Raw genomic sequence first — 143,672 nt, forward strand, 5'->3', positions numbered from 1 at the left:
GCAAGCCGGGGGCTTCATCTTAAGGCAATAAAGCCCCCAGCCAGGTGGGGAAACGACGGAAACGACATCCCTAAGACTGAGGAGGGGGAGAGAAGACGCGAGGGGTTGTGGAGCCGCTTGGAGGAGAGGGAAGGAAGGCTCCTCGTTCTGCAGACACACACTCACACACGTCCACCTGCAGCTCGGAGTCTCGCGGACCGCAGCGACCCGCCTCCACCCTGCACCCTCCGGGCCTCCTTCAGACTTGAGTCCGTTTGCTTCTCCCCCTCCCCTGCCCTTCCTGATTTGGAATCGCAACGCGGTCTGGGTGGCGGCGGCGGCGGCGGCGGCTGAGGCTACAGGGTGGCGCAGGCAGGCGGGGAGGCTGGGAGGCGGGAGACGCCGGGGGACTTTGCAGACACGTTTCTGAATAAACTTTCCAATCGCAGGGGGTGCTGTTGCTGTACATTTTACGTAAAACTGAAAGTATCCCACGCCAGAGTGAAGCCCGCTTTTTGACAGCGGCAGCGCGCGCGCGCGTGTCTGTGTGTGTGTGTGTGTGTGTGCGCGCGCGCGAGCGCTTGTGTGCATTAAAGAGACAGGAGTTTATTTCCAACAGGTCTTCTTTAATTTCCCGGGAACGTCTGTGGAAAGGCCGGAGGGGCCGGTAGGCTCCAGGGTTTGCGCCTTGGCTCTGGGCGCCTGAGCAGCGCGGCTTTGACCCAGGGCGGTCACCCCACCACCGTGGTCTCCCCAGCTGCTCCTGAGAGCCAGTCTCTCTCTCTTCATTCCCCATTTTCTTTCCCCGGGTAACAGCACAGGAATAGTTATGCCCTGCCTGTAAGAAAATTTTTCTTTCCGTTCCTCTGTGCTTTAGCAGTTGCTTTTGAGTGGGAGGGGGTGTGTCCATCCCGGGGACCCGGCTCGAGGACCTCCCGCGGCGCCGGGAGCCCGTTCCCAGGGACTGGAACTCTCGGGACTGCCGGTGCTTTGTCCTCTGGCCCGCAGCCGCTCCGTGAGGTGGACGCCTCGGCGCCTTCCTCGCCCTGGGCCGCGGCACTCCCCTCTGGGGGCTGGAACGTGTCCCCTAGTCTGGCTCCTCGTTCTTTATTCCTTGGTCTCTATCTTTGCGACCCTTGGAAGCCTCGAGTCCGTGCTCCCAGTTTCATTCAGACCCAAACCCTTGTCAGGGCGCTCAGATCCCAGCTTCCCACCCCCCACCCCCGCCTCGCCCCCGGCTCGGCCTTGTGGGTGCCCTCCAGCTCTGGCCTGCGCCGCCTCCCTAGCCCTAGCCCCCTCTCTTCAGGCTGCCCCGGCACCTAGAGGCCCCGGAGCTGCCTTTCCGGGCCCGCAACCCTCCAAACTTGGGCTGGACTCCGTTTTGCCGCGCGCTTCCTCTTGCCTCCCCTTGCCCGCTGCGGAGCAGTAACTTGGAGGCTCAGCTCTCAACTTCGGGTGATTTTTCTTTGCTATCCTCTCCTCAGGCAAAGTTTCCCGAGCGCAGCCTCCAGGCTCATGGCTTTCACTACAGCCCCGGGCGTCCGCATGCGGGGAGCGAGCGCCGCAGCCGCGCGGCGGTGAGGGGAAGTGGGTGTGCGCGCGGAGGAGGGTGTCCGGGAGCAACTCTACCTGGCTTCCCTCCGCCCGCGCTTCCCGGGACCCAGGCTGTAGACTAGCCGTACACGCATGCTTTTTTTTTTTTTTTTAAGTAATCTTTCATTTTAGGTTCCGCGTCCGGGGCGGGGGGAGCAGGGCGCTTGTCTCGCCTCCCCCACCCTGCTCCCCCACAACCCCGCCGCCCCTTTCTTCTCTCCCGGCCACGCTGCCGCCACCGCGCTAGCTGCGGCCACTGGTGAGCCCGAGGCCCCAGCGCCCCCTCCCCTCCGCCCGCCCCTCCCCCGGGGGCCGCGTCTGGCGTCTGCGGAGCCCCCCGCCCCGCACCTCCCCCGCCCCGCACTGGCCATTGGCTTGTCCTGGTCTCTTTTTCATGTCCAGCCCCTGATGTGTGTCCATTGGTGTGAGCTTCCCCTTCCCTCCTCCCCTTCTCTCCTGCTCGCCCTGCCCATGTTTTGTGTGTCTCTGTCCATCCAGACTCCTGACGTTCAAGTTCGCAGGGACGTCACGTCCGCACTTGAACTTGCAGCTCAGGGGGGCTTTTGCCATTTTTTTCATCTCTCTCTCTCTCTCTCTCCCTCTATCTCTCCTCTCTCTCTCTCTCTCTTTTTTTTTTTTTTTTTGCTTAAAAAAAAAAAAAAGCCATGACGGCTCTCCCACAATTCATCTTCCCTGCGCCATCTTTGTATTATTTCTAATTTATTTTGGATGTCAAAAGGCACTGATGAAGATATTTTCTCTGGAGTCTCCTTCTTTCTAACCCAGCTCTCCCGATGTGAACCGAGCCGTCGTCCGCCCGCCGCCGCCGCCGCCGCCGCCGCCGCCCGCCCCGCAGCCCACCATGTCTCGCCGCAAGCAAGGCAAACCCCAGCACTTAAGCAAACGGGAATTCTCGCGTAAGTAACCCAATAATAGTAATAATAATTATTAATAATCACGAGAGCGCGCAGGACGAGAAGTAAGAGCGAGGGGGAGAGAGGGGTGTGTGCATGCATTTTTAAATTTTTTCAAGAGATGAACCTCCGAGAGTCGGGATAAAAGAGCTTAAAGGGAGAAAAAACAAACAAGCAAACAAAAAACAAACCTCCTCCTATCCCGAACCACAGCCGTACGTACACTTTTGGGATAGCACGCACCTTTTAATTTTTATTTAATTTACAAAAATTTGACTCCTCCTCTTTCATGCTTTCTACTGCTTTATTTCGCTTTTCGATAAGGAATGCAATGATTTCCCCTCCAGTTTTGCAAAATAATGAACAATGCTATGGATGCGAACAACTCTCTTGCAAACCTAGAGGAGGGAGCTGAAGGGGAAAAGGGGGGTTGCTTGCACTCACCGAAGGAAGGAAAACGGGGCGGGAGGAGGGGGCCCAAGCCAAAAAAAAAAAAAACCAATTCCCTGGGAGAAAAGAGGTGAGACTGGCCCTCGGACAGCAGCGCGCTCACGGTCAAGTGTGCATCAGGAGGAAAGTAGTCATCTCCACAATAGTGAGAAAGTGGGATTGTGGGAGGGGGCCCCCCGGCGCTCTGGAGTCCGCTGAGTGTGGAGAGGGGCCGCGGCGGCCCGGAGAGCTTGGCGACCGGGAAGGACGGGAGTCTCGGCCGGCGCTGCCGCCTTTTGTTCCGTCCCGAGGTGGGTGTTTGTCCCGCTGCCTTTTGTGCAGGCTCCTCGCTCTTGCCCTTCCGCGCCTCCGCCGCCGAAGTGCAGGAGCAAGGGCCCGGGGCGAGCGGGAGATGGAGGGAGGGCGCTCGAGCGGCCGCCGCCTGGGTTCCCGCTGCCCGCCCCTCCCCGCCGAACCTCAGTGGCGGCGAAAAGACGTGAAAAATAAGATAAAAATAAAAACAAAAATAAAACAAGGCAAGAGGATGTAAAATTTCTTGCCCCCAAACAGAAGCCAAACGCTCAGCCAGCCGTTTTCTGCGACGCTCTCCTCTTTGACTCCCCCACCCCCCCTGCAAAAATCTCAATCTATATTAGAGGGGGGAAAATACAATTACCCCCTTCCCTAAAACCCCTTTAGTTGCAAACTTAGAGCGCCGTCGGCATGGAGAGGGAGCGAGGAACTCCCTCCTCTTACTATTTTTTGGAAGATTTTCAAAAAAAGTGGAAGTGGATTTTGATTGGGAAAAATCTCGTGTCTGAATGTTTACAAGCACCGCGTGTGCGGGAGCCTCCTGCCAACAAACAGACAGAGGACCGAGCGCGGCTCGGCAGCCCGGGAGCGGGCGGCGGCGGCGGCGGGGCCTCGCCCGGGCCTCGCCGGGCCTCGCCGCGCCCCCGCCCTGCTCGGGATCGCCCACCCCGCGCCAGCAATCTGCCAGCCAGCACAGCGGCAGGCCGAGCGGTGACTCCGCGCCAGCCGGGTCCACAGGCACTCTCGCCCCCAGCACAATGCCCAGACGTCCTCCCAGCCCACCAGACTGCGAAATCGGTTGGGGAGAAACTCAGCTTTGCGAAGCATTTTTATTTTTCAAAGCAACTGAAAAAGCACGTCTGCTCCCCCCTCCCCCGCCCCCCGACGTTCTTGTCCGCAGCTCCGGACCGCAGGGAGGTCACCACGTGCTTTCCTTAGCCCCGCTCCCACCGGGTCTGGCCACTAGCCCCGGCCTCCCGAGCTCTGCCTGGCCAGGTGTGTGTGGGGTGGGGGGTGGGGGAGTGGGGGTTGGGGAGGTGGGCAGAGTAGTATGTGCGAGTGTGTTTTTGGGGAGTGCTGGATCTCCGTACTCCGTGCACCCTACCCTTCAGTTCCTGCCCTCTAACCCGGGCATTCTTGGTCAGGGGTGGTGGTGGTGGTGGTGGCGGTGGTCCTTTTGAGCCTTTATGGGGGTGGTGGGTGGGTTACTGGGTCCTGGCTAACAGAGTGCTTCCGGAAAGGCGGGCGGTGGGCACTTAGGAAAGTTTGGCAGCCGGGGAAAGAAAGGCGTCAGAGGGCCCACATTCCTTCCCCTCCTCATTCGTGACCCTTATTTTAATTTTTGATGCGATTTAAAACCACTACCTATACGCAGTTTTATATTTATTAAAGGGTTGGGGAGTGCGCATAAGGAGTTGAATTTTTCACTAGGCCCTGGAACTTGTCACACACTTTGGAAGCTCCCCCGCCCCGGCACGTTGCGGGGCCCTCCCTCTCCCCACCCCCGCGCATCCCTCCCTCGTCGCTCTCCCCCGCCCCCCAATCCCCCGGCCGCGCCGGATGCGGAGCAGACGCGGCGCGCGGCGGTGTGAAGTTACAGCCCGGCCAGGTACCGGCGGGAAGGAAGGGCAGTGTTCGCAGGACTCGGGAAAGCCAGGCCCTTCTTCGGAAGGATGCACTGGGGGCTCAAAGGACGAACTAAGGCGTGCAGTCCGGGCTGCTCCCCTGTCCCCCACCCACCCCGGGTCCATCTCGGAACACTCCAAGCTGGGTGGGTTTAGCCGGCCTCTCGCCTAGTCTCAGTGCGGTCTTTGGGTTAAAGGACTAGTATGGAGGGGGTGCGGGGGCCGCTTCTTTCTCAGTTTCTGGGTGCGCAGAGGGGGCGGGAGCCATTCCGGTCTTCAAGACCCCCCTCCCCCCCCAGCCCTCCGCTTCTTGGGCTGACTGAGCCATTCGGTCGCTAGGAGGCAGAACAAGATCAAGAAAGCTCAGCGAACTTGAACCTGTACCAGAGCCTCCCCCACTCCCTGCTCTGCGTTTCTCCGCCTGGGAGGGAAGAGCTTTGCGAGGGTGGGGGTGGGGGAAACGGACGGTTAGGCAGAATTCCCTTTCTCCCCCCATCACCCCTTATGTCTTTGTTCTTCATTTTGACTTTAAAAATGCTTCTGGCCAGGGCTGCGGAGAAGCGCTGGGAGCGCTGCTGACAACCCGGTGCGCCGGGCGCTGAGTGGGGTGCAGTTTTCGCTTTGGGGGCAGGCATTTTTGGTAGGGGAGGGGGTAAGGAGTATGCACTCTCAGCCTTCGAGGCAAGGCCAAAGGGCGGGCTCCAGCAAGTTTGCACTTAGTCTCCCGATTCACTTCTACCCCCACACCCTCGCGCAAAGCACGGACCACGGCGGCTACGGCGGGCTTGCACAGCGGCTCTGCAGCCCGCCACTTGGCTCCCCCGTCTCCTGCAGCTCTCGCCTCGGAGCCCGAAATCACAACAATAGTAATAGTTATCATCATAATGATGCGGGCTAGCAGCATCATTAATAATGAATAACCGCAGCCGCCGCCGCGCTGCGCACACTCGTGCCCGGAATTGCGGGAGAAACGCATTTGCAGAGATTCCCCCAAAGTAAAAAGTGTGAGCCTGGGGACACAGAATGAATTTCAGGGCCCGCGCTTGAGGTGTGTGTGTGGTGATACCGAGACTACACCAGGTTAACCGGCCGAGTTTCCCAAGCCTCACTTCCCATTTCTCCAACTGGCGGGGCCAGGGAACAGTGCTCACGCTGAGGCCGGGCGGGACCGCGGTGGACGCGGCAGTAGGGGCCCCTGGCTGCCGGTCGCCTCCGGCCTGGCCCGAGCCCCACGGACCGGCAGCCGCCGCTGCACGTGTTTGCAGTGAGCGCTGCCGGAGACTGCAGCCACCAAGCTGCTTGCTTTGTGCCTCAGAGTCCCGGCGCCCAACTTCACTTTCTGCAAAGCCCGCCCCCGCCGGGCCCCCTGCCCCGGGCCTGTCGCCCTAGCCTTCGCTTTTGTTTCTTTGCTTTTCCTCTCGGCATTTCAGACTAGGTTTGCTTCCTTACCCTGTTAAGACAATCAAAAGAAGGACTTGGAAAGCAAACTTGAAGGCATACCTCCTTTTCCCCCTCCCATTCCCCCAGCAGCCCTCGTTTCTCTTGCTCCTTCCCTACATTTCTTCTAAAGCTTTTTTTTTTTTTTTTTTTCCCCTTCTTTAAATTTATTCCTTTACAACTGCACAGAGGAAGGAGATCTCAGTCAGCCGCTGGGGCATTGAGACGTTCCAGTCTGTTTTGCTGTTTCAACGCAGAAGCATTTTATTTTCCATTTCTTTCTCCTTTAGTGGAGAATTCGCAGCTAATTATGATTATTTGCCCACTCCCTTCCACTTCAATCCTGGACTCCCCGCTTTGTAGCGGGAGGTTTAGGCCGGAGCTTAGAAACGATGGTATTGTGGGGGCGAAGGAGGATGGAGTTGAATTGAGGGAGGGGTAAAATGGCTGAGGTTAGGAATGTTTTTAGGGAAAGAGGAATTTGCATTAAAATACAGAGAAATTATCAGATGCCCAGAAAGGAAATGTTGATTACCACTGAGAAAAGATGTCAATGCAAATCAGTAGACTACACCAAGAGATTTGTGTTTTCATATTTTCTTTGTGCCCCACTTCGACTCATTTTTAATAATATAGCAGCAATAATAAGAACACCTTTTGGTATTTCTCTGAACATTACTAGCCAAATGTTTTGCAAGAAGCCCGATGTTAGACATATTTCATACATTAGGATATAATTCTTGTTAATTAGCAATAATTTACGTTAAGAGCATAGAAAATGTTGAGGTTACAGGTTTTATATCTGTACATTTGATCATCTTGTTATTTTCAAGAACTTTGCCTCCTATAAAATTAATTAGGTGAAATGTGGAGGTGTAATCAGCAACCTCTGAATTACCACTTCATTTCCTGGTTTTGATTGTAAATCAGTTCAGTCACTACATTTAGAAGACTTTAACCAAGTCTGTTTGCACCGCATTACCTTTAACTATTTGATACCTAGGAGAATATTTCCTTTTGCTCCTAAATAATATTTCCACTTTCAGAAATATATCAGGCCTTGGAGATTTAAAAAAAAAAAGAAAGAAAGAATCTTAACGGTGGAGTTCAAAAAATGTTTTTTTTTTTTTTTGCAAAGGTTCTACGTCGTACTAACTTTAATGAAGCAAAATATATTATCTCTGAGTCTTTAATCTGTGAACCTCAGCACTTGTAATTAATGCTCAACAACAACAAAAGCCACATTTGTTGATGTGTACTTAAAAATCTTTAATTCAAATAGCAGGGATCTTGGAGATGACTTACCTATTCGGTTCTTCTCTTGGTCAAAATGAAAGCAAATGTAGGAGAAAAATGACAGAGGCATAATGCAAAGGCACTTCCGTTTATCTCCTTTTATTTGAAAAGCGTGCATGTGTATTCTGTATTTATCTTTTGGTCAGTATATTGGGCAAAGAAACATAAGTGCTTACCTTGCTGTCTTTATTAGTGGGAATATAACCTTCATATTCCTGTGGTGACCTTATGTTAAATTAGTAGGAGTACCAGAGGCTAGAAATTATGACATGTCCTACTTGAGCACAGGTGCAGCTAGGCAGGGCTCTCTCAATATTATTTCACCCAGCACATCTGGGAGTTACTCCAGATCTTCCCCCTCAATATTCAGCCTGGGTAGGGTTGAAATAAATTTAACCTGAGTTCACTGGATTTTTGCACTTTATCAAAATCGGTTCCAATATTCTACACTCAAATTAAAATCTATTTTTTGATTCTCTGTGGCTTTAAGTTCATTAAATGTGAAATTGGCAGCTTGCTAAAGAAGGTCAGACTGATTAACTGTTTAAGACTTGTACATTTTCTGCTTCAGTTTTATTAACTGGCAGCATCCTGGATGTGTTTTTTATTTTGTAATTTTTTTTTTTTTTTTTTTTGGCTAGAGTAAGCATATAGTTTCAGGAGCAGAGACTTACCAACTCTCTTTTTCCCTTTGGAAGGTTAAAAAATGATAGAAGCTGTTCAAATGAGATGCTGGAGTATTTTGGTGCAAAGTTAAAAAAAAAAGGAAATAGGAATGAAAGACATATCTACCTTGTTATACCATCCACTGGTGATTATGTGTGTAGAAATAGTCCCATAATGAAGCGTTTTGGAGCTCATTCAGAAAATTAGTCAACTTTGACAACATTAGGTGAAGTATTTCAAGTCTAAAGAAAGGACTTCTCAGCCTTGTTCTGAAATGTGGCGTTTGCTTGACCATTCTGATTTTTACGTGATGGAGGCCACCAAGTGCAAACATGTTTAGAATATTTTAGGCATTCCTTTCTTCCGAATGAAAAAATGACTAATTGGCTTATTTTCTTAAGTACTCAAAAGTATCCCATTTAGCTAATGTGTCTGAGAAGAAATGCCAGTGAATTTGGTATTTCTTTGATTTTGTGGTACTGCTGAGAGTGAGATCAGAAAGGTTTTTGGCAGTATGAATTGTGCTGTGTTATGATTATTATTTAGATCCGTTTCACAGGTGAATGCAGTCGTTTTCTTATTATGGCGGTGTACACGTGGAACATTTTCTGTGTGATATAGTAGCTGTCTAATTTATGAAGTTATGTCTCCGTGTACTTTGGAGTATATACATTCACACACAAAGGGTATGTGTATTTATCCACCTCCCCTTTTATTCTTTGGCACAATGGACAACTTAGTCTCTACGAAAAAAGAAACAAATTTCGTTTCAGTCCATGTTTTTACCAGTTTGGGGGGTAGTTATTATTTAAGCTTTCTTTATATTCCCTGCCTTAAGGATTTATTTAACAGTCAACATTGTTTCTAAACTCACAAACCAGACACAGTTTATAGTGTGTGTGTGTGTGTGTGTGTGTGTGTGTGTGTCTTCTCAGGAGTTAGGCAAGTCAGAGAGTTTTCTTTAAGTATATGATGATTTGCCTCATTGATAAATTTGCTTTCTTGTTGATAACCTTCATATCCTTATATGTTTTAGGTGCTCATGTTTTCTGGGTATTATATGAAGGAGCCTAGAAACACTTCATATAATGTGGCGGGATGGGATGGGGTTGAGAATGTATTTCCCCTTTTTCTCTCTTCTCTGGTGCCTAATAATTGTGCTTTTGTTTCTCCAACCACAGCCGAACCTCTTGAAGCCATTCTTACAGATGATGAACCAGACCACGGCCCTTTGGGAGCTCCAGAAGGGGACCATGACCTCCTCACGTGTGGGCAGTGCCAGATGAACTTCCCATTGGGGGACATTCTTATTTTTATCGAGCACAAACGGAAACAATGCAATGGCAGTCTCTGCTTAGAAAAAGCTGTGGATAAGCCACCTTCCCCTTCACCAATCGAGATGAAAAAAGCATCCAATCCCGTGGAGGTTGGCATCCAGGTCACGCCAGAGGATGACGATTGTTTATCAACGTCATCTAGAGGAATTTGCCCCAAACAGGAACACATAGCAGGTAAATGAGAAGCAAGGAGAAAAGCTGTTTGCATGTTTTCTTTTCATTTTCAGAGGTGCTGTATCCAAAGCACTAAGGAGTGGTGAAGTGCTTTCTGTATTTCTCCATGTGAACTGTCCATGACAGCCCTGTAATGTTAAAATAATCATTCCTATTGCTTCCGTCCAGAACACAAAAAAATAAATATTTTCCACTTCACTGAGTCAGATGTAGGTGCTACACACACCTGATACCCTCTATCTGGGTCTACTGATGCTGAATTTCTCTTCCTTTTTTTCTCCCCTTCTCATTTTTAAGTGTTGAACCTTACTATGTCTGGCCCAGTTTCCACTGTCCATCTCCAGCCATGGTGACCAGTCGGAGGTGAAAGTGGCCACATAGACATTTGGTAGTTCGGCCGATGACCTCTTTGATTCAGAATACCTAGTCAGAACTCCTTAGGGGTACAGTTAGTTCTCAAGGCTTCCATGAAGTGGGGTGGGCTGGCAGGGCATTTCGAAGTGGGTAGAAAGAGTTAACTGAGCTTCAGGGCTAGCCTTGGATCCATATTGGCTGTCAGCCCGTATGGGGCTGTAATTAAACACAGCCCCGTGGTGGGATGACACCGTGACCTTGACTTTAAGATGCCATTTTCGACTGGCCAGGCCAGAGTAGAGAGGGCAGTTGCTGAAGCGCACAGACATGCTTACTCGAAAAGTTTAAGGGCATGTTGGAAATTTCAAAAGGTTGGTTTGACAGGAACGGCTGCTCCCTGCATCCTGCCTCCTCAGCTAAATGATAAATGCTTCTCTGTGCTCTCTCTTGTCTCTGATGTGGTTTTGACAGATGTATCTTGATTTTGTTTGTGGTTTACACAACCACATGTCACCCTTACAAATGTCCAGTCCAGACTTTCCCTGTTTCTGCTGTAACACAATGTAAAATTCTCTTGGAAAAATACATACACATTTTCAACAGCTCTCCTTCCTTTGGTTAATTTTAGCAGCGAGGTAGCTAGGTGTGTGGGTTTCTGAGCAGCTCACGGGGAAAAGGAATTAGCGGCTAACAGAGGGACTTAAATCCCTACTCTAAGTGATAAACAGCAACCCTATATAGTCACCCTTAAAACGTGTTTTTGTGAAACAACAGTTATTTAACACTCAAGACAGAGTGAATGCAGAGTATGTGGTGACAAAAATGCCAAGCCTGTTGGTGGATCCCTTTCTTCTGTTTCTCCCTGCCCCCTCCCGTAAAAGGCAGAAGGTTTGTTCAGTTTTAGGAAAGATAATGCATATAATCAGTTGATTCACTGAAACTTGTCTTTCTGACCTAGTTTGACCACAGAGTTGAACTGTAGTAGGTCAGTGGTCCAGAGGGGATTAAATGTCATATTATTTCTCCTTTACCCCTCTGAATTTGATCATTAAAATCAAACGTGGCATTTTCTTTCTTTCTTCTTTTTTCTTCTTCTTTTTTTAATGCTTCCGTAATAACCCTCAGATACTTTTCGTTTAGTGAAATGAGAAATCTGTTCCAGAGAAGCTGCATTTACAAAATATTTTTCTAGAATCCGCCACAGTTAGCTTATGTGACAGGTAGGTTAAGATTTCATACCCCCGCTCCCTGTTCACCGCCCCCCCCTCAAGTAGGATATGGCAATGACCATTTCCATGTGCTGTCTTGTGACTGGAAGGAAAACGTAAGGCATGATTAATGAAGCAAGAGCAGGCGGAAGGGGATTTGTCGTCTTCAGAGATCCAAAGCCTTTCTAAATCACCAAATATGGAGTAACACTTGCGTGATGTAACATTGTATTTACATATCGAGCTGCTCGTTTAAAAGACAAAACACAGTGTCTGTCAAGCAGGAATTAAAACCACACTTCTTACTAAGGTCCCAAATAGGTTATTCACTCTCAGATTAACCAGCTCCAAAATTCTGTGCTTCTGTACTTAGAAGAGGAATCTAAACGCTGGGGGAAAGGCACTATAGTGAAAGCTTTTTACTGTGATAGTTGTGAATCTACATAAGGAAAGAAAAGATATTTTCTTTAACTTCTGGTTGTCGTGAATGTTTTTTTTTTTCTTTCTTAAAATCTAATGCAATAGCAGAGCCTAGAGAAACACCCCACCCTGCCAAAAACAAGAATGAAAACAAACACAAAAGAAAGAAAAAAGAAAGCAAATTTAAAATATGTTTTAGAGTGCTAATACTAAATGATTTCACTGAGATGAAAAGCAATGTAAGGTAGCTAAGATATTCAATGGGTGCACCGGCGCTGCAACCCAGGTGAGGTAAACCTTTCATGCACAAATAATTACAAAGCCTTGATTCCTTTCATTGTGTTTAATCACCTGTTCCCACCCTGGAACTGGCTGAACATAAATAGCGTGGTCACATCTCAAAGCGAGATGTCAGTAAGTAGAATCACAACTTCTCATAATTCACAGTAATGAATTAAGAGTTTCCTATGGTGAAATTAACATTCTACCATTGCACATAAATTAAGATGCCCTGGCCCTCAGGTGCCTCTGAAGGGAAGTATTGGAAGACGGCTGTGCACTATTACTAGCCCATTTCTCTCCAGCATGTCTTCCGAGTTCCAAGTCTGCTTTTCTTTTTATGGCAAGGAAGGAAACAATAAGAATAATCACTCAGTAGATATTTGAATTGTGTCACAAAAAAGAAAGGAGAAGCAGTGCTCTGTATTAGGAGAGAGATCTATTGATGAATCTCTAGAAGAATATGTTTGGCAACCACATAAAAGTAGTCATTTAAGAGCGCTGTGTAGGAAAGGCTTTATTAAAGTGATGTAAGTTGGATTTGAGCTCAGTGTGCTCTGTGCCATTTTATAGGCAGGAAGCAGGAATAAAACAGTGACAGATATTTCTTAAGATAAATAAAGCTTAGAATGTGGGGGCTTTCAGATAGGAGAATAAGGTAGAGTTCCTTAAATCCTTAGTAAAGTGATATGCATTTTGACTGGACACAGGCCTCTCCAAGATGAGTGTTTCTTTTAGAAGGGATGATTTTTACCTGGCTAATAGAAGGGGCTGGACTCTAGTACTTCCCCCCTGTACTTGCATTAACACATCGCCATTAATCAGGTTGCTTTTTCATTTCATTCAAATATTCAAAATATTGTGTGACTGTGATCCATTGAGACCATTGCAATAGTATCCGTTTAACTGGAAATGAGTAGGTTATATTGTGGGGGGCCCAGTGCATATGTTTGTGGGTCAGATACTCACCATGAGGTATGAGCAGCCTGTGACTGGCAGTGAGGCCTTTTAATAGGGGTGTTGCTGTGTTTTCTAGTCTCCTATTTTATGATGGGGGAAATACTCATCAAAGAGTAGTGAATGGGAAACTGCTGTTCAGTTACAGAAAAGGCCAAAAATATAATCCCACAGTGTCAGATTTGAGGTTTTGGCTTATTTTGCACAGAAATCTTCAAATTAGGATTGGGCTCTCATGAAGTTAGCTTTTTAAGAGAATGGGAGAAAATCTGACCAGTGCTATAAATTGTAGTCAAGTCTACTGCCATTGATAAATATTATTTTTTTCTCCTTAAAATCATGAACATAGGCCTTTATATCAGGGTATTTCAAAATTATTTGTTTAGGCAATATACCTCATCACTGGATAAAAATATGTGAGACAGTTACTCTAATGGTGGGAGAAATACTAATTCAAAACAGAAATACAGCAGCATGTTACTTAAAGGTAAATCAAGTATAACATACTTATGCTTTTTAGAATCTAGCAAATCAACTTGCCTTTTCCTTTTGTACCCGTTCTAATTCTTTCCCTAGCTCAGACTGGATTTGGGGATGTATTTGTGTACCTCATGGTGTAATTGTAAATGAGACTATAAATTATAGTATCCTAGTATGACTACTTATTTTTAATTTCTCTTTATTCATGTGATTCTGAATAAAAACCACTGACTTCTGAAGTGAATTTTTAGCATGGTAGCTGAAAAAGCAAACAGCAAATAAAAAAACAAAAACAAAAACAAAAAAAACCCCAGTGTGCTGGTGAACATTTTACTTACCTTTTGAATCCAGAGAATAGAGAATATTGTTTCCTTATATATATCTGGGATTTTCACTGGGAGCCTGTGTTTGTGAGGCCACTACCCAAAGACTCATGTTCATGAGTCTGGGAGTCCTATATACAAGCTGTATTTGTAAATAAGACCGAGAAAGGTTGTGAACTGGCAGCTTGGATGTTTTGTCAAAGTACAATGTCAGAGAAACTCTCTCTAAGACAAATTGTAAATAGAACTGTCACAGTGATTGCATGATTGAGCCACAGAAGTGTCTTACAATTGTTGGCATTGTCAGAGGACTTTTGAAAGCTTAATTAAACACAGTGGCCCGCATGGCTGCTAAATTTGCTTCGGAAAGCCAAAAAGGAAAAAAAAAAAAAAATCTAAAATGTGGAAGATCCCAAAGGTCCCAAAGTTTTTCAGGCATTACCCTTTCGGTGACACAGAAAAGATGCATTGTGCATTTTTCTAGTTGTCTTTTATAAATAATAGTTTTGAGAATAGGGCCACGTGATATGAAGATCATCCTGTATGTGATGTAGAGATTGTGTTAGTTTTTCTGTCTCCTGCTGTTACAGACAGTTAATGTAAAAATGGCCTTTTATTGGAAACACAAATATGTATTCACTTCAAGAACAGGAGCAGAGGGGGAAAGTTTCCTTCCCATTCTGTGTTCATTCTGTGAAAGCTTAAAAAAACAGTACTGTAATTTCTTAAATCACCCCATTCCTTGCGTCTGCAAGTTGTGCCTTTTACTTTAAAGGATCTGAAATCTGTTTTGCACACCTTTCTCCTTGTGAATGTGGCATTTAATTGTGGAGCTGCCCATGGGCTGGAAAATGCAACTGGGTGTAGAAACGGGCAGGCAATGTCAGGACAGCAAACCTTAAGCTCAGGGAAGAGGGGAGCTGGGTGCATATTAATGGCACATTTTCGAGTCCTGGAAAATCATTAATTTCACACCGCAGCCTCAATGTAGTTTGGATAATGTGGGAGGACTAAGTTGGAGTATATGACAAACGTGCAAATCCTAGGGAAGGATTTTTCAGAATTCCGTGATTTCTTAAGTGAAAGTATTTAAGGAGGGAGAATAGATGAAGGGTGGCTGTGCACACTAGTCAGTAAGAAAGGAAGAAAAGTTTGGCTTTCCTTTGGGGAAAAACATGAAATAGAACCAAAGTAGCAAAGCTAGGGAAGTGCACCGAGATTGCAGATTTCAATGTGAATTTAATGTACTTTGGTTGGTCTGTTCGCACCCTTTACTGCACAAAGGAATCATTTGACAAAATTTACCCCAAGCCCAAGTCTGTTTTTACATACCGTAGTACTAGCTTCGTGCAATAAAAAGCACTTAGCATCCAACTGGACCCAGCCTGGCACCTCGCCACTTTTTTAGCAACAGATTTAATCACCAAGGATCTTTAGTACCTTTCTGCTTGTTCAGATTTCATTTGGGTCATGGTTATGTCAGCAGTGTTGTTCTTACAAGGATTAAAAAAGAAAAAGATTTTAACTTAGTGCCCATTTTTAACACTGTCTCAAATCAAGCAGGTTTTTATTTTATGTGTCAATTTGGAGAACATTAATAAAGTTCATAAATATGTTCAGACTATGTAATTTAACGGCTAATAACCAGTACTTTTATTTGCAATGACAAATAGAAAATTGGCCATTGTATCGCTCCATCCTCTGTTCTTTCCTCCTACCCAGGTAAATAAGCATCCTTAAACTGCTTCTCCCCTTCACTTATAGGGTATAGAGGCTCTGGCCAATATCTGTAAATTTACCTTTGTAATTTGCCATGTAGTTTTTACAACAATGACCTAATTAATTTGAGCACGAACTATATTATTGCTACTAGAGTCGTTTTCTGTCACAAACTTAATTTCCAGGAAATGTAACCTGACGAATAAGAATGCTTTAGCTCTCCACATGTGCTCCCAGAGACCAAAGGCGGGTTTAAAATAATAATAATAAAAAAAAATGCCAGCATTATTAAAGCCAGTATGCTTGATGCCAAACTCAATTTGAAGCCAGTAAACATCAGACTGTATTTCTAATCAGTTTTAGAATGTAACGTATTCCATATTGGGTTCACTGGAATCTGTCTCTCTGCTTTTTACTGGCCAGCTGCACTCCCTATGCATTTTTAAAACATTTCAGCAAAGGCTTTTGCTGTTCTTAGCAGGGTTAGTAACTTGGGGTCTATTTCTGAGCTCATTCGTCATTCTGCGATGGCATTGAGTTAGGCTGGCAAGGGAAGGATTTGAAGCATGGGGGGTGGTGAGGTCACTTCTGACCCCAGCAGGGAATAGGTGAGCTTCATTTGCCTTTACAATAGGCGCACAGTTACTGCACCTTGGAGGAGCACTCAGGTGCCGCTCAGATGGGCGCATGTAAATGCCGTGTCAGATGCGGAGCCGGAATATTAATGCTCCTTCCACCACCGCACCGTAATAAAGCTGTACACAGCAAGCTTAATATGCAGCTAGTCTGGGGAATTGTGTAAACTTAGATAGCCCAGTGTGAGAGACAGCAATGTAAAAATGCTCGATATGCTACAGTTTCCATTCTTGTTCTCCTTTGATCTATAGCAAAATGAAAACATCATCCTTTCCTCCTCTTGGAGTTGTCTCCCCAACTCTGCCACCTCCCAACCCACCACCAGAATTTTTTGCATGTGTGGTATGGAGAAATGCGACATAATTTGTTTCATATGGTTAATTACAGGCGTTTGAATATTTAAAATTTTAAATAGCCGCAGCTCCAGCTTTTCCTGTTAAAAGTATGTGATTTGAACAAAGGGAATACAGTGTAAATATTTGTGGTGATTTGCAACACCCCTTTCTCCCCATTAAACACACACACACACAGACACAGACACACACACACACACAGACATACACACATGCGTGCGCACGCGCACACGTGTGCGCACACACACACGCACACACAGACATTCGGTTCAGATCTACTGCTGACTTAAAGGACTTCTGTCCCTTCAGTTATACTTTTTTTTCTCTTCTCTAACCAATTCTCAGCTGGAACTCCATTAAAACATTTCACCATTATTTTTCAGTCCACTGTTGCTTGAGATTTTAAAGAGGATTTTTTATAATGTGTTCATTTAACAGAATCAACAGCTGTCAGAACCAGTTGTGGTAAATCCACAAAACGTACAAAAGAAAATACACACGTTTCCTGAAACAAAACACTTGGAAAAAATAAGCTGCCAAGAACTGGCGAATGAGAAGTTTACAGACAGGGAACCGGAGTGTTTCATCTCCGGGTTCACCCTGGAGACTGATGTGAGCGGATCTGATGCAACGCCCCTAGAAGGCTTACCTGACCAGGTGGCCGCTCTGGGACAAGGCCCCGTGCACGCAGGCTGCCCAGGGTTGCAACTTGCTCCTTCTTCTGCCTTCCTTTTTTTTTTTTCTCTTTTTGATCTCTCTGCAGAGATAAAATACCAAGTTCGTAGAGTGCTAAGAAACAAATTATATCCACTAAAGGTGAGATTATCAGATTTAAACTTCCTGTAAAAGAGGTGAGAAGGCGCCCAGCACACCCTTTTCCAGATAGGGTTGGCGGCCTGTTTTGCCGAATGGAACCGGCCCCGCCAGGGAATTCCCAGGGGGACTGTGGAGCAGGCCTGTTGATGAAGGGGATACCTGGGGACCTTGGGTCACTCACAATGCATTTGTGTTTGTATCTTCACTCTTGTGAGCATTGGCAATGAACAATTACACCTACAATTTGATCTGAGTTTTAGATACAGGTGAGTCCACTGATTAAAAACTCCCATTAAAATGAAGAATGGAATTATTGTGAAGCCCGTGAAGGTGCTTTCAAAAAGAACACAGGTGCTGTTGTGTCCCCCGCCCTCTGGTTTCAGTTTTCTTTTTGAATTTTCTGCAAAACACAAGGAAGTCTCATGCTAAGCATCAGGGCATTTAAATTCATATTCATCAGTTATTCACTTTCTTGGTATGTAATGATGCATAAAAAAAACTGCAAAAAAAATCACATCTGTTAATTTTTAGAGAAAAAAGGTGTAGCTTGGATTCTTACCTTAGATGGAGCGCAAGGCCCTACATGCCATGTTTGATCTTTTTACATTTTTAAATATGGAGTTTCTTTTTGGGTTAAAAAAAACAACAACAAAACAAAACTCTGAACCCCTTACTGACTCAGGGGTTACCATGACTTCACCATTTATTTACATTTAAGGAACAGCTCGAAATGAACCATTTACTGCCCCTTTTAGCCCCTTCCTCCACAAGTCTTTGGGTTCACAGCTGAAACAATACGTTAACCAATGTTAAATCTTAAATCTCACGAGTTTCTCCTACTCCATTCTATCCTAAGATTAACACACACACACACACACACACACACACACCCCACAACTATTCTTTTACATTTAAAAGTGAACATTGGCTACTGAAGAATGATTTAAAGGCTGCGAAAATTTTTAATAATAAATCGTAACCTTCTCATGTTATGTTTTTGTTATGTTAAGGGGAAAAAATCAATAAGGAAAAATTTAATTCTGATAAAGATACTCTTGGATCTTTGAAAACAACTGCTGTCCTTTTAACTAAAACATTTGAGAAGCTTCAAAGACTATGTATTTCTTCTGATCTTGGAGCTGTGTGACTGGTAGCAAGAAAGAAAAAAAAATCTTATTCTACATACAAGTGGATTGCTTAACAAGTCTGCACAGACACGTACTTGTTTGTACAATAGAGATAAAAATTCCTGTATAAAAATAATTCAGCTGCTGACAGCAGGCATTGTTGTCGGACCTGTCTTTTGTGCTTGTCCCAGCCCTGGGCCCCCTCTCCCCCCTATCTGCTTGGGACAGCTTGCTGCCTGCAGACTCCTGACCAGAAGTTAATTGCTATATATTAAATGTATAGGTATTGAATCTAAAGAGGAACATCTCAAGCCTTCCTGTATGCATTCCATTCTCCTTTCTGATGTGATTGTGGTGCTGCCAGCAAGGGGGTGGCAGGCAAACGCTCTAATAGGGAAAATGACTTGAAGGCAGTTAGGGGAAATTTGGCCTTCAGGTCCCATTTGCTCGGCAGTGTAGCATCAGTTTCTAAACTTTTGTTTTTAATCTAATTCTGATTTACTCTGTCAAATCCCATATCAACCCTCATTGAACTCTACTCATGTAGAGTAACATTAGTGTCAAATGGAATTGGTCAGGACTGTGGACCTGTGGCTCATACAGATGGTTGTGAATGTGAGTTACATGCAGCTCTGCATCCGATTCTTTCTAATAAACATTAAAATGGGGCACATTTGTGAGCAGGGCCCAGGGATAAGAGAGTTAAGGGATCAGGGATAGTACCTGGGGTTTTTTGCCCCCTTCTCTCGTCTCCTCTTTCGCACTTCCTTGGTATACCTGCCTTTCAGGTAGGACGATCCATTCTGGGAAAATATCTGAGGCTGGAGGTAGGGTAGGTGGGAGGGTTGGGGGAGGCCTGTGAGGGGTAAAGAATGGCAGAGAGAAGTTCCTGGAGTATTTTCAGTGGGGGTTTGACACAATCACCCAGGCAGAGAGTCTTTTGGGTCCAGATGCGGAGCAGTAAGCACGGGCACGTGGTCCTTTCCAAGCTGTTATTCTCAGTCTGACTTGTACACTAGCCGAGATAGGACTTTCATCTGGGTTGGGTGTATGGGAATGGGGGAAGAGGAGGCATTCACTGGGAATGCTCTCACTAGAATTTCTTAAATATCATGAGGTTAGTAAGGTGTGAGTTAGCATTCGAGGTGTGAGATAAATTCTTCTCCATACTTGTCATTGGGAAGCATAAAAATTAAAATTCCCACTATGTAATAACTGGGGTGAGGGGTGGGAGGGTGGACACCACGACTTTCTGAATGTCAGCTGTTGTCTGTGTGACCTGTTCCTCTTGAATTACATGCTGCCAGTGTAGGATGGGGGGAACCCCCAGGAAGATAAATACCCAACGACAGGATTTTCACTCCTCAGAAGTAAACCAGATCTCGCTCCTCTGCCTCATATCCTCTCCTTTCTTGTTCTTTTCCTTTTGGAAGCAGAAACTTCTAAAACGAATGCCACTCCAAGGCGATGAAAAAGCTGTTTTTATACCCCAGTGGATGTTTACACAGGAGACTCAACTTGAGGGGAAAAAGGCTTTTTGGTAGGGTGGTGGGACTCGTGTTAATCTGTTTTGTTGGAGGCCTGCAGTATATTGCCTATGCGCAACTCTGGGCTGTTTTTGATAAATTACCATGTTTAGAGATAGGTTTGGCTCTTAAGGGCTTAGTTTTATGAACAAAGTCCGTAATGATGTTTGCAGCCTCTGTTTGTCTCTTAGCCCCTTTGGCTTCACTAGAAGCTCAATGTTTAGTTTAAGCTCAGTCTGGAAGATATAACAATTTTGCATTAAAAAAATGAGGAAATCATAGGAAGAAAAACCCTTTGCTTTTTGGATGAATCTTACTGATAATTTGCTAAAGCTCATTTGAATTTTAAGCACTTCTTTAATCTTCAAAGGCTAAATTGCTTTATGAATATGCATGGTGTGGGCAGACTTCAGTTCATTACCTAGTTGTAAATTCTAATGACCATTAGGTCCTTCCAGTAATTGCGAATTGTTTTGCATTTTTGATTGGCCTATTAACATGTACATTCGGTGCACATCAGGCTGGCCTGTCAGCCTACTGAAGGAGAAAAAAAAGGTGAAAATTGTTTATAGCACCAAGATTCTTAGATTTTCAATCTTGCAAAATTGATGATGTAAAAAAATTAAAGCAGTGTTTTTTCTTCTCAAGATTGAAAGTTCACCAAGAGATTTGACATATTTAATTTACATGATGACTTTGCACTCCTTCATTAATGCAATTTGCATATGAAGCTGTTGTTAATCACTTTTGATCATGTTTTGTGTATTAGCTGCCTCAGTGGCTCTCCTCCTCAGATGCCCCAGTAGAAAGGAGCAAAATGATGCATCTTCTTGCCAAGTTTCCTTTAGTGAATTGAGGAATTAGAAGTCTAACCTTGAGTAATTACATATGTTTTAGCCGTTTTCTTTTAATGTTAAGTACAGTTTGTGGAAGTGTTGGCTGGAAGTCGTTCTCATTTGGGGAGATGACTGTGAAATTCAAGTGTATGATTGAGGCACATCCAGATCTGTGGGGAAATAACGTGCTGCCTGTCCCTGTTCCCCCGCGAAAGTTGTCGGGCAGTTTCATTGTTAAGCAGTTTGATGTCAGGGAGACTTGAATTTTCCAGCGTATTAAGACATCAGGCTTCCTCTTTGGAAGAGAGATGGCTACAAAGTACAGACAGACCTTTGCAACAATGCTTTGGGTTTCTTCTTTCAGTATGTGCCTAGCACCCACACGTCTTGGGCTTGGGTTTGGCTGACTTCGTTACCTTTGAGCTCAAGGAAGTTTTCCTGTGGCCTCGTCGGCTTCTGCTCTCCGCGGCTCTGTCTGGGTCCTCCCCTAGTCACGAGAGTAAATCTTGGTCCCTGGGCTCCCGGGTGCCTCCTTCAAGGTGCACAAGTGACCTGGTTGTGAAAACAAGGTGCTAACTAACAGCTTCCGATTTTTGAGAGCCTGTGATTTTGGTATTTGCCCTTGCTGTTGAGTGGCCCGTGCTGTATTATTGATGCTCATCTTTGGTCTATGAGTTTATCACTGGTTAACAAGCAGAATCAGAACACAGAAACTGATATTCTGATTAAAAGGAATGTTTAATGAAAGAAAATAAATTGTGATGGAAAATGAACAGTGTGTAAGAAACAGAACTACAATTTTAACCTCCAAGGGACCCTAACACTGCCCTACCATGACTTCCATCCATACCATGCTAAAAGCATGCTGCAGTTCAAAGTTGTTAATATTCAGCTGGGAAACAGTATCCAGAACACAAATAAATTATTAAGTGCATGAACTTTTTAGGCAGTAAGATGAACTGATGGGGTCCATCTGTGAGATCCAGGGGCTTTTTATTTGTGTGTGTCGAGCGATTCTGCCCTCTCCGACTTCACAGCCTTTGGTCTCCGGCCAACTGCATGCATAATTGATTCCACACGCGCTATCATTTTCTTGATGTAATTGCTTTACTAAGATATGATGAAATCTAATGGATAATTTGCTATTTGAAAATGGGCAAAAAAGTGTTCATACTTTTTATTGGGGGGAGGGCAACAGAGAAAGGGGTATTCAGATGACCGGCTATTTAAGAAAACACACCAAAACGAAACAGGCAAAACTAACTCATGCGCTATGCTTCAATCACGTTGCTTGTGGGTAGGAAGGTCTTTGTGACATATGGAAGCCAGTGTGTAAATCTCTCTCTTTCTGTCTCATGTCACCCTCCTTCATTCCTTCTTTCTCTGTCTCTCCTCCAAACTTTACAAGAAAAGGATCCTAACAAGGTAAAAAGTAAACAATTTAGTCATCACAGGCCTTATTATTCAGTCTATCCAGGAGTTTTGCCATGTCGGTTTATTTAACTTCCAGGAATGTAAACACTGACACAGCCCTAGAAGCAGCCAGAAAGATTACAGTATTAGAGTTAAAAACCGTGAGCACGGAGTAGCTGTGCTTTATACTCAGCTATAATAACACTTTACATTGAAACATAATGGTAAGTCAAAACCGACTGGAAACTTCTGCTTATATGGAGTACAAATTTCATTCTAATAGATTGGCATAATCTGGTGTACCCAGAGTAGATTGTTATATAATGGAGAAACTGTATAAATGTCAAGTACACAAATAATTCTACGGGAAGTAAATGAAAAGTATTAGAATTTCTTAAATCACCATTAAATTTTGTTGGTGGGACAGTCTCATTAGGTCCCTCAAAATCATGTGTGGCTTTGCATAAGTCTTTTAAAAATGTATTTTGAGGGAATTTACGGATGTTGAAACATTGTTTTAATCCAAACCAGTTCATGCTTTAAATGTACCTTAAAAAAATTGTACTGTTTTTCAAAGTACTTAAAGGGAGTGGAGGGGTAGAAAGCATATAAAGTGAATCCATCTCACTGTGGCAAACTGTTTTTCAAGTAAAGTCATAATAATGAACAACACATGATCTGAAATTTGATCAGCAAACATGTACATATGCCAAGGAATTTTCTTTCTTTCGTTCTTTCTTTCATTCTTTTCTTAATTTTTTTCTTTCTTCCCTTCCTTCTTCCCTCCCTCCATTCCTTTTCCTTCCTTCCTTCTTTCCTTTCTTCCTTCCTTCCTTCCTTCCTTCTGCCATTCACATACCAAGGTTCTGTAAATCAGTAAAATAGGGGGAGATCAAATCATAATACACAGAATGGCACAGCTAAGCTATCTTTTGGAAGAAGCATTAAATTCACCACCACTAACAACAACAACCACAAAAAAACCTTTTTACAAAACTGGAAATGACAGAATCGTTTTAAAAAGGAAAAAAAAAAAAAACACCCCACCTTCTGATGCTCAAAACTTCAAACTATTAATAGACCACCAGTGAGATAGACTGTCTTTGTGCCTTGAAATGCAAAATGAGGGAAATAATTAGCAGAGGAACAAAATTCTCAAAATTTGAAGAACTTCTGTGATTACTGGGGGTACAGTGAAAAGAAAATGCAAATTTCTTCCTGATCTTAATTAGATTCGATTGTGCAGTGGGTGTGTTGGGTTTGGGGGGAAAGGGGGGGGTAGGGAGTGGGGGAGGCGGGGGTGGGGGTTGAGGCAAGGGGCTGTGCGATGTGGAGACAGGTTAACAGGGGTCTGGTGGTGTGGGGGGAGTGTAAGGGGGGAAGGTGGCTTCTGGTGCTGGTGCAGTAGAGGGTGATGAGGTGGGGTGAGATTCCTGAGCCCTTAATTTAGCTGGGCTCATTTCCCTTGGGTCTAGGGGATTTATTTGAGGGGAGGGGTGGGCACTGAAATAAGAGCCAAGCTGCCTTAGGAAGGGGAAGCTGCCTGTGGGTTACTTTTCCTGACCACATGGGAAAGCTGTATGAGATGTTATGGGCTCTGCCTTGTGCTCTGTGGCCATCGCTCAGCCTCTCAAAGGGGAGTCTGCACAGAACCCCCAACACCAGAGCACCGCCTCCCCGCCCCCCTCCAGACACAGTCTTTGGAGTTCAGTGGTGGTGGTTGGCCAGAGTCATGCCACAAAGTATGTGCAGCAAGTTTCACTGGCTGGATTTCCCCTTGCGTGAAATAATAAAAGCCCTGGCCAAGGCTTATGAATCTATTTTTGTTTCATTAATATTATTTATTATGTATTTTATTAATATTTTTAGGAGGGACTGTGCTCTCATTTGACCATTTGTAGTTATAATTAATACATTCCGTACTGGTTGTAAAAAGTGTATTTGCATTTAATTGCAAGTCAGGCTAAATTAATGGCTATGATTTAAAACAAAACTCACTTAAAATAATCTTGCAGGGAGCAAAAGAAGGGACATTCCTTGCATTAAATTTATTTTCTAGGTGTCTGTGGTGAGAGGGTTGAAAGGATTATGTGGGTCCAATGGGAATCGTGTGTTTGTGTCTGAGGGACATGGGGGCCACACAGGGAAAGGAGGAAAACCTGGGCTGTAGGATGGCTACCAGGGGCTCTGATCTTTTCTTTAATTTCTGAGGTTACCAGGAGGGGCTTAAGCAAAGTGGTCAAGTCCATCTGCTCCGGAGAAGGTGGTAAAGAAAAGAGGTTAGTGGCAAGAGGGAAGAAGCACAAAGGGAAAATTGTACATTGGGAGCGTTGCTCTCGCGGCCGTGGTGTAGCCAGACTGGTTTAGCAGACAGAATGATAGATTGTTTTGTCAAGGGTCCCAGGGTGTGCCCTGAACTTGAAGCACTTTGTTTATCTTGAATAGAAAGGGAAAAGCACAGACATAATCGATGTCTAGTTTTTAGGAGCTCGAAAGAGGTAGGAGAACAGAGAGGAGTCGGGGAGGTGGGGGAGGTGCAGGCCTTGGTTGTGGCTGTCCATTAACAGATGAACTTGGCCGAGGGCCAAGCTTTAGATGAGAGCATGTCAGGGCCCCAGTGCAGCCAAGCCTTTTCAGTGTTTTTTTTTTTTTTCTTTTTCTTTTCTTTCTTTCTTTCTTAAAAACAAAACAAAACAAAACAAAACAAAAAAAACCTGCTGACTGTACATCAAATGCTCCCAGGTCTTTGGCTAAAGGAAAGAAAAAAAAAAAGACACACGGCTCAATTTTTTCCCCCCTCTGAACCAGTTGAGGCCAGTCTTTTGGCTACCCGCACACGTTCTATCATCTTTCCTGGCTTGCCATTGGGAAAAAAAGAGTTGTGATAACGCCAGTAACCCGAGGGCCCCGGACGGGAAGGGTTCGGCGTGTTTAGGAGAGCAGCGTGTGTGAGCGCGTGCGCTATGGCCTACGTGCGCCCAGCACGGGCGGGGTGGGGCCTGCGGGCCTGCACGCAGGTAAGAAATGGGTGCCAACGCATTCTTCTTTTTTTAATGGCTGAAGTTAAACTCCCTGTCGGGAAAGACCTGTGAACTGGGCTATTGGTGGCTGGGAAGGGTAATACACCAGCAAGGCCCAGGAAAGGCCCAGGGTGGGGAAGCAAGCACCCCGGTTGGAAGCCCAGCGTTTCCTCCTCGTGCAGGGCTGATGGCAAACCCATGTGTCTGGGCTTGTTTTATTCTCAATTATCTTATCTTCTTTGGTCTGTTTCTGTATTTTTTAGTTTATTATGACAGTATGCATTCACTTATGAGTGTCGGCAAGCAAGAGTCATCAGCCCAATAACTTCCTGACATTTTTAGCTCTTTTAATGTGCAGTCTTTGCCCTCCTGCCACAAGTGGCGAATTTCCCTGTTACTTACTGGCGGGAGGCATGTTCTGGTTCCCACCAGAGGAGCTTGCTGGCGCAAAAGCTGGGTTCATAGCATTCTACCTAGGGGACACTCGGGCTTGCAAGCGGTTTGGGGGCCTGTCCAGAATGCAGTTCACACAATAAAAGATTTTTTTTTTTTTTCCATCATAGACTTGAAAAGGCACTGTTGTGAACAGCCACATAAAATAGGATAAAATCATGCTTACTTCCCCAGGCTGAAGCCTCAGTAGGGGGATAGACTTTTTCTCCTTATCTAGTAGCAAATAGAAACTGGGAAAATTTGGAGGCCTCTGGACTCATCCCACAGATAACCCAAAACACTCAGTCAAGCCCCTAGATGCTGTTTTCATTCACCTACGTGCTTTTGTGACCTGCGTGGTAACATGGGGAAGTGGGGCTGAAAGAGAGGGAAATAAGCCCTTAAAAATATGGTTATCTCCTTTCATTTCCTTTTCTCCCTCTTCTTCAGCTTCTGGGCGTACATGAAATAAAATGGTGAAGTGCTGCCATTTCTAATTGTGTGAACTTGGGCAGATTTCCCCATATCTCTGAGTTTCCATTTCTTCATCTGTAACATGGGGGGAGTCATAGGATCCCCCCCTCCATGGGGGACATCATTAGCATTGCATGAGAATGCTTGCCTGGTCTGGTTCGCGGTAAGCACTTGAGGAAAGCCAGTTGTTATTATGATTCTGACTCATGGCTTAGCACTTTCCTCTTCCAGAAGAACTGGGGTCTCAACGTAGTTCCTCACAGTGTGGGGGTAGTAGGTTGGGATGAGAGGTGAGCAGGGCAGGGAGGGTTCGAAGGGGCTCAGCACCTCCTTCTGCATCAGGGTGGGTGAAGCCTGTTGGTAAGGGGCTGTTGGGTGGGAACAGTTGAGTAGCCGTTGTAGATCTGGTGAGGTGGGGTGATTGGAGGAGCTTCTGCTCCTTGGCAGCTCCCTCAGGCTTGGCCTCTCTCCCTACAGACATGGGCAGCGTTACCAGGTGAGTATGCCTGTGTATGTGACACAGTCACTCTGGTTTCAGATTCCTGCTTTACCACTGACTGGTTGGGAGAGTTTGGGCAAAGCGTTTAACCTTTGTGCAAGGCAGATAACCCAAAGCACCTCCCTCATAAGGTGGGTTCGAGGGGTGAATGAGAGAAAGTACATAAATTACCTGTCATACAGGATGCACTCAGAGTTGCCATTGCTATGCTGTGTTTCTGACACGTTGTCTCTCCATTCCACAGCAACCCCAGAAAGGAGGTCCTGTTAGCCCCATTTGGTAGAGGAGGCAATTGGGGTCCCCCAAGGGTTAAGTAACTTTCCTGAAGGTTCGCAGTCATTAGGGGTTTAATCCTTTGACTTCCAGGTCCCGTGTCACCTCCTTAAAATGTTTGCAGCTTTCTGCAGTGGAGCTGGGCATCAGTTGGGTGGGAAGCTCTGGTGCTGGCTGGTTGGCCCTCCTGTGGGTTCTGTGGTCAAGTTTTTTAGTCTTCTGGGAAAGAGAAGAATGTTCTCATCCAGTTCCTGGGCGGCTGTCCTGGGCATATTGGCGGAGCCTTGGAGCTGTTGGAAAGAGTTGCCATGTGAGGAATTCTTTTTTGCAAGTAGTCACTTCTCCATCTGTCCAGAGTAAGGCAGAAATGGGGCGAGGGTCCTGTGAAGAATGGGAAGGAGGTTTTACTATTTGCACGTGACTCGGTTAGGAGATAGCAGTAGGCTGACCAAGAAACCAAGCTAGGACTTTTAAAGGCTGGTGAAACCGTGCTTGCAGCATTTCTGTTCTGTTGTCTCTCCCTCATTCGTTTCACCAACCACACCTTTAAAAAGAGCGGGCACCATCAGAATTAGGCTCTGAGCCGGAGAGTGTGAGAGTGTATGAGGGTGTGTGTATGTGTATATGTGTATGTTGGGAGTGCTGGGGGGTAATAATCTGCTAGGAGGTTTTCATTATTGGCTGAACAAGTGCTGTGGTAAGGCAAGTCCGGAAAGCACATTAAGAGACCTGAGAAAATTTTTGAATGGAAACTGCAGTCAGCAACTCCATATGATCCACATGTGGCTTTCCCCGAGGCAAGTTTTCAAGTGCATGGTGGCCTCCCCTAGTCACTCTGCAGGCTGCTCTGACACCATTAATATTTGCTGAAGCAAGACCTGAGGTTCATTGCAGAGGGATTGCATAATGTATTCCAAAACCAAATGTCAGGGTTTTCCTTTTTATTACCCATCCTTTTGAATTGGCTGGGCGACCATGGACCACCATTGATATAATTTCAGAGCCCACTGGGTAGCGAGGAGGCGCCTACTGTGTGTAGCAGTCTGGTGGGGGACCTGAAGAGTTGCCTTCAGTGGTGACAAGGCTGGGAGCGCTGCTCACTCTTCAGTGCTCTTCTCCATTTGAACCCAGGGAGGTTGTTCTGCTCAGATCCACCACCAAGGCATGGGCCTGGATCCAGGAGGTCTTCTGAGTTGGGGGTGAGAATACATGTGGATGAGGAACCCCAAGCCTTACACGTCAGTTCTCACTCTGCCCTGGGACTGGGTCCTTGCTTCCTTTGTGCTCACCTCTTCCCCTGGTTCTCCACGTTGGGTCTGGCTGCCCACCCCACTGCTCAGGACTATAGCAGTCTTCCCCGATTACCCCAGGAGAGAAGCTCTGAGTTTTATTCCCAGACTGAAAAGCAGAAATGGTAAAAGGTGTACCATTGCTTTTGAGGCCCTATTTTTCCCCTCTCGTGTTCTCCCCATTCTCTTGAAAATCAGGCCAGCTCTCCGATGGTGGCCTTTTGTTTCTTTTTCTTTTTTGGTTCTGCCTTCATTAAGGTAAGCACGAATTTAATGTCCCAAGAGGCAGGCCGGTGACCCTTCAGGCCAAGTGCCTGGATGTGGCAACGCTATAATAAATATTGAGTGGTGAGAGCAATGGAAATTTAACAAAGCCATAACCGAGGAGCCCGCAGAGGGGCAGCGGACTGGTTAAGAGGCTGTTGGATGAGCTGGGTAGTATTTCTACTTCAACCTGATTGAAATGTCGACTAAAAATCAATGCTGTTGACTAGTGATAATTTACAACGTTCCCAGTGCTAAGTAGTTCCCCGCTTAAGAATGCGTTGGCTGGGCAAAGATTAGTGCAGGGAGCTGTGCGTGTCACAATGAATCAGACGCATTATAGGTCAGCCCTTTATTTGTTTCATCATGACTTTTACACAGTTGTCATGTAATTTATGGCTGCTTTCACGTTGTCAAACATTTTCATTGCATCTTCTTCTTTAACACACTCCTGACACGGACGCGCCGTCTTGGAAGGCTTGGTATTATTTCATAATCCGAGAGGAGGCCTATAAAACCACCAAATTACACTATCTTCAGGCTAATCTAAATATGCTGCAGATTAAAATCAGAGCTCATTTGTCCCTGATGCAAATTATTAAGTTCTAATTATAAATATCCATTTAATTACCCCATACATTTTTATTTTGCGGACCCTTTCGAGCACTGCTGTCTGCGACGCAGCGGGGGTGGGGGGCGGGGAGATGCATAGGAGACAATCCACAGTAATTAATGTATACTTCCCAAATGTAAAGGATAAACATATGCTGCTTTGTTTGTCTTATTTATTGATTGATTAGATGTATAGAGACTTTGGCATCGGCACAATCCAAAGTTGAAATCTTTTTTTTTTTTTTTTCCTAAATGAAAACTATTTAAAAATCGTTGGGGGGGGTGGGGGGAAAAAGAACAAAATAGAGCCAATCCAGAGCTTTCTGCTAGACCACATCATCCTCAAATATGGGATTTTCACCAGATTCTGAATTTGACTCAATCTAGATTTTGCAGAAATTAAGGATGAGAGAAACCCTACCTGTTTTGTACCTAGACTGTGAAATCATTGTTATAGAAAAAACTGCAGTGTTTAAAATAAAAAAAAAAAAGAAAGAAAGTCATCCTTATTTCCAGCCCTGTTACCATTTTCTGCTAGGAGATTATTATCTGCCTGTAATAGGAAGACAGTCCATTTGACAGCATTATGATAAACAATTTTTGATTACCAAACAGTAAAGTAAAACAGAAAGAGAGAAAATATAAAAATTTGTAAATGCCCAATAACTAGACGTTTCCTCTTCCACGAAGGCAGTGGAAAAATGACCAAAATGAGTTGGGAGTGTTGGGTAGAGATTGAGGTCTTTGGGGATTTTTCTAGAACCAAATTTTGACTTTCAATGGGAGCAGGAAGACACTGGTCCGGCAACCAGTATGCCTGGGTTCTAACTCTGAGCAGTGAGACTTTGGGTTTTCTTCACTTTAGTTTCCTTGTCTATGGAATGGGTGGTTAGGAGCTGGTGCATCTCAAAGCCCCTGTCCTGTACCAGCATACCCTGAACACCGTAGGCAGATTGCCTGCTTCCTCTCCTTTCTGCTCTTTTTGGGATCTCATTGCTGAACGGGGCTTGCCTGAAGAGAGGACAGAATATTTTCTTTATTTGACTCAAAGGTAGGAGCTATGGTGGAGATTAAGGCTTGGGCTCATGATCCCTCCGCAGAAAGCTTAAGAGCAACTTTCAGATTGCTGGAAGCAAAATTGAAGCATGGTATAATGGAATGGTGATAATTCACAGAAGTTTCCAGCCTTACAAGATTTCTCTGTCTTTTAATTGTTGCAAGCTGTTTTGTGTGTGTGTGTGTGTGTGTGTGTGTGTTTTTAATATAAACTCTAAGGAGTGTAATGTGTATTTTTTCCAAGCTTGCTTTTTTGGGCAACTGTAGCTATGTCAAAATAGAAATACGTTTGACAAAGAAATCAGTTGAATTTAAACAACCAGGTATTTTAAATTCAATTAACTGACTGTATTCAGTGATATTTTACTTCTTCCTCCCCCAAAAGCTGGTTTCTCTGTATGGACATAGCCTACATATGCTGAGTTCTTGGAGTTACAAATTCTTGCTTGTTAAAGGCATCCAATGCAACATGTTTAGAAGAACTCTCCCTCTGTTAGTGTTGAAGACAGCATAAATTGAGGGAAAATGTTCTTTTTTTATTCATCATGTAGGTAAAAGCATATGGCCTGTTCTGGGACATGTGATCTTTGCAGTCCATTTTCTAAACTTGGTGTTTACCATTGACTTTTATCACGGATGTTTCTGTTTTCCACACTGTCCAGCAAATACCATCTAGGCATGGCATGAAATTCGATATAAAATGATGTTTTCAGAAGGATGCTGATAAACAACACTCAGAATTACCCTTTGGGTAGTGATTATTTAAAACTTTCTTCTATTAACCCATGTGCTAAGAAGAGGGGGGAAATGAACCAGTTGTGAGATACATGTTCCTTGTAGATCTCAGGCACTCTTGAGATCTGTAGCTTCCATAAAAAAGCAATTTATTTAAATTACTGCCTCTTTAATTTATAATGTTTTGGGGGATTTTTATTAGGAGTGCTCTATTAGGGCACTGATAATCAGCTGTTTCAAATTTTGCCTTCTCTTCTGTCTCTGGCAGAAAAACAAAACAAAACAAAACGCTAAAAAAACAAACAGGGAAAAGGAAAAAGTTGAGCCCTGACTCAAACCAAAGGAAGATAATGGGCAGACTGAATGAACGGCAGCCACCCAGAAGTACTACTTTCCCCTTTGGTTATTACTTGAACAGAAAGCACGATGGCATTCATGCCAAAGAGATAGGCAACAAAATATGTATTCAGATACGAAGTTTAGGATTTCATAGCCCGATAGGCTCTCTTCTCCCTCCACCCGGCATTGTATTGTGCAAATGTATCAGCGGTGTATTGTTAATGTGTGATAGGGTGCTACCGCTAAGACAGTCTTGGCTCACTAATGGGGTCAGCTGTGTCACAATGTGATATATGGATTATGTTTACCGTGGCATATTTTGTTTGCGAGATGGGCTGTGAGATGGGAGCAGATGATAAATGAAGATACCCTACAGGTTTTCACACGAGGTCCTGTGGTCCCACATCTCCAAAACAATCCAGCACTGCTGATAATGGAGAAGTAGTTGTGGGGACATAATTGGCTTCAAAGTTTGAGATCTCCGGCTGAAGTTTAAGATGTGATAGTCCATTATGTTAATGTCTCTATTTAAAGCTTCTGTTTGACTTAAGTAAATTCTTTAGGGTTTGTTGTTAATATCTCAGTAAATTCGTGAATGGTCAGGCTAGTTAAATAACTTTCCAGTGGTTTTCTGTGCCTTCATGATTCATTTGCCTGGGTTCCTGAGTGTTTGTATGATTTCTCAATCGATTTCTCAAGTTTCAATGGCAATGAATGATTTTTCTTACCGGAGTCTTGTGTGGTACACCTGTAAAAGACATATCTCTTTGGGGAAAAAAAAAAACCCTCCAAATACAGCAAAACTATCATCATAAGGTGTAACACACACACACGCTTATACATATGTACTACACGTATACACATATATACACATACACAGATATATAGTGTGTGTATATCACACAAATGTGTGTGTGTGTGTGTTGTGTGTGTGTATATGTATGTATATATATATGCACTCTATATAGGTAGAGAGAGAAAGATTGAGAGAGAGTGGGAAGACCTTCCAATTTTCCATTAAGTAGTATAAAAGTTCTAAAAAGTCATCCATACGAATACCTCTTATCGTCAAATTCCTATTTGATGAATATCTGTTTCATGCTGTTTGTTTTTGAGGGTCTGTTGTTCACATACCCCTAGACTAAGGGGCACAGTTTCTGATTTAGAGACACCAGTTGCAAGGTGAACTCCTGGATGGTGGCCTGAACCCTTTGCCTTCACAGAGTTAAGGCTGGTCTTTATCTTGGTGGCGATAACCCTTGTTGCAGAGTTCTGCCGTGAGAGTGTTTCCTGACCCGCCTCTGCATCTGGTTAAATGGACTTCAGTACTCTGTGCACAGTTACTTCTTACTTATTTTATATCCTGAAAGATATTAAGTCCAACAAGCTTTTACCCACCGAGTCTACAGAGAAAACGGCCAGGCAATTTTTGTTTCAATCTCTGTGTCTCTCTGGAGCACTAGTTCCAGAGGCTGATCAATAGGTTTTATTGTAGACCTCACTGTCTCTAAAAGCATTGTGACCTTATCCTGTCTAAAAATAGTATTTGCTCTTGCCTGCAGAACCTTGACCTGTGAAAACCCATTTGGAACATAACTGACATATCTAGTCAGCTGTATATCCAAGACATGCTCTGTGAATGAATTCTGTGCGGAACTGTCCAGGAGAACACTTTCTTCGAAGAAAAATAAATACTAGTTCTGAACATTGGCAGTGTACCTGCTTGCCTAAAGCGGTGATGGGTCACAGAGTGGGAAATGAGGAAGATGCAGGAAATAGGGGGATGTTGAGAGGGGTGAGGACTCTCACGGAGAACTCCCAGGGGAGTGCATTTGTCCCCAAAGAGGGCAAGGGACCACAAGGAGGAGTTTGGTCTGAAGTGCAAGGTGGCTTTAAAACAAGGTCCATGACCCTTTTTAGAGAGCGTGATTCTCCGAATGCTTTTCTTGGAAGCTATAGTCTTGAACCTTGGTGGAAGGGGTCCTCCAAAGCAGGACCTCGATGCAGAGAAGTATTTCTGAGTCTAAAGTAACTCCTCTACTTAATGATAAGGAATTATTGTCACTTTAATTTTTTTAGGTGTGAGAATGGTTTTGTGGTTAAAAAAAAAAAGAAGTCTTTAGCTTTTAAAATACATACTGAACTATTTGGTGATGAAATGATAGGATGTCTAGAGTTAATGTAAAAAATCCAGTGGGCAGGGTTGGCAGTAGGGTTATAGATAAAACAAGTTTGGCTGTGAGTTGCTAGTGGTTGAAGTTGGAGGACACGTACTTGGGAGTTGATTTATATACCATTCCCCGTACTGCTGTATGTATGTGAGATTTTCCCAAAAATAAAGGTGCTGCCTCACTGCTCAAGAACAGAATGGCCTTGTTCAGTGGATGTTTGTTTCTTCACTCAGAGGTAGTGAGGGAGCAGGTATCCTTTAGGGAAGAAAGTACTTGTGAACTCAAGTCTTGTCTCTGGAAAGTTCACCGGTAAGGGAGGGTTCCTCTTAGAGTCTTCACTGTAAAGTGTGCTTCATTCTCCTGGAAGAAGGTTGCCAACATTTGTTTCAGCATGTGAAGAGGAGTTGGAGGTGGAGTTTCGTTGAGCTCCAGCACTGGTGCCTCTTTTCTTTGTGGTGGGTGTTGGCAAGAGCTGGTGGGAAATGCCCATTTACCTGGCAGTGTTGAGGAAGATAAGGCTCTTGGGTCTTCCTGTGGCCGCTGAGCTCTGGCTGTTTGAGAAAGATGTTTTCCCTGAGAGGAAGCTGACCGTGCTCTCAGGAAGAGGGGGGACCACAGCACAGTGGAGGGAGCTCTGGGGCACAGCCTCTGGAAGATGGGTGTGCAGGCCAATGATGGCAGAGCTTTAAAGGGGCTCTGTTCTGTTTAGCAAAAGCCCCTGGATGTGGCTGCTTCGCTTGAAAATGAGGTCACTGGTGGTCCTAGTACAGCCAGTCTCGTTAGAGGTGCGGTGGGCCTGGTCTCTGGTGCATCTGCTGCTGGGAGCTGAGACCAGCCTCCCCGAGCCATTCCCAGGCCGAGGTCCCTCTGGTTTCACAAAATGTCCGCTCCTGTTCACTTCATGGAGAGACTATTATTAGCAAGTGTCACTCAGTTATCTGAGAGTGACGCTTTTAGCTGCCGTCGAAGTGCCTGACACTTGGGTTTACAGCCGATTAAATTAAATTTTAGGCTGGTTTGGCTTTGCTGGCAGTAGACAATAGGACCAGCTGCTGTTGAAATGTAACCTGGCACCCTCAAGAAACTCTGTCTGTGCACGGGTGCTCGCTTGTGCACCTATGGGGGTGCTGAGCACGCAGGTGACTCCGGGGTGGCGAAGGCCCCGACCAGCCACCGTTGTGGGAATGGGGAGCGTGCCATCGCCTGGGGCTGGCCACCGGGTACACCTCCATTATCTCTTCTCTGCGGTTGCATCCCTTCCCAAAAAAGTGTTTTTCAGACAAATTGTTTCTCCAACTTGGTTTTATTTTGCTTGTTGACAGAAGGGAGTGTACAAAGCTAGAATAATCTTTGTACTATTTGCACACACATGTCACTGTTTTTCTGCAAAGGGGCTAAGCGTGCATGAAAACACCAATGGAAACCAACGGAAGGGTGTAGATGATTTCGGGCTCGTTCCAGCATGGTGACCAAGATGATGTGATGGGTGGGATAGGCAGGAGGTCTGGCTAATCCCCTGTCCTGCCTTATATCTCAGACTCCCATGGGTCCAGCAGGCACACCAATGTGGGGCTTGTGGGGAAGGTCTTCTCTTTTAGAGGCAAATGTCTTTGCTTTCTTTGGTTCTTGGTTGTGGTCATGCCTGTGAATTTAGGACCTTTGGGCCTCCACTGTTGAGTGGAGTACACAGCAAGGCAGTGTACATCAACATCACATTTAAAATTCTTCAGAAAAGTCTGCGTGGATAACTTCTCCTTATAAACAGAATGCAAATGTGTACAATGTTCCACCAAAGGGCAGTGCTCTTTGCTTTTATAATCTGGATTTTAAAAAATTCTGTGGCACTTGATTTCAGTTCCTCAGACACCAGAATTTATACTCACTGATTAGAAATACATTATGCAAATAATTCAGTTTACATATCCAAATACTGTTTTGCATCATTCACACCTCATGTCTTGAAAAAAAAAAAAGTGAAATGTTTCCTCAAAATAAACAAAACCTGCAGAAGAGTTTATTGTAAGGGTGAAAATTAAAGAGGCACCCATTTGCCTGGGAACTTTTGAGGAAAATTTTAATACTCGTGCATAATTTTGCACGTTGTTGTTGTTGTTTTGGCTTCTACCCATAGGACATGCCATTCAAGGTATATTATGTTATCTTTGGCTTTCTGAATTTTTCAATTTTTGGAAAAAAGAAGCAACACACTACATCAGATACACATTTGTGCCTATGTGTGTACAGCCATAAATGACAAGTTAAGCAGAGGAAATTGAAGGAGGTACAGACATTGCTTACCAGTGACATGAGTTTTCTGCTAGAAAGAGGGGAGAGCAGGGAGATGCAAATTTTTGATAACCCATGTCAAGAGGGAGTTAACTGGGCATAACCATGAAGTCTTAAGTTAGAGATTGGCAGATGGAAGGCCCTGCAAAAGTAGCTCTGCTTTCATTGGTTTTTATTGTCATTGGAGTAATTCAAGGGAATACAGGAAGTGACCTGGTGGCCTCTTCTTTGGAACTATGTTCTCATGCCCACATGAACATCTAACCCAGTGGCTGTGACCTTGTGGGTCGGAATAGAATTGGCGTCAGAAATCTGCCCAGGATTCCAGAGGCTCCAGCCTCACTCTCTGGGGCCATTCACCTACTGCTGTTGCAAAGCATGTCTGATTTCAGGAGGAATTTCCCTCCGAAGGAAGGAAGGAAGGTTGGCAGGAAGGGAAGCGGGCCGGTGGGCGGGGACCTGGCCCTCTCTCTGCGGCGTGTCATCCTTCTCTTCGGATGCTCCACACCCATCTCCCCTAACAGGTTACAGACACATTTTTGGCACCGCATAAAGTAAGCGTTCCAACATGTTTTTAATCTTTAACTTTCACGTCGTTAAAAGTCTGATGTACTGACTTTCAGCTGCCTGCAGATAGTTCAGGGCATAGCACCTGACAGGTGTAATGTCTTGTGTTTTATGTCTCTCAGTATGGAGGTTATAGAATCAAGAAGGCTGCAAAATGCCTTAAAGATGTTGATAGCCGTATACCAAACTCTCATGGTTCTTAGGCTCTTTCTTATTCTGCTTTTACACCTACCTTTTTTTTTTTTTTTTTTTTTTTTTGGCCTGTATTCGAAAGGGGCCCTTGGTGTCTTGGGGAGACAGGAAACTTCTTTGCCTGATGTTACCTATCAGAGTTTCAGGACTGAGAAATCCCACTTCTCTTCATCTTTCTCCTCAAGGGTTGAGAGATGTGTACTGCAGCTCTTTCAAAGGACCAACTCTCCCATTGTCGTGGGTCGTGGGGAGACTGATTTGGTGGTACTGTGGCTGCAGGTCTCCAGTCAAATGGCAGAAGGTCAGTGATAAGCATCCCCATCCATGGCCGCTGTGAGCAACTGCATCTTAACTCTTGCCCATGGAGCAGCGGCATGTTGATGGTCTGTCCAGCTTGCCTGAGTAGTGCCTGCTGGGTCCTCAGGACCCCCCGTGGCCCCTCCTTTTACATCCCGGTTCTGGATGGACTTTTCAAGGAACTCGGTGATGATAAGTGGGCTTTTGAATTTTCCTCAGCATTCCCTGATGGGTTTGTGTGTCGTCTCTCACCCACCCCTGGTGGGTGGCGATTCTCAGATTGCGTGCAATGCTTCTCGCCTTGTCCCCCCGTGTCTGCGTGTGTGAGAAACTGACATTTTCATGTGCGATGCCCTCCCATGTGCAGCTTCTGGCTGGCCCCACCTCCTAGTCTCCACTTGAGTAAGCATATTGAAATTCAGGTGACTGGGAATGTCATTTTGTAGGCATCATCTTGAGTCGGCTCTAACACAGACACTTACGAAGTAAACACGTTTTATCTGTACTAAGTAGTAACAAAATCATTTGGACTCACTTTGTGTTTGGCTGCATCACTCCCATGTAGATCTCGAGGTCTGATGCAGTGGGCCTTGCTCTCAATGTCTTAACATGGTAGGGGAGCTCAGCGGGTGTGATGGAGGGACCCAGACAAGATGACCGGAGGCCCACCCAGCCTTGCTGGAGGGAATCTTGATACAGAAACCTACACCTCATTTTACCTTTTTAAATGAAGTTAGCTTTTTTTTTTTTTTTTTAAGTGCTTTAAAGAAATGTCTCCCTTTCCTTAAAATTGACTCTGAGGGCAAGGCTCTTATTCCTTTTTGACCAGAGTAGCTGAGCAATCAGAGACAATAGTACAGTTTTTTGAGCCTAGTGTCCTTCATAAAAGGGGGAAGTAAGTATTCATGGTGCATGTTCTTTGCAGACATAGAGTCATGAAGTCCTATTATCAACCCTCTCATTATACAGATGAGGAAGGTTGAGGCTGAGGAGGGGCGATGATTGGCCTGAAGGCCACTCAGTAGGCGGTGATAGAATTGGCCCAGAGCCTGGGCCTCACACCCTTACCCTGGCTCGCTCTCCCGACTCGTAGAGCCTCTCCTCACCCAGCAGGACCCGGGTTGGCCCTGCTGTGCTTTGGTTGAGAGACTCATGCTACCCCCGCAACCCCATGCCTTTATGTGTGATGGCTGGAGTGCCTCTGAGAGCTGGAGCTTTGCTGAGGAAGACCCGTGCTGTGTCCTGTGCTGGCTTGGCTGCCATGTTTCCTGATAGGGCTCATGCAGAGTGGTAGTTCTGAGGTTTGCGCCATGTGCACATGGAACAGCTTGGCATTTTTATCCGGATCATTGAACATATGGGTGGGGTGATGCTGGGGTGGTGGGGGAACCTGTACCCTCTCGGTGACAGACGGGTCTCAAGAATTGACCAGCTCAACCTCTTCCTCCTCCACATGTGTTCTCTTTTTAAAGACATCTCTCAATAGCAGGAAATCTTTCCTTTTTGTCTACCTTAAATCTCTTATGCTTCAGTTTAGACCCATTTCATCTTCATTCCAGAGAAGACCACATTTCTTTCTCTTTTTTTTTTTTTTAAAGATTTTATTTATTTATTTGATGGATAGAGATCACAAGTAGGCAGAGAGGCGGGCAGAGAGAGGGGGGGAAGCAGGCTCCCTTCAGAGCAGAGAGCCCGATGCAGGACTCGATCCCAAGACCCTGAGATCATGATCCAAGTTGAAGCCAGAGGCTCAACCCGCTGAGCCACCCAGGTGCCCCAAGACCACATTTCTTATCACTAGCTTTGAGCTGAAACCCTCATATTTTAGAATCCTTTGCTCTGCTCCCTGCCACTTCTCCTACCTGAATAATCTCTGTTCCCTGAACTTGAATTCACAAGTCTATTATCTTTTAACCCATTTATTATTTTTGTGCCCCTCTTTAGAACCTCCTGGTTCTAACCTTCCCGGATCTTTTACTCGAACACCAGTCTGATTACTATAGAGCACACTGGTGAGATACTTGGCTTTTTCCACATTCCTTACCCTGGGATCTGCACTCAGGTATCTTGCTTACTTTTTTAATAAAAAGCAGACATTCACGTTCAGCTCCATGTCCATGAGGAATTCTAGAGCTTCTTCAGCTGTCTTTTTTTTTTTTTCCAGCAATGCAAAGTTTATTGAGCGATAGTAAAGGCATACTACAAAGCTCCCAAAGAGGGAGGGGTTCTAAGAGGGTTGCCCGCTTCAGCCATCTTTCATACTGAACCTAGTTCTCCACTCCTATCCTAAGCCCCCAGCCATCTCTCTGCTTCACCAGGGGTCGGGGGGGTTATGATCCTATCTCTGAGACTGCCTCCTCCCTCCTGGCTCCTCTCCCAGTGACTCTATTCATGGAGGCTGAGAAATACAGTGAGTGGCCTTTCTTGCCTCACTGCTGGTAAGAGAGCTGTTCATAACTTTCTGCTGACATCTGGAGAACGTAGGCTTTAGAAGAGCAGAGCCCAGATTACCTGGGAGCCAGCAAAGTCATGTCTTTTATAAGTCTCCAGCACAACGTATGTTACAGTAATAGGAGTTGGTCATTATGTTTAATAGTAAAACAAAACTGGAGCACCTGGGTGGCTCAGTTGGTTAAGCAGCTGCCTTCGGCTCAGGGCTCAGGTCGTCATCCCAGGGTCCAGGGATCAAGCCCCATGCTGGGCTCCCTGCCGAGCGGGGAGCCTGCTTTGCCCTCTCCCTCTGCCTGCCGCTCCCCGTGCTTATGCTCTCTCTCTCTAAGATAAATAAATAAAATCTTGAAGAAAAACAGGGAAAACAAAACCAAAGTGCACATGAAAAGCGTATCTTCTCTGTGTGCTGGGGTGAGGAGAGGTGACCGCAAGTGTGTAGGATGAGATGAAAAGCATTACGGACATGGGAAAGCATTTCAGAACACACAAACATGGCATGAGTAATGGCAGGCTAATAGCCACAGGCTAGAGTTTCAGCCCTGCCTCCCGTTTTTTGTACCCCCGTTCAGTCAGTTAAGATGTATACGAAGTGGTGAGAAAAGGGACCGCCTGCCCTCTGCAAGGCATTTGTAGCCCACGACCCCCCATGGGTGTTGGCCCAACAGAGCCCATAGAACATCCCCTGACTGGATCTTTCTCGGACTGACTTGCTCACTTCCTGGTCTGCCCAGCCCAGAGGTAACTTGGTAATCCCCACTGTATGACCTCACCGTAGGCCAAGTGGCTTGGGAATTTAAGCCTCCGGTCTCGTGCCAGGAGCACAAATAGGGAAGCTGGGAGGTCGAGGCATGAGGTGTCTGTCGGCAGGCCCTGCATCCATGTCAGACCCTGCTTCCATATGGCCCTCTGTTTGCCACCTCATTCTCCTGGCCTGAAAGCACCCGGCTATGTTTCGAGGAATAAAGAGATGGCCCGGTCCCATACACAGGCACTGAGTGCTTAGTTCTGGCTTGCCTTTCCCTGAGCTGGATGGCTTCAAGGCTTCTCCCCCAAGTCACTAGGAGCATATGAGTGGGGACCCAGCAAAGTCCTGCCTCTTGTCAGGAAGTGGCTGCAACCCCTTTGTGCCCCTTGGAAGAAGTGTGGCTCTGAGATTAATGAGAGGGTGTCAGTAGTATTTGCGCTGCCTCCTGGAGGCTAGTATTTCCTGCTGCCCAAACTAGAACCTTTTGGAAGGCAGGGATCATGTTTTGTATTTTGTATTTTCATGCCCCACATAATGCTGGTTCATATACGGTCTTTAGTTCATTCTTTGTTCTGGCTGATTGATTGAAAATTGAAAGGCCAGGCTTTGCATTGGAGCTTGGCTTCGTATGGGGGAAAGGCACAGAGGCTAAGTGAGTTTATTTTCCTTTTTTTCCCTGTGGACAAAGATACGGAGGGGTTGGGACGGGTGTGCTGTCTTCGAGGCCTTCACCGGCTGACACATTTCTCTTGACCGAGCCACGAGCTCTTTGCTTATAGCTCTGCCCCTTCCTGCCTGGAAGTTGTGTGGGAGAGGCTCGTCAGGGCTGGGCAAACACTGAGGAGACAGCTAGGGATACCCTGGGACTGAGGGAAGCCGGGAGCAGAACATGCCAGAGGGAGCATAGCCCGTGTTCAAAAGGGAGGGAGTGCTGCTTTTCTTCAGATAGCTCTGGCTGATGCTGGCTGGGGTTAAAATGGGGATTCTTTCTTTCTGGTGTATGTGTATGCAAGACCCTTGATATTTGAGTAGGGAAATCCTCTCTTATCCATGGAATTCACTAACTCTTGTGGTGTGTTTCCCTTGCAGTCTTGTGAAGAGAGTCATCCAGACCAACTAGATTTATTTGTACAGCTCTGATTTCTTTCCTAAGGAAAAAAAATTCCAGTTGAAGTTTATGTTTAGATGGTTTGTTCTCCAAGTCCCAGGCCTGGCCAGAACTGGGTTGCTCAGCAGACTGGGCTCAGCGCTGCTGTCCGATCAGTGACCAGGGCAGCTGTGACCTGTCTCATGGTAGGGGAGGTGGTCCCGCATGAAAGCATTCCCCTTGAGAACCTTCGGGAGCACTGCTGGCCAGAAGTGCTCTTAGCGAAGTCCAGGAGGAAACGGCTGAGGTGACCAGGGGTCCTTGTGCTCCGCCTTGGCCCCAGCCCAGGTCAGCCCACATTCCATTGCCTCCCTCCGGCCAGGCTGCCTTCCTGCCTCCCCTCCAATTCCTTCTTTGGAGATTTAGGACTGTGGCCTTACAGAATTCAAGACAGTGAAACTCGAATCCAGGTCTTCCCCCCCCCACACAGGCCAGGAGGGTTCTCTTCCATGGAGTTGCTTATCTGTGGAAGGCAGTGAGTTGCTGGCCTGTTGAAAAAATGGGTCTCCTGCTCACAGGACCCCTTTGCTAGTGTGGACACAGCTGTGCTCTATTCAAGAGCTAGGTGTTACTCCTAAATTTCCCAGGTATTGGCATCATGGGGGTGGGGTGTTAGTTGTGGCAGGAGACTTTTTTTTTTTTCCGCCATCCTGGCCAAGGAATGAGTTGGTTCTGTTGTGGATGGGAGCAGGCTGCCAGCCCTCGGCTGGGGATGGAATCTAGAAGGGAGAGGCCAGGACAAGGAAGGTCCTGGCAGGACTTGAAGATAAGCTTCAACAAGAGAGAAGAAGCAGGAGTTCTTGCTAGAGACAGAGCCAGCACCCACCCCTGGTGAAGGTGCTCCTATGGGTGCTTGGCCTTAGGGTGCCTGTCCAGTGGCTTCTGCAGCATAGCCTCAACAGGGGCATGGAAGCAGCATCTGCCTTACCTCCGGGTCTCGAGCACCCCTGAGGACTGGGCCCTGGGGGCAGGGGCTCCATTTAGTGTCACTCCTAGCACGAAATTCCTTGTCCTACCTTCTAACATCTTGTGGTGTCGACTGCATAGACATGGGACTGGGGAGTGATAGGGGGTGCTGCAAGCCTAATTAACATGTGAGTCCCTTACTCTGGTCCTCCTCCTTCCAGGGGAGAGCATTTTGAAGAGTTGTGGCGAATGAGAAAGACAAATTCACCACCCCTCCAAGGATTTGTGCCCTGTGGATTTTGGTGCTGGCGGGGATAGGTCCTCCCTATCCCTGAAACTTCTTAAAAGGTGGCCGTTCGGTGGGCTGTCCATACGCTGCCTCTCTTGGGGGTAACCAGAGATGGTGGTGTGGTCAGATGCGACTTGTGAGCTGTGCCCTGGGTGTCTGTTTCTGGGCGAAGTTCATCTCTGAGATGGCTAAGTGGTAAAACGCCTTTCTCCTGTGTCATCCAAAAGGATATCATGTGGGTGGGCTGTGTGGTCAAGTGTACTCCTTAACTTTAGATGTGTTGCAGTAAAACCTGACTGTTCTCCTACCCCTCCTTCAAGGTGACTCATAGTTGAGAAACTGAAAGAAAATAAACCATCTTCACCAGACGGTGAACCTCTCCAGGCACTGAACCCATCTCTAGTAACGGGGATGCCCTGATGCCTACATTGCAGAAGCCTCTTGAATTAGATAAACAACATGGAGTTATTCAGGCCTTTTGTTTTCACAGGACCAGAGAATGAGAGCTGAGAGGAGGGGCAGAGGCCATCTCATCTCATTTTGGTTTTTATTCAGCATGTGTTTATTGAACACTTACTCTATGCCCAGCACTGTGCTGGGGGTTAGACGTGCAGAGGTGAGCAAGACCAGACAAGTTTCCTCTCATGGAGTGTGTGTGTCGGGCGAGGGGGAAGAAGAGGGACAAATCCCTTATACCCGATGGCCAGGCATGCAGCCAGAAAAATCTAAAGCACACAGGCAAAGAGAAGGCAAGTGACTTGGCCCGGCCACCCTCAGCCACAAACCCAGATAGGTGTTTCCGAGTCCCAAAGTCATGCTCTTTTTAGCATGTCAAGGAGCTGCCTTTAGCAACTCAACCTTAATGTGTGGGGATCTAGATGCCTCTGAATTGCCCCCTTTAGAGCATCCTAGGTAAGCACGCTTCCCCTTGGGACACCTAACTCCCCAGGGAAGGTGCACATAGAACTTCTTCTGCTGCGCCCACTTCAGGTGTTTCTGAGCCTTCCGAGTCGTGTGGATGAAGTTGTAGCCCCTGGTCGCCACACACAGTCTCATTTTGGAGTCAGCTGAGACTCTTGTATGTCCTGGGAAGACTTCCTGGATCTTTGGCCCAGTTACTCCTAAGCACTGAGCCATACCTTTCTTTGGCATTTGGATGCTTGTCCCAGTTACTGGAAGGCCAGCTTGGTGAGTTGGGGGCAGCAAGGGAGCACCTCATTCCTATTTATTTGTTTGTTTGTTCTGAAAGAAAAGAATTCTCACTCATTTTACCCGGTCCTCCTGTTCTTGCCTCCATGGAAACAAAGTGCACAAAGCTTGGGAAAGAATTAGTGACGCTCCTCCCTACCAGTGTCTTACATTACGAGCTTCTCCTGTGCCTCCTGCATTTTCAATGTATTGCAGCTCATCTGTGGTTTGGAAAGTCCGTTGACTGAGTGATGATTGTTTTCATGAAACGGTGCAACATGTAAAGCAACGGTTGTCATTAGTAGTGCAGTTGTGTAGAGAGTCGCTCTTTAAGCCTTCAGTTTCAAATCAGATTAGCGCTCTGTTAACTTAAAATAGCCCCAAAAAAAGAAGGAAGAAGAAAAAAAGAACTGTCGGAAATCAGAGGGAAATATTAGCATTATGAAACATGTTAACAAGTGGCCATTAGCACTTTATGTCTGCATGAATAGCATCTTTAAGTGTTTTATTGGTAACAGAATAGAGTGGAGTCACATAGAATGGCATTACTTTTCAAATTGGCAAGTTCTTTTAATTCAGACTTCTCCTTGTTATTGCCTACTGGGGAGCATTTATTCACCTGTCAAAATGTACACCAGGGTGGGAAAAGGTACTTTAGCTGTTCTGGCTGATCTCAGGCTCTCAGGTGCTTTGTCCCTCTACCAGACTGCCCCTCCCCACCCTCTGCCCCTGCCCCCAATGCCGATCCCTACTGGGAGGAGGGTGAGTCTGAAAGCATAAACAGGGGATGAGCGATGCTCTGAAAGAAGCTGGCCGCATGCCCCCACACAGCCTTGGGGCTGAGTATGTGCATCTCAGAGTGCCTGGACGCATGGCTGGCCGTGGTGGGGTATGTTTGCATGGATCGCTGAGCTGGAGGAGCTCTGAAGAGCTGCTGCTGGTGGGCACCTCCCCAGGCTCTTAGCTTCTCCCTCTAGAGGCTCCTCCTATGCCTTAGGGAAAAGGTTCCAATTTGATCTTGATTGGCCTCTCTCAAGAGCGCCCCCGCTTCTTTTTCCTTTCCCAAACCAGCTGAACCCCTTTATGTTACAATGCAAAATGCTATTCCCTCTGGGCCTCGGGGCCTGTGGGGAAAATGGAATTTGGCAGAAACTGAGACTCCAAAGCCAAAGTGACCCCAGGTCTGGCTGCCTGATGGTTTTATAGATAGGGCGTTGAGTGGCCTCCTGGCAGTTTGGGATTCTAGAGGTTCCCTCATTCATTTTTCAACACGTTTTTTGAATGCTTGCCATGTGCCAGGAACTGTTCTTGGTGTTGAGCACATAGCAATGATCAAAGCATTCAAAAATCCCTGACCTTGTGGTGCTCCCATTCTAGCTGGGGAGACAGACAGTAAATGAATAAACATGTGAATTATATAGTGTATCAGAATAGGATCAGACTGCTTTGGAGAAAAGTAAGACAGGGACGAGGGATAGGGAATGTGTGGTGGGCACACTTTAAATAGGAAGCAAAGCCTCCAAGGAATGAGACAATCAGCCATATGGATTTCTGGGGGGAGGAGGGTTCTATACCAGAAGAAGAGCAAATGCAAAGACTTTGGTTGGAGGAGGAGCAGGGGGCCCTTGGTGTCCAAGTGGAGGAGTAAAGGAGGTGGGTGGGAGCTGAAGTCCAAGGGACAGGAGTCCAGTGCCTTGTCCCCCATTGTGAGGACTCTGGCTTTGACTCTAAGAGAAAGCCACTGGAGGAGTGACCTCATGTGACTTAGGTTTCCAGAAGGTCACTTTGGCTGCTTTTTGAGACTTGTGTGTGGGGAGGTGAGGCAGAAGTATTCAGGAGGCTGTTGCCAAAATCCAGGCCCTATGATGGCAGCTCGGACTGGGGGTATGGACATGTGAGAGGAGGCTAGATTCTGGAAATGTTTTGAAGGTGAAACGAAAAGGAATCACTGACAGATTGGGCATGGGCTGGGAGAGTTGGTGGAGGAGTCAAGGTGGACCCTAAGATGTCTGGCTTGGTGACCAGAAGGATGAAATTGCTGTGTCCTGGGATGAAGAAGGCCTTGGGAAGTGTTTGAGAGGATGGAGGTGCTTGTTCCAAGCTGTGGGGCTCTTCTTCCTCTTCTGCTTTGGGTCACAGGTGGCCGTTAGCCTGTCCTGCTCAGGGAGGGTTGGGAGGGAAAGGAGTGTGACCCTCATGGGGCAGCTGAGAGACCTCCAGTAGACTGCTGGGAGCTGAGATGGCTTAGGTCAAGCTCTAACTTGTAGTTGTTTAGAAAAGGTGCTTTTCTGGAGCTGTTTTGTTCCATTTCTTTCTCTATTGTTTGTTAGCTACCAAAGACAACTTGATCTTTTGACTCAGAAATATGTGCTTTGTGTCTTGCATTTCTTTCCCTCAGCTTGTTTTCTCAGAGCTCAGGTAAATCATGAGGGGCTGCTGGTGAACCATGGGATTTGAGAATCCGTATCTGAGCTGCATCTTTCCCTGGACCTCACCCTCCCCAGGTACTGGAGGATTATCAGGAATCCATGGCCACTGTGTCTTATACCTGTAAAGAGTCCTTTTCTGAAGATTTCTCTGTGGCTCTGCTGTACCCAGATCTGCTGCTCAGCCTGGGCTTTGGAATTTCTTATGGAAATCTGTTGTCCTCCTTTCCATAGGTCCTCCGCCTCCCTTTCCCCATTCCTGGAAAGAAGCTGGCTGGCAGATAGAGTGTTTTTCCTTGAAAGGAGAGAGGAGAGCCCTCTAATGGAAAAGTAAAATAATTCTTGGAATTCTTATTCCACCGAAGCCAGCCAAAGCTGAGATGAAGTAAATTATTTGGGGGTAATTTGCAAGGGCCTGAATCAAACAAATTGCTTTTTTGCACTGACTTCAGCTTGAATCTTTAGACCAAAAGCTGGAGATGTTAGGACTTTGATAAGAGTGAGCATTTTTATCTGAGTTATTTTGGTGGTGGTGGACTCATAGGTGAGCATCTTTTGCTAGCAGAAGACTCCTTATCATAGGAGGCACTCCTTTGCCCTCAAGTCTCAAAAGACCTTATTCAATAACAGCATTTAGAGCTTGAGTTTATTAACATCCATACAGGCAGGCTTTAGTTTTCTCTTTATCTCTTCCATGGTGCTGGCTTTGCTACATGTAGGACAGATTATTCTGGAATCCAAGGTGGCCCAAGGAAGAACCCACAGAAAGGTCTAGGCTGTCAGCTTAAAGATTCAGCCTGTTGTTGAAGACGCTCTAGGGGAAATCCAAAGATCTCCAGCCTTTCCCGCGGTCCCAGATGTGTAAGCACCAGCCTCTTCCTGAATCAAGCTGGCATGGGTTGCTGACATCTTTCTTCTCATAGCTATACCCCTCCTTGACCAGTTTGCTGAGGTGCCTGAGATCCCTTGCCCACCAAGCATATCCTTTCCATCCAGAGGAAAACACTGTCCTCCTCAGAAAGGTTTAAAAGCCCAGCACAGTTCCGCATTAGCTGTTCATAAACTTAACAACTACATTCCTTTAAAAAATGTGTCTTGGGGATGTTTGTCTCACAGCAGCTGGCAACCTCCTTGTTTTTGAAAATGTCAGACTTAGGGGCTGGGCTGCCCTATTGGCCCCCTTCACTATGGCGGGGACAATGGCCTGGGGCGTAATTCTTTGTCCCCCAAGAGGATTTTCTCTGGCACCTCTTTCACATCATGCCTTGTCTGCCACATTCGAAAACAAGTGTGGCTGAGTTTGAGTTTCCTCCTATTTTTTATTTATGTAATTTTTTGTAGTTGTTGTTTGGATGGGGGGGGAAGGGTAGACAACCCTGGGGCAGTCGGCATGTTCGGTTGGCTCTTTGAGATGAATAACTACTTAGCTGTTGCTCAACTACTTTTGTTTGTGAAAAAAAGGGTAGTAAGCACCATGACATCAGAGTATTTCAGGTTTATTGTGATTTCTTTTTTGTGTTTGCATCTGCCCTGCTCAGTTAGGGCATTACCCGTAACCCCATAGGAACGAACACTGAAGACCGTATGATTTTAAAGCTTTAGAAATCTGCGTGTGTAATATGTCTTTTGTGAATTTTTTTTTCTTTTGCTTTAGAAACAGTAATAATAATCCATAGTAATTATCCCATACTATGCTGTCCTTTGTTACCGGAGCACTGGATTAGTGTGAAAACGTGTCCTGTATACAGTTTCAACAGCTTGATTTTGCTTCTTCCTTCCCCCTTCCACCCCCCTTTTCTGTCTTATGCTGTTTGGAAGACAATTTCCACATTTCTGCCATATGTCTTAGAAAAGCTCAGGACTTAGAGACAGTAGCAGACTTAGGACAGCAAGCTTAGTTCAGGTGGGGAGGCAGCCCTGTATGGCAGACACGGTTATGTAGACCGAGAACTGTTGAAACAGCTGCATTTGGAAATCAGGCTTCCCCTTGCCTGCCCTCTTTTCTTGAGAGACTCCCAAACATCTGAAAATGCAAAAGCACTTCACCAGGTTTTAACTTTTCTGGCTCAAACAGAAGGAACAAGAGCACAGCAGTCTTTGTATGTTTTGTAGACTTTTTTTTGAGCTTTTCAATCAAGATAGGCCCTTCCCTCCCTTTCTCCCTCCTTTCCCTTCCTTCCTTCCTTCCTTCCTTCCCTCCCTCCCTTCCTCCCCCCTTCCCTTCTCTCCCTCCATCCCTCCCTCCCTAACCTCCCTCTGTTTCTCTCCTCCCATCCCCTCCCCTCCTTTCCCCTTCCTTTTTCCTTCCTTCCTTCCTTCCTTCCTCCCTCCCTCCCTCCCTCTTTCTTGGTGCCTTGTTTTACATTCTGCTCAACTGGAAGAGCATTTAATCCTTGGCCTCCTGTCTGTTGAGATATTATGTTTTTTTAATAGTGCTTGTTTATGACTAAGGTCAAAGACAGTATTTCAGAACAAAAATTAGAGTTAGTTCATAATTGAGTACATATGTATGTAACTGTTTATTTTTATAGTTTGCTAATTTATTTTTAAACCACTCGGTTATGCCAACATGTTTATAGCTCTGCTCATCACGTGCCTTACCAGTCAGGGTGTTAAAAGGCACATGCTTTTCAATAGTTTGGATCCCGAGTTAAATTAGATAATGCTATCAGGTAGCAATTTAATTACATTAATTGAATGTTTAGGTGGAAAGGTAGTTTGGCAGAGGCTATAATGAAATAACGTTTATAAGTACACATGTGTAAATCTCAGCATTATAGACATTATTTGAGGTTGCTGACAGAGAAATGGATATAGATCAGGCGTTCGGAAGGAAACATGAGGGGGCTCCAGCATCCGTGGTAGATGCTGCCTTCACACTCTCAGAGGCTGCTGGGCACCACCATTTCCTTTGTGCACCGCCTTTTGTCTTTATCATTAGGCCTCTGAGCAGAGATACACAAAGGTGTTAGGGTGGCACTTTTCTGGGTGGCAGCCTGCCCACTTGGGCTGGCTTGCTGAGCGCAAGGAGACAAGATGCAGTCCAGTGAGGCCTTTGTCACTTTGGATGGTCAAGGCTTGGAACACTTGGGTCATCTCTGTGGCTCTCCAAGCCAGCTCTGTCTGGAATCCGAGGAAGGCTGTGTCAGGGTTCCAGGACGTTTTCCCCGACCAGGGTGGAAGCCCCTGGCAAGGAGAGCCCTGGGGCGTAAGATGTGGTACATCAGCCCACAGCTGTTGCCTGTGAAGGTGGCTTTCTCTGATGCAGAGGGAGTTCTGGGAGGGGGCTGGAGCCCCAGGCCCCCAGTCAGCCACCTTCCCTCTACGCCCCTGGATGAAGTGGGAAAGCTGGCATTTGGGTAATGTGACAAGTTATTTGGGGCCCGGGCGCTCCTTCCCACCTCTCTGTGATTTAGTGTGGTGGGTGTCAAGTGATTGCTCGCAAAAAGGGATTTTTAGGTGTACTAACAGCAGATTCTTTGCCTATGAGTCATTCATTGTCTTCTGATGCCATCTGGTTTCATCGGGCTGCGGAGCCTAGCGTGGTGTCCCGTCCCCTGCAGCACCCTATGTGGGTTATTTACCAAATGCCACCGTGCCTCCCTCGCAGCGTCTGGCAGGGAAATCAGGTGGGTCTGCTGTAGCTGCTGGGTGTTCTCCGGATGCGGAGTTTTCGGCCCACCATTTTTCTGGGGCATACTGTCCCCCCCTCCCTCAGGTGGATTTGTTCCTGGCCATATCTGTAGTTGGCCCTTCCCCTTGGGAGTCAGCCATGAATGACTTCATCTAAAATTCAAGACCCAGCTGGAGGCTTACCCTCCTCAGCACTGAGTGGCCACCTTGGGTCCCTTGCCTCTCGGAGGTGGGGGTGGCTGGGAGGGCTTGTGATTTCAAAATACTCTTGCTTTAGCCAGGGGGTCTCAGTCCACTGAAAGAGAGCTGGGGGAGCTGGAAGGAAGGGTGGGCAGCTGTGCGTTCGAGGGGAAGGAGTCCTGCTGGTTGGGACAAGAAGGTGAAGGAGGGTTGGTTTGGCCCCCAAGGGAAGGATGGGAAAGCACTCATTCCTGGTTGCAGATGCAGTGTTTGTCCAGCTGAAAACAGCCCCACTCGGTTGACTACCTGATGAGTGATTTTCCCCAAGTTGACAGCTGCTCCAACACATTTCACCTACAAGTCCTGACAAAGTGGTATGTTCTTTTGGGGCTGTTATTACTGCAGTAGGGATTTGGAAGATTCTGGAAGAATGGGGTTCCAAGGGACGACCTTGAAGCAATTTCTTGGTACCTGTTCCCTTCTTTCTGTCCAACCCTCTCGCTTTTTTGGTTTATGAAAAATTGGACCCATCCCTTTCAAATATCTACTGTGCTCTTAATAATGAGAATGGCAATAAAATCACAGTATGTTTATAAGGTTCTTGAATAAGCCCTTTGATGAGCATTGTCAGATTTGAGCCTTACCTCATGAGTTAACTTGTGAAGAGGCAGAAGAGGTGGCATATGAAGCCCAAAGAGGTTAAAGGGCATGTCTGGTCTTACACAGCTAGGGATAGACTTAGGGTTTGGACCCAGGACTCCTCCCTCCTGGCCCTCCATCGGGTCCACAGCCCACCCACAGGACAGACAGTTGGGGCTTGCAGAAGGCTGCTTTTTGGTGGAAGGTCTGTTTGAACAGTTGGGAGCAGGGACAGGCCGGTGGGAGTGCTTCCTGGTAGGGGAGCCAGGTGAGGGGAATTAGGATGATCTTCGAAGGTCTGCAGAGGCAGAAATGTGCCTGACATTCAGTCTTTCTGGATACTTCCATGAGTTAATTCCCGTAACCTCTAAGCACCAGGGGAGTGTTAAGCTGGAGAAGCTTCTCAGTGAATACCCCAGGTACAGTTCCTGGTAAAGAGCAGCCGCTGTTTCTTGGGCTTACACCCGATTCCCTGCAATGCCGAGGGAAGGCTCAGAAAAGGAGGGTTTGGGGGAGCTGGACACGGAGCTGGATTTTTTCCGCCCATTTGGTCTTATTTGACTTGACTTTTCTTGGGTTCAGGGATGCCGAGCTCCCATTGCAAGGAGAACATTCGTGTAAATACAAAAACTGCAAGTAGTTAGAGGTTGGCTTGTTTGTTTCATTATACCTTCCTCTTGGGGGAAGCAGTCTGGCAGGGTGGAAGGCTCAAGTTCGTGTAATATCCTGGTCTCCGGATTGGTGGCCTCTTCTCTCTTTGCAGTGGGTGGCTGGGCTGGATGAAGCCCTGAGGCAACTTAGAAAGGGCAGGGTGGGCCAGACAAGCCTCTGGAAGGCTGTGTGCCTTCATCATCACCCCTGCACCCTGCCAGTGGGCAGCTGTGTGTGGCGTTGGGGAAGCTGCTAGTGTGAGCCCTAGGCCCTGTTGGCTTGTGTGAAGGCTCAGTGGGCATCTCTGTTTTATGTAAGAGCTAGTGTGAATGGAAAAGGAGACCAGACCCCTGTGGTCCAGGGGTGGTGTAGGCTGAAGGATGCTTTTCAGAGTTCTTGGAATGTGCCACCTAAAGCCATGAATGCTTCCAGCAGGCAGTGACGAGTGTGGGGTTTCTGTCTTGTTGGGCCTTTCACTCAGGTCTTTTACTTCTTTCCTCCTCCTCCTCCTCCACCTGCTTTTTTTTTTTTTTTTTTAAATAGTGAACAGTTGATAATCACTTCTCAGAAGGCTTAGATGAATGCAAATTATTGTTGCATTTTAAAAACTTTTTAGAGAATTAAACTCTGACAAAAGCTCCAGAATGCTGTGGGTGCTCTCAATGGGTGCTGGGTTTGTATCTTGTCCCCTAGATCTTCTGGACAGGATAAATGAGTCCTTCCAAAATGTCACGTTTCTCTGGCAGAGCCATCAGGGTGTTTAACAGAGTCTTTCAGAGCTGGATCGGAAATGCTGGGTGTGGAAAACCGCCGTAAACCCCGAAACAGCCACTGGGGTAGGAGCTTGGATGGCACACAGGCCTTTCCAGCCTTGGGCTGTGCATGGGGAATCTAAACCGTAGGTAGAAGGCTTCTGCCCTGTCCTGAGAACAGATAGAGGAGAAGGTACAGGGGAAGTTGTCATGGCACTCAAAGGAAGCAAGGGGTGGCACTCTCCCAGGGAGAAGTCTGGGGCCTCAGCTGGCTGTCCAGGCCAAAGTGGGTGGCAGCATGGGGATTTTAGTAAGAAGTCAATCCCTGGAGAACTGGGGTTCCTTTGTAGCTGCCCCCGTTGTCTCTCTCGGTTTTCCTGGTCAGACCTCAGTCTGTCCTTCTACCTGCTTGGAGACTGCTGAGGCTCCAGAATGGGGCCAATATGATTGGGGTAATGCAGCCCCTCCCTTCTGGGCCTGGGGGTGACCCAGTGTGGCGGATGCAGCCCCCATCCCTGCTCCCACCCCCGAGGCAAATGTTATGAGTGGATCTGGGGCTGCTTCCTTCCCCACAGATACCTTCATGACTAGCTTTGATCCTTTTTTAAACACATTCCATGCATATTAACGTGACAGACATATTGGTTTTACTCCAAGCAAGTAGCAGCCCTGGGCCCTTCAAGACAGGTGGGTGTTGGAAGAGAGTAAGCAACAAGCCTCACTGTCCTGGGAGCCCCGGATGGACCAGTGTTCTCTCATGTCTTGCTCACGCCGTCCCCCTCACACCCCATCTCATTTTACCCATGAGAAACTTGACTCTCTTAGAGATTAAGTGCCTCCTCTTGGTCACCTGGCTTCCTAGTGACAGGATGAGAATTTATGTCTTTTGGTTAGCAGCTGAGTGCTTTTTCTGCTCTACTCTATTACCATGATGAGAGCTAAATTTTTTTTTTTAAAGATTTTATTTAGTTATTTATTTGACAGACAGAGATCACAAGTAGGCAGAGAGGCAGGCAGAGAGAGAGAGAGGAGGAAGCAGGCTCCCCGCTGAGCAGAGAGCCCGATGTGGGGCTTGATCCCAGGACTCTGGGATCATGACCTGAGCCGAAGGCAGAGGCTTTAACCCACTGAGCCACCCAGGCGCCCCGAGAGCTAAATTTTTTTTAATTGGTCTTTCTTGAGTGCGTATTTTAACACAAGAAAGCATGGGATTGGATGTGAACCCCACTTTTTGATGTAGGAGGAGGATAAGGGGAGGAAGCTGCCTGGGGACAATTCTGGAGCAATACCTGAGATCTGGGAGTCGTGTGTACAAAGCGTGTGATGGCAAAGTGCAAATACTTGCTAGCAAGAACCCAATGAGCTACCCTTCTGAATTCCACCAAGAAGTTATTCTGTCATTTTATTAGGCTGAGACTTTTTCCGATGGTTTATTTTTCCGTTTGCTCACAGTCCGTAGAAGAGAGCCAGAGAGGGAAGCCAAGGCACTTCCACTATTTACCTACTCCCTGACTCTGGACCTCAGCAGATTTGCTCTGTGGCGCTTGGTCGCACCAACTTTCACAAATTGGGACAATAAACTGTAAGCACATCAGCTCACTCGGTGGGACCTGATACCTGATTGTTGCTCTGATAAGTATCTGTACAAATATTTATACGATTCTGATCATCTTGGGTTGTGTTGTTACAACATGCAAAGCTGTCAGTTTTCCAGGACTGCCGGTGGTAAAGCTTCTCTGTGAGCGAGGCTTATTTTTGATCTGGCCTTCCCTCCCTGAAACCCTGTTAGCCTGGGATCTCACCTCGTGCGACACAGGTTTTGTAGAAAAGAGTGGGACATTACCCCATCACTCATTGGTAAAATAACCAGAAGAGGCCCTTCTGGAACACAGAGAGGCCGGCATAACTTCTCAGAGTGTGTCTTCCAGCTCCCCTTGCTTAAATTTTCATGTGAGAGGAGCCCATAACTGTAATTAAGGAGACGATATAGCATTTTGGAAGGTCTTTATCGCTTCAGGTGAGCACCTGAGAGAGAACGTGGAAGTGGCTAATTCTATTAGCAAAGCGACCATTTCCCTGAAGTATCCATGGCTCCCTGGGACCCTTAGACATCTGTTTATAGATCAGTGAGGGTTAGAGCTGCTAGACTGTGAGCTCCTTGAGGGCAAGGACTGAGGCTAATTTCGTTTTCTTCTCCCTGCCATTAACAACACATGTGTGGAGCAAATGAATGAAGTTGGCTGCCATTGAATATGGAGCAGAATGATGGAAGAATTTCCAGAACAATGATGTAAATAGGTGCAAAACTGGATACTTAACTGACGTTTTTCCAAAAATGGGTCTTGTTTTGGATGATGCGCCAATGGCGTCTTGTTGGGGAGGGGCTCGTGTGGTGTTCGGAGACCATCGTCATTGATGCAGTCAACCGTGATTGGGCCAAGCAGCGTAGGTTTTCCCCATGAAAGAAGGAGAGAGGAAGAAGTCCTTGTGAGCCCACTCTGCTAGGTTACCAAGCTCCAACAGCTCCTGAGCTCCAGACACTTATTTTTTTCCTAGGTCATTTCACCGTAAACGTCTTCACCATAGACCTCTTTGCTGCAAGCATATTTGCTGCAGAACTAATTGGCCCTAAGGTAGTTTTGCCATAAAAGGTAAAAAACAAACAAACAAACAAACAAACAAAAACCAAAAAACTGGTTGACAGTTTGGTTTCATTTCATCATTGAGGCAGTCCTCCCATTTTTATATGCTACAAATCTCAGCTCTCATAATGGTCTCTATGGTGGTGTAGAGTTTTGAACCCACGTTTCCCATAGAACTTTGGAACAACTATCAACTGACAAGGGACAATATGCCAAGAACGAATAGCAGTGTAGAAGGCTTTCACAATGCAGTACAAAGCCCAGTTACAGATAAACATCCTAGTATTTGGAAACAGATGCCTCTCTTAATGACGGAAGAAAATTTAGCAAGAGAAGAAGTGGGATGGTGAACGAGATGAATCAACAAGCAAAAATATGTATAATACTATGAATGAAAGACTTCGAAGACAAATGTTTAGCTACAATCCACAAAATAAAATCAGTTATTTGCACCATATTACCATGAATCATCAACACTATACATTTGGAATGTATTCGAATATTTTGTATTTTGCAATAAAGTCTTTAATTTTGTTATTCATTTTTCATGTTTTGTTATGTCCTTCTCAACGAATGTTCCCTTTTTTAAAATTTTTTGTGATTTTATCTCTTAAAGTGGCAAACTTGCCTTACGGCCAATTAGTTATGGGGGTGAAAATGTTTGCTAGAAAGGTGTTTATGGTGAAAATAGGCAGTAGCCCCTGGAGGCTGGCTACACAGTATTGTCAGGCACATTTTACGGATGGATAGACTGAGGCTCAGGGACCTTAAAGAGTTGCTCTGGGTTGCACAGCCGGGAAGGGGTTGGAGATGAAGATTCTGGAGTCCATCTACCTAGTTCTAGGGATGCTGAGTGCTCACCCTGCTGACCCACCAGAGCTTGAACCCATGCACCCTATTCTGAACTCCAGGCTGATGTTCCCGGCCTGGCAGCCTTATACCTCGACTGCTCCCAAGTGTTGCCTCTCAAGGTGACAGCCACCGGCCAGGCTCTGGACTTGGTCCCGAGGGGTGGGGAGGAATGGGGTACCCTTCGTCCTTCCCACTCTTCCCCCATCATTCACAGGGCTTCCCCTTCCTTGTTTCCCAGCCACAGAGACAGTAGGCTGCCTGCTCCAGTGTGCCTTCCCGCCAGGGCTTATTGCCCTGGCCCGGCTGTGGCCGCTCCCCCACCCTGCTCTGAAGGCATGTCTGTCAGCCCACAGGGGTGCGGTTCACAGGCAAGAAGTCAGAGGCACTCTGCCTGAAGAAACTGGTCCCAGGGGGCCTCACCTGTCCCCCCTCCTCCTCCCCGCCCTGGCTGGGCTTGGGGAGTCTTCCTCTCAGGGTCCTGTCTCCAGCACTAGCCCCTCTGCCACCTCAGGCATACCCCCAGAGCTCTCCGGGCCTCTGTGTTTTCCATCCTGGGCAGAGAAGTGGGACTGTGGGAGTCCCAACCCTCAGCGCCCTGGGCATAGCCCTGACATGCCATCGCTCTGGCAAGCAGCCTCAGGCAGGCCTGGGCAGAGGACCGAAAGGAGGAGAAGGAGCAAGGGGAGCCGCAGCAGACCAGAGAGAGACAAAAGCCAGCTGCAGAGCAAACTGCCTGGCAGTGGGGTGAGTGCCCTGGCTGGAGGGCTGGCCCGGACTGGCCTGCCCTGGGAGGAGTCAGGTTGGCGCCTGCTCTCTCAGAGTCTCCGTCCTCCTGGAGGCTGGCCAGCTGCTGGAGCCCTGTGTGGGCGACAAACACAGGGTCTTGGAGTCTTGAAGGTTAGGGCTTGGGAAGAGGAGGAGAGAGAGGGAGACCTGAGGCAGGCCCCCTTCCCTGCCACCCCGTGGGGCCTAGGCGCGGCCTCAGAGCTACCCCGTTGGAAGGCGGGGGCACTTTTCCTCACTGTGGTCCATGCTTTTGTCTTGGGGATCTTGTGGTCCCTGTGGCTCACTGACACCCATACCTGGGGCTGGTGAGTAGGTCAGGCTGGTTAGTCTTCAGAAGGCCTCATGTTGAAGGAGTTTGGGCCTGAAAGCCAGGTGTGTCTGGGTTCGTTCCCCTGCTGGCTAGGTGCCCTGAAACAAGCTGATCCACTCTGTGGAGCCTCAGGCTCCTTATCTGTAAAATGGGGATAATTAACTTTCCTGTCCCCTGGGAAGAAGTGTTCTGCTTGACTTTCTCTCAGAGGTGTTACAGAATGTGTGTCTTCCCCAAAGTGTATATTGTTCTGGAAGGCACAGACCTGGCCGTCTTCTGACTTCAGCCTCAGCACTGGAGGGCACTGTCCCCCGACGTTGCCCAGAGTGGCGTCTGGCCCGAGCTCCCCCTGCTCCCCCAGCCTCTGTGGCCACACACGCTGTTCTCCAGCTCACTGGCTTGGCCCAGCAGGTGGGAGAGGATGATGGCAGCCCTGGGAAACCGAGTCTAGGGGACAGGCCCCAGGGTCATCTCCCAGAAAAGGTGAAGGTAAATGGGTTTGTTGTTGTAGCGTTCTTCCCTTTCAATGCCCATTTTTGGAGAGAATCAGAGGAAGGGAAAATGGGGAAGATAGACTGCCCGTGCCTCACACCCCTCACGCTACCTGCTTCCTGTTCTAGTAAAGAAAGGTCATTTCTGCATGAGTTGGACAATCATCTGAGTTTGATCGAGGTTTATTGCTGATTCAGATCTGCATGTAAGGTACATATGTATTCGCACATAAATTCGAGAGGCTTCCCTTAGCAACAAAGTCTCCGGGCCCTTCAGAGAGTCGGCAGCCTGGCCAACAATAGGGCGGGTCCGGGACAGCCTCAGGCCAAGAGATGACCTCTGCAGCCCCACTGGCTTCTGGCCTCCATCGGCCTGTTTCCCTCTCTTTCCTGCTCACACACATAGGTGAATAGATGGGTAGGTCACATCACCCCTGCTGATTTCTCTTCAGCACACTAAGCCTATTTGCTGCCAGAATTTGAAGACAAAGGCAGGTGCCAGAGGGGGCTGTTATGAATGTTCCAGGCCAGTTCTAGGAAGGGAAGGGGGTAGAGGGTACCCCAGTGCTTCGTGGTGCCTTCTTGGTATCAGGATGGTGCAGTGCTTGGAGGCTATCCTTCCCCACGTCCTCAGTGCGCACCCTGCAACCTTGCAGGGACCCCTGTGTCCAGCCCAGCCCGAGTGTGCATCTGTGTGCTTGGTCGGCCCTGATAGGGGTCACCATAGGAGGAGATCTCCTTGGAGCACACTGCCACATGGCCTGTAAGCTGTCCCCGAGGCTGTGCCCAGCCCGCAGTGTCCAAGCTCTCTTCTGCCAGGGCCCTGCTGGTTATCGCTGTGGGCATTATCTCCACTCGCCACCTCTGCACTCAGGGCTGTGGTGTCCCCTTCAAGAACCACACACCCATCTACCAGGGGCCCTTCTTGCTTAGAATCTGACCCAATTCCCCCCTCCTTCAGGGACTTCTGACTCACCTCCCGCCTTTCTCAGGACAGTGTCTTTTTCCAAAGAACCAGACCCAGCTCTCTTAGCGCTGCCTTGTGGATTCCGGTCCCTCACCTCCTTGGGCCTGTCCGTTTTGTGCCTGGTAGCTTCAACACCCAGACCTTTGTGGGTTCTCATGATGGCCCTCAGCCGAGGAAGTGGCTTCATTTAGGATTGTGCACAGACCATTTTGAGCAATTCTCTGGTCATTGGCAAAGGGAAAAATGGGACAAAGGAGGCCACGGAGTCCTCTGGGGGAAATGTGTACAGAGGTGGTAGCACATGGAAAGGGGGAGAAGAAGGCTGGCCTGGAAGTCCTTCAAAGGAAGTGAAGTTTGTTAAAGTGCTCCATAAATTGCAAAGTGCCCTTCAGTGGAAGCTGTCGTCGTCATCATCATCATCACTGCCATGGCCATTATCATTCCCATGCCAAGGAGGTAGGTGTAACTGACCAAGGCTCTAGCTGACTCCTGATTGGGGAGGCCATGAATTTGTTTCCTTGGAACATTCCAGTTCAACTCGAGCTGGTGTTTGAGTCGAGATGTCAACACTTTCCGCTATTCCCCTGACTTAATAAATGGAGGGCTAGTGTCTAGGATGTGACTTGACTATGGCTTCTCTATCCTTGAATACTAGTTATACATACTGTGAAAAATCTGAATGTATCACATAGAGCAGGAAAAAGGTGACACTTTGTTTCACCAAAGATTTTTTTTTCACTTTACAAAAGGATCCACAGTGGTATTCTTCGCAGTGGAATGTTTCTGTAGCCGAGTGAGTGTTTACAGGTCATTAACTACTCCATGGAAGGACTTTGGTAGAGAAAGAAAAAGACTACAAGGAAATAGACTCCCAGCTCCAACGCAGAGATGTTAATTAAAGAGAATTAGAATCTGCTGACCAACGGTGTCTGCTAAGCACTGTGTGGACTCAATGTTGGGAGAGAAGTAGGGGGCATGCTTCCTTCCCTTGCAGAACTTACAGTGCCTTTGGAAGCAGAGACCTCTGGTGAAGTAACTGTGAAGACACGGTCATGAAGGCAGAAATCATGAATGCTAAGCAGTGTTTATTCACCTCGTACCATTGTTGATCAGAAAACGGACCATGCTTTACAAAAATTCAGGTTTTAATAGTGCTTTTCAGGACTCCTGCTATTGCATATGGTGAGGGGAGTTTGAGGAAGTAGTTGGCCTAAGACTCCTCCTGGGAGCATGGCGAGAGCTCACGATGGAATGCAGAGGGTTGACTGTCCTGGAACTTAATTTGGAGTTGACACTCCAAAATGGCCCAAGACCCCGATGGATGATGGGAGGGAGAAGGTGGTGAGGAGAGAGGGTTGTACACGAGAGGAGAAAGGTACTCAGCAGGCCCTTCCAGAAGAGGTAGCCGGCTCAAATCTGTGTCTTAAACCAGTGGCAAAGTGGAAGCTGGCTGCCCTCTTTCTCCCTGCTCTCCTGCCTGCTGCTACTCTGAGCTTGCTTTGGCCGCATGTGTGGAGCACAGCAGAGGACAACAGACCCATCATCAGATGGTCAGCACCAACTCTGTCTGCCTGGGAAGTGGTTTCCAAGAGCCCCTGTTTGTGGCCTGGACACCTGCGTCACAGGGCTAGCTGCTTGCCTCTTTAGGATAACCGCTTTGGGATGGTCGGCTCTTGGCCTTTCTACCGTCTGTGGCAGCTTGCTCCGCCTTGCCAGGCAAGGCGTTCTCTAAATGTTTTTATTGGACTTATACTGTACAGTTCATAATCTGTTCTCCTGGCTTCCGGGGGCCCTCCGTGGTCCTAGTATTCTGGGATTTCATGAGCAAGTGCATGTACCCCATCTGTTTCCTCGCAGATGCATACTTTCCATTCATCCCTCCTCCTGTTGTCCTAAAAGCCTTCATCGTCTATTAAGTTTTCATGTATGAGGGTGGCTCTGGCCTCCTTCTCTAGTTTGTTCCGGCCTTTTCGGCCAGTCTTTCCCAGCTCTGTAGCATGTTTCTTAGGTGTTTAAAAAAATATTCAAAGAAGAACGAAAATGTCCTTGTACTGTGGAGACTGTCAGAGAAATGGGTAGTACCACGTACAGCGTGACATGGGCAGGGCTCCCACAGTGGCTGGGGGTTCGGGTTGGGGGGTGGGAGAAGAGCAGTGAATTGCCTGTTCCTGAGCATGAAGGGACTTGGAGTTTGTCAGGCATCTTTTATGTCTCCGTGCCAGTGGGAAGTCCTTTTGGAACATTTTTCCTTGCAGGTAAGACCCAAACTTTCAAACCACAGGGGCGACATCAGACACGTAATGTCTGCTCCCCAACCTGGAAGACAACACGGCTGCTTCCACTGGCCAACCCGGACTCACGTCTCGGGGCTCTACTTTGAGGTACTAATGGATGAGCCACTGCTGTGAGAAGAGAGGAAGCTAGGCAGGACTTGGCAGTTATCTGGAGGGACATGGCTGAGAAGAGATACATAGCTGGTGCACTCCAGGTGCAGAAGTAAGAATAGGTAGCTGATGCTGGTGCAGAATAGACCCAACACTGGCCAGAAAAGAGATATGGCATCCCCCCCTTAGAGCGCCCCAGGGTCCACACAACTGTAAGAATTGGTCAGGTGCAAGCTAACAGTTGCTTTTATCAAAGGCCCCAAGGAAGGGTTTGGCTTCCAATTGGGGTGGGGGGGAAGGGTGGGGTGGAAGAGAATTGGTAGATTTCCTGGTTTGTGGCTGTTTGCTCAGGGGGCCTCTTTCAGAAGACTCTCTTGTTAATGGAAAGTTAGATTTTATTTCTCAATGGGAATAAAATTATTTGCATGCATTGCCATGTGGACTAGATCATCCCTCCTAAAACAGTAAAAGAGGTTATGACCCACCCCCTCCATCTACATTCTCCCCACCTGGTCACTATCCATTCATTTTTCGTCTGTCTGTCAATCCAACTTGCATATATAGGCACCTATCAGGTTCCAGCTACTCTGAGTTCCCAAATGACAAATCCCCCCCGCCCCCAGCCTCACATTGTTTCCTCTGTTCTCTCCCTCCTCCCTTTCTATTACTCTTGGGAAAGGGGCTGATGACCTCATTTCTGCTGAGGTGTAACTAATAAATACTAGGAGGTATGTGTTTTATTTCACAGAGCACTTACTCTGTTGTAAGTACTTTCCAAATATTAATTCATTTGATTTCCCTAGAAACTCTGTGAAGCAGATACTATTATTATTCCCATTTTTCAGATGAGTGCATTTTTTATTCTAGCTGAAGAAATGCAGTGTGGTGGTGCAACACCAAAAGCCGGGAATTATTTGTCATCACAGATCCAGCATCTATCTTCCCAAGTCTGGCTTTGCTAATCAATGGAGGTTAGGTTGTTGGAATGAACACTTCCTCCTCCCTTTCGATATTTCATTTCGGCTATGGCCATTTTCACTGTCCTCTCCCTACATTCTCATCTTTGCGAATACAGCATGAAATCGATAAGGCATTAAGGAATCAGTGATCGTTTTTTCCAACCTTCTTGTTTACAGTGGGGTGACTAGGTTTCCAGAGAGGTGACAAGGCCAGGCATGGTCACCTGGCCAAGTAGTGGCTATGCACAGATGAGGAGCCAGGACTCCCAGCTCCTGGTCCCATGTCTTCCACTATCCCATAGCATTCTGTCAGCACCACCATCCCTCCACCTCACACTTCCTCAGTCTATTTAGCTAATGGATCTGTTGCCCCAGGAGTAAGGATTTGCACAGGTGTCTTAAGTAATGTAGGTATGTGTCACTCATGGGGCTTCATTTTCTCTTTCTCAGTTTATTGCCAGTAACAGTCTTTGTTCTGTTTTCTTCAGCTTCTTTTTGAGTTACTGTCTATTTATGATGGCTGCCCCTCTTGTCCACTTCTCCCCCATTCCCCGATGTCTTCCCTTAATCTGCTTCTGCCGCTGCCTTGGGCCATTATGGCTCCCATTGTGAGACTCGAGATCCTTGATGGATCCTTCTGCTTCCTGCTCACCCATTGTCCCCCAGCCCTGCCCTGTCACAGCTGAGGAGAGTGGGGGAGGGGCAAAGAGGGTGAATCTTCATTTCCTCCCCTGGCTCTCTGCTGTCCATAGCGCTGGGCAGCAGCTGTTTCCCCCTGAGCTGTTGTCCGAGAGAGGCCTTGAGGTTGTCTTTCTTTCCAAGGCCTTTTGGCAAGGTAGAAGTCATCTCTAGAACACTTGGCTGCTGTTCAACTATATAGCTAATGGGGGAGGTCAACCACCTCTTTCTCTGACCTAGTGAGGGGCTCTTAGGCCACTCCATACCACATTTCGGGGCCTCCGAATGCCCATTATAAAAGGGTTTTGAGGTTTCTTTCTCTCACTTCCTTAGGGTAGTGGAGAGGTTTCTGCTTGGAATAAGGTAACATTTGGTAATTAAACCCAACAGATGGTTGGAATACAGACTTCAGAGCTGAACACTCAGGGGAATGGGGTGTGGGGGGGCAACTGAAGGGTGACAAAATGGGGGCTCCCTGGACTCTTAAATTCAAAACCTTTTCTCTCTTCTCAAAACTTGAGTGGCCCTCAGTATTTACCTAGGAGAAATAAAGACATGCATTCATACAAACACATACATAAATGTTCATGATGGCATTGTTTTTAATAGTCAAAAGGTGGTAACAGCCCAAATGTCCATCAGGAGGTGAATGGATAAATTGTAGTACAGCCATACAAGGGAATACTCAGTATAAGAACGAAATAGTAATACTATTAATAATTTCAAAAACATGGAGTCTCTGCATCATTCTGCTCAGTGCAAGAAATTAAACACAAAAGGTGACATGCTGGGGTGCCTGGCTGGCTCAGCCAGTAGAGCATACAATCTTGATCTTAGGGTCCTGAGTTTAAACCCCACATTGGGCATGGAGCCTACTTTAAAAAAAAAAAAAAAAAAAAAAAAGGTGGCATGTGGTTTGATTCCATTCCATTTATATGAAATTCTAGAAAAATCAAAACTATAGTGATAAGTAGATCAATGATTTAAAGGGGTCAGAGAATTAGGGGAGAGGATTGACTGCAGAGAGGGGTATGGAAAAACTTTTCAGAGTCATGGAAATGTTCTCTATCTTGATTTTGGTGGAGGTGAGACAACTGTATACAATGGGCAAAATTCATTAAACTCTGTACACTTAAAATGAGCGACTTTTATTGTATGTAAATTATACCTCAATAAAGATAAAAAATAAAACCAATCACTTGAGTTGGACCAGCATGGAAGGCTGTCTGTCTATCTCTAAGCCTTTAACTGTTTGTGTCTTCTCAAGACTCCAGCCGTCTCTGAGTGGGGCACCAAAGTACTTTTTCTAGAACTCAGAATGTTCTTTGGATTCTGAGGAGATTTCATAGAAGTTGGGTATGACTGGGAGAGAGAAAGAGGCAGGCTGAGATGGTGTCATCCACCACAAGTGGAGCATGTGTACTCATGTGAGAAATGGGTAAGCACTTGTGAATGTATCAGGGAAAGAGAAAGTAAAGGGATGGTGTTTGTTACCTAGAATTCCATTGGTCTTTAATAAATAAAAAGGGGAGAGGGTGCCTGAGTCAGTCTTATTCATTGATAGTATCTTCTCCTTGGGTGGAGATCCCAACTGTATAATTGTCTGGTGAATTCCTATAAAGTGAGAGTTTTTATATGTTTTTAATATTCATCTTTCTCTCCAAGTTTGTCTCTCATGCAGAGTTTCCAAGGTAGTCAGCATAAATGTGAAATCTGAACTTTACTCACTTTTTTTTTTAAGATTTTATTTATTTATTTGACAGACAGAGATCACTAGTAGGTAGAGAGGCAGGCAGAGAGAGAGGAGGAAGCAGGCTCCCTGCTAAGCAGAGAGCCGCATGCGGGGCTCGATCCGAGGACCCTGAGATCATGACCTGAGCCAAAGGCAGAGGCTTAACCCACTGAGCCACCCTGGCACCCCTGAACTTTACTCATTTATTCGCACACTTGTTTGGGGTGTATTTTCTGAATCCAGCTTGATGCTAAGGCTGCCTAGATTTGGGTCATTAACACAGAACACCTCCATGCATGAGTAGTGTTGGGTCCCACCTGGCCACATGGCATGACTCCGGGTCTTGGTTATCAGGGTGGAGTGGGGATGTGCAGGGCACTTGGATATGAACATTCTGCCCGGCCTGGAGAATTAAGAGCCACATTTCAAATAATAGTTACATTAGCTGCTACCTTAGTTTTTGCTAGGCTCCCCTTTACCATACCCAGGAGCTAAAGGGGGCCAAGAATGTCCATGTTTGCTGCTCTCTGGCATAAAAAATGAAGTCCTTTTTAGTGATGCTGGATTTAAAAATCATATTAAAACTATGTTTTTGGAACTTAGCTTTTTGCATGCAGGGTGTGTTCCTGCTGAGAACCTTGCTTCTCTGCCGATGACCATGGTTAAAATACAGCTAGAGATTGGGGTGCCTGGCTAGCTTAGTCAGTAGACCACATAAACCTACTGATCTCCAGGTCATAAGTTTGAGCCCCATTTTGGGGGGTAGAATTTACTTAAAAAAAAAAAAAAAAAAAAAAAAAAGACCAGAGAGTTGCACAACCTTCAAGTTGGTTTTCACATTGAAAAGATGTTATTTTTTGGTACCTCTGCCAACCAGACTCAATTGGCCTGGTAAACGCTCTGGTCAGCATATGTACTTCATTTCTGCTCTTCTGCAGGGTGTGGGGTGGCTGTTTAAAGAGGGTGGATATTAACTCTAATCTTTGTGTAGCATAACGTGTTGCTGCCACTTGCCTTTTTTATCTGGAAGTTCAAACAGATATCGGAAGGGAACTGTTTGTGGGTACAGTGATGGTTAAAGTTACCATTATGCACAGAAATGATAGTTGGAAAAAAGAACTTCCCTTTTAGAAGGTAAATCAGTTATTTAAGCATTATTTATTGAATTCTTAGGATATATGTTTATCATATATCACATGCCGTGCAAGGTACTTTGAAATGAAATTAAAATAAGTAGAGGACAGGGTCCCTGCACTTAAGAAGGCTTTGAGGAGACATGGAATTAAGGAGAGGCATGGAGAGCTAACCAGGGATGTGAGGACTGGATATGAGTTCAGGTTGGTGCAGACAATGAGGCTGGAGAAGGAAGAGATTGATTCTTATGCTAAGATGACTCGTAGACCTTTAGCTGGGCCTTGAAACATTGGATGGATTCCACAAAGTCAGGGAGGAAGAAGAAAAGCCATAAAGGAAATGAGAATGGAAAGGATTTTGTACTTGCGCAGAGTTTTTTCACTGGCGCAGAGAGGAAACTACGCCTAGAATAGAAGTGTGAGGCTGGATTATGGAGCTCTGAATGGTGGCTTAAGGAGCTAGACCATATCCTGCTGACCGTGGGAGGTTGTTGAATGGTTCTGAGCAGAGGATGAAGGCAGCATTCTCCTAGATGTAAATGGAGGAGTCTGCCCTGGGTTGGGGTGGGTAGGTTGTTGGAATGTTCTCTATAATGTCCTGCATGCTGAGTTCTCTTTTGTCAATATATAAATTCTCACCTAGTTGACGGTAGGGTTTCCTTTCACAAACAAGGTGGAACCAAACATTGTGAGATACTAGCAAATGGGTCTGTTCTCAATGTATAGAATCATTTAGGTCTTGGAAAATTTTCATTTCGCCCACATTATGGTTGAAGAGTTGACAGGAATGGAGTTTGGAAGCAAAAGCCCATTAGCTTCCACATTGTTCTCTTGTCCCTCTCCTCCAGACCATCCATGTTGCGGAATTGTTCAGGCATGGAAGTTATCCATGATGGCATTTATCATTCAGATGTGAGGAGACAAGGGAGGCATCAAAATCCCTATCCTTCTGAACTCTCTTTAATAGCATCTTCCTACTTGGGGCGTCGGTAAGCTAGCCTGAATTTAAAGAACTTTTTTGGGTGGGGTAAAAGGAAAGTTGAGAAAAGAGGTGGTAGATAGGCATTTGGAAAGGAAAGAAGGTCTGTGGGCTCAGGAGATTAGCCAGGGAAGCACAGAAAGTCAAACAAAGCAGAGACCCTAGCGAGCCCAGAAAATTCAGGAGAACTCACCTCTGTTCGGATTTGAAATGATCAGAACATCTCTTCAGCTGCCTTCACGGTACTTCTTCCTGCAGGCAGGATTTTCTTTTGAGACAAGTGTTAGTCAAGCAAGCATGTTTTGTTTGTGGTTGGTCACTTGGCATGTGGCATGGCTCCTTGTCCTGGACAACAAGGAAGCCATATTAATGGCGTACAGGGCAGCTGTGTGTTCACTGCAAAGGAATAACAGCTTCTAGGAGAATTGGTGGCTTTGGGGAAAAACTCACAGTGGCAGAAATTAATTGGAAAGTAGAGTAGAACTGACTTCCAAAGGCTGGTATTATGTGGATTTGGATGTGCTGTGGGCGAAATTACATAAAGGAAATGGAATGAGAAATAGTGTAAGTGACTGGCAAGGACCCTACTGGCAGGTTGACTAGTGCTGACCGCTCCCCCAATGTGAATTTAGTGAGGTGTTTCCACTTTATCTTCCCCAAACTCTCTAAAGCAACAGTGTTATTGGGGTCTGAGACACCCTTCAGAAACTTTGTGGCCATCTATTGTTTTTTAACCAATAATTTTTAACCAGCAATTTTTTCTTCTTTCTTTGAAGATAAATTCATTTTGGGTGGTAGTGACTTCAGGCTGTTTTTGAATCTTTGGCTATTGGTTTGAATTTTTTTTTTTTTAATTATTATCACATCAACCAAAGCTAGGAAGTTTTACCGTATCCCCTTGTAGTATAAACGGTGTTTCCTTTCATTGGGAGAGCAAACTATTTACAGCCCTAACAGGGTTTACAATGAATTGTATAAGTGATACTGACTTCTGTGTCAGCAAAAAATGAAACAAAAACTGATCATAGATGACATTACCTAAATGACAGTACCTACGTGTGTCCTTCCTTTCACATTTGCTGTAATCCTGTTATGGCATTGTCCTATTACCCCAAGTACTGTCATCTTTAAATGCTGTCAGATCGTAACTGGATTGCCAAGGACAGAGGAGAGGAATCAGAGAGAGCACAGTGGCATTCCCCAACACACCGCAGAGATGGCTCTTTCCCATCCCATAGGCTGAATTCTTGGAGAAATTGCTCAGTTAAAATGATGACTCAGGTGTCTTTTACAAGCTTTGACGAAATAGCCAGATTCGCTCGTCATGTTCCTAGAAGGAAAGAAAGAAACATTCTCTTTTAACAGCTAATGAGACACACTCTTCCAGGATAATATTCATGTTTCTGCATAATGAGAGCTCCTCATAAGTATTATTATTGTGTTTTCAAAACCAGGTCAAAAGTAAGAGCAAAGAGAGGGCTCTCTCTAAGAATTTAAAATCCAGTTATTTCTCATGCTGTTTCCCCAGACTTGGTGAGGAGACTCCATTTTAAGAGAGGGGAAACTGAGTCGTAAGACGTGTAGAAGCAGTTGTTATAGGACAGCTGGAGTTGGGAACCTTTGTATTTTGGGTTTGTTCCACGTGTTCATGTTCTTCCTTATATATTTAGACCAGATTAGTATCCAGATTTTGCATAAAACGTTCATAAATTTCCAGTCTTCACCTTTCCGCAGCTTCTGTAGGTAGACTAGTTGATGGGGAGATGGCTGCATTGAAATTAAGCCTCTTGCTTTTTGCACTCCATGGCTCATAAATAAGGGAGTGAGAAATGGTTACCCAAGCACCCTTATTCAGGCTAGCCTGGCTGCCAGAGAAGAGGGCTAAATTTAAGGGGGACCAGCTAACACTTCTTTCTCATGCCTCTTCGGTTTTTTGCTTTTTATTTTTTGGCTTTGCATTTTATAACTGTATAACTTAGTCTTTCCTTGATCTGATTCTGTATTCGTTTTTTAATATACAATGTTGATTAGTATGTTCTATTATTTATAGCTCTCCAGAAGGCTCCCAAGGGAAGATAATCTCCATTTGAGGAGATGATTTCCCAATCTCCATGCAGATGACGAAATGGTAACTGCCCACTGCACGGCCTCCCTCCAGAGTTTTTTCCTTGTGCTCTCGGTGTATGGCATGTGGGCCATGGACACCCCAAAGCCTGGCTAGAGGTGCAGCCTGGGATGTGGTGACATTACGCGAAAAGGACTGGCTAATTGACTTGCAAAATATAGGTTAGGGAGTTTTATGGGATATCAAATTATCTTACTCTTTCTCTGATTAAAGACAAAATATTATATTAAGTAGATCATTACATGGGTAAAAGGTTAGACCTTCACACACTTAGAGGTGTAGCGCTGGTGTTCCCCCTGCTGCCGCTGCAGAGGCCCCATGGCAAATAGCGGATGCGAGGCTGGGAGACTCAATGCTCATGGAAATGTGCAATGTCTGAATAGAGAAGTTAGATTTAGAGAATGGGTGTCTGCCCTGGCTTTGAGTGTCCTGAGTCTTTTTGATACTGATAGACTAGAATCTCAAAATTAGATATGAATTTGTTCTGATTCCATTGCTATTAGCAGAGAAAAGGGCGGACCCGTGAAAGGGGGAGTGAGCAGCGAGCAGAGCGGTGGCCAGGTTTCAGAGATGGGCTCAGTGCCGGGTGGCCTGTGAGGGGCATCCCGGGCCATGGAGTGGAAACATCCCATCAAGGGACGCGGTGGGTCCATGACTACCAGCGGCTTGGCTGTCACCCCGTGATGCCTTGGTCAACTGTCTAATGGTGTCAGGTTCTTCCTGAAAGAAATTTCAGTCCTAATCCTGTTGTTGGGGTCGAACCTCCATTTGTCTGATCATCATCTGCCACCTAATCCGTCGTGCCGCCCCACCCCGCCCCCACCAACTTCTGTGCGTTACTGATTTCAAAGCCTGAGGCCCTCAGGCCACCATAGGGCTGGTGATTTGTAGAAAGCGGCAATTTCAAGGCTTTTCAGGCTAGATGAATTGAAGACGGGTTGGTCTTTAGAAATTATTTCTTAAAGTGTGTGTGTGTGTGTGTGTAGAGTGAGTAGAGGTTTCTTGGATTTCTCTCTTTGGTACTTAACTACACATACAGGCATTCGGTGGTCCATCCGTGTCTGGCACGTCATCTTTTCCATCGTGTGAGAAGAAGCCATGGTTGCCAAAGACGAAATGGGGCAGCGTGGGCCAGTAGAGCTGCTGTTGGTGTCTTGATTTGGTGTGTGCGGCAGAGAGCAGATCACAAGTCATTCTCTGGAAATGAGCCAAGATCCACCTGCAGAGCAGTGACCCTGAAAGCCCCAGTACCAGCCTCCCCAGGATGTCTTAACCTTCAGCAGCCTTTTTGTCAAATCCACTTCAGAATGGAGAACAGCTTGCCTCTGTACCATCCTGTTGACCTGCCGACAGACAGGAGTGTTAGAAACTTTGAGTAGATATGGAAACAGAGCCCTAAAAATACTAAACAGACCTTGTATGTTGCTGGGGGTGGGTGGTTGGGGGTGGGGATCAGGAGGTTGGAGAAAGTAGAGGAAATACTAAAATGTGCAGCCTCATTCCCTGTCTTGTTGAAAATGGGGATCAGATGTAGCAATATCTATTTCCAAGAGAAGACAAAGCCATCTGTTGGGCGAGGGTGTTTGTCTGGAAGGCCTGGAATTGCTGTGTGACCTTAGGGAAACACTTGCCTTCTCTGGGTTGAGCTCAGCTGGTGGCTCACAAAGGGCCGGTGCTGGTATTTATAGACCACGTTTGAGAGTCCCGAGTGGAAGGCACTTCACTTCTCAGCTCAGAATAGCAAGCGTTGTCTCTTATTTCTAGGTTGCTGGGACAGCTTCCTAGGAGCCTCATAGTCGGCAGCTTGGTGACGTTGGACAAAGGGTTCATCTTTTGAAATGAGTTGATTGGTTTTTGCCACTTGCCACGTTGTTTTCTGGGTCTAGATTTTTTATTTTTTCCTCACAGGCAGTGTGTAATGGAATAGGGAATCTGCCCTGGCTCACACGATCCTGTTTTGTCAGTTGGCTTTAATGGCACTGAGGGTTTTCCTGGGACTGGTGTCTGGAAGCCGCTGGCCAGCCAGACAGCAGCAGGATGTGGGAAGAGGCATGGGCCCCTTTGGGGTTAGCGGCCCACTGCGGCTGTTGAGGATGTTGTCCTTGGGAATCTTGCTGGGGTCACCTTGCTCCACCCTGCCGGGTCGCGGTGACTTATAGCTAATTCTGGGGTTGTGTGAATTCATCAGTCTAGCTGGTGGCATCCCACCCCATCCCATCCCACTGCGTTTCAGAAGCCAGCAACTTGCAAGGCCAGGCTCCCATTACCCTTAGTTGCCTGCATTTGTTTGCAGGACCTCAAGGAAGAATTGGGTCTTCTTAGGGAACTGGGCCCAGTATCAAACTTGGAGTCAACGTGGGAATAGTGACAAGCAAGGGACAGCTTGTTTTTCTAGGGTTGTCCCTTGTTCTTGGTGGGGGTGTGCAAATTGTTTTTATATTGCCTATTTGACTTACATACTGTTCTTGTTGTTGACCGAATCTTAGGCAAGTGCCACAGAGCATTTCCTTTTGGCCTAAACATGATGACATTTAGATGAACTTGATGAAATAAACACAGATTTACATACACATGATCATGGATGCATCACCCATTCCCTTGTCCACCCCAGCACACATCCTATAAGAACCTATTCCTAAGTGAGAATGCCTATAATTTTGAGGTCTTTCATTAGAATGGTGGTCAGGGCATAAAACCTCAGCCCCATATGCATTTTTGCTTGAGTTGTTAACCTTTCCTTCCTTCCTCTTCTTTTTTTCCTCCCCCTTCAAAGTCCCCCTTCCCTTAAGAAAAAAACCTGTGGGCCAGGCTGGAAGTACAGACTTGACCTCCACCTTACCAGGTGCAGCTGCTGACCGGCGCAAAAAAAAAAAAAAAAAAAAAAAAAAAAAAGAAAGAAATATTTTTTTAAAAGAAGGTTGGAGGAGGTAGTTTCTGTTCCACAATCACTGCTATTTCAATAAAAAGCAACCTGGTTTATCTGTAAAACCTACTTCCCTTTCTGTGAATGTGATCATTTTCAATAGCAGAGGACCCTGGTGTGTGTGTGTGTGTGTGTGTGTGTGTGTGTGTGTGTGTGGTGGGGGTAACGGGATGGAAGGTGACAGAAGGGAGATGCTAGTGAGTATGGAAGGAAGAGAGACGAGAGGTGGAAAAGAGAAGGGGAAGAGAGAAGGCAAAGAGACAGGTGGGAAAGAGGATTGAAATCTGAGCTATTTTTAGCTGAATGTGAATGCAGATTTCGTCAGGCTTGCTGGCTATGGGGAGACACTGTGTGGGGACAGTCACCTTGCATGTAACTTCCTGCAAAGCGGCCATGGTGACTAAATTCTCTGACACTGTCAGAGTTTGGACAATCCTGCCAGCTCCTGGAAGGGCAGCCCAACAACTGTCACAGGCAAAGCATCAAAAGCGTGAGCTGTCGATAGTGACCTGCATTTGCAGAAAATCTGAGGGCTTTCTAATTAACAGGGGAGCTCTAAATTACAGGAAAGCTGTTCGACAAGCCCCCTCAGATGCCGTAAGTGTCACGGCACGGATCATCATTACATCTAACAAGCTTCTGATTTTTAACAGAAGCTGTGAGGTGAACGTGCTTATAATGGTTCAGTTTCGGGGGGGGGGTGCAACCCTCTACCCTGAAAAGGAAGAAAGAAAGAAGGAAGGGAAGAAAGAAAGAACAAGAAGGAAAGAAAAGAGGGGGGCGGGAAATGAAAAGAAATTCTCACGCGAGTGCTTGGACCAAGCGCTCAGACCCCATCCCCAAACTCTTGCCTTTGTTGCTAGCGGAAGCATTCAGATACATCCTCTGTTTTGGCTTTTCCTCACTGTAATCTGTGTCTGCTAATAGGCCAGCTCGTTCATTTGATGTCCCCCAGAGACCAGCATCTTCTGCAAGTTATTTCTGACCATCACGTATTCTGCGGGGTCTGGATTGTTGAACGCGGTGCCCCAAACCAGACCAACTTGACCGTTACAATCAAAACACATACTATAGGGCGCCTGGGTGGCTCAGTGGGTTAAAGCCCCTGCCTTCGGCTCAGGTCATGATCCCAGGGTCCTGGGATCAAGCCTCACATCAGGCTCTCTGCTCAGCATGGAGCCTGCTTCCTCCTCTCTCTGCCTGCCTCTCTGCCTACTTCTGATCTGTCAAATAAATAAATAAAATCTTTTAGAAAAAAAAAAAAACACATACTATAGATGACAATTGATTAGGGTTCTCGACTTGGATGGAGAAACGGACTAGGGGCAGCTGTACCTGAGGACTTGCCCGAGATAGCTTGGTGTTCATCTGAGATCAGGCCTCCTGACCCTGGCCCTGTGCAAAGAGTTGGGTCTTTGCACAGGGCCAGGGTATTTAAACCCCAGTCCGAGGCACTGATTGATTTAAAGCAGCTTTCAGAGGCCCAAGAGGCATGGCTCATTTGTATGCCTTCCTCTGTGGGTACTCCCCTTGCAAGACCATTTCTCTACCTGGGATATCCACTGGAAGAGGAGAGAGCCATGAACCGTGATGGCTGGCTGCCATGGTTCGGGAAGGACTGCATTTGGGGTGGTAGTTCTTTGGCTTGTGTGGACTCCCCCCAAACTACCCATACCGTCCTTGCAATTATTCATGGGAAATAAAATCACATAAATCACGCGGCCTGATTCTTCTCAAACAGCTTACAGAGTAATCACAGGCTGACATGCAGGTTTTCTTGCAGTGTCTTTATCAGTAAATCAGATTTTGAGCATTTATCAGCAAAAGTTAGATTTAAACATCATTCCTGTAATGTGTGAAAGAAAGATTTGTTTCAGTGGGGACTCTGCCAATCAGTGATCTTACAGCTTGACTCTGCTATCAATTATTGCTGCAATTATTTGTCTAGTTGGATATTTAAAATGTCATCAGAAAGAGATGATTACATATTCCAGAAAGCAAGGCACTGTATAATCAGATGAACTGAATCCAGTTAAATGTAGTGTGGTACCAACCTGTCCTTCAAAGTACGACGGTTGAGCTACCACCAGACCCGAAGCCTTCTGCCTGGTTTTCAGGAAGCTGATCTTAACCTTGGGAGGCAGTGTGCTGCTGGGGTCGGGTGATACTCAATTACGGGAAACTTTCCAAGTCTGAAAATGGAATTGCTCCTTCAGATACACGAGAAGTGCATTCTGGTTATCTCATTCAGTTCATCTGCAAATCTATAAATAAGAAGTCCCTCTATTCTTCTTGCTTCCTGTGGATTTAAATGCCAAATCCTGATTTGTGGCGAAGTTGTCACATGCCCCTTTTCCCACTCTCTCTGCCTGGTGCCCAAGATCTAAGCAGTGGCGGTAGAAATTACAACTCTTTGGAAGCCAAGAAAAAGCTCCATTTCTCACTTTTCTCCAATTCCGGATATTCTCGGCCCTGCTCCATCTATCAGCCTTCTCCCCACTCCTCCTCCACTGCACACCCTCCTTCTGTCCGCTCCACGAACAGGAAACAAATACAGCTTCAAATTTATTTATTTTTTTATGGAGGAAAAGAGACCACAACCTGAACGAACAACACAAAAACTCCAACCAAACTAAGCTCTGTAGACAAAATTGTCCCAAATGTTCCAAATGTATAGAAATTTCTCCTTAAGAGTCTGACCCTAATTCTGGGTGTCAGGAGTGCCCCTGATGAATAGGACGTTCCGTCTGAAAGCGACAGCCAAGCCCTCCGCTGGGAGACGTTAGGCCATCCCCATTCCTACAATGCCTGGAGGGTGCAGGGATGCTCTTTGTATCTAGGTGGATTTTGTGAGTTAGAGAACAAGCATGGTGGGCTGGCTGGGAGGGTTTTTCCCAGTCCACTTCCTATACAAGCATGCTGAGCTCTTATGAGTCCACACACCTTGGTGGTCAAAAGAGTCTCCCACCCTAACAGAAAATGTACTGGGGGTCTGTTAAGAAATTAATCTCGGGGTGCCTGGGTGGCTCCGTCATTCATTGTCCACTTTTGATCTTGACTCAGGTCTTGATCTAGCAGTTGTGAGTTCGAGTCCCGCATTGAGGTCTATGCTGGGTGTGGGGCCTACTTTAAAAAAAAAAAAAAAAAGGAAGAAAGGAAACAAGAAAGGAAGGAAGGTAGGTGGGTGTGAATCTCATCTGTGGGGGCAAAAAAAGCACCTTTTAAAAAACACTGGAGCCCTGGGTTGTGTGCACTTATGGGAAAGAGAAAGATGGAGGGGGTGGAACATCCAAAAAAAACCCCAAACCCAGAAAACTTTTAAAAAGTCACAACCCATTGAAACAGAGAAGAAACACTGTCCATGCTGCAATCAGTGTTGGCCAGGAGTGGGCAGTGGACAGACCTATCACCTCGGTCCCCTCTCCACCCTCACTGGCTGTGCTCCAGGACCCTGGCCTTGCCTGGGTTTCCCTGCCAGGCCCTGCAGCGTGTAGCTTGGTGAGCCAGGTCAGCTGGCCACACTGCCCTTTTGTGAGAGGACAGATCTTGCTTTGGCCTTTGAAAGCAGGTCATCTGCTTGTGGTGGGTGAGGTATACTGTATTAAAGCCACAGAACAAAGGTGCGAAGGGCCTGGTTTAGCTCTTGAGTGATGGAAACGAGGCCCTGGGGTCTGAATGTCTGCACTGTTCTTGGGATTCCTGCTCTATTTTTACTTTAAGGGTGCATGTTTCTCTCTTTCTGCCCTCTAGCATGTCCCAAGCAGAGGTTGGGGCCTAGGCCTGTGGGTGGGCAGGGAATCTGTGGGGCTGTCTCCAAAGCCCACAGCCATGGTTTCACATGCTGCAGCCCTTGCCAGGCCTTGGGCTGGGGAGCCTGGGGCCTCACGGAGCGCAGCAGGCCTTTGCATTCTTTCTTTCCCAGGCCTCCGTGGGGCCGCGCCAGGATATGGTGCAACTCATGGGTGATGAGGTGTGGGCGGCTGCAGGTGTTCTCCTGCATCTGAGACGGGGAGGCAGCTGAGATCAGCCTGCCAGCCTTTTCTGCACCTTCCATGGCCAGCTTCCTAGCCTGGTTTTTAAGCCCTTTTAGTGTAGCAAAACCATGGGTTCTAAATAGAATTATTTGAACTGAAGAACTTCACACTGTTCTTTCTCTTGGGGCAGAAAGATAGGGGTGTAGGTGGGGGATGAGAATAGAGGAAAGTGTGGGAGATTACTAAAAAAAAAAAAAAAAAAAATTGAGAGAGGGAAAGGAAAGGGACCCAGATTAGGTAATTGGGGCCAGTTCATTAGAAGACGTAAGAAAATCTGACATTGATTGTAACTCTTCTAACTGTGTAATTATATGGCATTTGGAAGGTGAATTATTAACCTGATTGTCCATAACAACCATTGAGTAAATATACAATTAGAGATTGCCAAAATTGTACAGTGAACTGATGGGCCAGCAGCCACCTTCAAGGGGCTGTAATCATCTCCCGGGTCAAGGCTGACCTGGAGGTTCCTTGGTTAGTGAATCATTTACTGGAGTGACCTCAGGGAGGGAAGTTTCCCCTGGTCGCTGCTGGCTCCATGCAGCTCCGTCCAGCTAGCTCGTGGAGAAATTCTCTAACATGAAGAAAAGTCCACTGAGCAGTGCTCAGGTTCTGACTGTTTTTTAAGAGGCTTTTCTCTGCCCAGTGTGGTGTCGGGCCATGAGAGGTGGACAATACCGTCTTGGTTCTCAGAAGTCTGGGAGTTTAGTGGAGGAACCCGTGCCGGTGGATGCATGATGATCACGGGGGACTCTGGGCCCAGGAGAAATGCAGTGCAGAGCTGAAGATGGAGGAATGACATAGCCTTTGTCATCCCCTCCATTGTCTACCCAGGGCCCTTTGTGAGTGTCTGTCCATGCCCCCAGCCCTAGGTACGGGAGGGCCCCTCCTGGGTAATCTCGGTGGGGCCTCCCTCCTGGGGAAGTCCACAGCCCTCTCACACTGAGGAGCCAGCCTGTGTCAGCCAAGAGCCTCAGGCCATAAATGCAAAGTATGGTTGAACAAAAGCAGCTTTTGAGTGAGAAAGCTGAGTGGAGTTGTCCCAACCTGTCAACTTCAGATTTCTTTCCTCCTCCCCATAAATCAAAAAACGGTTGGTAGAAGGGAGGGACAGAAGGGTTTCATTTTCAGATTTTGTAAGAAAATAAAATCAAATCAAAAGAACCTGTCCCACGCTGATACCTTACATGCCAGGTTTGAGCCTGAGGCAAATTTTTGTGGCCATGTAATAAGCCTCTTTAAAATGGTGACAGACCCTTGACTCTTTGCCTTGAATTACACTGATAAAAGACATTTTATTGCGTTAGAGCTGGGGCAGGAGTACAGGACGGTTCTTGCCTGGTCGGCCTCTTTGAAACCGCGTCAGCCCTGCTGTCCACACTCCCCACCGCCTGACAAGGTTTGAGCACCATGGCGGCGGAGATCTGTGGGCCCATGACAGAGGGGGCTTTCTACCCAGCAGTCGAAAGTTGAGGCTCTGGAAGTAAAAGGATTTCAGCCTGAGGGGCTTGTTAGGGAGAGTGGAGTGTCTCCGTTCTTGGTAGACATAAGAGATCCTGACACTGGTGGCTCTAGGTCAGTCTCCTGGTTGGGACCACCAGGAAATAGAGTGCAGCTGGGAAAGCGAACCCTCTCAGACCTCATCTCCCCAGCTGTCTTAGAGACATTCCAAAGACAAACGATTCCAGGGTCTCCCTTGTAGTGTTGGACCCCTATATGCCCCCCTTGATCCTTATGGAATAGGGACAGGGGATTGTGGCCCCTTTGCCCAGGGAGGCCAGGTCTCCACTGGCTGAGCCCCCAAGTGAACCTGTTCACTGGGTAGAAAGGAGTTGAGATGGTGCGTTCTTGGTTTGAAGAGCTTGGAGGTGTCTGATAACTCTGGGTGTTACCCTTGCTGAATCAACAGAATTAGTAAAGCCAAGAACAGCTAGCAGCACCCACCCTGTGGCTGGATTGGGAACTCTTGAATGAGTGTAGAAGATACATGTGGCATCTCTTTTTTATTCAGGAAATTCTTTCCAGGTTGGTTAGTGGTATAAATGAAGGATTAGAAATTGGGTAAAAAGCCAGGAAAATGACTAGGAAGCCAAGAAAATAGGCCTCAGATAAATAGGCTATGTCCTCCTCTCCTTTGTTCTGTGGGATTCTGTCAGGGAGGTTAGGGCTGAGGCCAGAGCTTGGCTGCTCCATGCCCAGAAGGAGGGAAGGTGCTGAGGGACTGAGGAAGACGGTAGCAGAAGTTGGAGGAGCTTGTGGGCGGGCAGAGGCCTGTTTCTGAAAGAAGGACTAGCTGCCTTGGGATGAGGCCTGGCCTCACAGGACCAGAACCCTCCTTGATTCAATCTCACCTCAGGCAAGAGGGCAGCCTAGTTTTGTTCCTGAAGAAATGTCAGAACCTGACCTGCTAGACCATTTTTTTTTTCTTTTTAGTTTGTAGAGCTTTGAAGCCTTAAATTAGTTCTCATAATTTCCGAGCACTTCTGTATTAACCATAGGACATAATAGGTTTTAATTCTGGAGAATCGCCAGTTCTGGTTCTAAGAATCTCTTGGCCAAAATTGTCACAGAGCCTCTGGCCTGAAGACTATGCCTTCCCCACTGCCTGAAGCGCAGGTGAGAGAGCATGCGCGCACACATGCGTGCGCACGCGCGTACACACACACACACACACACACACACCACTTTATAGTCCCTGGAAGGCAAGTGATTGCCTGTAAATGGCATTAAGACTTGTGTCTAGACAACACACCCTGCCTTGGCTCACCTTGAGGGCTCCTGAGGTGAGTGCTGATGAGGGGCAAAGCTTGGTCCCCAGGAAGGTGGACTGGACTCTGAGCTCCAGCCCTGCCTTCATGACCTGCAGCAGGATGCTTTTGGCACCTTCTGCTTCCTCCTTGGGGAGGTGAGGATAACACCTTCCCTCATCCCACAGGATTACCGTAGGGCCAGAATGTTAGGAGGATGCTTTGGGAAGAAGAAGGATATCCTTTCTTAAGAAGGGCCAGGCTGGGAGGCTTGACACAGCCTACCTGGGGCTGCCTGTCCTTTGGGGCCCCCTTCCCTTGAATGGCTGCACAGATCAGCCCTGGAAGATAAGACTAGAAAATTCTCCAGCTCCGTGGGTGGTCAACCATGCCTATGCCCTCCCTTGTCTCTCCAGCATCACACTGCCCCAGCCTGTCGACCTCCTCCTCCACAGCACCCAGGAACACTTGAAAACATCAAGGGTCTCTTTATAAATGCCAAGCTTAGGTTTTTTAAGTTTATTCTGGTATTTTCTTGAGACTGATGAAAATGGTGGTGTGGAGGCAGAAATTATGTTTGCCGTGAACTGACACAGATAAAAAGGCTCGGGGTGGCCTCTTCAGAGTAATTTGGGAGTTGCATGTTCTGCCGGCTTTGATAGACAAGTCCTCTGCTCTGGCCGGTGTTATCAGAATTAAACGTTCGCTGAGCAAATGGTCAGTCTCATTGGACCCATCTTCCTGGCCCAAATGCCTTTCCCTCCCTCCCGCTACTTAAGTCAGGAGAAACTCAAGTGTGGTTTTCAATGCTTTCCAGGTGTCTGGGAGCATGATTTTCCATCCTTTTCTTCATTTATCCTGTGGGTAAGGGGGGGCATGAGTGGTGTCTGTGAGTGTATTTGTGGGAAGCTGGACAGTTTGGGTGACAGAAAGGAATTCAGGGCAGCTCCTTGGATCACTGCCCCCTTCTCCCACAGAGGTATTGCACTGAGCCCCACCTTAAGGAAGCCCAATACCCACAAAATCTCATCAATGGCAACTGATAAATTAGAGGGTGATTTTTCACATTACAGAAAAGATTGTTAACTTTTCAAAAGGTTTCACCACAGGGTTCCTTTAAATAGTGAGCTCCCCCACTGAATTTAAAGTGTTTGTTTACAGATCATTAACTACTTGACAGAGAGGTTGGGGAGGGGGTGGAGGAAGAAGCACTTAAAAGGTAAAATGTTAGAAGCCCTGCCAATTTTCGATGGGCCTGGAAGGGTGATGAAACATCTCTGAAATTATGTTGGTTAGCAAATGCGATTCCGTTTACAGAAACTCACTTTACACATGGCTTTCCAGGAAACCTTCACATTGGTTGAAGTCAGGGACCACAGGACCCTGGGGCCTTGCTGCCCTGGTTTGAGGTGGCTGGAGAGGACTCTGGCTTTCCTAGAGTCCTGTGTGTGCCCTCGCGAGCTGTGGGTGCCAGGCTCTGGCATGAGGCCGAGCTTTGCCACTGGCCGTCTGGCACGGACAGCTGAGACCTTTTCCCTTGACATTTAGCCTGAGTTTGTGGAAAGTTTTTTCCTGGTTCTCTGTGACCTTCAGTCTCTTTGGCTCTGGACCCACCTAGGTTTCCTCCTTGAAGCTTAGACAGGTGAGCCTGGCAAGATTGTGTCCCAGGAAGGTGAAATCCACCACCAGGACTACCTTCTGAGCCGAAGAATTAGGCTGGCAGCTGAACCCAGACCACACTAGTGTGTAGGTTCTTGCTAGTCCCTGCAAGGGCATGAGGAGCACAGGCCATCCTGGCCAGTGTTTAGGATGGCCCATAGCAGGTCTCTTCACTGCATCCCAAACTCCTCTCCTAAATCTGGTCTCAGAGAGACTCCGACTGGCCTGGGAAACTGGAGGGAGTCATCCATCGGATCCAGTCTTCTCTTTTTAAGGACAAGAACACTTCGGGTCAGAAAGGGGAAGGGATTTACCAAGGTCATGCCCCGCTGGTGAGTGGCAGAGTAAGGATCGAAGATTCTGGATTCCTGACTTCATGCCAGCGGCCTCTCCAGAGGAGCGAGGCCCTGACGTCCTACAAGAAGAGAAGAATCTGGACAGTGAGGGTCAGTGCAGCTCATGGGCCTGGGCATCTTTAAAAGTAGTTCTCCTATTCTCCCAAATAACCTGAGAAGGACCCCAGGTAAAAGCAAAACTACATGTGCACATGTGCAAACGCACGCACGCCCGCACATGTGCATGGACACTTCACCCCAGACAAACAAAATGCTCAAATAAGGACTCAGAGCAGGGGGTGGGGGAGTGTGCAGCGACCCGGCCTTCCCCGTGGCTTTGAAGAGAAGAAAGGGGGAAATTTGGAAGGAAGGTCAAATCGGTGATTGAAGATACAAAGCAGGGTATGAAAATCTCCACATTTCTCGCACAGTCATTTGTTGAAAATGTGTCCGCAAGTACAAGCCCATCTTAAAACTGCCAATGATACATCTGATATAGATTATTTAAGCCAGGGAGGCAATACCGCGAAGAAGAACGTGGCTATCAACACTTGTTTGTCTGACTCAGAGAAATGAAACAGTGAATTCTGCCTCAGCAGACCACCCACCATTCATCAGGGGAGAAAAATGGAGGTGGAGGGTGGGGACAAAACAGGACAGGCGAACTTCCATGAAGAGTTTCACAAGCGTCCGCAGGGCTGTGTCTCTTCTTTTAAGAAAATGTGATATTTGGAAGTATGAACTTGTCAAAGCTGAAGACTTTGCAGAAGTCCTCAGAGGGTTTATTTAGATGAGCAGATCCTCTGTCGTCAACTCAATGGATCGGTGTACAATATTTTGATTTCAATGTAACTACCTGTTGGGCCCCATTTGCTCTGTGCACACCTTGGCCTTTGCTCCTCTGAGCATCTATACCTACTTTTGCTTTTGTCTAGAAGTTCCTTCCTCCTGGCTCTCCAGGTGCAGTTCGTAAGTTACCTCTGCCTAAAAGCCGCTCTCCTCCCTTTCAAGTGGAAGTAATTTCTCTTCCTTTGAATTTTCATAGCAGTTTATCTGTGCCTCTCTCATAACACACTTTCTGCATGGGAGTGGAGCGATTTCTGTCCAGGCCTTATCTTCTCTACTAGTGGAAGGCTGCCTCGGGAAGACTGTGTCTGGGTTTTCTTTGTGTTACCGGCAGATGCTGGCCCATTGCTTTGGGCCTCACAGGCCCTCAGTAAATAGTTGTTGAATGAATGCATAGAAGAATGAATGAATGGAATTAACCTGGGCGACACATTTTGCGCAGTGAGGTACACAGTTAAACAAAGGGGAAAAAAAAATCCTAAGACAATTTGTCTTTATATAGCTGCCCTTCCAATCTCCTTGATAAGTTCCACCATTCTAAAGCAAAAGCCTGAAGTGTAATAAAAATTTATCTAATTCACAATCAAGTGAAAATACTTTGGGCCCAGAGCCAAAGAATATTATTGGAGTGCACTTTTTTCAACACCCTAAATTTAACCAGCTGGAATTCTTTTTTTAAGTACCATCCTATTCAACCTTTTGAAATGAAGGATTTGCCTTTTAGTGGGAAATCTGCATTTCAACACAAAGATGGAGCACAATGTCTTTGGTTTAGTTATTCTTCAGAAAAGCAAGCTCTTTTTTTTTTCTTTTTTGAATTATATGCTTTGCTTATGTTAAAGACACAGACTGCAGAAATTTTGTTTAGGCCTGACAGATTGGTAGCTCGCATTTTTTGCATTTTTATAGATAAAGGGGCATGAAAAGTGGCATCTCTCCCTTCATTCAGTGAGTTCCTACGGTAAAGAACTCAAAAGGTGAAGTTAGTTTTTAGATAGTCAAGGCTCAGCTAAGAGGATAGAATTGGTCAAAAAAGAAAAGTTTTTCATGTATAATTGATGAAATGAAGTCAGTGATGAAGTATCAAAGAACGTAGAGATCATGAGCAAGTTTCAGCAGAGAAATTCTGTTAAGTGTGATATCTCTAGAATTCCTGCTTGCTTTCATTTGTACAGGATACACTTTTTTTTTTTTTTTTTAAGATTTTATTTATTTATTTGACAGAGATCACAAGTAGGCAGAGAGGCAGGCAGAGAGAAAGGAGGAAGCAAGCTCCCTGCTAAGCAGAGAGCCCAGTGCAGGGCTCGATCCCTGGATCCTGGGATCATGACCTGAGCAGAAGGCAGAGGCTTTAATCCACTGAGCCACCCAGGCACCCCTGTACACGATACATCACAATTGGTAAAACCTCAGCTAGTAAAAAAAGCAATGGTGGAAAAAATGCTCGTGTAAAATGCTCAGTTCTAGAACAAAAGGGAATGCAATTTTGACAATATCAGAAGGTTAATTAAGAAGTCTGTTAGCGATGATAAACCTGGTACATTTTCAGTTTAGACTGACATGACTCAAGACACCGGCATAGCTAGTGTTTGCTCTATAATACTGTGATAAGTCACAGAATCTCAGAGAGGAGCTGGTATCTATTGTAAATGGAAGGTCAAGAGCTAGAAAGACGTTTAGTGGATTTGCTTTCCGGTTAAAGAAGCCTCTGTCCCAGACTAGCGGCCCTACTGTTATTTTTGTGATTTGGATCCACTAATATTGATAGAACTGGGATTGGTTCATTCAGCAATCCGTCTAAACTTTCAGGATGAATTTTTAAGTGTAGTCGGTAAGTTGGCTGGGGGAAGAGGGGATTGGAGAATTTTGGAACTGGAACAGAGGGTCAGGGTCCTTTATTTTGGCCTATCACCCAATATGGAGATTCCCTCCCCATCATGGTGGGTTGTCATTCTTTTCGTTTTCTTTTCTTTTTTTAAAGGTTTTATTTATTTATTTGACAGAGAGAGACAGCGAGAGAGGAAACACAAGCAGGGAGAGTGTGAGAGGGAGAAGCAGGCTTCCCACAGAGCAGGGAGCCAATCCCAAGACCCTGGGATCATTTCCTGAGCCGAAGGGAGAGGCTTAACGCACTGAACCGCCCAGGTGCCCCATGTCATTCTTTTCTTCAATACCCGTAGTGAATGGTAGGTAATAGCTTCCCAAGGTAACCCATTCTACATGGGGACAACTCTGTTCCCTTTGTGCCCTACCTAGTTGGAAAAATAGAGAAGTTTTCTAAAAATGTATGTTCAAGGGATACCTGGGTGGCTCAATTAAGTTTCTGCCTTCGGCTTGATCCCAGGGTCCTGGGATGGAGCCCGGCATCGGGCTGTCTTCTTGGTGGGAAGCCTGCTTCTCCTTCTCCTGCCTGCCACTGCGCCTGCTTGTGCCCGTCTCTCTTTCTCTGTCAAATAAATAAATAAAATCTCTTTAAAAGAAAAACCAAACATACGTTCAAGAAAGGAAACATTATACATGTGTATATATTATAGTAAATATCACGTATCTTTACGTCCATGTACTCCGCTAGAGAGGCCTGGGGGGTTAATACCTGATAAAGCTTGGCCACCAGAACAGTCATCAGGCATGTTGTAAATGATGCTTCGTACTTAGCTGTTTGGGCTCCTTTGTAGATCAGCAGTATTACTTGTCGATGAGGAGACTATAGTGTGGCTGCGTTTCATACCCAGTGATTAATTTCAGAAACAAACAGCATGGCAATAATAAAGGAGTCTTTGAGATGCTCTTGAGGAAACCTAGAACTTGATTTAAGGACCTTAAATTCCAGGGACATCCCACAGGGCTGAGAGAGCTCTGCATCCAAAGTTGGTACCCATTGTATATAGAAATGTAAAGTGACCAGTGTAAGACATTAAATCAAAACCTTTCCCAATTTACTGCAGATTTTTAATGAGACCTGAAAAATAAGATTCATTATTTTTTATTCAGCCGTAAAGACACATTGAAACTTAACAATGCATAAGGCATTTCCAAGGCCCCAAGTGGAAATGCTGGGTCTCTAGAGAACTTTGTGAACCAGAACAGGTTAACACATCTTTTGCTAGAAGCATACAGGCATTTGAAAAGACTGATCCAGAAGAGGGCAACACATCACATTTGTGAGTCCAGACAAGGAAACAGAGCCCAGCTCCTACTCTGTTCCTGCCGTGTGCCACAGCTGCTTTCTCAAACATTTCAGCTTTGGTGGAAGTGGTGAGGACACCATCTGTCAGACATAAACCAGTCTGGATGTTGTCTTGTGCAAAGAGCATTCCCTGTTGGATGGAAAGCTTGGGTCTGTTCTCTGTCCTGTCACTGAGGAAGGGTGGCCCTGAGATTCCACATGAAGGGATTCTTAGCTATGTCCCAAGCTTGCTCTGTTTTTGACTATTCTAAAGGAGGTGAGTCCCAGACAGAAGAGACGATAGTCTCGTAGCCATTCTGGCTCTCTGCCAGAAGAACATGCTTCCAGCTTCCATGCCTCCCTCATCCTAGGACAGCAGGATTAAACTGGAACTGTGCCCACATATCACCTGGAGGAGTTGTTCAACATAGATTGCCGCCCGGCCCCCACCCCCAGGTGTTTATTCAGTGAGTCTGAGGTGGGCCCGAGAATTTGCATTTCCAACGGGCTCCCAGGGAATGCTGATACTGGGCCTCCAGTCTGGAACCACTGCCCTGAGAGTGCCACCAAGGAAACGAAAGGGAGCATAGCCAGACTGCCCACTTTCCAGCCCACCACTCCCTGGGGAAAATGAAGAGCAAAGGCCTTCAGCCAGGGGTGGCTCAGGCAGGTAGACCTGCTTGTTGAGTGCGATGCTTAGAAGCATTCATTGTGAGACTTTGCCTAAAACATGTTGAAATCATTGCAAAAAGTTAAACCCTAGGGAGGCGATTAACAATTTAGCATTTTCAGTTCCAGTGAGAACTGTCTACTTACCAAGGGGAATGTGTTCAGTGGGAGAGGCTGCAGAGTCAGCTGGGGTTCCCCACTGCCTTTGTTTTGACACTCTTCCTGGAGGAAGAGAAATGCAAGGATGGGTCTCTCAATAGCTTGTTAAGCTGATAGGAACAGTTTGTCTCTCTTTAGCTGGCTAATTCTGCAGGGGAAGCAGCGATAGAGGGTGAAAGCAGAGAGATCTGGGTTGGGGATGGGTGTGTGTGGGGGGGTGTGGGGTGGAGGGGGGTGGGAAGCTAAGAGGCTCAGGAAGCAGATCAGGTGTTGGTTTCCAATTTTAAAGCTCAGTCAGTTTATTTGGACCTTCAGAAGGCCCACTGAGCACCTTTGGGTTGGACTTTCTCCCAAGACATTGTTAGGAGAAATTGTTTCTCTTAACGGGTCAGGAGAAAGGGAACCCCCCACACTGGCACTTCTTGGGTGGGAACCAGGGGAAGAGCTAGATGGATATCCCAGAAAAGAGAACAGGATGGGAAGTCAGGAGATGATTCCAATTTTCACTTCAACCGTCAGCATAGCTGTGGGCCAGCCTCTTAATTTCTCAAGGCCTCAGTTTCCCCATCTGTAAAATGAAGGCATAGACCTTGAGGATCTTGAAGGTTTCTTACAATTCAAAAAGCCAAAAGCAGGGTCGTGGTGCCAGATACCCAGATACTGTCCTTGACGAGTCCTTGCTTTGCCACATGGCCTGGCCTTGTGGAAGAGTGGACAGCCCCCGGAAGCTCGGCTTGCTCAGGGCCGACGAGTCTGTAGACAGGTTTGCCAACCGAAGGTAAATGTGAGTGGTCAGACCTAGATTAGGTGAAGAGCCCTCCCGTTTCTTGCTGGAGGCCTATCAAGGCACTTCAAGGCTCTTCTCAGAGGAAGTGGCAGGGAGTTTGAAATCAGACTGTCCCCATGCAGGGGTCCAGGTCCCATGCTGCATTTCTGCCAGGGTCACAGAGCTACCTCAGTTGTGTGGGTCTCCTAAGGAAAGGATTTCCATCTTAGTCTCACGCTGAGCAGACTTAGGAAATGGCTAAGACAAGAGCAAGCGCAAAGATGCGTTCTCAGACTTCTTGTTGAAAAACACAATGACTGATTCTGCAGTGAATTTTACCCTCTACTCTAAATACCCTGTTTATAATATAAACGATCAAATGAAGACTTACTTTTTTTTTTTTAAGTCCAGTCTTTGCACTTTTCACGGGTTCATTTTGTGGTATTTATTTTGTTTGGAGTTAGAGCAGAGGATATGTCTCTGGAGATGGTCTCCGAGAGCAGTCTCCCCCTTTGCAGGCTTGGTAACAACAGAGTATAAGATCTTCTACGAGCACCACGCCATTGTTACCCACCGGGCTCCCCATGAAAGGGAGCCTTGTGCTGACTGCCCTGGCTGTTCTTGGCAGCGTGAATCTCTATAAGGAGAACAGGATGTATTTTACACTTGAGACCTGCTATCCTAGAGTCTAACAACAACACTTTTAAGTGCTCTTAATATTAAGCTAATGGAAAACATACTCTGTTTACTCACCATCAAAGTCTGTTTTTCTTCTCTCCCTCCTCCCCCAATCATCACAACCTCCCAGCCTCTAGAACACACTGAGTATCTCCTGTTCCATCGATCTACACTCTGTCTCAAGGTTGACCTCTCCATGCTTGGTTGGCTCAAGGTGGACTTGGAAAAACTAGGAACTTACCACATAAACCATGTAATCCCCCGGTCACACAAACCAAATATTTCTTTTCTCACAAAAGTCTCAGTGCTAGAAATGCTTGATTTACTGCTAGATTTATGTTTATTAGTGTGAGAAGTCATTTCTCCTCGCCAGAGAGTGACCAAGTGCAGTAGAATGGAGAAGGTGGGCCACTTTTTCTGGGTGCTTGGTTCTCTCCTTGTCACGTAAGAGTAGGATTCCTCACCCTCAAGATGTGTACTTGGCCAAAGTTATTCGGACCCCAGAAGTCTAATCTTTATTCTCCACTGCTTTGTGTTGTAAGAAGCCGTGTCTATGTGGGGTATTCCACTGATGCGATTCTAGAGAAGAATCTATTCTAGATTCTTGCCCAACCAAGTCCGCGATGCCCACGATTGCCCTGTCTTTGAAGGCGCTGTCCTAAGCACAGCTTGGGAAGAGGGAGCAATGGGACAGGGAATACAGAATGGGCCTCTCTGTTCTAGAAGGAATGATTCACAGATCCACTTATTTCCTACTTGCATATTGTTTTTTGTTTGGGCTTGTCTTTGATAGTAAATGTATGCATGTAAACCAGCCTTGCAGATAAATCCCCTCCCTTTTGCAGTCTACCCCCAGTATTACCAATTTTCCCCTTGCTATTTACACGTCTCTTATTGTAAGACAATAAACAAACTATAACAAAGAAGCAAAGGAACCAAAGACCAACCCCCCCCATTAAAACAAACCCCTTTTCTATTGTCTAAAAAGACCAAAATCAAAAACAAAACAAAATTGTGAAAATAACTTCATCGCTGTTTGTTTGATGCAGGCCTTGGGCCTGTTAACTATCTGCAAGGCTGTTGTAATGATGTTAATCTATTTTAATGGAATTGAAATGTGATATCCTGTGGTTTACGATGCACATTGTTTGTAGCTTTAGTGCTTGATTTTGGGTTTCTTTCACAGATAAACTTCTGCACTGGAGGGGCCTGTCCTCCCCTCGTTCTGCACACGGAGCTCTAATCCCCACGCCCGGGATGAGTGCAGAATATGCCCCGCAGGGTATTTGTAAGTTGAGCATTATTTCTTCTACAAATGTCCATGTGTATAAAGCTGAGAGTTTCTGGAAATTACCCTTACTTTTTAAGTACCGAAAAGAGTTACTTTCAAAACAGATTGGCATTCTCATCTGCATTATTCCATTACTCACTGGTACCCTCTCTCCCGCTCCATTCCACACCCCCTCCTTCCCCCCCTCCCTTTCCTCACTGGAGACACAGAACTGACTGCAGTTCATCCCTGGGGGTAGGGGGAGGTAGGGAGGGTGGAGGGCGAGGGAGGTGGCCTCCCTAGGGTCTTAGCTGTCTCCACGGCTGGTGACCATATACCATCTGTGTGTTCCGGCCCCATTTTATTGCTGGACATTCGTTTGCATGGCCTCATTTAGGAATTGGAATTTATTCCATTGAGTCCGTGTTAGCAGAGGCCAGAACCAAAAGAAGTCAATGTAGAGTTACTTTAGAGCTGTGCTCATGTGTGTTATATGTGCATTTCTGTGTGTATTGAAGCATGGTATATTTGTATATCCACATGGTGCATTATATATGTGCATACATATGCAATTTCTACTTATTTTTCTCTTAGTTTTAGAGACAAATGCACAGCCTTGTTGCTTAAATTCAAAGAGACCACCGTCACCCACATCACTACCACTAACACCATCCACGTACTTGTCCAAACCAATTTTATGGTGGGGAAATTTTTATGAAATGTAGATTTGTATGTTGGTGAAAATGTGTTTGAAAAGATGTTGTTTTAGAAGGTAATTCAGTTTGCTTTTCTATGGAGTAACAAATGATATGAGTCATGCATGGTACAAAGTCGGATGGGGGTGGGGGTTGATTCTACCCCAAACACAAAAAAGCAGCTTCCTGAAAAAAAGAAGTGCGGCATCTAATCTTTAGTTAAGGAATGTTATTTTTACTTTGAAAGTGTGTGAAAACTAACCTGTTGTGGACAGAAGAAAGGAAACGGGGAGTGTGTCATGGAAAGAAAAGAATAAGATGCTGCAGGTGTTCAGTTAGAGAGGGGCCTGGTTATTCGGTGGGAGACGTAAGGCTAGACCTAACCATCGTGAATGGTGTCTGCAGGGCAGGGCTTGCGCCCTGAGACCAAATTGGAAGCCAGTTGTTTGTTTTGTTAACTCCTAGGTAATCCTAGGTAACAAGGACTCATTGTGTGAATTTCACAAGTCCTCCAGTCCCGAGGGCTGGGCGGTGGAGGGGTTAAAACACCACTTCTGCCACCCCCTCCCCAACACCAGGCTGGGCCTAAGGCTGGCTTAGGTCACAGACTGTAGAGTTTAGGGGGTTGGACTCATGGTTTCGAGTCCCTACATGCTGACTGGGTGGGGAGAGCGCTCCTCGTTTGGCTGGGGGTGCCTGGCTGGGCCGTGGGAACAGAACCACCCGTGGAGGGAAGGGAAAAGAGGGGAGTGGGGTGGTGGAAAGGAGGGTGGGGCTGAGTGGCCGCTGGCTGATGGCCTGGGAAACAGCTCGTCCTCTCTCTTTTCCACTGACCCTCCTGAGGGCAGGGAGTTGGATTCGAGGGGTGGGAAGCTAAGAGCCTGATACAGAGCCCTTGTCTTCTCCCCCTCTTCCCGCAAAGGGAGGGTGCCTAGATTGCTGGTGCCCATGCTGGCAGGACCAGTTTAGGAGTGACCAGACAAGGTATGTGGAGATGGGTTGTGGAACTCCAGAAAGCTCTGGAGCAAAGCTGACCCCCAGGCCACTCAGCTGCCTTAACCAGCTGCTTCCTTGGCTTTCAGAGCACTTAGCCCTTACCTTGTGGCTTCCCTGCTGGTGGAGCACAGTCGTGGGCCCTAATGTGGCCCCCACCTGCTGCCCTCTAGCCGGGGCCTCTGCTGGGCCTGAGGTGAGGCCTGGATTCTGGATTCCAGCCTTCTGGAAGCCTTTCTGGGCATGCGATCTGGTCGGTCATCATGCTAGGGAACTCATCAAGGCTGGGAGTAAAGAAAACTCACGTTCACCTTGGTCCAGGTAGTTTACATGTGGCTTTTATAAGCATCTGTCATCTGAGCCTCACAGTTCTGTCAGGTACTGTTTTTATGCTCATTTTACAGATAGGAAACCTAAGGGCCAAAGAAATGACTGGTTCAGAGCCTTGGTGTCAGACCTTGTTCTTCTAAATCCTGAGGCTGAGATCATAGGTCTCTTTAGCATTGGTGGCAAACTAAAAATGGGGTTACTCCTTCCTATACAGTAAAATGAAATAAAATAACAGCTGGTAGGTGAGCTAATAGCCGATTTTAACCGTTTGCTGCCTGGAGTTCCTGCACTGGGGGCCAGGTCCCCACTTATTGCTCTAAATCAAAACAATCCCCGTGAATGCCCAATGAGGCTCTCAAATTGAGAAGTTGATTTTCGTCAGAGTAAATGAAGAATATTATTATATTTTACACGTCAATAAATCAATGTAGCCCTAATTTTGCCACGCAGGAAATCAATTCTGGTCTTTCTAAACCATCAAAGATGTTATGAACAAAGTAATTTCACAAATTATGGCAAGTAACACATTTATTGATGACTGCAGTTTAGGAATTGAGAATCTGTGAGCACCGTAATATAATATGGTGCACTGGTGTGAGCCGAGTGAAACACAGATTATATGGTGAAACTGTAATGCATCATTTGCTATTAGTGGGCTGGTAATAATTACCAGTTTCAAAGCAGCTCTTTTGAGGTAATCTTTAGTCTCATTCGTAACAGCCCTTCTCATTGACATTATGATTACACTAGCTGCCCTCACGATCTAGAATATCTAGTTGATAGGAATACTAAAACGCGATAGTGAAAACTATGTTGTATGCTCATTATAAGATGAAATGCCATCTTCTCTGACCTGATGTATGAGAAGAGAGGGTAACAGTATGGTGTGAACATATTGGAGCATGAGCACATCACTGGCTCTGAAAGCAAAATTTTAGGAAGTTCAGAGCAACAAAATTAAACAGAGGATTCCCCTTTAAGCCTTTTGGGGAGGGTGCAGGTGAGATCCTTGGAGCTGTGCCAGATACCTTTCGGCACTCACCAGTGGCCTTCCCGTTCACAGTGTGTGCGAAACTGGCATTGCTAATCAAGGGTCCAATCCTGAGTTTCAATCGAATATTATAATCTAAGATATGATTTTGAGGCATTTGGAGTGATGAAAGTGTTAAGGACTTGTTCCAGCTGACAAATCTCCTTTTTACTTATCCAGTTGGGATTGTCAGGCCAAATGTATGATAATAACACAGAGTCCTAGGGAGGCAAAGGAGAAAGCCACAGAGGGTCACGTTAGTTGGAACCAGATCGGTTTTTTCCTGCCTATTTAGGACCCAAGTCATTGTTCAACAACAACAAAAAATTATGAAAATACTCTCAATGATGCTTTTTATTTCCCTTTGAAGAGAGGAGGCAAACAAAAATAGGCAGATAATGTGATACTAATGTCAGCGTTTTCTTTCAAAATCTTTCTGTCTTTTTTTTTTTCTCCCTCCACATTAGGCAAATGTTGGAAACCTAATTTTGGTATCTTATCATCTAATCTTGTTAAAGAGATTTACCCAGGAGTGGGATATGTTGAGTGAGATTATAAATGCATTGTAAAGTAAATTACAAGGTCAGGGCAGGGAGTCCATTATTCAGACAAGTGCTTGAGCAGGGCTGGCTTGTTTTGGAATGCAAGTGTTTGGGGCTCCTGAGAAGACCCTGCCAGCTTTTCTTTCTGACTTGCTAAATGGAGGAATCATAACTGATTAATTTTCTTATTCCCGCTCTTTAGCTTCATGGTGGATTTTTTGCTTTAAAAAAAAAAAGTTACTGACACATACTAGCTGGGGGCCTGAAGCGATTCGTCTAGTCCCCCTTTTAAAAGACGGGCTCACGTTTATTCCTCGCTTGTGTTTTACGTACGCCTTTTTTGGAATCCCTGGGAAGTTATCTATTTTTCTCATCCTTGTCCTTTGGCCACCAACATTTGTGCCCTTTTTAATGCTGTCGTTGACTGGTAAACTGTTAGTTACTCCCTTGGTGTATATACATTTTTAAATTTAGCTATCTCCAGAAATGAATGATTGTGAAGTCAAGCTGGCCCCTCTTTGCCAAAGTGGCATTTACCACTCTCGGGTTCTTTTCAGTGAGAGAGAAATAATGTGACTTAAGCAGGGCCCCTCTCCAGACGGCTTGGCTACTGGCCAAAGAGTTGACTAGCTGAACTGTATCTTTCTGTTTCTTTCTCAACTGGAGCTGAGGCTCAGCCGAGGGCGCAGGATGTTGTATAATTTGGTTCACGTTGTTAGCCTCTCAAAATAATGAGGAGGAGGCTAGTGTAGCATTTCTCAGCCCGTCATGGTGCTGGCTGCTTTAACTGTTCTTCAACTAGGATGCTGTGTCTGCTTAAGTTGGCACCGGCCACTCCTCCTAACTTCTCCAGACTCGCATTTGTTTGACTGGGGGACAATTCTTAAAGATGTGATCCGGCCTGTTGGTTAAATCCGAATTAAATTTCTCTTTTGAGATTTTTGCACTGTCCTTTGAGATAAAAAGGGGAGTCCCTGTAGGGAGTTGTGGAACCAGAACTGGGACTCACTGATCCTCACACAGGCTGGGAGGTGAGACTGTCGCTAGCCTCTCTTCCACAGAATTACTTTATGCGTGTCTTCTCATTTATAACAGTATCAACAATTAGTGTGTTTCCGGCTAAGATTAAAAGCATCTCTAGGCCCACAGAGAATTGTAATGAGTTGACCTTCTCTTTTTTGATATCTCTATGAAATGATTGCCTCTTTAGAAAGTTCACCTGCCACCCAGGGGAGAATAGAACGGTGGGATTTAGGAAGCAGGCAAGTTTCCCTTAGGTCACCGTGTCCAAGTGCATCCTTTAACAAATGAGGAAACGGAGTCCTGGAGATGAAGTAGCTTGCCCCAAACCACAGCTGGCAAAGGACTGGAAAGCTCAGATGTTTGCTGAGATTCCCTAGAATGTAGGGATCCTCATTCCCAAGCTTGAATTGGTCCAGATTTTTCTGATTTGGAGATTGGATTTAAAATTCTTAGAACTGAATGAAATGGCAGAAAGATTGATTGGACAAATATTTATGGGGCCTCAGTCACCAGATGTGCTTGGCACCAATGCAGGCTCGCAGAAGAATAGGTCAGTGAGGGCTTAGGCCTCTCGGGTTGAGGGCTGGGGGCAGGGAAGGCTGGAGGTGAAACATAAAGAAGCAATTGCTAATGCACTCCTCTGTGATGAAACATTGATGTTGGTGTTGTATTATTTTGCAGGTAAAGATGAGCCCAGCAGCTACACATGTACAACTTGCAAACAGCCATTCACCAGTGCATGGTTTCTCTTGCAACACGCACAGAACACTCATGGATTAAGAATCTACTTAGAAAGCGAACACGGAAGTCCCCTGACCCCGCGGGTTGGTATCCCTTCAGGACTAGGTGCAGAATGTCCTTCCCAGCCACCTCTCCATGGGATTCATATTGCAGACAATAACCCCTTTAACCTGCTAAGAATACCAGGATCAGTATCGAGAGAGGCTTCCGGCCTGGCCGAAGGGCGCTTTCCACCCACTCCCCCCCTGTTTAGTCCACCACCGAGACATCACTTGGACCCCCACCGCATAGAGCGCCTGGGGGCGGAAGAGATGGCCCTGGCCACCCATCACCCGAGTGCCTTTGACAGGGTGCTGCGGTTGAATCCAATGGCTATGGAGCCTCCCGCCATGGATTTCTCTAGGAGACTTAGAGAGCTGGCAGGGAACACGTCTAGCCCACCGCTGTCCCCAGGCCGGCCCAGCCCTATGCAAAGGTTACTGCAACCATTCCAGCCAGGTAGCAAGCCGCCCTTCCTGGCGACGCCCCCCCTCCCTCCTCTGCAATCCGCCCCTCCTCCCTCCCAACCCCCGGTCAAGTCCAAGTCATGCGAGTTCTGCGGCAAGACGTTCAAATTTCAGAGCAACCTCGTGGTGCACCGGCGCAGCCACACGGGCGAGAAGCCCTACAAGTGCAACCTGTGCGACCACGCGTGCACGCAGGCCAGCAAGCTGAAGCGCCACATGAAGACGCACATGCACAAGTCGTCCCCTATGACGGTCAAGTCCGACGATGGCCTCTCCACCGCCAGCTCCCCGGAACCCGGCACCAGCGACCTGGTGGGCAGCGCCAGCAGCGCGCTCAAGTCTGTGGTGGCCAAGTTCAAGAGCGAGAACGACCCCAACCTGATCCCGGAGAATGGGGACGAGGAGGAAGAGGAGGACGACGAAGAAGAGGAAGAAGAGGAGGAAGAGGAGGAGGAGGAGCTGACGGAGAGCGAGAGGGTGGACTACGGCTTCGGGCTGAGCCTGGAGGCGGCGCGCCACCACGAGAACAGCTCGCGGGGCGCGGTGGTGGGCGTGGGCGACGAGGGCCGCGCCCTGCCTGATGTCATGCAGGGCATGGTGCTCAGCTCCATGCAGCACTTCAGCGAGGCCTTCCACCAGGTCCTGGGCGAGAAACATAAGCGCGGCCACCTGGCCGAGGCCGAGGGCCACAGGGACACTTGCGACGAAGACTCGGTGGCCGGCGAGTCGGACCGCATAGACGATGGCACTGTTAACGGCCGCGGCTGCTCCCCGGGCGAGTCGGCCTCGGGGGGCCTGTCCAAAAAGCTGCTGCTGGGCAGCCCCAGCTCGCTGAGCCCCTTCTCCAAGCGCATCAAGCTCGAGAAGGAGTTCGACTTGCCCCCGGCCGCGATGCCCAACACGGAGAACGTGTACTCGCAGTGGCTCGCTGGCTACGCGGCCTCCAGGCAGCTCAAAGATCCCTTCCTTAGCTTCGGAGACTCCAGACAATCGCCTTTCGCCTCCTCATCGGAGCACTCCTCGGAGAACGGGAGCTTGCGCTTCTCCACGCCGCCCGGGGAGCTGGACGGAGGGATCTCGGGGCGCAGCGGCACGGGAAGTGGAGGGAGCACGCCCCATATTAGTGGTCCGGGCCCGGGCAGGCCCAGCTCAAAAGAGGGCAGACGCAGCGACACTTGTGAGTACTGTGGGAAAGTCTTCAAGAACTGTAGCAATCTCACTGTCCACAGGAGAAGCCACACGGGCGAAAGGCCTTATAAATGCGAGCTGTGCAACTATGCCTGTGCCCAGAGTAGCAAGCTCACCAGGCACATGAAAACGCATGGCCAGGTGGGGAAGGACGTTTACAAATGTGAAATTTGTAAGATGCCTTTTAGCGTGTACAGTACCCTGGAGAAACACATGAAAAAATGGCACAGTGATCGAGTGTTGAATAATGATATAAAAACTGAATAGAGGTATATTAATACCCCTCCCTCACTCCCACCTGACACTTCCTTTTTTCACCACCCCCTCCCCCATCGCCCTCCAGCCCCACTCCCCCGTAGGATTTTTTTCTAGTCCCATGTGATTAAACAAACAAACAAACAGAAGTAACGGAAGCTAAGAATATGAGAGTGCTTGTCACCAGCACACCTGTTTTTTTTTTCTTTTTCTTTTTTCTTTTTCTTTTTTTCCTTTATGTTCTCACCGTTTGAATGCATGATCTGTATGGGGCAATACTATTGCATTTTACGCAAACTTTGAGCCTTTCTCTTGTGCAATAATTTACATGTTGTGTATGTTTTTTTTTTTTAAACTTAGACAGCATGTATGGTATGTTATGGCTATTTTAAATTGTCCCCGATTCGTTGCTGAGCAAACATGTTGCTGTTTCCAGTTCCGTTCTGAGAGAAAAAGAGAGAGAGAGAGAAAAAGACCATGCTGCATACATTCTGTAATACATATCATGTACAGTTTTATTTTATAACGTGAGGAGGAAAAACAGTCTTTGGGTTAACCCTCTACAGACAGAATGGACAGCACTGAAACGAAATCTCTATGAGCTAAATGTCTGTCTCTAAAGGGTTAAATGTATCAATTGGAGAGGAAAAAAAAAGGCCTTGAATTGACAAAGTAACAGAAAAACAAAGCAAGTTTATCCTATCATTTGGTTTTAAAATATGAGTGCCTTGGATCTATGAAAACCACGTTGATGGTTCTTTCTACTTGTTATAAACTTGTAGCTTAATTCAGCATTGGGTGAGGTAAGAAACCTTAGGACCTAGCATATAATTCTATATTGTATTTCTCACAACAATGGCTACCTAAAAATATGACCCACTATGTCCTAGTTAATCATCATTCTCCCTTTAGTTTAATCTTATAAGCAAAACTGATTATACCAGTATAAACGCTATTTTGCTCCTGGTGAGAGCTTAAAAGAAATGGGCTGTTTTGCCCAAAGTTTTATTTTTTTTAAATGATGATTAGATTGAATGTGCAACGTGCAAAAGCCCTGGAATACAATTAAATGCATTAGTAAGGAATTCATTTTATGAAGATAACTTGTTTTAAATAATGTCTGTTTAAAAAAATTCTGGCACCAAAAGAAATAGATCCAGATCTATTTGGTTGTCAAAGGGACAATCAAACGATAAACTTTAAGACCTCGTAGACCATATTAAAAACAAGAGACTGACGATAAGGTTTGACAGAGGGTAACAGGAAGAAAAATATGTGATCTTTTAGCACAATGTGGTACTATTTGCCATTTTAAACTAGAACAGGTGTATAAGCTAATATTGATACAATGATGATTAACTATGAATTCTTAAGACTTGTGTTTAAATGTGACATTCTTAAAAAAGAAGAGAAAGAATTTTAAGAGTAGCAGTATATATGTCTGTGCTCCCTAAAAGTTGTACTTCATTTCTTTTCCATACACTGTGTGCTATTTGTGTTAACATGGAAGAGGATTCATTGTTTTTATTTTATTTTTTTAATTTTTTCTTTTTTATTAAGCTAGCATCTGCCCCAGTTGGTGTTCAAATAGCACTTGACTCTGCCTGTAATATCTGTATCTTTTCTCTAATCAGAGATACAGAGGTTGAGTATAAAATAAACCTGCTCAGATAGGACAATTAAGTGCACTGTACAATTTTCCCAGTTTACAGGTCTATACTTAAGGGAAAAGTTGCAAGAATGCTGAAAAAAAAAAATTGAACACAGTCTCATTGATGAGCATTTTAAAAAAAAAAAACTAAAAAAAAAACCTTTGCCAGCCATTTACTTGACTAATGAGCTTACTTACTCGGACTCAACATTGCAAGCGCTGTGAATGGAAAACAGAATACACTTAACATAGAAATGAATGATTGCTTTCGCTTCTACAGTGCAAGGATTTTTTTGTACAAAACTTTTTTAAATATAAATGTTAAGAAAAAAATTTTTTTAAAAAACACTTCATTATGTTTAGGGGGGAACTGCATTTTAGGGTTCCATTGTCTTGGTGGTGTTACAAGACTTGTTATCCATTTAAAAATGGTAGTGGAAATTCTATGCCTTGGATACACACCGCTCTTCAGGTTGTAAAAAAACATACATTGGGGAAAGGTTTAAGATTATATAGTACTTAAATATAGGAAAATGCACACTCATGTTGATTCCTATGCTAAAACACATTTATGGTCTTTTTTCTGTATTTCTAGAATGGTATTTGAATTAAATGTTCATCTAGTGTTAGGCACTATAGTATTTATATTGAAGCTTGTATTTTTAACTGTTGCTTGTTCTCTTAAAAGGTATCAATGTACCTTTTTTGGTAGTGGAAAAAAAAAAAAAGACAGGCTGCCACAGTATATTTTTTTAATTTGGCAGGATAATATAGTGCAAATTATTTGTATGCTTCAAAAAAAAAAAAAAAGAAGAGACAAACAAAAAAGTGTGACATTGTACAGATGAGAAGCCATATAATGGCGGTTTGGGGGAGCCTGCTAGAATGTCACACGGATGGCTGTCATAGGGGTTGTACATATCCTTTTTTGTTCCTTTTTCCTGCTGCCATACTGTATGCAGTACTGCAAGCTAATAACGTTGGTTTGTTATGTAGTGTGCTTTTTGTCCCTTTCCTTCTATCACCCTACATTCCAGCATCTTACCTTCATATGCAGTAAAAGAAAGAAAGAAAAAAAAAGGAAAAAAAAAAAAACAAAAACAATGTTTTGCAGTTTTTTTCATTGCCAAAAACTAAATGGTGCTTTATATTTAGATTGGAAAGAATTTCATATGCAAAGCATATTAAAGAGAAAGCCCGCTTTAGTCAATACTTTTTTGTAAATGGCAATGCAGAATATTTTGTTATTGGCCTTTTCTATTCCTGTAATGAAAGCTGTTTGTCGTAACTTGAAATTTTATCTTTTACTATGGGAGTCACTATTTATTATTGCTTACGTGCCCTGTTCAAAACAGAGGCACTTAATTTGATCTTTTATTTTTCTTTGTTTTTATTTTTTTTTATTTGGATGACCAAAGGTCATTACAACCTGGCTTTTTATTGTATTTGTTTCTGGTCTTTGTTAAGTTCTATTGGAAAAACCACTGTCTGTGTTTTTTTGGCAGTTGTCTGCATTAACCTGTTCATACACCCATTTTGTCCCTTTATTGAAAAAAATAAAAAAAATTAAAGTACACAATGTAAGCTTCTTGTGTCCTCATTTGACACACTCTGTAAATTACTTTCAAGAAAATAACAGGTTTTAAGAGAAGGCCAGTCAGTCTTTTTCAGGATTATTTCTATGGGCATTTTGATGCGTGTATTATACCCTAAAGGAACATAAAGTGCTTACTATATTAAAATAGACATGTCTCAAAACATGGAAATAGTTTTTAGATTTTATAGTTCTAGAATAATTTTCAAGAAATGGAAAGTGTTTTCAGTCTGATGTTAAAAACTTTCCCTTCATCTCTTAACAATAATTCATTCAGATATAAATGAAAAATTTACTGGTAATAGCATCTTAAACTTTTATTTCTTTTGGATTTTTTGCTGTTCTTGTTGTCTGAAAGTTCTTTTTCTATTCTCCCTTCCCTGCCCTATCTTAGAACATAATGTAAAAAAGCTTTTTTAAAAAAAAATCAGCTCTTTCATTTCCATACGAGTCTTTCTTCATACCAAAAATAACCTCACTCCCCCCCCCCATAAAAATCCAGAAACAAAAGCATCAGGTTAACAAGACAGAGAGAAAAAGAGAGAGAGAGAGAGAGAGAAGTAAACAGTAGTTTAGCCAGATGTGGCTAATCTGTGGAATCAGCCACTGATTTCCTAAGATGGATGGTGTTGGCCTTGTGATTCTGAGGTCCTAGGGACCAAAGATGGGACAGATCTTTTAGGTGTTTTTATATTGTGTTCCTGGCTGATAGCAAATGAGTGGGGAAGTACCCGTCAGTGATCTGCCCAACCAACAGATTTATGAAATGAAACATAGTCTTTGGAAAGCAGGTTCGGTCCCTTATTTAAAAAAACAAACAACCAAAAAAAAAAAAAACTCTCCTTAGAAATCTGTGTTGTCAGTTTTACAAATACTGCAACCTGCAGCATCTATTTGCTTTATTAAAGCACAGACTTCTCTGATCCTGTCTCCCTGTTCCCAATGTAGATGAATGGATACAACATTGTTCTTCTTTTTGTAAAAACCAAAACAAAAGCTGTTCTGTTGTCTTCTTGTGGTAACATTTTTGTTGCTCAGTTCTTATGCCCTGGTGCCTGTGAGGTGGCCTTTTCATGTAATGCCTTTGATCTGAGGCAAGAATAGTTTTATCCTTCTAAAATGCACAGAAAGGAGGTGTATTTTTTTAAAGCCAGTTTGGGTGGGAAGTAGGGAGTGGAGGCAGAGAGGAATCCCGTAAGAGAGGATCTGTCTGGGGCTGGGAATAGGGGCTGGGATAGAGATGGACGTATCTTGCAGGACTTGGTAATTGGCAGTGAACTGAGAGGCGATTTCTATGTTTTGAATTAGGTTACTTCACAACTGAATCCACAATACTAGTCAGGATAGAAATATTCCCCTGGGCCATGCCAGTTTTAGATGTGGTGACTTCTGCTTCACCATAATAAATGTCCATAAAACCACTGTGTGTCCCTATTACTCTTTTATTAGGAGCCATGAGTGCAGCTGTGCAGGTTTTATATATAGTGTTCGTTTTAATTTTTCAGTATATGATGCTCTTAGCATAATTGGGTTTTGCATCCTGACAGACAGAATTAATGGTGGATACTGTATACTTACTTGTATGTTCAAATTTCTTAAATCAAATGGGGAATGGGGAGGGGTGCAAACATCTGGTGATAAATCACAGATTATGTTTGATTTACATGGTCCCGAAGTTAAATAAATTTATTGGGAGACATGTTCTTCAGGGTACTTAGTCTCCTGACTTAGTGAAGCCCTCTTATAAAATCTTATTTCTGAAGCTGAGTGAACAATAGGAGTCTGAAAACCTAGGCAACAGGAATATAACTTAAAAATGACATCTGTATCCGGGACCCCAAAATTAAAAATATTAATGCAAAATAACAACAAACCATTTCCAACAGAGGATAAATTCCCGATTTTTTTTTAAATGAGGAAATACTAAGGATGTTAACATTTTTCAGAATTCTCCAGTTTATGTGACCCCCCCGATGTGTTGATGCAATGTTCTCTACATACCTGAACTCTTAATGCTTAAGTGCTCCCTTTTGTCTTCCTTTGGAGAACAACTTAATAAACAGGAGTACCGCAAATACTACTTTGCACAGATTTTAACTCAGAAACCTTCCCAGTGCATGGATTACCTCTATCCCGGGACCATTTCCTACCCTCTCTTTGTTTAGGACCTACAAAAGGACTGAAGCCAATACATTTTAAAGGTGGCTCAGAACATTTGGTTCTTCGTTTGTACCAGCCGTGGCAGGAAGTGTGAAGTAGTTGACTTTTTCCCAGGGCATTCTGTGATAGGACTGTTTATTTAAATACCATTTCTGTATATGTAATAAGTACGTACTGTGTATGTTCATAATGCTTGAAGTGAGAATTTGAAAGGAAGCGGCAGTGGGGGTTAGATATCATTTCATTTGGAGAAATAAGGAAATGAGGTGGTTTATTCACAGACACTAAAAGTTTGTTGAAAGTTTGTAAACTGGGATATTTCAGGCTTTCCTGAAAAGGAGTTGAGGAGCCTCAGGCCCCATCCTGTCCTGCTTTGAACACTTTCAGCTCAGAGCGTGAGGGAGGAAATACGGCGTTTTCTTTCTTTTTTTTTTTTTAAAGACTCTTTTGCCCTCTGTACGCACACACAAACATGATTTCTTATGACTGTGTTGTAGTCGTGTGTTCTTCATTATGATTCTGTTGCTCCATCGTCCCCGGGCCTGGTGTGTTCAAGAATGTACCCATCCCATTCTCTTTTCTTTTTCAGACAACTTCCCATTAAAAAAATGAAAAGAAAAAGAAAAAGAAAGAAATGTGGGAATTTTGCCAGTGTGAGGATGGGATTGGCAGTGTTCTTTAAACCTGCTTGGAAAAATGTCCTTTAAAAGACTGTTAACTTTTAAAAAAGGCATGAGGCACTTAGCAAATTTTCCTAAGTGTCTCTTAAGGCCCTGCAGCTTCTCCAATTAAGAATAAATGAACCCATGTTTAGAGAAATGGACATCAGGACACATAGCCAGAATTGGGATTATGTACGTTTATTTCAGGGCTGCTGTAGCTGCAAATAGTAGACATGGGTTGTTGGGTGTGCACTTTTGCTTACTGTCATCTTGTTATCCCATTAGCCCTCTGTTTCATTTAGTAAAACACATGGCCAGTGAATCAGCCTTTAGGGGGATGGGTCTGTTTCTCTCTCTCTCTCTGTTTCCCAGTGTCATCTGTGGTCATGGGATGCGATTAATTCCTCCCTTGCAAACAGGAAAGGAGACCAATTCAGTTCACGTGGGTCATTGTACTTAAGAACCTAAACTTGCCTGAACACACAATTCCAGTGGTTGATCCAAATACTGTTTTTCCTTTCTGTAAAAGTGGCAAAGACTACTTAAAGGGAGTGAATATCAGGTCCTTGTGATTCCGCAGAAAAGGCAAATTAAACGATTTCCCCAAAGTCAATCCTATAACGCAGGACCCACCCCTCCCCACCCCCAAACCCGTAGGGGGCTGTGCTTTTCAATAATGGTGAGCGTGGTACCTGTCCATGCTGTATTTTGTCTGTTAGGGTTTTCAGTACTGGTAGCAGGTCGGACAAAGGGGTTCGATGGGGGTATCAGCCCACCTGGACACAGGAGGCCCCTCAGTCCGGGTCTCCACTGCGCGGGGGGAATTCAGGAGAGCAGCTGAGCTCCAGACCCTGGGCCTCCTGCGGCGCCAAGTCGGGGGAGAGGAGGCCCCAGGCCCAGGCTTCAGGTCGCCATGGCAACGAGCCCTGGAATGCCACAGTGGTAGCCCTCTTCCTCGGCACATCCGGACTCCCAGTTCTGCTGCTTCAAGTCAATGTACACAGCAAGGGAGGAACCCCGGAGGAAAATAACCACTCCCTTCTTCCCTTCACCATTGCCTTTCCCCCTTACCAAAAAGAAAAAAAAAGGAAAAGAAAACTGCATGTTTGAAAGAAACTACAGGCAGTTTTTGGTGCAATTTGGGAGCAACTATTTTGGGTTCTGGTTTTCTCTTCAGAGATTTGTTCGCCTCTTGTAAATCGTTGGCTGCTTTGACGTTGAACTTGATGACATTTCATGTTTTTGTTGTGCTGCTTTTACATCAATTTTGAGTTTCTGTTTCTTTATAATTTTATTATTATTTTAAGGAAATGTCCCCTTCCCCCCCTCCCTCCCCTGTTCTCCTCAACCAAAGGACTGTTTCCTACTCAGTTTTCTCAGTCATAAGGGAAAGTGTTTCCTTCCAGGTGTGTCCCGAGTTTATTAGGACTATCATACAAGCGGGTAGCGGGTCTGGGTCCCTGGTGGGGAAGGCAGGGAGGGAGGCATGGGAAAGGCACTCAGAGAGGTCAGAGATGTGGTGGGGGAGGGGACTGAGTTTGAAATCATGTTTAAGATGCCAGTGGCTCAACCTGTGGTGGATTTAAGTTATAGTTTTAAAAAGCTAGTTAGAGAACAGAAAATCACTGGGCCAAGTCACACCTGTACTTTTTTTTTTCCCCTCCTCTGTCTCCAACCTCTTTCTAGGTTCTTCACACACCCCCATTCGGCGTAGTACCCAGAGAGCTCAAGATGTGTGGCAGTTTTCGGATGGAAGCTCGAGAGCCCTTAAGTTCTGAGAAAATTTGAAGCCCCCAGGGGCGGGGTGGACGCGTGCCGCCCAGCCGACATCTGCGTGGTCTGTCATCCTGCTAGTTTGTGATGTTTTCTGACAGTAGCCTCCAAGAAGCCGTTGTGCGAAGACAGAGTCCTGCAGAGTCCTCCCTGCCCGGGCCTGCAGTGCCATTTTATTTATATTTTTTAATAAAAAGTAAAAACAAAAAAACAGACCCACATTGGAACAGTGAATCAGTCCCATTACAGAGGGCCCCTGGACCATCGCTGGCCTGAGCAGCGTCCTGGCCCTTTTGAAACCAGCCAACCTAATTACCCGTATTGTGGAAATGAGCATGAGTCCCCCAACCCCTTGTTTCTATACATTCTATGTTGTCTTTTAAAAAGTGTGCTTAACATTGACACAATAAATGTTGGAGCTTTAGGTGGTGTTTGCTTGTTCTTTAATTATTAATGCTTATAAGACAATGCAGCTGCTTATGACTTTGTGTTTCTGTACCCGTTTCCTGCAGACATCCATTGGTTGGGTAGGAAGAACAGATTTGAGGAATGGGTAGGAGGTGTAGGAGGGGAAAGAGGTTACTGCTTATCAGATGGCATAAATTTTCAAGGAGAATCAAAATGCAAAACTTGGGAATAAATCATAGCAATATCATAATTAATGTAGTAGTAGTGTTGCTGTTTATTAATGCTGAAGTGTGGTTTTCCTAACTGTCTGACTTATAATTTGCATACCATTAAATAATGCATAATATGGCACGCTGAATTCTGTTTTTCAAATATATGCTTTTGGTGGCTACCATGCAGGATTTGAATTTGTCTTTTAATTTAGCTCAAGAAAGATAACGTCACTGGGTTAGTGGTAAATCCCAAAGAAGGTGATAAATGTCAGTAGTGGCTTATTAAATATTCTAATTTCAGGTTCCCAAACCTTTAGTAAATATATCTTAATACAGACAAACACACAGAAAACTTCTTTATTACTTACATTACTGTATCGGGAAATTTGGGGCAGATTTTATACGGGGGGGTGTGTGTGGGGGGGAAGTGGGGGAGGAAGGAGGTTCACATCAGAACACATGGTTACGATCATGACATCCATTCCTCAGAAATTAGTGACACAAATAAGTTAGGTCTACAAACAGGTGATAAAAATCCCTTCTGGTCCAGTTAATTTGTAAAAGAACTTTTCTCAATTGTGTGTTTTCCATTGCCTGGAGAACCAGAAGAGAACTAGAAACAATATAGCATATTAAAATAGGTTTATAAATAATAGAACTCAGACACCTGTGTATTATAGATTTACATATTGGCTGTGAATGTAAGTGGGGAAAATCTTACCCACTCACCACCCTCTGGCTAGATTACCTAGCCTAGTGAGAAGATGGCAAAATAATTGGCATCTGGATTCTTTCCTGCTTATTCATCATAAATAATGACTTCTTATAGTAGTGTACTGCCTTCTACTTCATGCAGTGCTTTCATGAACATTATTTCATCTGATCCTCGTCGGGACAGATCTCACAACTTACACTTTGTGGGTGAGGAGACTGAGGCTTGCCAGGGTTGAGGGCTTGCTGGAGGCCAGGACGATGAGGGGGGAGGGGAGGGGAGGGAAGCCAGGTGTTCTGGTGTCTAGTCCAGAGCTGATTTCACTGAACTCTATAACTGATCAAAGAGACTATCTCCCCGTGTTAGCACACAAGTCATAAATGTTCATAAATGCACACATGTATGGCACACACACACACACACAGTCAAGGATGTCCAAATGTCAGGTCACACAAAGTTGTCCCTTCCTACCAACAGCTCTGGGCACTGCAGGAGGAGCTTGGAGCAAGGGTCCTTCCTTGCCATCTTTCCCGTGTCTTTTCCATGACAGATAAACAACCCTGATTGACTAGGTGGCCTTGATGAGTTAAGTTCCTCTCACCTAGGTGGGATGGGTCTTCCAGACATGAGTTATTTCCTAGAGAAACTCTCTCCCTGCCCCATGCTCTGCTTTTGTGTTGTTGAAACCTGAGACCAATAGGGATTCTGTGACAGCATCCTCCCCTGAAAGTGCTAAGCTCCTTGCTGATACTTTGAAAAAGTGACACCATTTCCAAAGGGAAACCCTTTGGACTGAGACAGAACAAATAATCAAGATTTTTTTTGAACAACGTCGGCCTTGGTAACTGCACTCAGTGTTCACTACACTTCCATTTCTGGTCTACATTTCTGCCTCTACCTCTTTTTTCTTCCCAGAGTTAGAAAGTAAATGGATAATTATAAATTATTGGGTAATTATAATAATTGGATCCATTATAAATACATGGCTATCTCTAAAAGTGGGATTTTTGTTTTTTGAGGGGGTGGGGGAGGAGAGAGGGCATGGGTGAAGAATATCTTTTCTTCCTCCCCGTTTTGGAAGAAAAAAAAAAGTACCTCATTAGAAAAAGAAAAGACCTCTCTTTCCCCCATATCTTTTTCAGCTGAAAGAGAATAAAAGTTCATTTATGAAATTCATTATGAAATGATGGTGTTGTGGTAGGGCTAGAACTTTTGAAAACCCACACAGGATTGATGATTGATGACATATCTCCCTGTGTGATATGTCAAGGTCGTGGTTATCCGTGAATGGTAGAAGCCGAAGAAGGGACTGACAAATCTGACCGGGGTCTTCAGTGTGCCCTCTCCTGAGAGTGAAACTTCAAAGTGTAGAGAGATTAATTGGTTGCCCAGCACGTACTGAGCATGGATTAGAGGACATGGTCTCAGATGCTTGGGAGGGTGGGGACCAGACATGGGACATTGTTCTTACCCTCCCAAGCCTGGTCTATGAACATTAATTTTGTGGTCTGTCTAGATTGTCACACTAAACAAAAAGGTCTGGTTAGACTTCTGAGTCTGTGATGGCAGAGACTCAGTAGCTCCTGCAAAAACTTGTGGTAGTTTAAAGAAAAACTTAGGCAAGGAGAGCAAACTTGGATTCTACTTACATCCAACTGAGTGCCCCAAACCTTGGCAGAATGTTTCCTGGGCATTTTTGCTTGGAGTTTGCAACAACTTTTGTATTAGATTCAAGCCTTGCAAAAGATGAAGAACATCTTTCAAGTTTTGTGTGCACTGACACGATTCCCCTGTTTTTGAGGAATAGCTGAGATTAATGTTGAAGGTGATTATTAATATTAACACATTTCTCCTCTACGTTAATGTTTATTTCTATCAACAATTCTTATTTTACAAATCAGTGTCTCCAGGAAGTAGTGGTAGAGACGGTTAGAATTGAAGTATTTTGTTGACTGTTGTTTCTCTTCTTCTATGCCATATAGCTTTGGCTCCTTCTGGGATATAGTGTGAGGAAACAGATTCCAGGAATTTACATACTGGCTGTGAAGTCAATACGAAGTTCATTTGGAAGTTCAGAAACAACAAATGTTCCAAGCACACCTTCCTTCTTCAAGGATCCATTCTGTCTGAGTTCTTAGCCAACAGGGAAGCAATAATGCTATTTCTTTCCTCTGAGTCTCTAGCAGAGACAGCACTCCTCAGTATGTACTTCCCCAGGGTTACATGAAGACAAAGCACTTCACACTTCCAGCAAAATCCAGAAACATAATTGTTTTCCTTCCTATCTCAGTGTAATTAAGATACCTTCTTGTTAAAGCACATTACTTTTCCCCTGGCTTTATATTTTTAAGAATGCTCCCAGAAAATATCTCAGGCTTATAGAACACTCTTATAGATATGGTAGAATCAGTTTTCCTAGAGATTCTAGAAAGCTGGGCCAAGAACAGCCTAAAGCGGAAAGGAACCACGGCAATCATTCATTTTACAGATCAGGGCAGCAGAGTCCCAAAGATTAAGTGAAGGATCTAAGATCACACAGCTTGGAGGAGGGAAAAAAAAAAAAAAAAGTGAGAGCCAAGCTTGAAACCACACAGTTAGTGGTTGAGTCAGAATTGGAATTCAAGCCTCCAGCTCCTGTGCAAAGGAATTCAAGCGGCAAATCTCTCCCTTGTGACCTACTAAATTCAGAAGCAAGAGTGGCAGAAAAGTGTGCATTACGGAAGGTTTTAAGAATAAAATCAAAAGCTTGTTTTGGTGCCAGTCCTGGTGGGGAGCATGTGAGCATGTCCCATATTTCAAGGGTTTCTAAGCAGCATCCCGATGGCGGAGAACATTTAGGTCACTACCTGGAAGCATTCCTCCTTTAATTCACCCCTCCGATGGTAGAAATAAACTAAGGGACCCAGAATTGCTGCGAGACAGCTTTTAAAGTTAAAAGGGCATAAAAAAGAGCTACTCATCAAACCAAATTCATCTCGAATGACTTAAATAGATTTCACAATCTGTTCCATTCTCTAGACAGGATTTAAGAGAAACACCCACTTAATTTGAATTTTAAGGCCACATCACATCCTGTTAGAGAATCCAAATAGCCAATAGCATGACCTGAATCTTGTTACTGAGGATATTTAATTTTGAGTTCAAAGGTGGAGAAACAGCCATGAAGGGCAGGGAAGATCCACTGAACGGGTATACAACTCGGCATCGTGAGGGTTATTCGCCTTCACGTGCCCGTTAGGCCGTGCTTTCTTTTCTGTGCTAGACGAGATCCTACCCACTCCCCCCTTCGATCAGGGGTTCCTGGCTCTGTTCAGAGATGGACACATCCCGCCTCACCCTTTACTAGATCTGCTGTGTTCAGCTCTTCTGCTGCCATTTCTTTCCTCACCAGCCATCCTTGGATTCGCATTCGCTTCTTTGAATGGACCAGGGTTTGACCCGGAATGTGCCCAGGCCGGACAGGGCTGCAGTCCCGTGCAGCAGCTGTTCAGAGCTCGCTCAGGCAAAGTCATCCCTGAAATAGGAGCGGGACAGCGGGAAGTCTCAGAGAGCAACAGCGAATCAAATATCCCTGTTGAAGAAGGGGTCTGAGAGGAAGTAATTTGCCTGATTCTACACCCCACCCCACCCCCGTCCCGCCCCAGGATAGTCCCCTGAATTTCCTGAAAGGGCACTGCCGACAAGCAACTTCAGCTGACATCACTGTCCCTTCTGCTCCTCTCTCCGCTGACTTTTCCTCTCTCCTCAACACAGAGAAAGCCTGCTGAGAGGAACCGGGGATTACCTTTCTATGGGCTCTGAGGTTTGCAGAGCTGCTCACGGCCCTGGTTCCTAGTCACCTGTTGCTTGCCTCACCTCGCAAAGGGGAAAAACCAAAATGCAAATCCTCCTCCTCAGAAATTCACTCAAAGCTCAGAACTCTGAACACAAGAGATTTCCCTTTAAAGCGGTCTCCTTTGTGTGGATTTGCCTGTAGCCACTATGCCTTATTTGTGGAATTCCTTTTTATTTTTCGGGTTCTGAGAGTACATTTTCTTTTCCCTCTGACAGGGTGATGCACTGCGGATGGACTCCTGGGCGTTATGGTCCAGGCCGACGAATGGTGTCAATCTCTGAGCATCTCTGATCTTGGCTTTATCATTGCCATGCTCACCCACCTGGTGTCCCCTCTCTCTGCACTCGACCTTATAGGATGCCCATTCCTCCTTCTAAAAAAGGAAGGGCATACCCTGCTTTCTGCCTCCTATGACCCAGCAGCGCACAACAGTCTCAGTTCCATGAGCCACCCATAAGGTCCCAACTCTGTATAAGGCCAAGGGTGTTGACATCCAGTCTTGACTATAGGCAAGTGGGGTTGGGGTCCATCTTAAAGCTGGGCTTTTCTTTGATTTTAGTTAGTAAGCCCGTTTTCTTTATAACTTTATGGCACAGGAAAAAAAAGCTGCAGTGATTTTTGTTTGGGATCTAAAGATGTCATATTTCAAAAATGCTCACCTTTGCAGTGCTCAAGGTGCCTTTTATCACTCAGGTACACCTGAAGGTTGGAGGTCCCTCTCTACTCCTTGCACTGCTGGTGGGTAGCACTGGAGGGCCTTGTGCACCTCCCTGAAAGTTGCAAAGCACCACTTATCTGTTGCCTGAAGATCAAGGGCCAGGAGAGGTCCAAAATGTGATCTCTGTTGAGCACTGAACCCTTCTCAGCTGGCCAACTGCCTGGAGCTTGATAAAGAGCAAAATATAGGTTAAAATAAAAACAATAATATTAGCCAATACTTATTCAGAATTTACTATGCTCTGGGCATAGTGATGAGTTTTCCATGCGCATTCTTTTTTTTTTTTTAAGATTTTATTTATTTATTTGAGAGAGAGAGAGAGAGAATGAGAGAGAGAGAGAGAAGGGGGAGGGTCAGAGGGAGAAGCAGTCTTCCTGCAGGGCAGGGAGCCCGATGCAGGACTTGATCCCAGGACTCCAGGATCATGATCCCCCAGCCGAAGGCAGTCGCTTAACCAACTGAGTCACCCAGGCACCGCTTCCATGCACATTCTTATTTCTTCTTCATAACCATCTTGTGGGGTAGCTGCTATCATTATTTCCATTTTACCAAAGCCGAAAGAGGCTATGTGACATGCCCAGTCTCACTGCCATGATATAATTCCAGAGTCCTCCCTCTTAACCTCTATGTATTGACTTCCAGGTTCTGTCTCATTCTAAAATTTTGTCATCATATGTGATGCCATGGTGGAGGGTCCCCTATGATAAACAGCGACAATAGTTCAGGGCTAATTAAACTGATTAGAAAGCATTGCCTTCAGGGTTCTGGTCTTGTCAACTACTAAGTAAGGTTGGTGTCAGTATTTCCACAGTGCTTGCATTTCTGTCCTTGGCACTGGGAGGACCAGTTTGATTTTGTGTGGCATATCTGAGAATTCACTCATGCATCTTCTCCATCTACAGTAAGGCTCATTCGTTTGTTCAATCAACAAATATTTATTAGTTCCTTGCTATATGCAACCTACTGGGCTAAGTGCTGAGGAAAGGAGGCATAGAGGTAAAGGGCACAGTTACTGCCCATCAGAAATTGCCACCAGTGGAGAATTAAATTAATTAGAATCCTACTGAATAACTAGTTAAGCTGACATGGTGAGAACAGTGGGCCTTTTTAAATGCTAATATATAATTCACTTTGCCAAAGTAGACAACAGGCCAGGGGCTTCAGCACTCCCAAATGAATGGGAATGTTATTCTTTATACCTTATCAGTAGGATATATTTAAAAGTTATTTTTCAAATGGTGGGGATAAGTATACACTGATGTTTCCTTGTGTAGTTGGTCCAGTCCTTATGGTAAATAACGACAGCAGATCATTTAGAAGGGGAGTAGAAATAAAAACACAGCTTCTTGTCCTGTGGATCAAAGATAAGTGTTATCTATATCCTATATATCCTATGTGTATATCCTATAGAAGGGCTAAATCCATGTATTTTCACTCTCCGGGCTGACCTGTCACTGATTATCTGCTGCTAATTCCTTCTAAATGAAACATGACAGAGAGATCTTGACTTCCCCTATGTGCAGTCCTATGATCTCTTTCAGAATATCAGCATAAGCCAAGTTTGTTTTCCCCACCTACAGTGTACAAGGCGGTGTTCTAGGCACTGTGGACAACTACAAAGAAGTAGAATACCCAAGCCCTGTCTTCAGGGGGATTATAACCAGTCCCATTAAGAGGGCAAAATTAGAAGCATAAAATCAGGTAATTAACAATGAAAGGGTGCAATGGGATTAATTCAGAAGTGAGAGATAAACTATAGGAATCTGAAGGAAGAGGATTTCTCTGAGACCCACAAAGATGCTGGGCTTTCAGTTGGTCATCTAAGACAGGCTAGGATTTGGACCATAAAGAGAAAGGACAAGGGCAAACCAGTTCAAGGCAGTCCTGTGGTGTGTGGAGGTCAGGGGCTAGATCACTGTGGCAGGAAAAGGTTTGTTTATGGATGTAGTGGAAGATAAACTTAGAAATTAATTGGGAGCCCATTATAGAGGCTCTTTAACGATAGGTGAAGGGGCGTGTACCATAGTCAATAAATAGATTTTCAAAATCGTGTCCACATAAAAGTTTTAGGAAGAGTATAGCAGAGTATGGAATGGATTGAGAGGGAACTCAAAGGTGACCAAGAGACCAAATAGGAGGTTGATCTTTTAGGGTATTGCCAATTTCCTGGAGGGAGGACTCTGCCATGAGTATAGTATTTAGGTCAAGCTATGTAGTAACCTTCACTGCATACAAGCACACAATGATGCCATTATTTGATGGTATAGCTAAATTCCCCATTTACCCTGGTCTAGATCCATCCCAGAATGCCTATGGAACCAACAAAAGATCTTCCTTATGTGTTGACTGTTGTTAAAGCCCACACAATGAAGAGCCTGAAGATAAAGACCTTGAGGCCCAAACAGGTCAGTTGCCTAGAGATGAACTGTTTTTATAGTATAAAGGAAAACATCTCATTTCATCAGGCATTTAACAGTTTAGCAGAGTCTCAAGTACAATGATAAACTTAACTGGAAAAAGAACAGAAAACTGTGAGTTTAGTAGTTCAGTGGGCTCCAAGGATTTCCTTTTTTGAGGGAGAAAGATTAAAGTTTTTTTTTCTTTTTTTTATTCTCTCGACTATTTGTAAAAGTTGAATTATGTGGCTTTTTTCTTTGCAATATGCTTGTTGATACATGCCAGATACTGTAATAATACAATTTTATTGTCATTTGGCCACAGCACTAGATGAATTTCATAATGAAGGCATGGAGTGAAAGTAAGCAAGAATGTTTACACAGAATCAGAGAAATGTTCTCTGCACCACAGTAAGGCTGAGGCAGGCTAGGTCTTTACTCTCTTGGAGCTTAAATTTCAAAAAAAAAAAAAAAAAAAAAGAGAGAGAGAGAACTTTGTATTTTTATACAGCAGTCATATCGTCTGTTATCCTACCACACCTCTTTTCCCCCTTTCTACCTTCCCTTCCTACCATTCTGTTCTTTCTGGAAGCAGGATTGGTCTATGACTGTCCAGTGCCATCAGGACATTTAAGGCATACGAGGGATTCATTTTTGACACGGGGTTGCAAACTCTCCATTTCACCCTTGAGTTACCCCTCCAACCTCTTCTTCCTCACACCTGTGACCTGTCCATAGCTACAAGCCCCAGTGCTGGCCCCGCTTCTCAGGAGGATTGTCAAGGATGCAAATACGAGCTAAAGATCAGGCAAGAGTGAGTGGCTGGGAGCTGCCCAAGGAGTTCAATAAACGTGGAAACATTCCCCTGAGGTGTGAAAACACTTTGACATGACAGGTATGGCTCATATTTCCCTCCCACTGAAATAAAGTATAACTGAAAAAGTTAAGTATTCCCTATAGACCTTGACGTGGGACAGGGAGGAAAGTAAGGTCTCTGTGAGTTGAAGTCTGTGGGGCAGAAGACAAAGCTCCCTTCTCTCGCTAAGCTCCCCCTCTTCTGTATCAGCACAGGGCTCAGTTCACACTTCAACAAAGTGATAATCACTGAAAGTCACAGAGAGGAGCCCCTCCTCATCTCCAGTTTGGCTTTCCGTGGTTTCAGTCGGCCATCGGCAACAGTGGTCAGGAAGGGGGTGCTCCTTCTCACTGACGGTCCACAGCCAGCGCTACGTCACGTCGTCTGCGTCATTCCCCTGCGTCAAATCCCTGTGTTGTTCCGCTGCGTCATTCAGTATGTCCTCTCATCATGCCGGCATTTTACCGTCTCCTGTCCTCACAGGAAGAAGAAGGGTGAGTAAGGTACTTGAGAGATTTTCAGATAGACCGCGTACACGTAATTTTAACACAGTGCAGTCACACCTCGGGGATCCTACAGTTTGGTTCCAGAGCACCGCGATAAAGTGAATATCGCCACACGGCAGGTCAAAGGAATTCAAAGGAATTCTATGCATTTCTCGTGCATAGAAAATTTATGTTCACACGATACTGTCGTCTGTTACGTGTGCAGTAGTGTGAAGTCTAAAAAAGTACATACCTTAATTAAAAAATACTTTATAAAAAAAAAACTTTATCGCTATACGATGCTAGCCTTCATCTGCGCTTTGCGTGGGCGGTAATCACTGGTCACAGATCAGCATTGCAAATACAACGATAGTGAAAAAGTTTGGAATGTTGTAATACGACGATAGTGAAAAAGTTTGGAATGTTGTGAGATTACCAAAAGCAGGCATGAGGTGAGCAAGTGCTGTTGGAAAATGCTGGTAGACTTGCTCAGCACCGGGTTACTAAAGACCTTCCAGTTTTGAAAAATGAGTGTCTGTGAAGTGCGGTAAAGCAAAGCACAGTAAAACGAGGGATGCCTGTATGTTTTTATAATTATTTTATTTTATGATTAGTTTCTGTTGTTAATGTCTTACTGTGCCTAATTTGTAAATTGTACTTTACCATAGGTATGTATGTATAGGGAGAAAACAACATAGTAAATATAAGGTTTGGTACTAACAGTGGTTTTAGGCATCCACTAGGGATCTTGGTTCTATATTCTCCATGGATAAGGGGGTCTACTGTATACGTGGTTAGGAAATGTAAGTGTCCATATAATATATTTAATTGTTTAATGTAGTAGTTGTAATGCAAGTGCTTAATGTAATAGTTTTATGTAATTATTCTTTTCATTTTTCCCATGAGTCAGAAGTATGGTGTATGTACAGGAAGGGTGTGTATATGCACAGTTACACTTCTAATTTTGTATGTATACACCTGTTTATAACATATGCATATTCATGTCTTGTGTATGCTGCCAGTATGCACACAACCAGCCAGGAAAACCTTCCTCATCCCAAATGACTGTGATGATCTCAAGGACATTATTAGGCTTTGATCTTTGATATTCAGCAACCCCCTGGTTTCTAGAATCTTATCTTCAGAAACTGTACTTACTTTGACCCCCACTCTTCTTCTCTAGGAGTTAAAGGTAAAGGCTACAAAACTGGACTAGAGAAGGTTCATTTATCCTCTCCTGCCCTAAGGAGTCATTGTGTCTACAGAACAGATGTGGGATGGGCAGAAATGGAGTAAACCTATCCCCTCTCCTACTGGAAATCACATTTAATTCTGACCCAAGGGGCCTCTGTGTTTCAAATGGAGAGGTAATTAAGCCTCCAGACTCTGAGCCTTTTGGGGTGAGAGGGCTTAGCTTTTCATATATAGATCCAGTATATTTTTGAAGAGCAGAGGGTGGGGGCCAGAGCGGCATAGGAAGCCTTGAAGAGAATGGAAAACAAGATGACAGGTGTTGGGCGTATTGCTGTTAGGTGGCATGGATAAATAGAACACATATTTAAAAATTAATTCCAGTTTTTAAAAGCTCGAAGAATTCTACCAGCATTCTTGGTAATGTGACAGAGGGATGGGACCACCACCTTGCCAGTGAGTGCTCATGGGAAGGAGAGGGGGCTGGAGTACCCCTTCTACTGCTATTATTATTATTATTTAAAAAAATTATTATTGAAGTGGAAAAGTTCCACCTGCAGAGACCTGGAGTGAGACCTCGAAGGACAAGAGCCCTCCGCTGGTAACGACACTTGGTTGTTAACCAACACAGCCAAGGACTGAGCCCAGTGACCTAGAGGGAGATGGCTGAGGTAACCAATCCCCAGGAGTGGTCCTCTGAGGCTTGTTGGTCCCATTTCAGCCCCTGCCAGCAAGGAACATTCCATTTGCCACTGTTCTATGTTGATTTAGACCATTCCTCTTGGGTGTGTGGCTGCAGTAGAGCTTGGAAAATCTGAAGCGAGCAAGAGGACTTGGGATTTCCATTTAGGAATGTTGACACCTTCCCTAGTCAAGGGACATGGAGTGTGTGTGTATGTGTGTGTGCGCATGTGTGTGTGCATGCGTGTGTGTGCCTTTGGTGGATTTGTGTAGAAGGTAGGGTCAGTCCTTTCTCCATCTCCAGGACTGGTGAAGTGGAAGGTGCTATTGTACACTGCACACTTTCTCCTCCTGCCACCCTCTCTTGGAACCAAGCTGAGAGAACTCTTTAGCATGGGCACCCTTGGATTTTTTTTTTTTTTTTTTTTTGATGGGCCAAGCTTACAGTTTTCAAAGTGCTATGACAGGATGGTTGCAAAAATAAAAAGCTAGTGAAAGCTTAGTCACAATATTTCTATAGCTGGCAATCAAAAGATCATATTGCATGCAACTGGCAAAATCATCATAGGGAAATTATGCATTTTCCAGAATACCTTATTCCCTTCTGTGTATTAAACATTACTTTAATATTCTGGTGACAATGTTTTATAATTAATCTAAATGTAAGGGAATGAACACACCAGAGATTATGTCTCAGTGCAAAGAGGTGAAAAAGGCTTTTTTTGCAGTGGCAGACTGGATTACTGACTCAACTCCTTTCACTTAAGAGCAGCCACGGATATTACTAAGGGCTAATATCCCACCCCATCCTCCAGTGAAAGCAAACATTCTGTACACTTTGGGGAGTAAAATCTTTTCACTCATAAGGGTGTTACTGTTAACACAGAAGAAAAGCATTTTAAAAATTGCATTAGTGCATAGACTTACATTGAACTCATGAGGGGGAATCTAGCCCCAGAGAGATAAAAACTAAAGAGCTGAGCTATAAACCAGTATGATAACATCCTTATTATAAGATGCAAATTGAGGGACCCAATTCACTAAAACACATGTTACTGGTATTTAATTTTGCTTGTGGGAATATATCAGAAGTTGGCCTATGCCTTTTGTACAATGTACTTAAAACGAGGGCGAGTAACTTTAGCTATTAAAAAAAGTGATAAAGAAGCACAGGGCAAGCCAGGATTGAGAGATAATTGCAAGGATCTAATTTAAGTGTCAGTGTACACAGCTTTCTTCCCTGGCTCGGGCTTAGAGGCACAGCACTGGTGTGGGAAGGCAAATGGGGCTGTGCTCCTGGGTGGGGAGGCTGGGGTCCTGCAGCAGGGCAGTGGAATGGCAGCCCTTCTTGGCTGGCCATAGCCTGTGTGGTGGGGGCCAGATGAGGCTGGCCCACGCCCAATGGTCATCGCAGGAACTTCACTTGAGCTAGTATGTTTGGGAGCCTGTGGTTTGGAGAAGAGAAGATACACTTCCCCATGAGAAAAAGGTCAGTTCCTCTTTCCTCGGGTGGCACAAACAGCCTGCTGGGTGTACTTGGACTTCCTGCCACTACTTCCACCCTTGGGTAGGTGAATTATGCTTCCCTTTCAGGGTGACATGGTGAGGTTGTACCCTGTGTCTGCCCAGGTGGCCATTCTTGTGGGACTACACGGGCAGGAGAACTATTCCTAAGCTGTCCTCCTTTTAGAAGCCTTCCACACCTGGGGGCTCTAGGGAAGGGACATCTCCCCTCCAGACTCAAAGTGCTGTCAGTGGACCCCAGGGTATGGGCATCGTCAGCTGGGAGCCCATTAAAAATGCACAATCTGCAGTCCCTCCCTAGAGCTACAGAGTCATGGTCTACATTTTAACAACATGAATTAAGTTTGGAAAGTGTGGTCAACCCCATCCTCTGGCCTACTGCATGGGCCCTTCATTTGGCATTTATCATTTAGGGTTTTCAGGGTTGGTATAGTGAAGAAGTTCTCTGAACATCTATTTTTTTGAAGGGGGGGATTTAAATCTTTGCAAATAGAGGCAAAAATAACATAGAAAGCATAGGGATTCATTGGAAGTTGTCAGGGCACAAGGATGATGCACTGTAAGATGCTACCTTAGATAACATTGGGGTCACCTTGATGTTGGCTGGGGAGGGAAGGGAAGTCCAGCTGTGGGGATGTGTTGGGTCTGCTGAAGGGATACATTGTTCTGGAGATGCATGGTTATGATGGGCATACAGTATTGTGAGTATATTTGATGCCACTCAATTGTATAATTACAAATGATTAAAACGATAAATACTATGTTATATATATTTCACCCTAACTAAAAAAGCTGTTTAAAGGAACAAGCAAAGAAAACCAAAATAGAAAATAATAAGAACAAGGGCACCTGGGTGGCTCATTTGGTTAAGTGTAAGCCTTCAGCTCAGGTCATGATCCCAGGGTCTGGGATTGAGTCTGGAGTTGTGCTCCTTGCTCAGTAGGGAGCCTGCTTCTTTCTCTCCCTCTGTCTCTCCCCCTGCTTGTGCCCTCTCTCTCTTTCTCTCAAATAAATAAATAAGTGAGTGAATGAATAAAATCTTTTTTTTTTTTTTAAGATTTTATTTATTTGACAGACAGAGACAACAAGTAGGCAGAGAGGCAGGCAGAGAGGGGGGAAAGCAGGCTCCCTGCCGAGCAGAGAGCCCGATGCGGGGCTCGATCCCAGGACCCCGAGACCATGACCTGAGCTGAAGGCAGAGGCTTAAACCACTGAGCCACCCAGGCGCCCCTGAATAAAATCTTAAAAAAAGAAAAGAAATTAATAAGAACAAATGGCAACAAAGTAAACACAAAATAGGAGACAAGACTAGCAAGAGAAAGCAAAGGAGCAAGGACAGCAGCTGGTATGGGAGAGGAAGCCACAGAGAGGGAAAAGAATCTTATGGGAGACAGAGGCACTCTCTAGAGTCTGGGGTACCCACAAACTGTCCAGTCTGTTGCAGCCAGAGAAGGGCTGATTTTCTTCTACTGCCTGACAGGGTCCCTGGAGTTTAGGGTCAGGAAGGATCACCTCCCTGGGGTGGGAGAAGTGTCCACTTCCAACTTATTTATGTGTTTTGTCTGAGAGTAGGATAAATGGCTATGAAGCTGACTTGATATTTATGTCCACTTTAAGGCGGGTGGTTGATATGAGTGCTTTCTGGGTGAACTGCACCCTCAGAGCCATTTACACTATGGAAGGTTTCTGTTGGGGAGGACTGGGAAAAATCATCAGATTGCAAGTTTGCTGCTTCCCCTCATTATATTCTCACTTTTGAATAATTTCTGAGGAGTTTGGAAGTATAAGAAGGGGGAACCTCTTCAAGGTGTGGGGACATTCCAAAGACAGGTAAGATGTTTTCTACCCTGGACGGGCTCTTTACTATTTGTTTGTGAAATCTACTATCATCATTCTAAAAGTTTCTTGTTGTTCATTCTGCCCATTAAAAAAAGTAGAAGATCTGGCTTTCATACATGTGTTTGAGCTGGATCAGGGAAGACAGTCTTATCTTGTCTGACCTGTTAATTTGTTTGGTCAGTCCTTGCTTGTTTAAGATTCCCTCCCCTCTCTTTTCTCCCTCAAGCAACAACATAGTATAATCATAGCCCTTGCCTGTAGAACTCCCTGCTTGTCAAACTCTGAAGGTTCAGGTCTGTAGACAGAAAGAGGCTGGAATGCAAGGTGTGAATACTGAGATAAAACAGAGTGTGGGCAAGAGTTTTCTTTGGTTGCTATTGGGCTTTAAGAACTTGCAGGTCAAGAACTGGCCTCAAAAACAAAACTTGAGAGACTTGAAGTTATATTCTGAGACCAGGGCAAAGGACTCCAGGCTTTCAACTCTGTGACTTGCTCTCAGGAAGCATGCAGCATGTATTTGCTGATGATGGAGGTAGATGCTTTTATTTTTTGCCAAATGATTTGGTTTTCTGAGTCCTGAGTCCTGGTCAAAGCTTCCCTTTTAATCTTGTTTTTTAAAAAGTCAGTTGGTACAAATTGGGCTTAACGGCAAGGGAATTTAAACAGGAGGGGAAGCTAAATCTTTCAACCTATCTGGTAAATCTGAGAGTTCTCTGAAAGCGTTCGGAAGAAATATGAGTAAATGTCTGGGAGGAGGACAAGGAAGTGATTGCGTTATTACTAATAACATCATGAGGTATCACCTTTGAAAACTATTTTTACCTTCATTGAACAGTTTTTATTTTCTCATTTTGCCCCTATTCTAGCAAGGTATTGCCATTAACCTCACTTCTCCAGTGAGCAAACTGAGGCACAAGGCAGTCCAGTGGTTTGTTGGGGGCCATAGAACTGATTAGGAGAGTAGGCAAGACTTGCGACCCAGGCACTATGACTCATTCTGCAGACTTTCTGTGAGGTTTTTAATCTTGTCCTTTCTGGACATGCTCTCTCCTGGGTTTAGACTCATGCTAGGTGCTAGGTGGGCGGGTATTGGAGATAGTGGATAAATGTGGGTGTAGGCTCTTGAATGTCCTAACATGCTCAGGCTGGAGCTGGTCCTAACCCTGCCACAGTGAGGTGATAGGAATTGAGGACAGACTCTTTCCTGGAAGGGAGGAGTGTGAGTGTTGGGTTCGTGATACTGATATGTGGTTCTCAGTAATTGCATTCAGGCCAAGAAATCATGTGGATCCACATACAGCCTGTATTCCCTGGGCGTTTCTGAGCCTGGCCAGTTCCCACATCTTACCTCTAAAGGAATGGCTTACTCAATCACCCCCTGATTCAGATATTTTCTTCTAAAGATGCTGCGTTGGTCCGGATAGCAAAGCCTTCAGAAGGCCCTTGTTTTAATATTCTCAGATTATCTGGGAGGAGTCATTAATCTCCTTTCCTCAGGTAGGCTGGTTTGTCAGATATTGCTCATCTCACTTTAACTTAGACACTTAGAAACAAAAGAGTCTAACCTTGAGAAAACAAAATATAGGGAAGTCAGCTAAGACTGGAGTCTGCAGAGTGATGGGTGGGAGGATGGTAGCCACTAGGAGCCTATCCACACAGACATTTTGGAAGTCCTGCTGAGGCACTGAAGGCAAATGCTCTGGACTTCCCATGTGACCTTCTTGGAATGTGTGCTGGGGGGAGGGGCTGCTGACGACGTCTTCAGGACTTGACACTAGGGGCTGAGCTCTAGATTCAGAATCAAGACCCTTGGGTTCTATCTAGTCCCTGTTCTCCATGTTCATTTTCTTCTCTGGGTCTTATTTTTCTCATCTGCAAAATGACTAGATGAATTCCAAGGTCACTTCTGACTCTGTGATTCCATGTGACTCTCCCTGGAAGGGAGAACTTCGGAGAACAACCTGGGAGAATGCTGCTGTGGTGGCCAGGTAGGCAGTCACCTGGAGCAGCGATAGGAGGAATCAGTGAACGGCTGCGAAGTCACTGTCATGAGCAATCTGTGTTGAGGAGTAGGCTCAGACCAGTCAGGGAAAGAAGGCTACTCTACAGAACACCCGGGAATCTATATAAGAAGGTTTTGCCTAAGTGACATACAAGTAGGTGCTGGTAGCAAATAAACCAGCTCAGGGTCTCCACTTGGTCAGGAATGGAATGCTTTTTTTTTGGTAAGGAAATAAATCCAATCAGGTCTTTTATCTTGTTTAGAAATCATAAATTTAACATGTATTGCGGTTAGTAGACCAGTTCAGGGGCTGTTTGGGGGCATGGGTTCATTAGGCTGAGAATATTTATGGAGCAGGGTTTAAAGGACACCGTTTAACAATCCTTGGCCCAGGCCTGTTTTGGCTGCAGTTTTTAGCGGTCTTTTGGAGTTCTGTTTTGTTGAATTATACCTTAGGACACAAAGAATTAAATGACTTTTGAAAACATTTCCCTACTGCTCCAGCTAGTTAAATTCCTAACACTTTGGAATCATGGCTATAATTCAGTTTACAAACACAAATAGAGTGCCTGCTATGTCTTACTACCTGGTGGACACATTTTGAGGTATTTTGAAGGAAACAATGGTGAATGATACTAGGGCCATGGCAGGTGACTCAAGCAACATTTTTCGTTATAATAAGTTCGGGGAATTTTTCTTCTCCTATAAGAGGGCATATCATCACACACTTATACCACAACCACCCCATGTCCTTTTGCTACAGAACTTGGTCTTGATTTTTGGAAACTTTTTCACAATCAATAGGCTAAACCTTGTCCTAATCAAAATATGGTAGACATGTCTCGGCATGAATACTGCTGGAAAAAAAAAAAGACTCTGGAATACAAACTGGTTTAGACAATAAATGAACGCGGACTCAGTGGGTACTTGGTGAAAGTAAAGGGCTCACTCTGTCCTTGATCACCTGTTATTTGCATTTTATTTATTCCTCTGAGCCGTGTCCTATTACTGCCATTTTCCAGGTAAAGAAACTGAGGCTAGAACTGGTTAAGTGACTTGCTAAAGATCATCTAGTTAGTGAGAAGTAACATCTGGTCTTTTGACTCCAAAATCCATGCTCGTATTTACCTATTCATTGAACAAGTATTAATTGAGCATTTCTCTTATGAGGCATTCTGTATACCTGAATCATGAAACAATAGCACAGTAGAACACATTTTGTAATTAAGTGCTACTTTAAAACCTACATGAACTCAGAGAATGGAGAATGATGTGGGTTGTAGAGGCTTGGCAAGATGTCTTAGGAGGAACTTAAGCTGGGTCTTTGCAATGTCACAGCCTTTTAGGTTTAAATGTATCTACCTGAAGTGGACTTCTAATCTCTAAGATATTGGAGAGGTTGGAGTACCTGCACTGTGTTACTCTCATCTGCCTGAGTAACAACAGTCTCTAAGTCCAGAAGAGGGACCTGGGAGGGGTGAGAATATAAAATAAGTATCCCTGATGGCAGTTTCCACGTGCTTTTTAAACCTGTATCCAACCTGAATTACCTTTACTAGATGAGCCGTAATAAAACTGAAATAATAATAGGAGAAGCCATAAGAGTAATGATTTTAAAAGCCCCATGTTCCTAAGGAGTATATACTACCAGCTGCACAGACTCTTTCTACCTTTTTCATTCCCTTTAAAAATAAGACATTGTAAGTAGTTGCTTCTTTGATTGAAGAAGTAGTTGCTTGGTGGCTGGTTTGGTTTTTGAGAACAGCAGTGCTGTACCTGTAGAATCAGCTTGAGCAGTGTATTTCATTCAGCTTCTCAAAAGTTACCAATTGGGGTACCTGGGTGGCTCAGTCAGTTAAGCGTCTGCCTTTGGCTCAGGTCATGATCCCAGGGTCCCAGGATCTAGCCCCCAATCACATCGGGTTCCCTGCTCAGCTGAGAGCCTATTTCTCCCTCTCCCTCTGCCCCTCCCCAACCTGTGCGCATGCTAAAATCTTTAAAAAAAAACTTTATCGATGCCTGGATGACTCACTTGGTTAAGCATCTGCCTTCTGCTCAGGTAATGATCCTAGGACCCTGGGATTGAGTTCTGCGTCGGGCTCCTTGCTCACTGAGGAGCCCGCTTCTTCCTCTGCCCGCCGTTCCCCCTGCTTGTGCTCTCATTCTCTGAGAAATAAATAAATAAAATCTTTGAAAACAACAAAACTCTAAGGAGATTCTCGGTGAGGCTGTTGTAGTGACTCTGACTTACTGCATCCCATGTGTCTCCTTGCCCTTTTTTTGGTCTTTTCTAGCCCCCGTATAAGCTGAGAAGGTGAGATAGGAAGGAAATACAGGCAAGTTTAGGGCCCTGATGTTGGTCGGGAGGGTTTGGAGGCTGGAAGTGGAGCCCCAGAAAGACATGGCAGCTCATGGTGGTGTGGTATGGCCTCTCAGGCACCACATGAATCTCCCCAAGGGGAGGCTGCCACTGCCATCCTTTCCTTTGTCACTGGTGGTGACTATTGGGAGCATTTCTCAGAGGATTTGGGAGGGATGTCCATGATAATCTCTTGGGGCCCATTAATTAGGTTGCTTGGGGCTTCTGGTGATGGAGTTGTGTGTTGCAGTGGGAAGAGCTCCAGACTGGAGAAGAAGTCTTAGTAATTATTAGTATTATTAGTATTTATTAGTCATCTAATCACACCGTGGCCAAGTCTTGCCCTGGTTTCCACATTTCCTCCCATTTCTCATTGTGGGCCTGGGAACAAGTAACCTTTCTTCTAAAACTGATGCTCTGATTGGGCTGCTAAGTTAGAAATGTATGGCTACAACAGAGCAGGAGCCATAAGAGATGGGTGTTTCATGCCCAAGATCTACGATGTCTTGATTCAGGTGATTTATTCTGGGAGGGAGTGTTCTGAAAGTGGCCAGAAGAGTCTAAAAAGCCTGTTTGGGTACAGCCCGTATCCTGTTGCCAATAGCTACTCTTTATAAACTATGGCAACTTTTTTCTAGGACTTGGATCCCTTTTCCCCTTCAATGCAAGTGGTTTCCCCAAATTCTTCTCTTGTCATCTAACACGTCTTTTACTCTTAGCTTTGTTTACCTTCTCTGTCTGCTCTGGGAACATAGAACACCAAGCAGCCATTTTCTAATTTCTAAAATCTATTCAAATGATACAATTTATATACAGATATGTTTTTGTTGTAAAAATTCTAATTTTGTTAATCCAGTGGATGAGAATAGTACATTCTTGGTTTAATTCACATTTCCCTGGATCCCTGAATGACTGTGTGGAATAGGTCCTCCTTCACCACCCTCCACCCTCTGCAACCTACACTAGACTGTGATATAAGCAAGAAGCAGCCCTTTATGATGTTAGGCCACTGAAACCGGGTTTGTTTGCTACAGCAGTTGGCCAATCCTGATCAGCGTAGGGCATTGCAAATAATGGCAGAATACCAAAATCTTTTTGATCTTTTAAAAGTCTACTATCTAGGCCCTCCCCTACTCAGTGTGTATATGAAGTTAATTTCCATTTCTTAAGACCCAGACTATGGTTTGAAAACCCAAGTAACTGCTGAGAATTGAAATAATATTTTTTCTTCCGTTTCTGTCTCCTTCCTATAATCATCCTTCCCCCCTTTATCTTTGTGAATATTCTTTTCCTTTCTCCCAATTTGTAGAAGTAAAATGGAAATGTTCAAAGGTTAAAATGGGCCAGTGGTTCTTTGGCTGTGTCACACATAACAAATTGGGGTGGAGAATTTTTACAATTAAAAATAAATCTTCCTGAATTTTCCTTTGGCCTTAAATACCATCTAGATAATTAACACCACTGTGGTATCTTTTTTCCTCTCTTTGGGTGACTAAATATTTGTACCTCAGCTCCCTCCTTCTCTTTGTGTATGTGTATAGAAATAATTTCAATGCTCTAGCTTAAGATCTGGCAGAGAAAAATATTCTTATCCCCTTGGAGAAGGTCATCCTTTTCTGGAAAAGCGGCCTCAGGAAAGGACCATATACATGTTTTGTAAAAGCATGATTATTAAGTTTCAGGTTTATTATCATGCAAATGCTTCTATTTCCCCTCTTACCCCACCCAATCCCCTCCTATAACTGTGAATAAAATGACATCTGGGACATTGGGAATTTAACCAGCCAGTTAGGAAGGCAGAACAATGTTTCCTTAGCCAGTGGTTCATGGGGGTTCTCAGAGGGCTTTTGCAGGGAACTTAAGGAGTTGTTCCTTTAAACAAGGTGCCAGCTTATCTCACATTTTAAAATTCCCTTTGCTTTCAAAGTTAAGTGTTTATCTCCCTGGGAATATGGATTGGTACAACCTTTCAGGAAAGCAATTTGGCAACATGCATCAGGAGCCTTAAAAATGCTTATAAACTTGACCTGGAAGTCCCACTCTTAGGGCTTTATTCTATGAAAATCATCAGATATGATCACAGATGCTTATCACAGCATAATTTATGAAAGCAAAACATCTGGTAGTAGCCTAAATACTAAAAAATAAAGGTAGAGGAAATCTCCATAATGGAATATTATGCTGCCTTTAAAAATAGTGTTAAAAAATTGATAACATGGGAGAAATGCTCATGATAAAGTGTTGAGTGGGGGAAAAAAAGGATACAAAACAAATTCTCCCTTTATTTAAAAAAAATTATTTAAGCACACCTACATAAAAGATAAGGGTCAAAGACAAAAAGAGTTGTGTTCTAACCTCAGCTCTGAAGCACCCTAACTACTTAGTATTGAACAAGTGACTTAAACCCTCTGAATTTTTTTTCAGTGTTGTGGAGAGGATGTGAAAGAATGTTTTCAAAGTTCCGTGCACATAATGGTTGCTCAATAAATGGTAGTAACTGTTATCATTCTGATTCTTACCACTATTATTTATTAGTGGTAGGAGTTGGTCTGTGACAAACCTCAAGAAAGAATAGTTTTGTGGGAACAATCTTCCTGTTACTGACAGCTAACTTCCCATTGTTGTCTTCTGTGAGGTGGTCCTGCCCATAATCTTGACAAAACAAACCCCAAGCCCCAGAGTGAAAATTGCAACAGGGATGAAATGACTGGAAAATGTATGGATGGGGACATTTGTAGGATGCAGAACTTCTTTTGGCTGTTCAAACAAAGCAATTTAAGCATTTAGGAAAGTTAGTTATTTATTGGGTTGAAAACACATGATAATATACATCTGTGTGGTGCTGCACTATTTAAAACCCTATTTTAAATCTTAAGAATGTGTTTCAGTGAAGTAGCTTATATGCTTTGATATCCTTATAGGTTATCTATTGCAATATTATAAAAGATTACCTCAAAACTTAACATTGATATCAACACACATTTATTACCTCACAGTTTCTATAGATCAGGAAATCTAGGTGCAGCTTAGCTCGGTTAAGTGTCTGTCACTAGGTTGCAGTCAAGGTGTAGGCCAGACCTGCAATCTTCTTGAGGTTCAGCTGAGCAAGCTCACTCGAGTTGTTGACAGGATTCAGTTCCTTCTGAGTTGTTGGCCTGAAGACCTCAGTTCCTCACTGGTTGTTGGCTGGAGGCCATCTTAGGTTCCTTGCAATGTGAGCCCCCACAGGGCAGCTCACAATATGGTAGCCAGCTTTATCACAATGAACAAGTTGAGAGAGACAAAGTCATAATCTTTTGTAACCCAAGTTTGGAACCGACATCCCATCACTTTTGCCATGTTCTTTTTGTTAGAAGCAAGCCACTAGATCTAGCCAGCACTCAAGGGGAGGGGATTATACAAGGGTGGGGATACCAGAAGGCGGGGCATTGGGGCCATTTTAGAAGGCAGCCTACCACATCCCCTTTTTACAGCAGAGGAAACAAGTCTCAGTAAGGATGTGTGACTTTCCTTAAATCATCTACAAAGTTAGACTCAAACCAGGGTTGTTTAGGTTCCAAAATCTATACTTTGTTGTCCATTCTATCATATAAATCTTTAGGCATTTTCTTCCAACATAATCTTGTGCATAAAGGCATGTATGGTGTAATTTATTGAGTGCGTAAGAATTTTTATGTAATAAAAGCATCCTAAAAAACCTACAACATTTTATGATATTTTAGAATGGGGGCACATTTTGGAGACAAATAGAAAAATGTAATGATAATTAGAAAAATATACAGAGGCTCCATTACCTACAAATACCATCCAGAGTTTTCACAGATAAGAGCCTGGAAAATAGTTCTTTAGGCCATCCAGGGTAGCAGCTATGATTAATTCCAAGCTGTTAACACATTTTATTATGCAAATACTCCTCCAGCAGCTCAGCCATGGAGAAAGTCTGGGCACCGCCCCCACCCCATTCACTCTGGACACTCATTTGCATGGAAATGTGGCACTCTCACTAGGAGAGGAGACAGTTTGGTTCTCCTTGGGGGTGGGGGTTGGGGGGTTAGGAGGTAGGTGGGGGAGGTGGCTGGAGGGAGATCAAGCTACCCATTAGTGACATTGATCATTTTAACACCATTTGTGGTTAGAAAAACAATGATATTACCTTAATTTAGTAATTAAATTGCTTCAAGCAGGAGAGATAAGCAAAGCCTGGAGTCAATTGCAGTAGCACTGAATTTGGGGCCTTCTGGGAATGGGAGTTGAATCTTACATTACCAGGAAGAAGGCTATTCTATGAGAGCAGTGTTTAGTCTCAGCAGAAATGGGGGGATCTCCTTTCTGGGGAGAGAAAGGCAAGCAAAAGGAACATGTCTCTGGAAATGAGATGGCCCTTTATCTGGGAGTTTTTACTATGGGCAGTATTTGATATCTAGGAGGTGATCACTGATGACTCTTACAGTTCTTTCCCTCCTAGTAGTAGTACCTGGGAGGGCTCAGAACTCTATTCAATTACTGAACCATCTTAGTTGAGGCATAACTGATTTACAGGGGAATTTAAGTAGCCTTGGATTGTTGGAGATAACTGTTGAGGAGGCAAAGCAGGGGCATGACTGGAAGCCTCTCAAGAGATGGGCCAGGACACTGGCCTAACTTTGGAGGGAGAGTAGGGGTGCTGCAAGTTGAGGGCACAATTACCTGGGAGTAGGAGGGGCTTCTAAGATCAGAGCAAAGATGCACTTAAATATCTCTGTGCAGGTTTTATTTCCGATAGAAAGAGGGAGGTGGGGAAATTGGCAAGAGAGTTGGAATGTCCACTCACCCATACACACAGATCTTTTATAGGTACTGGGAATGAAAGGGCCCAATCAAGTTTTCCTACAAGCAGAGATGAGTTCCATTGTGAGGAGAGAGTATGCATGCTGGACATGCTCCTAAACCTCCTTTGTAATTTTTCCTTCTGGCAGTGAAGGCTTCAGAAAAAGCCTGCTTTCGGTACCTGTTTTCTTCATCCCTGGACCTTCTACTATATGCCGGCTTATAAGTATTGGAGGGCACTTCCACTCTATTTTCACCGTATCTTCACAATGTCTTTAAGCCAATAGAGTAAGTGTTATTCTTATTTGTCAGAGGTGAAAAACTATGGCTTGGAGAAGTTCAGTGATTTGTCCAGTGAGCTGGGGGCAGGTGGTCCAGAGACCAAATCTCCTAACTTCTGGCTAAGTGCCCTTCTCATTTCCCACAGTACCTGGGAAAGCCAAACCTGGATTGAAGCAAGGGACAGAGAAAGGGAGCTTGATTGTAGTGGGGATTTGAAGAGAAGCCACTAAGGTTTCTTGAAAATGGTTTCTAGTGATGGGTGGACAGAAAGGGAGAAAGCATGTGGGGAGAATGTAGACCACCCTCTGACTTTTTGGAACAACTATCTGATCAAATTCTTAGAGCTCCAGCTCTAGAAGCAAATGGCCCTGTAAGCTGACATTGCCAAAGAAAGAGGCTGAGATATGATGGAAAGGTCTCTGACCTTGGAGATAAAAACCAGTATTGTTTTCTAATCCTAGTTGTGCTACTAATTCATCATTTAACTTTGTGATCTTAATCTCTCTAGTTCTTATTTTGTTCACTTGTAAAACATGGACTAGATGATCTCTAAGCCCTTTCCAACTTTTGCTAGAGGGAAGCTGGAGTCAGACAGAAACGTAAACTTCCATTCCCTTTCTTAGTGATTGATTACCAGATCCCAGTGTCTAAGAACCCCAGTTTCTCCCCCTAGAATTTCCAAGTTCTGGACATCTGGGAACTTGCCCTGATTGTGAAACACAGGCTATGAGAGAAACTGACTTCTTCCTAGTCACCACTTTCTTCTGCTAGTCCCAGGATATATGCCACCACCCAGTAGTTCCCATTCATTGTCCTCATGTCTGCATTTGACTCCACACCATTTCTGACCTGTGTTCCTTCAGCAGTGCCTTCTCTCATTCTGCCCTCCGCCTTCCCTGCCCCAACCATAGTCACATGTCCACTGAAAGATGGATATTTGACTATATTACTCAGGAACCACGTGGAAATGTAATATAGGTTCCTTGTCCACCAGGAATTTTAAACATAATTGGGAGAGAAACTGATCAGTAGATTTTAGTGCATTTTCAATGAAAATCCCAGCAGGATTTTTTGTTGAAATTGACAAACTGATTCTATAATCTATATAGCATGCAAATACCTAGGATAGTCAAAACAATTTTGAAGGAGAAAACACAGTTGGAGGGCTTACACTACCTGATTTCAAGACTTAATGTAAAGTTAGAATACACAGGACATTATGGTGTTGGTGTAGAGATAGACATGTGGATCAATAGAACAGAATAGAGTTCAGAACTAGATGCCCACATATGATTAGCTGATTTTTTTTTTTTTTTGCAAAGATGGGTAAAGGCAGTTCAATGGGGAAAAGATAACTTTTTCATCAAATGAATTAGAAACCATATACAAAAATTAGAAACCATATACAAAAAAAATTCAATTTTTATTTATACATAGAAATTAACTTGAAATGGATTGGTCTAAATGTAGGAGTTATAAAAGAAAACATAGGAAAAAATTTATGTGATCTTGGGTTAGGCAAAAACTTTTAAACAGTACACTAACACACACACACAAACTATAAAATTGAATAGTGATAACTTGAGCATTATCAAAATTGAAAATTGCTCTTCAAAAGACACTTAACAAAATGAAAAGACAAAATAAAGACAGAGAAAATATTTGTAAGAAATATATCCGATTAAGAACTTGTACCCCAATTGAAGAACTCTTATAACATAATACTATAGGAAACCCACAACCCAATAAAAAAGGGCCAAAAAAAGATTTGTACAATAGACATTTCACCATAGGAGATACACAAATGGCAAATAAGCACCTGGAAAGATACTTAACATTAATAGTCATTAGAGAAATGCAAATTAAAACCATAAGGGGACACTACTATATATACAATAAAATGATTAAAATTAAAAAGACAGAAGAAACAAACACTGGTGGAGCAACCAGAACTCTCATTCGTGGGAATGCAAAATAGCACACTCACCCTGGAAAAGAGCTAGGCTGTTTCTTTCCCAGTTAAAGACATGCTGACTATGTGACCCAGCAATTTCTCTGCCGACTTGAGAAATGAGAACGTATGTTCACACAGAGACTTGTACTTAAATGTTCATGGCAGCATTATTTGTAATGGTGAAAAATGGAAACAACTGGAATATCTATCAGCCAGTGAATGGGCAAACAAATTGTGACTAGCCATGCAGTGGAATACTACTCAGTAATAAAAAGTGTGGAAGTACCGATATCTGGAGGAAAGGGATGAATCCCAAAGACATTCTGCTGAGGAAAGACACAAGAGTACACACAAGACTGGCTAGACACAGGAGTGCATGCTGAATGATTCCATTTAAGGGAAATTCTAGAAAAGACAAAACAATCATGATAAAAAACAGATCACAGGATGCCAACAGTCAGGGGGCCTGCATAAGGGGTTTACTGCCAAAGAACGAAGGAGACAATGCCTATGCGCTAGACTTGATTGTGGTGGTGGTTACGTGACTGTATACATTTGTCAGAACTCACTGAATTGCACACTGAAAATTGGTGAGCTTTATTTATGTAAATCACACCTCAGTAAAACTGATTATGGAAAATACCATAGGGAGAGAGAAAACATGTTGGCATGAAACAAGCAATGTCAGGTAGAGTAAGAGAGAATGCCCAAATATGAGGGTCCAAAGGAAGAGTATGGAAATGTAAAGATGAGACCTAGCTTCCAATGTGTGCGGATGATCCGGGAAAGTGAGGAGAAAGGAACCTTGTGTGGATGAGCCTTTGGGCTTGGCCAGGCTGGCACAGGAGGAGGGTGGGGCAGGGGCTTAACTGTGGACCAACCCCTGGGGAATGCCAACTTCTAAAGGGCAGCAGGGGAAGCGGTTCCGGCTGTGGTGGTTTTGGTCAGCACCTTTACAGTAAGCTGTGGGGAAGTGTGGGGTTGCTCGAGTGTGGCGGCACTTTTGGCCTTGAGCCCCACACACAGGTCACTTTCATCAGAACAGGAAAACGAAACAGGCTCCCCTGAATGATTTATGGGAGGGCTTGTATTTTGGGGATGTGATACTGCAATTTGTGTTATAGGATCAGGACATCTGTTTCCAGGGAGGTATGTTCTCTTACCATGAGTCTTTCCCACGAGGGATCTTTTGCCCCTTCAAATAGTTACACGTTTTATCTTGGTTGCTTGTTAGCATAAGGGGGCCTTCTGGTGACAAGTGGCCTCACCAGTGCGTGAGTATGAGTGGTCTGGGGCCAACTGGGAGGTGAGCAGGAATGGCTTTGGTCCCACCCTGCCCCTCAGATGGCGTCCAGCAGTGCAGTAAGCTGTAGGATTAGGGAGTGTGCCATCTGTCAGATGGCATAGGCAAGCTCCCACTTAACAATTAAGTTTTAGCCATTTATTTGATTAAATTCCAGTTATGCTAACTGTCCTCTTGTGGATTAATGTCCCTTGCTGGGGAACTCTACTGCCAGCAGATCTTGGCCTATAACCCCTTCTCACCAGGAGGCACATTTCCTTGGGGAGGTCTGAAGTAAGAAGAGATAGAATCAGGGTATCCTGGCTAGAGGAACTTTGGCAAGCTTCCTGTTCAACCCTGCACTTCACAGATGACAAAATTGAGGCTAGCTGGCCACAGGGAGCCAGTAGGGAAGGGACTTGCTCAATGTCACACAGCCTGTTAAGTGTTGAGCAGGACCTGGTACCTCCAGCCTCAAAATTCTTTCTAAATCATGCAGACTTATTCCTCTTGGTTTACAGAGGGTGCAAGCATAGCCTGGCATGTGTGTACCTATGGCAGGCATGTACCCTAGTCCTTCTGAAGAAGGTAATGTCAGACCTTTGCTTGTGCTCACCTTTCCCTGACAGGCTAGTTCAGGAAAAAGTTCTCATTAAAAATTCAGTTTGAAAGGGAGGCTCAGTACAAGCACACCTTTTTTTTTTTTTTTTAAGAATTTATTTATTTATTTGACAGAGAGAGAAAAACCACAAGTAGGCAGAGAGGCAGGCAGGCAGAGAGAGAAGGAGGCAGGCTCCCTGCTGAGCAGAGACCCCGATGTGGGGCTCGATCCCAGGACCCTGAGACCATGACCTGAACCAGAAGGCAGAGGCTTAACCCCCTGAGCCACTCAGGTGTCCCCCCACCTTTTTTTTTAAACAAACAAACAAACAAACAAACAATATCTCCTGCTTTTAAAGGAAACACAAATTCTCAATTCTTGGTGAGGAAGATCTTTGGTTTAAATCTCAGAGACTTTGTTTTGTCAGAAGGGTGTTTGAGATTCTGGAAGCCCCACCCTGCCTGGTTTTTAATACTCCCCACTAATCCCTTTTCACCCCAAGGCCTTGTCCACATGGTGTTCATGGTCTCCTAGCTTGTCTGGGTGAATACTCCCAGCTCCCACCCTGAGAACCTCCTGCAACCCAGAATCCCCATGAACATATTATGCAAGAATGTGTGTGTACAAGCACCTCCCCCCACGCTGTATGTGGGATCGAATATTCATTGTATAAGTCAAATTAAAATGTATTAACTTTCCTTCCAGATGCCCCCTGATAGCAAGTTTAATTACTCTGGACATAATTAAATGAGTTTAGGAGATTAGAAATATAAGGGGGTAGTGAAGAGCATATATTTATGGGAAAAAAGGAACATTTAATTCTGAGTCTTTTGTCACTTGGTGGGTAGAATGCTGGGAAAAGTGAGATGGAGGAAATGCTTGGGTAGAGGTGGAATGAAGAGGGTTTTAGGAGGGTTGAACCAGTTTGGATGTATCAGGATATATCAGGATGTATCAGTCTCTTGACCTACAAATGTAGAAATGTAGGAGGCTGTATGACTGGGCATTTTTCTCTTGATTCAGGGTGGTTTTTTTCCTGTGGAAATTCAGTGAGCTTGAGGCAGATTGACCAACTAAGGACCTGGGCAAGCAAGCAGCTATGTTGAATCCTGCTCTCTCTACTGCTTCATTCTAGGACAGGGTCTCTCCTTGCCATAGACTTTCCCTCTTGGGGTAGGCTTTTCCAGGGACTTGAGGTCAAGTTCACAAACATCAGAATGTCTTCAACAACGGGAATTGTCTCCCTGGAATGTTTGCTGTTTTGTGTTTCTGTGGCCCTTGGTTCATTGCATACCTCCAGGTACCTCAACCCCAATCTTGCCCTGACTGAAGGAACAAAGGGTAGTGCGTGGTTTCCAGGTGGAGCCAATAGGTCCCTAATCCAGCTCATTAATGAGATGCTGGGTTACTCCATTAAAAACCCAGGCATACACACACACACACACACACACACACACGACTATGTGCACACATGCATGCACACAAATATACTCATGCTGATATACACTAGTACATTCACACATACATATGCACACTTGCATGCACTCACACATGTCCACACATTCATAAACCCACACACTGGAACATATACCAACACACACATAGACACATACACTCTCATTATAAATACATTCATGTAACACACACATTTATACACTTATATAGACATTAGTGCACACGTAAGTCACTCATTAACATGTACCTCTCATGTATGCTTATTCGCTTTTACATATTTGCAGAAATATGTATGTATGCATAAACGTCTATATACTCAAACACAGACACACACACAACTAGACACTTAGAACTCAAAGGTGAATGTTTTGGAGGATAAGATATCTTTTTTGTGGTTAATATTCCTATAGATCCTTCTCTTCAGAATCCAGTTTTTCAGCTGGAAGGGATGTCTTGCCTCTAAGTGGAAAAGGCAGTTGTGGTTTGTTAAATTTTTCAGCTGCACAGGGCGGAAGGATATTCTTCCTTGTGGTTTAGAATTACACTCTAGAAAGTTGCAAACAGATTTCCACACCCTTTCTGAAGGTGCCTTCCTCTGGGCTGGGGCTGTTTTCAAGAGGCTGGACGAAGCTCTTTAAATAAGGTCCTGATATGTATGTATGTGTGTATGTATGTATGCCTGCATGCCAAAAGAAAGCACTAAGTCATTGAATGAATAGTGAAAGTGAAGGCAAAACAAGCCTGAGGAGATAAAGTGAAATTCTCTTACATTTGAGCCTCAGGTTGGGGGGTGGGGGACTGCGAACTGCTAGAATGGTGTTTAGAAATAAAGAGTCTGTGTTATGTCTAGTGGTCCTAGTATTTTGTGTTACTCTGACCCTGGCATTGTATCATTTCAATGCAGTCGGGTGTGCAAATGTTCAGTTCTGGTGGGTGAAAGGTATTTTGTATTCAAGCCAAATCTACATTTCAGATTTGAAATGGGGGGAAGCTAGGGGAAAAGGGGGTGGGACTGAAAGGGGGCAAAGGTCAGTGTTCACAGGTCTGAGACCGTGTTTAATATCACATGACACCTTTGTCAAACAGTGTGTCACTCGCCCTCCCCTCCATACACACAGGCTGTCTGGGTTTCTGTACCTAAGGGACCTTTCTCTGTGTTGCCTTCCTGCCCAAACTCGGAGACTTGCTTTACATAAATCAGAAGAAATGAATGAAATTTGATCTATCACCTTTTTTTTAATGTGGTGGCATGAGAAGCCCTGGAGGGTCATGTGCTCCCTTCCCTCTCTGGTCAGGCCCGTCTCTGCCTCCCCTTCCTGGGCTCCTGTGGGCTGTCTGAGGCCTTGGGGATTGACAGGAGGCTAGAGGGAGGGAGTGGTATTATATTTCTTACTCACAACCTTGAAGGTGAGCCTGAGTCTGCAGCCCAGGGTCAGGTCATCCCCTGAAATCTCAGAGGTGATGAATGAGACTGGGCAGTCAGATGCATTCGAAGTGTCTTGAGAGTGGCAGTGAAAACTCTTAGGTTCTGGGGCCATTTGCTGCCTTTCTGTGTGGGGGAGAAACAGGGTAGCATGGGCTAGTAATGGCCTGCCTTTCACCTTGTGGACCAGAGTTCACCGTGGCTTTGACCTTCACCTACACCCTGGTGAGCACCTGTCCTTATTACCATAGTCCCCACATAGGCATGGCTGCTCTGCATGAGCATCCTGACTGGGGTGGTGCAGTGATACCCCTCTCTGTGTCTAGTGTCTCTGGGTCTCCCCAGAAATGCTTTATAGAAGAGGGCAAGCCTGCTGGATATTGTAGTCATTTTTCTCCTTCACCTTTTGGATACCGAGTTTTGAAGACCAGGGAGAGGGAGAATGAGCCACCAGAATAAGCAGTTTCCCTGTGAAACTTTACCCGAGCTTTATGAAAGAGAGGCAGTTCTATTAATGAGCATAAATCAGCAAAGGCAAGAGGACTTTGGAAGCACATAGACCTGGGTTCAAATCCAGAGTGTCACTCGAAGTGGTAGCTTTTTTGAGATTCTTCATTTCTCATCTGGAAAATGGGGATAATAATAACATGACTGTGAGGTTATTATGAGCATTATATGAGTTATTGCATGCAAAGTGCCTGACATGGATTTGGCTCTCAATATATGTTAGTCATTATTTATTTCTTAAAATTTATATTTAGCTCTTATTTCAAAGAGTTAGAGGCAGTGTCTACATAAATCTGTGGGGCAAAGGCAAAGTTTTAAAATGGGCATTTGGAAGAGGGAAAACAAACATGCTCAGGAATGAAGCTTGAATTCTTCAATCAGCCAACACTCCTGACCAAATCATAATTTCCCTTATTTTTAGGAGCTAAGAGGATTCTCTTCTGCTTGGTGCATTGTGGTGGGAAGATTCCCTGCAGAAACCAAGCAGTACCCTTGGCCGCATGAAGGTTCAGTGCCTTGTTTATATCAGTTTCCATTTTGACAGTTGTTCTTAAATGGATCAAGGTCGTTTTTACCTGCTTAATGATCTGCTTGCATGAAGACACAAGATGCCAGGAACAATTTGGGAAGACTAAACACCATGCAGAAAAACCATGGCCTTGTCCTCCTCCCTAACTCCCATCTCCCCCATCTCCCAAGTCCTGCTTCTAGGCTATAGAAGTTGCTCTTAAAAATGAGTATATAATCTTTACAATATGCCTGAGACATCACAAATCACCCAGCAAGCCAGTAATTCCAATGCACATGAGCTTCTTAATTTGTTAGTTGTTGTTCAAAAACTTCAGTCCCTTTCAGTGTAGGAGATATCTTCTCACGGCCAATTTTGAAAGTCCTAAAATCAAGGAAAAAGCAAGAAAAATTATGATATGGTAAAGGAACCAAGTACTGGATTTCATTTCTGGCTCTGTCACTAATCAGCCAATTAGCTATCTGATCTTGGGCAGGTGAATCTCCTCATTCCTGCCATCTCAGTTTTTAGATCTATAAAACATGGTGATGGTATCTGCTCTGTCTCACGGCCTTGTTTGTCCATGAGCTGAGATAAAGGATGGGAGGGGAACAAATTGCTCTGCATGTTGTTTGCCACCCTTACCTATGATTCTTCCCTGAAGAAGGTAAACCCAGCTTCAGTTCATATGACCAGTTAGCCTGGGGTTGGGACTCAGCACATTTTCCCCATGTATTAGCAGTAGTCACCAAAAACCCTAACAAAGGTTGACTTACTCAACCCAGTGGCAGTCTGAAGGGCTTGACAAACTGGTGAATGTACCCAAGATGCTGTTCTCCTTAATTCTGGTAAGGAGACTCTAGTCTTCCAGGTACATCAGAATCTTCAGAGGTAGCCCTGTGATGCTCAAAAGAAGCCACAAGGGGCGCCTGGGTGGCTCATTGGGTTAAGTCTGCCTTCGGCTCAGGTCATGATCTCAGGGTCCTGGGATCAGTCCTGCATTGGGCTCTCTGCTCAGTAGGTAGCCTGCTTCTGCCTCTCTCTCTGCCTGCCTCTTTGCCTACTTGTGATCTTTCTCTATTTACCGAATAAATAAAATCTTAAAAAAAAAAAAAGCCACAAAATGAGGGACTTGTTGATATAGAACAGGGATCAGCAAACTATAGCCCAGGGACCAAGTCCAGGGCATTGCCTGCTTTTATAAATACCATTTTATTAGAACACAGACATGCTTGTTCTTCTTTGGATCTGTTTCTGTCCGTCTCTGGCTGCTTTCAGTGCAGAGTTAAGTAGTTGTGACAGAGACTGACCCTCAAAGTCAGCAATATTTACTACTTGGCCCTTAGGAAAAGGGAAAGTCTGCTGACCCCTGGTATAGAATATAGATCAAAGTAGGCTGTCATTCAAGTCCTCTATGAGTGTGTGGCTTTCCCAGTTATTTGACTTATTTTACTAATGAATTCCTATTTATATCTCAGAAGGGGTTAATACTGTTTCTGGGCTCAATGGTGAAACAAGTAAAGGATTGTTTTTTTATCCCTCCACCCTTTATTGGGAGTTTCCTCTTTGCAAGAGACAGAAGAAAATTGATCATTTATGCACCGACCACTTTACTTATGCTATCACCTTTACTTTTTTTTTTTTTTTTAAGATTTTATGTATTTATTTGACAGCAGAGATCACAAGTAGGCAGAGAGGTAGAGAGAGAGAGAGAGAGAGAGAGAGAGAGGGAGAGGAAGGAAAGCAGGTTCCCTGCTGAGCAAAGAGCCCGACGCAGGACTCGATCCCAGTACCCTGGGATCATGACCTGAGCTGAAGGCAGAGGCTTTAACCCACTGAGCCACCCAGGCACCCCTATCACCTTTACTTTTTATGCTAACCTAGTGAGTTGAATATTTTACATATAGAGAAGCTGATCTTCAGAGACGTTAAGTAACTCAGCCAAGATCACAGAGCTAGTATGGGGTGAAGCCAGGTTTTCTATCCAGGCCTAATTCTATATATATCAAATTCATCCCATCGGAGGTTGCTGCCTCCATGGCTTCTGGCTCTCCCTCTGAAATTTCCCCAGAGGCCAGTTCTAGACACTACCTATGTCTTATAGGCATGAACTAAAAGCCAATGAATGAATTACTTCTTGCGGCATTCCATAGCCTCAGCTCCAATTGTGGAGTATAAGGCTTTCTAATTTATGGAAGGGAATTTTGACATCAAATTGAAAGATGAAAAGGATGTTTTTGGGAAAAGGGGATTAGGAAAGTGTGGCAACCTTCCCTGAATCCTAAAATCACCTTGAGGGGTGATTGCCTCATCACTTGTATAAAGAGCAATTTAGAACTGTTGCTAGTTTATGTAAACTGTCCATATAACTACCCCAGTCCCGAATGAATAGCACAGTTTCACTGCATTAGCAATATTTTATATACCTACATTTCTCTCAGGCGAGGGGTAGAGATCTGTTAAACATGGCCTGGGAGGGCCCAGAATCCAATAGCTCCAACCTCGTCCCATAAACATGTGTCAGTCCACCCCACAGTCTGTCTCTCTGTAACAGAGCAAGTGTCCTTGCTGGCTTTGCCATCTACGGTCTTGTCATTGGCTCTGCTTTTGAAGGCAATGGAAGAGTCCTGGATTCTGGAACCAGCCTGGACACAGGGAATGGTCTGTGCTGGCTGAACTGAGCTTCTGGACAGATGCCAGCCCAGTAGAAGAGGCATCTGATCTGTGATAAGGACGAGGGGCCAAAGGCGGCTGCAGCTGCCCTTGGTCTGGCCCTTTTGCTTAATATATGATCAATCTTCTGATGAAAGGGTTGGGGGTTAAAGGTCACCTTTGAGTTGACTGTTAATATACCTGTCCTCCTCTTGCTCCCCGGGGGAGGAATTTTTTTCTGTGAGGTTAATTTGGGGTAAACGCATTTTAGGAAGAAGCAGGAATGGTAAAGACATTTCTTAAAAACTTAACAAAACAAAACAGGGAGAAGGCCAGTGATTAATCTGTTGTACTCTGGGTTGCAGATCTTAGCAGCTCACATGTCTAATTGTGTAAAGGCTCAAAGCTCCCAAGCTTATAAAGGGATGATAAATAATAAATAGTAATTAAATTAAAGATGTTCACACTGGTCCCTCTGCATTCCAGGAAGTTTGAAAATGGACTCACCCTTCATCATGATGAAGCCCCTCCCTGAGGATGTTCTGGTGGTACTGAGTGGAAGAAGATGTCATAGGAGCTTCCCCACAGACTTCTCAACCTGTCAGAGTTTAGCATCTTCTTTTGGGGCAAAGAGAGGTAGAGAAAGAGAGGGCGCTGGACAAGGACTGAGGGGACTGTGGCTGCCCTGGCGGTAAGTAGGAGAGACTGTACAGCATACTGACAGATGTTTGTGGGAGGTGGTTGGAGCTACTGGATCCTGGGGCCATATTTGTCAGATCTACTCCTCATGGGAGAGAAATGTGGTATATAAACGACTGCCAAAGCTGTGAAACCATGTGATTCATTTGGGACTGGGTTGGTCACATAGAAAGTCCACTTAAAAGCCAAGCTGACTCCTTTGGAATAGTAGCTCCACCATGGGGGGCTAGGGGCTACAGCAGGGACTGAGGGGGCCACTCCTTTAGCCTCAGGTAGAAATCTTGAGCCACCCACTTATGCACCCAGAGTAACACTTATGCACCCAGTGTAACGTCGGGGAGACAGGCCATGGCTCTAGGCATAATCGGCCAAGGCCACGGCAGCTCATTTCTCAGGTTATGTGGTTTTGAACAAATCTGAAACACTGAGATAATGATTCTTGGAGGGAGGAGGTCCTGCAGCCAGAGATGTGAGGGTCAGTCTTCATGCAAGAGAAGAATCAGAAGTGTTGATAGCATCTGGATGGGTGCGGGTGAGGAGGGAAAGAGTCATGGGAAAGTCTGTCTCCTGCAGTCACTCGTGGGGCTGAGGGAATTGGTGTGTGTGTGGGCTGAGGTGGGAAGGGCTGAGCCTCTGACCTCTGGGTTAAGGAAATGCCGTTTTCTTTCTTTCCTTAAAGAAGAAACACATACACTCACACACACACACATACCAAAAAAAATTCCAACAGTTCATGGTCCTGTTTATTCTCAGACAGGGAGTGGATGGCCATTCAGAGGTGTCCGACTGTGCCGTCCAGCCAGACTGACATCTGTGGGAGTTCAGGGTTTTAAATGTTTAGTCTGCATAAGACCCCCAGGTCCCAGCGGGCTCAACTCCTGATAGGCCTGACTTAGTCATCCACCCCCACCCCCTCCTATGAAATGGAATCATGGGGGTTTGGACAAGGGAAGTTTGATTCCCTCTGAAGTCCAAGGGCGGGGGGTGGGGTGGGCAAGGCACAGGGTTGTCATCAAAGTTGTTAAGAACCTAAGCCTGGGGACTTAGTAAAGGCTGTAGGTCAGCATCTGCCCTCCTCTCCCCTTCTCCCTCATAGCAAGCCACCATTTCCTCCTCTGATATAGGGCATGGTCAGGGCTGGGCCTCTCTTTTCGTTTGGCCCTTCATACTTACTGATGTCACTGTACTTACACACAGCCCTGCAATGAGTTGTCAGCATGTCTGCATTCCCCCTGCCCTCATGGTTCTATTCTTTATTTCCATTTAAATCTCCAGCTTTAAACACAGTACTTGGCACAGAGCTTTTGTTCAGTAAAAACTTTTGGAATTGGCCTTGAGCTGAACTCAGCTGGACATGCTTGTCAAAATCCTGAAGATTTTACTGGGCATGGTGATGTGTGGGACACACATAGGGAGAGAGCTTTGCAGGTCTTTGAGCTTGCCAGTTATAGAGTTCCTGGGCCACAGCCGTGGAATAGCCAGTAGTGGGGGTTGCCCTCTGACATCTGTGCTGTGCTGGGGCTAGTTTGGTAATGGAGGAGGGACACCTGGGGTCCATGGGACAAGGAGGGGATGACTCTTGCATCACCACAGCTTTTCTAACTGGAAGCTCTGCAGGGGCTGAGATAGGGACACCATGGGAATGAAAGCAGGTTAGATCTAATAATCACCTACTTAGTTCTTGCCTACTCTGTAGTAGCAGCAGGCAAACCTCAGTTAAATAGGTTTAAAACATATGTTATTGCTGAAAATATGCTTGTTAACCAATTTATGTAATAATTTGCCCCCTCATAGCTCCCAAAGTCTCAAGTGTGTGAAGATGCCCAAAGCAGAGCCAAACAAGTTCAGAATGCAAATTGATAAATGTAATTTATACAAATCAATTAGAATATAAGTTGCAGGAAGGAAGGGAGGGAGGAAGGAAGAAAGGAAAAGAAGAAGGAAAGAAGGAAGGAAAGGAAGGAAGGAGGGAGGGAACTGTATATTGAAATAATGTCTGATATATTTAGCTAAATGCCTAATTTAAAGGTAACCTCTGGGAAAAGTGCTCGTCCTTCTGGAGTTTCTCTTTTGCAGCTCCTGTTCTCTGTCTACGAAAGCTCTAGGTTTGGAGATTCCACATCATTACATGTCAACATCTCATCTTAGTTTCAGTGATCTTCAGTCTGCTTTGATGTTGATCTATGTGTCTCTCCTTCCATCTAACATTTATAGTGGGCCTACTATGTGCATTGTTAACATTGTGACGTTATGAAGTGATTCTGAAAGTATGGAATGTCCCTACCCTCAGGAACTTACTGTCTAATACAGGATTTCTTAACCTCTGCACTATCAACCATTTGGGCCAAATAATTCTTTGTTGTTGGGGGCTGTCTTGTGCATTGTAGGATGTTTAACAGCATCCCTGGCCTCTAGCCACTATATGCCAATGGCACCCCCTCCCCGCTCTGCCTCACCCTCAATCGTGATCATCACAAATATTTCCAGACATTGCCTGATGCCCTCTGGGGGCAAAATCACTTCCAGTTGACAACTGCTGGTTTAAACAGAGACAGACACTCCTGACATAGAGCAATGTGTTATGTACTTTAATGGATGCATGTTCAAAGATTATGGGATGAAAAAGGAGGGAACAGGGATGTCTGTGCTGCACCTTGAATGATGCAAGAAGGTTCACTAGGCACAGTAGCAGTGAGGAAAGGGCATTGTATGCAGAGGGAACAGTGTGCAAGGTACAAAGGTATTATAGGACATGGTGGGCTTGGGCAGCAGAAGGAGCTGGATGTGGCTGTTATGCGGGCTGAATGATGGGTGGGAGGCCAGAGAGGAGACTGGTAAAGTAAACCAGGACTAGGTGGAACAGGGTCCTGCAGGCAATGATACACTTGGACTTCACCCTTTCCTGACAGTGGAACCAATAAAAGTCTTCACACGTAGTCAAGCCTGGGGTGGGATGGGGGGCAGCTGGGATACTACTCATGTACTAACCAACCAATCAAACTAAAACAAATCAAAGTGGGGTAAGTGATTTATACTTGGCCTCCCTCTTTGCTCACCTCCACAATTTTAAAGAGAAATTAGAAGTCAATTGAACTGAACATAGTCTGTCTTATTCATCATGTATAAACCAAGATTTTTTTCCTGGGAGCATAAGATTCTGAGTTACTGTGGAAAAGATAGTCTCTTTCTATCTTTTATTATAGAGTTGTCACTGAGAAGACGCTATACATGTCTCTGTCCCCTTGTTGCATCCACGTAGAGACATGACAGTTTCTCTTCAGGGGATGTGGGTGGACGTGAACTGTGCCCCTTTTGGGTCAAGACTCTCCCATGTTCTTTTCCTCTTTCACTGACCATAGGGGAATGAAACTTTAAAGCATGGCAGCACCAAATGGCAGAAGGAGCCAGGATCTTTGAAAGACTATATGGGAGAGAACTGCTCACAGACCAGAGCACTTTTCCAAGATCTTCTGTGAGCAAGAAACAAACTTCTGTTGTATGAAGCCACTGCACCTAGGGTTCATTTATTCCTGCATCTAGCGTATCTAATCAAATGCAGAGGCTGCATTTGCTAATCTGGTTCTAAAAGCACAGATGTGCACTCTGTTGCCAGTGCTAAAGACTGGACTCTGAGGCTGAACAACACATTTCATATGGTGATGGCTTAGGTGATGTGGGGGGAGATAAGGTGAGGGCTTGATCCTCCTTTCCACTGCTTGCGAGAAGAGTCCCAGATGGTGGCTTTCCTCTGGACTTACATCGTTCCCTCCCCACCAGCACCTCCTTTCACCCTCTCCTCCACTATTCTCTGTATTCCCTTTCCCCCATTTACTAGCAATCCTCCCCATAAAAGCTGGGAGAATCCAGCCTTTGGTTTTATGCTAAGTCACCAGGCAGAGAGCTCTGTGGGGCTCATTGGAAGATATAAATTCCAGTGCTTCTTTTTTGGTGGTCTGGGCCCTAGCACTCCCAGGCCACTTATGTTATCTGGTCCAGTTGGCTGCATCTAAATAGGTTGCTTCTCATGCTCCTGAAAACAAGGGGGCTGCCTGGGGTGTGTGCGCGCATTTGTGTGTACACGTACCTGCAGGTATATGTACTATAGGCCTGATGTTGAACACGGGCAAGTGAGTTGTTGTGTTGGGGATCGGATGACTAGTTATGAGGAGTTGCAAGGTATGCATGGATTCCTTTTACCTTTCAGCTCCTGGGGAAAATGACCTCTAGGATATTATATGGAGCTTTGCAAATGCACATTAGTGACTGTTGGCAACAAGATGGCATGAAGAAAGGCATTGCTTTCTGAACCCCCATTCCCAATGATCCTTTTTACCCAGTCTGCCTTACCTGCTTGTATACTGTTCATTAGAGGAGGAGGGGAAGGAAAAAAGTAGGGGTGGTGGTGAAAAATAGAAGGGAAACTTGAGTATGCGTTTTTCTTCTCTTTCTCTTTCTCCACCTTCAGCCATCATTAACAGAAAAATATTTTTAAAAGATCCCTTGATGGCATCCCCAAATGCAAAGCCTGACATTTTCTTTGCTGATGGCCTCCTTCGTGAAGGTATTTTTTGTCCTCCCAGCATGCCTGCTGGATCCCTGGTTTGCAGCAGTTGCTAAGGTAAATACTCTTTCCATTAAGCACCACAGCCCAGGAGTGGCCTAAAGCTCAAATAAATGACCAAGGAGCAAGTTAAACATTCCCTGGGGCGATTTTAACCTATGCAATGGCTTTTTGGGAAAATTGCCTATTTTTTCATGTTTTGGCCAGGGGGGTGTCTCTTATTCCCCTTTTTTTTCTCCTTTCTTTTTTCCCCTCAGCTGAGTACACCTTTTCTTTCATTTATTCATGCATTAGATGAAGGGTGGAAGCAGGATTAATAAATCACAGAGGACTGCCCTCCCTCCTCCTGCTACCCCCATCTCCCATCTCAGCTCTGTATTTGTAAAGAAAGAGCAGAATACATGCATTATGTTAACTTTGGGGGGACCTGGGGCATGTAGCCAATTTGAAGAGGCCCTGCTTCCCTTTCCTGTGAAAATACCATAGCACAACAGACACTAGAGAATGGTGTCCTTCTGGAAGACTCCTCTGACAGGAGGAGGATTCAAGGATCCTGGTCCTCAGTGACATTTTGAGATATGTGTACCCAAAGCTTTATAGGATAGTGTGGTTTTGCTTATTCTCCTTTGCTTCAAGAAGGATGTGTTCATAGGCCGCAGGGGGGGAAATAGTGTCCTGACAGTTGTCATACTTCGTCATTTGATTAAGAGGCCATGGAGACAGCCTTATTTTATTTCAATCTTTTGTTGACTGAGGAAGTGTGACTGCCTGACAGAGAAAGCAGTGTTTGACCGAACGAGGGAAATTAAGAGTGGGCAGTGGCCTCTTGCTGCCTGCCAGCCCACCCCCCCAAGAATGGTTTCACCAGAAATCCACTCTCAATTCTTGCCTGATTACTGCATTTGACCTTCTGCTAGATGACCTGTTCCTGTGTGCCAGAATCCTGTCTGTTCCATCCATGCTCTTGTGTGTCTGCCACTAATTAATTCATTAATTAGTTAGTTTTTTTATTGGGGGCGGCATGGGAGAGGCAGAGGGAGAAGGTGAGAGAGAATCTCTTATACTCCACACCCAGCATGGAGCCTGGGGTTGAACTTGATCCCACGACCCTGAGATCATGACCTGAGTGAAAATCAAGAGTCTGATGCTCAGCCAAGCATCCCTACATGTGTGATTCTTAGCAAACCACCTGAAAGCATCTCTTGTGACCACAGAAGTCAGTCTCTGAGGGGACTGAAGACCATGATCATAATTCTCCAGGTTAGTGGTTTTCAAACCATGTTTCTCAGAGCTCCCAGGACAGGGAGGGTCCTAGGCTGTGGTTGGATAGTTCTATGCAGGCCAGTGTGGTCTTTTTAAAAATGTGAATTGGATCATGTCAGTCTACTCATTGTACTTAGAAGAATACTGCACCCTGAGTTTGGCAGCCAGGCCCTGTGTATGGGGCTTCTCCAACAGCATCTCATGCCCTTTGTCCTGTGTGGGGCTGTGGGATGTTGGCCTCCTCCACAGTAATGGCCTCAGCCAGGAAGGCTCTTGCCCATGCTTCACCTGGCTATCTTCCCTGTA

General features: G+C 45.2%; 1 protein-coding gene across 9 annotated transcripts; it reads left to right on the top strand.

The window, feature by feature from the left end:
• The first annotated feature begins 592 nt into the window (after nucleotides 1–592).
• BCL11A (BAF chromatin remodeling complex subunit BCL11A) lies at nucleotides 593–102,914 on the top strand. Of its 9 annotated transcripts, none has more exons than XM_032873869.1 (5): nucleotides 593–819; nucleotides 2,312–2,489; nucleotides 9,433–9,762; nucleotides 86,929–87,030; nucleotides 92,307–97,046. In XM_032873869.1, exons 2-5 carry the CDS (start codon nucleotides 2,435–2,437, stop codon nucleotides 94,325–94,327), a joined length of 2,508 nt encoding a protein of 835 aa, XP_032729760.1. In that variant the 5' UTR covers nucleotides 593–819; nucleotides 2,312–2,434; the 3' UTR covers nucleotides 94,328–97,046. The 9 variants fall into 9 exon arrangements, with proteins under 9 accessions (XP_032729760.1, XP_032729763.1, XP_032729765.1 ...); XM_032873872.1 differs by lacking the exon at nucleotides 593–819 and adding an exon at nucleotides 102,069–102,914 and having other exon boundaries at nucleotides 1,940–2,489; nucleotides 92,307–94,049; XM_032873868.1 differs by lacking the exon at nucleotides 593–819 and adding an exon at nucleotides 102,069–102,149 and having other exon boundaries at nucleotides 2,257–2,489; nucleotides 92,307–94,329.
• The last annotated feature ends 40,758 nt before the right edge of the window (nucleotides 102,915–143,672 follow it).

The sequence above is a fragment of the Lontra canadensis genome, unplaced genomic scaffold (genome assembly GCF_010015895.1).
Source record: "Lontra canadensis isolate GAN:19392208 unplaced genomic scaffold, GSC_riverotter_1.0 scaffold50, whole genome shotgun sequence".
NCBI classification, from domain to species: Eukaryota; Metazoa; Chordata; class Mammalia; order Carnivora; family Mustelidae; genus Lontra; species Lontra canadensis.

Coding starts and splice junctions, on each gene's coding strand:
- BCL11A (XM_032873869.1), top strand. CDS start 2,435: ATGTCTCGCCGCAAGCAAGGCAAACCCCAGCACTTAAGCAAACGGGAA. Junction 2,490..9,432: donor AAGCAAACGGGAATTCTCGC/GTAAGTAACCCA, acceptor CTCCAACCACAG/CCGAACCTCTTGAAGCCATT. Junction 87,031..92,306: donor ATATGCCCCGCAGGGTATTT/GTAAGTTGAGCA, acceptor ATTATTTTGCAG/GTAAAGATGAGCCCAGCAGC.